At 39.2% G+C, this 112587-nt stretch overlaps 1 protein-coding gene across 1 annotated transcript; it reads right to left on the bottom strand.

Moving 5' to 3' along the window:
- Nucleotides 1–4882: 4882 nt before the first annotated feature.
- On the bottom strand, nucleotides 4883–84913 carry SLC9C1 (solute carrier family 9 member C1). The gene is made up of 27 exons (XM_036348539.1): nucleotides 84724–84913; nucleotides 83525–83625; nucleotides 77297–77425; nucleotides 72095–72260; nucleotides 68305–68430; nucleotides 66880–67041; nucleotides 61998–62097; nucleotides 56059–56202; nucleotides 54469–54643; nucleotides 53278–53359; nucleotides 51264–51430; nucleotides 50493–50618; nucleotides 46089–46183; nucleotides 42112–42231; nucleotides 35579–35774; nucleotides 31890–32075; nucleotides 28204–28353; nucleotides 26804–26855; nucleotides 25475–25623; nucleotides 24025–24150; nucleotides 16029–16127; nucleotides 15319–15492; nucleotides 12801–12932; nucleotides 12479–12664; nucleotides 10552–10678; nucleotides 7846–7898; nucleotides 4883–4945 (listed from the first exon to the last, which is right to left on the bottom strand). Exons 1-27 carry the CDS (start codon nucleotides 84872–84874, stop codon nucleotides 4883–4885), a joined length of 3537 nt encoding a protein of 1178 aa, XP_036204432.1. The 5' UTR covers nucleotides 84875–84913.
- Between the last annotated feature and the right edge of the window lie 27674 nt (nucleotides 84914–112587).

The raw sequence follows: 112587 nt of genomic DNA on the forward strand, positions 1-112587 counted from the left end.
AAAGGCAGACAGTGCTCTGGGCTTTGTGATGGAGGAAGTTTCCTCAGAAGAGTCAATGGAAGTGATATCAGTGCCCTCCTCAGGCCAAAGACTGTGCATCACATTCTTTCAGATGAAGGAGAACCCTGGGCACAAAGGTATCCTCTGAGAAGAGCGGGTACACACCAGGTCTGCTGCTGATTACCTTGCATCTCTGCCTTGTTCAGGGGTCTTTCCCCACATGAAAATGTTTACATTCTAGGACCTGAACCTAGTCAGGCACTGACTGGGTGATGATCATTTGTAGTATGCAGCCTCCTCCTCTCCAGTGGCTTACATTACCAAAATATTATCTGGAGAACTTAAAAAGCATTGCAAATTGCATTGAATGTGCTTAGAGGATTTGTGTCCCAGTGTCATCACATCTGAACTCCCTAAGCTCCATGGCTTTCTCTGGGGAATGGGGCAATGACAGCACTCACCTCCTGAAAGGTCATGGGGTGACTGGCCCAGTTAAGCAAAGCAAAACCCTCAGGAGAAGTCGGTGCATGCTGAGCTCTGTGAGTGGCAGCTCCCACAGTGGAAAGGACTACTCCCTCCTGGTGTCTTGCTCCGGATTCAGGGCTCCACTCTCCATGGCCCTAACCCTCCTGGCCTGACACCACCTCCTCCTCCATTCTGCTGAGCTGGAGTGGCTGACCAGGTTGATGAATTTGGAAGCAGAATTCTTTGTCCAACCTTTCTTCCCAGTTTCTTTTTGAAGAGAAACTGCCCTTGGAAGTTTTGTATTTTCTGCTTTTCTCAGCTATGTAGTAAGTTTAATGATAAATGCCTACTGTGGTCAACGTGTCTGATTCTGGAGGTCAGAAGGCAACCACATTCTCTCTGTCAGCTCAGCCACTAATAAAGGTGTGCGTGTGTGTGCGTGTGTGTGTGTGTGTGTGGTGAGAGGGAGGGTTGGGTGCATGGGTGTGTGTTTTAGTCTCCAGCTGTCTTCATCCTGTGTCTTAATTTTCAGTTGGTTCAGAACTCAGGAGAGGAAGAGTGCTCATCGAGGGGATCCCTCCAACACCGAAAGAACTGCTATCTGCTGTGTAATTATCTCTTGGAAAAAATGGTTGAGGTTAGTTTTGGAGAGAAGTGATAGCAGTTTGATTTGGCTTTCCCAAAAGAACAAACCAAATTATCTACTCCACAAGGACATCTCATAAATGGAGTCTCCACACTGGGCTCCGAAAATGTGCCTCCCACTTGTTGCAGCAAGAACAAAGTTTGGAATAACATTTAGATTTCCCAAACTGCATGCAGGGATGATCCTGAAGATATCTATTAATTCTTTAGATACTTATTTAGTACTTACCACATTGGGAGGATATATGATATAATAGCTAATCACAAGCTTGTTGACAAATCCATGCTCTGCCTCTGTGTAGCTGTGAGGTTTGTGGCAAATTACACTCCTCGCTCTTTCAGTTTGCTCTTTTGTCAATTGGGAATAATATACCTACTATATGTGGTTGCTATGAAGATTATATAAGCTCATAACTGTATAGTATTTGTCCTATATCTAACATATGGGAAGCACATAATAATTCTTAACTATTAAGAGTTTTTGTTATTGTTGTTTATCTTCACCCAAGGATATTTTTTGCCATTGATTTTTTTAGAGAGGTGGGGAAAGGGAGAGAGAGAGAGAAAGAAATAATGATTGGTTCTGCTCACACGCACCACAGCTGGGGATCAAACTTTCAATGCAGGTCTGTACCCTTATGGGAAATCAAACCCGGGACCCTTTGGTTTGAGGGCCAATGCTTTAACCACTGAGTAAAATGGTCCGGGGTTGTTAAGACTATTTTAAAAATTACATACCAGTTATTGTGCTCATTGTTGTAACTATAATGATGAACACTGGAAGTTTCATTAAGGTCTGAGTCCTATGGTTTGGTCTAAATAAGTTTTCATTCTTTGTTATTTCATCTCACTGAACACTCCCAAGATAGGTGAAGTACAATGAATGACAAAGCTCAAAACTTGGTTCATGAGCAACATTTCAACTACATTTTAATAAACAATATTTTATTTTTCATAAAGTGAATTAATACATTTTTGCTCTAAGAGCAATGGGCAAACTAAGTGGCATAAGCTTGTTTCCTGGCTCTAAAATTAAAGCTAACTCTAAATTTTCTGAGGTGTTTTAGATATTTAAAGTAACAGATATTTTAAATTGAGGAGATTTTGCAAAAAATATACATATATTTAAAGGAATGGTTACAAGGTCCAAAGTTCCTTCCACGTGGCACCAAAAACATCCACACAAGATCCAACTTGAAGCTGCTCACTCTTGATGTAGGGACTTGTGTTTCAGAAACAGGAAGCATCTCTTGACAGCAGTGAAAGCTAGCATCAGTCTTCAAAACATTCTTGTCAACCATTCCTAAAAGAAGTGGGAAGAAAATCAAATAAACCTCAAAGACCTTGGAATCTACCAACATTGACCTACAACCCAGAACAGGATGTATTAGAGGTTCAGTTTCATTCTCACATAAACATCTCCTAGTCATTATGCTGACACCAAGAAAAGAAGTTGAGCAAATCATTCACAAACCGGAAGTAGGGCAGGATGATTTAAACTGGGAGTCAGGGTCAGAGAAGCCACTGGGGCCTGTGGAACTAGACAGGGAGGAGGGATTTCCATGTGGGAGACACTGGCCAAAGTCATTCTCACTCACTGAGCTTTACTCTGGCTAATTCCATTCATAGCACTGTGATTGCTAAGCGTAAAGGGTGGTAGAATGGAAGAGACCATAGCACTGTGATTGCTGAGTGTAAACAGGCAGGATGGAAGACAACTTTCAAGTAATTTATATTTGAACTAGAGGCCCGGTGCATAAAAATTTGTGCACTCAGGGGGAGGGGGGGTCCTCAGCCCAGCCTATGACCTCTTGCAGTCTGGGACCCCTCAGAGGATGTTCACCTGCTGGCTTAGGCCCGCTCCCTGAGGGATCGGGCCCAAGCTGGCAGTCAGACATCCCTCTGGCAGCCTGGCAGCACTCGGGGGGATGTCCACTTGCCAGCGGGGAGCAGACCTAAGCTGCAGTCGGACAACCTTAGCTATGCTGAGGAGGCAGGAGAGGCTCCTGCCACCACCGTTGTACTGGCAGCCATCAGCCTGGCTTGTGGCTGAGCAGAGCTCCCCCTGTGGGAGCGCACTGACCACCAGGGGACAGCTCCTGAATTAAGCATTTGCCCCCTGGTGGTCAGTGTGTGTCATAGTGACCAGTCATTCCCAGTCTTTCTGCTGTTAGGGTCAATTTGCATATTACCCTTTTATTATATAAGATAATGCTTAATCATTTTAAAATAATTTCTTTTTATTAAAAGGGTAATATAACTACATAAAATAAGAGAAGTGAACAAAACCATGTGTACTCTCACCTTTCTAAACACCTAATTAAATCATTGAGTCATTTGGATTCATCTTTTCTGGTCTTTTTTATGTTAAAAATATATATCTGTTTTGTCTTCTCTTTTTATATTTTACATTGGACGGCACAACCAATCTTTGTAATGGTTGTATGATATTTCCTTATATAGATGATATTCTGTAGTGAAATTCTATACTTTCTTATTGTTGGACACTGAGCTCTTTTTATTTTTATTTTTTTGCCATTGAAAATAGTGGTGCACTGGACATTTCATACAGATGTCTAATGTAGTACTTTGGATTATCCCTTTGGATTAATTCCTAGATGCAAAATCACTGAGTCAATTGTGTGAGCATTTTTATGATTTTTGTTACAAATTTCTTTTACTCAGAAAATGTGAGAAAACAGCATCACTCTATTTTCATTGATTTCAAATAAAATTATGTTAGCATTGAATGAAAATTGTTAATTAAAAAAGCAAATGTAAATATGCTATTGTTATTTAATGTTGCATTTCTAATTTTCTCCATATTTTGGGTATTGTCTCTTCCCTGATTGGCTGTCATATCTTTGCCTACCAGAATCATAGTGTTTTCCTTATCATTTTTTTTTTTACAGTTTTTCCATGTAAAAGATATTGACCATATTACAAATAACTCTTGCAAATACCTTTTCATAGTACATTGCTAGTCTTTAAATCTATTTTTAAGTATGGTCTTTGTCATAGAAAGTGGCATTCAAGAGTTAACCTTTTTTTAAAATGAAGATAAAACTATTTATCTGAAGGTTATTTTTTAACCCAGTGATATGTTCTTTGTAACATAAGTCATAGAAAGCACTCATATATGCAAATATTTCCCCAACAGATGCCACATTTGAACAATCAGCAGCCAGACTGGTCTATTCATTGTTCCCCCGAAGTCCTGTGTCCTCTATTCTGAACATCCTTTTTCTTTCTCCACAAAGACTTTGCTCATACTCAATAGGCAGCTATTTCTTTTTTGAATTCCTATAACTTCAGTTGGCACTATCTATAGTGTATCTTGTATTGTTTTGTAATTGTCTTATAATATGTTTTGTCTCCTCAAAGTCATAATTATTGCCTGTTTATATCTCCCACAGTACATGACAGCTTAGAAAATGAGCTGCTGAATTGGGAGCAGCCAATGTGAGATTTAGTAGAATATAGAAAGGAAACTGTGAGTCTATAAAGTTTTCAGAAATCTAGATTAAGAAATCTTATTTTAGAGTTAATTTTCCAAATGGGGATTTAGAAATTGTGTCATTAGAAGAAGCAACTGGCTAGTGGAATGGATATATTGCAAATAATGACTAGTGGAAAGTGTTATACAATTCACACTACTACACAAAGCACAAAGGAACTTCTGGCTTCAATCGGTATCTGTCTCCAGGAACAGGGGTGCTCCTGATCATGCCGAGGAAACTGGCAGCTTACCAGATTTTCATCCAGGCTTATTCTACGTGTTCTTAATGGTTTCCTCCCCCTTGGATTCATCAGGTATTTCTGTAGGCTGCCGAGTCTAGAAATTAAGACAGGAGATAACAGTCACATTAAGAGTCAGATCTATAAAGCAGTGCTGGTTGATGTTGTGACAGGCCTTTTTATTATGTAAAGGTAAAGACACAATGGGGGGGGGGGTAGGGTAAGGGTTTAAGGAAGTGGTTCTCAACCTTCCTAATACCGCGACCCTTTAATACAGTTCCTCATGTTGTGGTGACCCCCAATTTCATTGTTACAAATTGAACATAATTAAAGCATAGTGATTAATCACAAAAACAATATGTAATTATATATGTGTTTTCCGATGGTCTTAGGCGACCCCTGTGAAAGGGTCATTTGACCCCCAAAGGGGTCGCAACCCACAGGTTGAGAACCGCTGATTTAAGGGGAAGTGGGAAGGGAGCTGTCCCAGAAACATAGCCAGGATCCAACATCAGGGAGAAAAAGTATCCTATAAAATAAAAGGCTAATATGCAGATTGTCCCTTCTTGGCCCTGATTGTGGGCCAGGCCTAGGGACCCTACCCATGCACGAATTTCGTGCACCAGGCCTTTAGTCTACTAAATCACCCAATTTGATGATTTCTATATGTCTCACTAACTGATGCTTCTAATATTTAATGGACTGTCTCTCTCTTTCACACTACTTCCTCTGTATCAATAACCATTGTGCAATCAATTTTTTTAATTATGAAAAAGCAGCACAATAGGGGCATATATACAGGAAGATCATTAGCATCCTTGATTCTCTCTTCCATTCCACAAAATATGCTGTTAAGCTAATCCTACAAACCTGGCAACTGGCCAGAACTAAGGAGAAAGAAGGCCTAATCAGTGGGCTCTAGAAGCCATAATATTTTATTTTAATTCTCCTCCTCCTCACTTAAAAAAAAAAAAAAGTAATTTCCCTTTGTTATATTCTTGTCTTCAGCAGCAACTGTGTTGGAAAAATTAGAGGAGGTTACTGTACCCATATTTTTAAGAAACATGATATGAGGAGAACAAAAGAAGTTTGAAGTAGTTTACAAAGTTAAGAAGGGATTTACAGAGAATAATGGAAGTTTTGGATTGTTTGCTATGCATCAGACACTTTCCATTTAATCTCCACAGCAGCACTATGAGATAGATATTGCTATTATCTTATTCTTATAGATGGGGAAAGTGATGCTTAGGCAGGTTAAGAAATTTGTCCAAGGTCACATGTCTAATAAGTGATGGAACCAGGAGACAAACTCAGGAATTTCATGCCAGTATCCACATTCTTAGTCCCTAGGCTACTGGGTTAGGAGATCCAGGTAATAAGCAACATCCAGGAGGAGTTTCGAGGAAAAGCTTCCCCAGGAAGACTACAAAATACTTCAGGAGGGAGTGAACCTCCTTCTATTTTGCAGGAAGGGAACTTGGTATTAAAGAAGAGCGTTGGCCTCTTGAAGGCCAGGGAACTTGGATACATTTGAATCAAAGACACCTTCACTGTCCCCATAGAACTATTAGGATAGTATAACCACCTTTCATTCAACACACACTTGTGAGGATGTTGGAAGCCATCCACCTTGGCTGCTTGAGGCAGTCCCTGCAGGGATGTTTCAAGGGACCTGGCGTATATGGCATATTGTTCTTAATATGTTTGCTCCCCTCTTAACAGCTATGTGTTTTAAACAGGACCACCTCCCTGAGAAAGGTTGTTTCCCCAGAGGGGTGGTTGGTCGCTTAGATCTTTGCTTGGAGTGACCTCCTTCAGTTACTTCCTTGTAGCTTAGTGGAACAATAGAGTAACCTTTGAATGGAGATGGGATGCCCCCTGGCCTTTTGTATAGAATGGATAGGATTGGGACCAAATAGTATAAAAAGAAGAACCTGGCTATGATGATCACCTAAACACTGACTTCGTGTCCCTCATTCTTCGCAGACTCCGTCCACACCTTGGGGAACCCCTGGACCCGCTGGGGCTGGACCGCAGCATGAGGAGAGATTGGGGGGAGGGGGAGACGAGCATGCATTTTCAGAATTTTATGCCTAGTACTAATCAAGCAAGTGGACTTCATTGATGTACAATGTATTTTTAAACAACCAAATACATAATTTTCTGGCTTGTGTATTTGTAGCAAACACTCCTCAGACTCTGGGTATTATAATTCGCATCTCCTGGAGTAATACAACTAGCTTGACAGAGACTGGAATTGAAAGTAAGCTACCTAAGATCCAGCCTACTTGTAGGAGGTTACTGTACCCATATTTTTAAGAAACATAATATGAGGAGAACAAATAGATATTGTGAGGGACTTTCACTCTACTTCTTTTTGCCCCAATTTCATTTCCCGGGGCCTATAGTGTTTATTAAGTTGGGATCTTTGTACAAAGTAGTGGAGGGTTTTGAAAATCCCAAGATCTCAAGTAACCTATTCAATTTCATCATGGACCTTGAAATGAACCAGTCTTTGTCAGCCTTTCTGAATAACTTAGGTTAACCTAGTTATATTACAGCATTTATTATTGAGCTTCTGCTTTGTGACAGGAACTGTGAAAACAGGGGCAAGCTGCCTTCAGGTTGGAAGATCCCCAGTGCACAGCTGAGGGGAATTTAAGCCTTCAGTCAGAGTTTCAGCGCAAGGTGAAGGAGTGGGAGGGCCTTGCACACTACAACCGCAGCCATTCGGTAGTGCCTGGTTGCTTATGTGATTCAAGAGGAATATATTGGCATCTCCTGAACTTTGTTTTTCGTTTCTGTAGTATTTACTTCAAAATAGAAATACAATTTCCATTGTACCTTGTGCTAAGAGTAAGTGCTCATCTCAAAGTCTACAAAACGATTAGCAGGTGAAATCATTCAGAATAAAAGCAACACATTGGTAGTTTCAATAAATGCAAAATTCTTTTTTATCCAAAATACAACTTTAAAAAAATAATACTTTAAATTTACCTCGGTAGATTTTTTAAAGTGAAGGTCTTCTTCATATAGTGCGATTGAAGCTGCTTCAAAAAAAAACAAACACAACACTTTGTTAGTTCAAGCACTGAAACAAAGGATTGTTGAATCTCTCACAGTGAGGGCCTATGATCTGAAATTGGTGGTAATTCCAATTGGTGGGAAGAAGAGTCACTTTTTAAAAATAGGATTAGCAGTGTTTTATTATAAAGATTATGTAACAAATATGCAGAAAGTTTAGAAAATAGAGAAACAGAATCATCTATTGTCCCACCATCATCAAACACACACACACACACACACACACACACACACACACATATATATGTATGTGTTACATATGAAAGTATTACATATGTCCCCCAGGTATTCACCACATTATTGTCTGTGACCATGGGTTTTGCATGTATGCATACAAGTCCTTTGGTTGATCTCTTCCCAATCACCCGCACCTTCCCTTTGAAATTCAACAGTCTGTTCTATGTATCGAAAGCACCAGGTCCATTGGTAAGCAGCAGGATACATAAGAAAGTAAATAAGTTACATTCCATGCTTTCTTGTGGTTTATATTCTAATGGAGTAGACAGACTATCAAATGTACAAATAAAAAATACAATATGAAAAAATAGTACTGCATGCAGTAACGGGCTATAGGAGCACATGGGAGAATGCAATTTTGTGAATTTGAGGTGTTATCAGTGATGGCTCCATGAAGAAGCTGAAATTTAAAGGCTAAGAAGAGATTAGCTTCAGGGAATGGGGAGATGTGAGGAGGGGTCCAAACAGAAGTATGCTAAGGTATAGGAATGAGAGACTACCAGCTCTCATTACCATGTTGATGTGGCTCAGTTTTAGAATGAGAAGGGGAGATGCCTGATAAATGGGCAGATGGTGAAGGTTCTAATATCACGTCCTGCTTATACTTAATCTAAAACCCTTCAAATGATAACAGTATTGTGTGTCCATATAGATTCGGTTTTATAACTGTAACATAAAAAAATAAAATTTATTTAAAATAAGCAACATAATATTACATACATCATTGCTATTTTTACTTGGCATATGTCATTGGCCTTTTTCAAATTACAATGTGGGAAATCAATTGTTGATTGATATGATAATTTAATCAATCGTATTTATCATTAGACATTTGATTACTTCTAATATTTGTTTTTATAAATAATGCTCAAATTACCATTTTTTACTGGTTTTGCTTTATTTTTTCAGAGTAAATGTCTAGGAATTACATTATTATTAATTTAGCTTTTTATTGAAGTATAATGACATAAATAGAAATTATATTACTTAAACAAAAGATGTAAATGCATTTCATAACTTTGGGAATCTTGGCATATTTCACAGATATAGAACAAATACTCCAAAAAATTTATATGGAATTAAAAATGACCTTGAATAACTGCAGCAATCTTGAAAAAGAAGAACAAACTAGGAGGAATCACAATACCAGATATCAAGTTATACTATAAAGCCACTCTAATCAAAGCAGCCTGGCACTAGCACAAGAACAGTCATATAGATCAATGGAACAAAATAAACAGCCCAGAAATCAACCCAAGCCATTACATTCAAATAATCTTTGTCAAAGGAGACAAAAACATACAGTAGTGTCAAGACAGCCTTTTCAATAAATAGCGTTGGAAAATTGAATAGGTACATGCAGAAAAACATAAATAGACCACCAACTTATAGCATACACAAGAATAAACTCAAAATGGATAAGGCTTAAATGTAAGTCATGAAACCATAAATATTCTAGAAGAAACCATAGGCAGCAAAATGTCAGACATCTCTCCTAGCAGTACCTTTGCGGATATATCTCCTAGCGTAAAGGAAACTAAGGAGACATAAAGAAATGGGACTACATCAAAATAAAAAAGCTCCTGCACAGCAAAAGAAACCATCAACCAAACAAAAAGGGAGATGACTGTAGGGGGGAACATATTTGGCAATGATTCATCTGATAAAGATTTAGTATCCCAAACATATAAGGAACTGATACAACTTAACAAAAGAAAACAAACAGTCCAATTAAAAAATGAGCAAAGACCCAAATAGGCACTTCTCCAAAGTGGACACACAGAAGGGGACGCATGCAATACTTTCAATAATAAAGTTTTAAATATATATATATATATATATTAGCAGTGTTAAATATTTTTCACATTTTATTTTCAATGTAAATTTCCTCTGAATTATCTTTTACTGATCTACCTAAAACTTATTTTCACAGTTTTAATCAATGGCATAATAGCAGATATTAAATAATAATGTTTATCATGAGAAATTTGTATGAAGTTTATTAAATAGGTACCCATTCAGTTCCAGTGATTTATATCTCTGTTGCTTAGACAGTATGACACTATTATTAGTATTATTATTATTATATAATATATTTTAATTTTTGGGAAGAGCTACAAGTTTCCTCACTGATAATTTTTTCATATTATATTTATAATTATACATGTTTAATTCTTATAGATGAAATATAGAATAATTTATACCTATAACATAGACATTTTTAGTGCCAAAAATATTTTAATGCATCCATTAAAAATGTAATATGGCAGTTAAAAGGATTCCTCAGTACTCTAGACAGGATGAATACAATTTCCAAATATGTATATAGCTATTTTATAAATGGAAAGTAAGTTCTCAATTGCTCAAGGAAACCTAACTCACATTCTCGTGCTCCTGAAACAGATGATTTAAGTGAAGGTTCAAACTTTTTAGTGTTCCATCTGAATTTTTTCGTATCAATCGAAGTCTGAACAATCATTACCTTTGTGAAATTTTCAGTGCCTTGTATCTGAAAGTTGACAGACTATAAGTTAATTTCTGAATAAATATCATACCATTAAATGTTCCTCTTGTAAGCTCCTATCCCAAGCCCTCTCTAAATATCTGTGCCTGAAAATTGAAAACATCATTAGATATTAGAAGATATCTTAAAATCTCTGGACATGCTGGTTTTATGAAAGTCAGTATTCCATATACTTTCACTGATTTTTAAATATTTTGCTCATTTCTCTTAAAGTAAGAAAAATGATCAAGAGTTAATTATCAATGGTCCCTTAAAATATCACCCAAAGAGTTTTTTGGGGGGATTGTTTTTTATTTTTCACATGGCAGAAACCAAGTTTAAAATACCATGGCATTTCAGGCATGTAATTCAGCGTAGAGAATATAGTCAATAATATTGTAATAACTATGTGCCAGTGGGTACTTGAATTATCAGGGTGGAGGGGATCACTTCATAAATTACATAATTGTCTAAACACTATGCTATACACCTGAAACTAATAGTGAATGTCAACAGTAATTAAAAAATTATGGAAGTTCCAGAACTCCAACTGTGTGTTGTGGCTGTTTTCAGTGTGCTCTGAATAACATCGGTCCCCAGATCCACAGTGAGCAGGGCTTTATCCCTAGGGGAGTGGACAGAGTTGGGCAGGCTTTGGGCTGCCATGAGATTCTCCTGTTAGGCCTTCTACATTCCCAGCTAGCACCCACACCAATGTTCTGTTATTATGTATTCAAGACTAGAGGTTGAGAGCACCATAGTGAAGAATAACGTTTAGCTTCCTGTCAGTGGACATCACATTGGTGTTGGTGGGGTTCTACTTAGAAAATTTTCTTGTAACCATTTCTCACCTCAGGATTTCTCTTAGTCCCACCTCGTGTTTCTTTTGGGTTCCAGATTTAGCCTGTAAGTACTTTTTATCAAAGCTGTAAATGTTTTATTTAGTGTATTTTATGTTTCTTTCCACTTGGCTGAAAGCTTTTTTGAGGGAAAGTTGCAAGTTTCATTTGTCTTCATCACTTTAGCATCAAGCACTATTTCTGAACACACAATGCAGTATACACATGATGTGTTGTGGAATTGTACATCTGAACCTGTATAATTTTGTTAACCAGTGTCACTCCAATAAATTCAATAAAATGAATAAAAATTTAAAAATTAAAATATATACCTAATTTAATTGGCTCTAGGATCCCTTTCCATTTACTTTCTGTAGCTGTATTTTATATGTCCACTGATTTCTCCTGACACATGCCCACTTATTCTACCCCAACATACATACACGCACATATGATGCGTGTGTGTGTGCACACAGTCTTCTTTCTTTCCTTCTTCACATGGCATAGCTTCTCATTTGTATTGGAAGAAAACTTGGCAGCTTGAAAATGAGATGTTATTCACTTTTACATCCATTGCAGTGTAGCTGGGGAAGTACCACTGGTACTCAGTTCAGCATGGGCCCAGAAGAACGTTTTTAGGGTAGTATTGATACAGCCCAGAGAGTGTGGTCCTTTTGCAATGTCTAAATGAGCTTAATAGGCCCGCTTTTGCTATTTACCACTGAAAAATTTAACTGTGGCCAAAATGTACAGCTTTGCCTGCTTCGTTGACATTGAGCAGGCATTGCTTGGTGTTTGGGTCACTCAGTGCCAAAGCAATCAATGAACTTGGGATAGGCGTGTGTTTATGAAATGAGATGGGAAAGGAAGAGAGTAGGAAAGGGGAAAGGTGACAATTTTTCTAACATTAATACATTGTTGGACATATAGCATACAAACCTTGAAACATGAATCAATATTTCTTTACCTGATGGCATGTTAAAGGAATTAAGGAAGGTGCTTTATAAGCTTTTCGCAAATGACAATCTTCTACAGCTCCATGTATAAGGATGACATAAATAACATGTTCATCATAGATGTCACATTTGGTGCTCTTTGGTATATCTTTTACATAAACATTACAGAGCTGTAATTGCATCTTGTAGGTCCAATCCTGGAGGGAAAAATTTTTTTGTAGTCCACTTTTTGTTTATAAAGTTTAATATAAATTCCTTAATAGTTAATTTCTAACAGTACTTGAATGTAATTTCACCCAGAGAAAAGGATATATTTACATAAACACCTCTTACCTCATAGGATAAATGTTCCCTGATTTTTTGGGCAGTAATAGAAAGTCCAAGTTTTAGCCACATTTTATATTCAATGTCAGGAGACAAGTATTCAAAAGCATCATACAAGTGACTTTTGGGAATAAAACATGTCTGGAAAAAGTGAGATATAAATTTAATATTTTATTCTGTTCACTTATAGTTTAAGGAAATAAGCTTTACTCATTTATCTATAATATTAAACCTAAATAAGCTAATCTAATAAAAGAGAAACGTGCAAATTGACCGCACCTCTGCTATGCTCCAAGCCATGAGCACCAGCCAATCAGAGCGACTATATGAAAATTAACCCAGCCACGGAGCTGGAGCAAGCAGGAAGCTTGGTTGCCCCGGCAATGGAGGAAACCAAGCTTCCCGTCTGCCCTGGCCGGATGTGGCCTCCACTCAAGGCAACAAAGTTTCAATTATAGAAGACAAATAAATCCCAGATACCTGCTTCCAGCCAGCCTCCACTAGGAGCTTGGGTGGCTGGGGGTTGTGGCCAGCCTGCAAACAGCCATCAGCCCCTCACCCAGACTAGGCAGGCACCCCAGTGGGGACCGCTACCCTCAAGGGGGTGTGGCCAGCCTGAAAACAGCCCTCAGCCCCTCACCCAGGATGGCCAGCCACCCCAGTAGGGACCCCAACCCTTAAGGGGGTGTGACCAGCCTGAAAACAGCCTCAGCCCCTCAACCAGGCTGGCCTCATCCCCATGGGGTGAGGGTCCACACTGGGGGGCTTGACCAGCCTGAAAACAGCCATCAGCTTCTCACCCAGGCTGGCCAGGCACCCCAGTGGGGACCCCTACCCTCAAGGGGGTGTGTCCAGCCTAAAAAAGGCCCTCAGCCCCTCACCCAGGATGGCCAGGCACCTCAGGGGGACCCCCGGCCTGAAGAGGGTGTGGCCAGCCTGAAAATTGCCCTCAGCCCCTCACCCAGGCTGGCCAAGCACCCCAGCAGGACCCCCACCCTGATCGGGGACACCTTCAGGGCAAACCAGCCAGCCCCCACTAGTGCACCAGGCCTCTATCCTATATAATAAAAGGCTAATATGCAAATTGATCCTAACAGCAGAACGACTGGGAATGACTGGTCACTATGATACACACTGACCACCAGGGGGCAGACGCTCAATGCAGGAGATGCCCCCTGGTGGTCAGTGCACTCCTACAGGGGGAGCTCTGATCAGCCACAAGCCAGGTTGACGGCTGCCAGCACAGCAGTGGTGGCAGGAGCCTCTCCTCCCTCCTCAGCAGCACTAAGGATGTCCAACTGCAGTTTAGGCCTGCTCCCTGCTGGCAAGTGGACATCCTCTAAGGGTTCCCAGGCTGCCAGAGGGATGTGTGACTGCTAGCTTAGGCCCGTTCCCCCGGGGAGCGGGCCTAAGCCAGCAGGTGGACATCCCCCGAGCGTTCCCAAACTGTGAGAGGGCACAGGCCGGGCTGAGGACCCCCAACCCCGAGTGCACAAATTTTTGTGCACTGGGCCTCTAGTTGAAAATAAACAATTGGTGTCATTATGACTTATATTCTTTTATGTATTTGTGGGGTTCAATTTTTGCTGCTATTGTTCTTTGCGTGTTCAAATTAGGCCAGTGGGAGCCTCTGTTGCTTTGAGGATTTTGTCTTCAATCTTGTCTAGGGAAACTCCCATTCACTTTACTCAATTGTTCTATTAGCAGATCTTAGCTGTCTCAGTTTTCCCCCTTTTTACCCTCCGGATTTTGTATTCATAGTTAACACATCCCGCCTAATTTCCTCATGGGAGATCTCATATGATTGGTTTTTCTGATTAAATGCTTCTTTCAATAGTGTAGCTTAACTTTTATTTATTTATTTTTAGCCCTCACCTGAGGATATTTTTCCCATTGCTTTTCAGAAAGGAGGGAGAGAGAGAGACAAAGAAAGAGACAGAGACAGAGACATCTGACTGGTTGCCTCCCGCATGCACCCGGACTAGGGGCCAGGAGCAAACACGCAACCCAGGTACCTGCTCTTGACCAAGAATTGAAAGCGCAATTCTTTTGTGCCCAGGTGGACACTCAAATCAGAGCAACACTGGCCAGGGCATTGTAGGTTAACTTTTGCAAGGTATTTTGTCAGGATGTTATACTGGATAAGTACAATTATGTTAACAAGTTCTGTTCCTTTGCCATTTCTTTTTTGTTTTTAATTCCCACTATCAGGGGTGGGCAAACTTTTTGACTCGAGGGCCACAATGGGTTCTTAAACTGGACCAGAGGGCCGGAACAAAAGCATGGATGGAGTGTTTGTGTGAACTAATATAAATTCAAAGTAAACATCATTACATAAAAGGGTATGGTCTTTTTTTTCAATAGTTTTATTCATTTCAAACAGGCCGGATCCGGCCCGCGGGCCGTAGTTTGCTCACGGCTGCACTAGATGGTAAGCATATACAGTACTAAGTACAAAGATAATCTTAAATTTGATACTAGATATTTAACAAGATACAACAGTAAGACATAGGTGATGTTTTCTGACCTCCACTACAGTTTTGCAGACGGCAGAATATTTCATGGGTTCATTAGTTAAACAGTTCAGCTCTCCTATTATTTCCCCACTGATCACATAGTCTGTGAAAATTATCTGATGATCTTTTCCCTCTGATTCAGAGAGTAATTGGTCAGCTATCAAACCCGATTTTGATCTTTGAAGCTGTTCAGGAACAAAAAAAGAGAAAAATATGTATGCCAGATAATATACCAAAACTATCTAATTTATGGTTTTCTTTACTGTTGGTTTTAATAATTTTAATATGTGCATATTATTTTGAAAATATTTATTACTTGTATTTTTAAGCATATTTATTAAATTAGTAATGACTTAGAAACAAAGCATTCTTAAATACTTCAATCTTTCTGATTCCTCCTACTCAGTCAACCTATACCTGCCTTAAATGGCTTAATGCCCAACTCAGACAAATGCAAGATGAATAACAATTTATATTATAATTTTTTTATCTTAAATATGATTCTTTTATTTTTTTTTTGTTATCTATGGGAAAGTACAGCTTCAAAAGTGGTGGGTGGCGTTATCCATTGTGTTTGAACAAGAAGAATTGCTGTTCAGATGGTAGCTGCTAACTTAAAAAAGAAACAGTGTAGTCCTTAACAGAGAAAACTACTAATTCTCAATTTTATAAAGTTTTAAACTAATGCTCACAAGTGAATTTATAAATAACTCTTCCTTACCTTTATCATACCTGAAATAATTATATAAATTCCTAAGGTCTCATCACCTTCTTCAAATATAGTATTTCCACAATCAAAAGTTATAAGTTTGGCTTTTTCCTAGAATATAATCACCAAATACATGCTATAAACAATATTTTAGCAGTGGTTGGGGATGTTGAAGTTTACACTTTAATACTGTTTTTACAATTTTAAAGTAAATATCACTCAGTAAGATTTGAGGCATTGCATTAGTAATAAATTTGAAAGAGAAAATAGAAATTATGAATAGCAAGGAGGAAAAGGTGAACATTCATACATATATCTGATGGGGAATGTATACATGGGTTAAGAAGAAATAATCTAACCTAGGAATAAGAATGTAATGGAAGAATGAAAATATTTTGTCTGGATGAAAAATAATAACAGATGCAGGCTAATGGCAAATATATGTTTCATATATACTTATGCTCTTAAACATCAGATGAATAAAAATGTATTTATTCTAAATATTTTAATCAGGTGGACAAATATAACTGGTCTTTTGGCACCATGTAGATGTAGAGAATGAATCTATATATATAAAAGCCTAAGTGATCGGCTGACTGGCTGACCAGCCAACCAACCAGTAGGTAGCTATGATGGACACTGACCACCAGGGGGCAGAAGCTCATCACAGGAGCTGCTGAGCTACATTCACTGGCAGCTGTGGTTCTTGGGTGACACACTGGAACCAGAGAGGAGGGAGCCCGATTCCCAGGGTGTGTCACCGAGAACTGCCTTCTCACAATCTGAGACCCCTCAGGGGATGTCAAAGAGCCGGTTTCAGCCTGATTCCTGTAGGCTAGGCCGAGGGACCTCACCGGTGAATGAATCCGTGCATCAGGCCTCTAGTGTTATTAGAACAAGATAGGCCCATTTATTTGTTTATTCCATAAACACTTACTGAGCAACCCTATTCAATAAGCAAAGTGTCAGGGGATGAATAGTCAGAAAACAAATGAGTTAAAAAATATAGTTCAGGGAGAAAAAATGGTGACCGGCAGGAAGGTAGGGAGGGAGAGAGTGTGAGAGTGCAAGGAAGTGATAGAGGAGTGCGTGGACGTGTGTGGTGTGTGTGTGTATGAGCTAGGGACAGTTAGATTCTGCAGGTCTTCTAAGGGGCTGCTAAACTGGGAAGTCTTAGGAGGCAGAGGCCCGCTGCCTGCGCGGACACTCTTGGGCGGCCAGCACGGGCACAGAGACCACGCCATCTTGGGAAACAGAGCTGCTTGAGACTAGCCTCAGCACCACCCAGTCTGATCTCAGACCCATACCAGGACCCTGCAGCCACTGGGAACAGAGACCTGTGACCACAGCTACAGACCTGCGGACACCAAAAGTTCAGAAATCCCTGCGGCAGATCCCTGAGTAACAGAGCCTATCCCCCTCCCTGCAGGCGCGTGGGCGGCGCCATAGTAACTGATAGACCCACCCCTTGCCCGGGCCTCAGTGCTACCACAGGAACTTTAGCCTGGAAGTGCGCGAGCACCTTGGAACTGGTCCCACGTAGTGCCTGCTTCAGGAGTCCTGGGCTGGGAGCAATCGCGCGAACACCGAAAATTTGTCCCGCATAGCACGGGGCCCAGGGACCCCAATTCTCTGGGCAAGAGGCAGCACCAAGCACCAGTGACTTGACTGTGTTTCTTATCACCTGCGCCTGAGATCCCTGACTCCCTGTTCATTCATACTAAGAGCCAGTGACTCCAATTCTTGGTGCAAGGGCACACAGGGACCCTGATTCTCAATGCGAGGTCGAGCGAAGCAACAGAGACTCTGAGACTGGATTCTTGGGGAACTCTGACTCCTGGCGCACGGTAGGGGGCGCTGACTTTCAACACGCTCGGGGGGGGGGGGGGGGGGGGGGAGGCGGGGGTGTGTGTGTCTCTGTTTCAGCATTGTGCAGGCAGGGTCCCTGATTCTAAGGGCATGCACAAGGCCACATTGAGTGCTGGCAACACTGACTCTGAGCGAGCCTGGTTCCCACCAACCCACAACAACAACACATCTTAGTGTCAGAGCTCTTCAGTGACACTAGGGTGGTGTAAGGCTCCCACTGCACACGGCCCAGGCCCACACAACTCGAGGTTTGAACCATCTGGAGATAATCAGAATGAAGAGATGACACAACACCCAGAGGAAAGACAATGAGGAGTCGCCAAGCAAGGAAATTAATGAAGTTGAATCATGCAACATGACAGAAAAAGAATTCAGAATAATGGTTGTACAATTCATTCACCAGATGGATGAGAAAATCAACAACCTATTCAAGAATCAGGAAGAAATGAAAAGTGATATAGCTACAATCAAAAACACCATGGAAAATTTCAACAGCAGACTAGAAGAAGCAGAAGACTGAATTAGTGAGTTAGAAGATAAGGCAGAGAAACAAGCTCAATCTGAACAGCAACTGGAGAAAAAAATTAAAAAGCAGGAGGAGAGCCTAAGGGAGCTTTGGGACAACATGAAACGAAGTAACATACGCATAAAAGGGCTGCAAGAAGGACAAGAAGAGCAGCAAGGATTAGACAATCTATTTGAAGGAATAATGACAGAAAACTTCCCAGATATGGGGAAGAAAAGAGTTACACAAGTACAGAGAGTCCCAAACAAGATGAACCCCAAAAGATCCACGCCAAGACACGTCATAATAATGATGGCAAATGTACAGGACAAAGAGAGAATCTTAAAGGCTGCAAGAGAGAAACAGAGAGTTACCTACAAAGAACCCCCCATCAGATTATCAAATGATTTCTCAACAGAAACACATCAAGCTAGAAGGGAATGGAAGGAGGTATACAAAGTGTTGCAAAGCAAAGGTCTGAATCCAAGAATACTATATCCAGCAAGACTATCAATCAAAATTGACGGGGAAATCAGGAGCTTTGCAGACAAAAAAAGGCTAAGGGAGTTTATCACTACCAAGCCAGGACTGCAAGAAATGCTAAAAGGAATGCTGTAAAAAGAAGAAATATAAAGGTAAGAAAGAACACAGGCACGAAAATAGAAATGAATCCAAGCATGTACCTTTCAATAATAACTTTAAATGTAAACGGACTAAACACTCCAATCAAAAGACATCGAGTGGCTGAATGGATAAAAAGACATGACCCATATATATGCTGTCTACAAGAGATCCACCTCAGAAAAAGGGACTCACACAGACTAAAAGTGAAGGGATGGAAAAACATCTTTCAGGCAAATGGAAATGAAAAAAAAAAAAAAAAAAGCTGGGGTAGCAATACTTATATCGGACAAAATAGACCTCAAAGTGAAGGCCATAACAAGAGATAAGTAAGGCCACTTCATAATATTAAAGGGATCGCTATAACAAGAGGATATAACCCTTATAAACATATACGCACCCAATGCAGGAGAACCCAAATACATAAAAAACCTCCTGGAAAATAACAAGGGAGAGATCAACAACAACACAATCATAGTAGGGGACTTAAACACACCACTGACATCACTGTATAAATCCTTTAGACAAAAAATCAGCAAAGAAACAGCAATCCTAAATGACTCACTAGATCAGATGGACTTAATTGACATCTTCAGAACATTTCACCCCAAAGCCACAGAATATGCGTTCTTCTCAGGTGCACATGGAACAACTTCAAAAATAGACCACATATTGGGTCACAAGTAAAGTCTCCCCAAATACAAGAAGACTGAAATCATACCAAGCATCTTCTCAGATCACAAGGGCATAATATTAGAAATAAACCACAATAAAAACAATCCAAAAAACGCAAACACTTGAAAGCTGAATAGCATGTTACTAAATAATGATTGGGTTACCACTGAGATCAAAGTAGAAATTAAAAACACCCTGGAAACTAATGACAATAACAGTACAACAACCTAAAATCTATGGGACACAATGAAAGCAGTCCTGGGAGGGAAGTTTATAGCACTACAGGCCTACCTCAAAAAACAAGAAAAAATGATAGTAAATCATTTAACTCTACAACTCAATGAATTAGAAAGAGAACAACAAAAAAATCCCAGAGTGAGCAGAAGAAAGGAGATAATAAAGATCAGAGCAGAAATAAATGACATAGAGACCAAAAAAACAATACAAAAGATCAATGAAACCAAGAGCTGGTTGTTTGAAAGGATAAACAAGATTGATGAGCTCCTCTAGCCAGGCTCACCAAGAAGCAAAGAGAGAGGACTCAAATAAACAAAATCAGAAATGAAAGAGGCGAAATAACAACAGATCCCTCAGAAATTCAAAGAATTGTTAAAAAATACTATGAACAACTTTACTCTAACAAACTAGACAACCTGGAGGAAATGGACATATCCCTAAAAAAATACAATCTTCCAAAACTCAACCCAGAGGATTCTAAAAATCTCAATAGGCCAATAACGATGGAAGAAATTGAAGCAGTCATCAAAAAGCTCCCAGCAAACAAAAGCCCGGGGCCAGACGGCTTCACAGGGGAGTTTTACCAAACATTCAAGGAAGAAATAAAACATATCCTCCTCAGACTATTCTAAAAAATTCAAGAAGAAGGAACACTTCCCAGCTCATTCTATGAAGCCAGCATCACCCTAATACCAAAACCCCATAGAGACAACACAATGAAAGAGAATTATAGGCCAATATCCCTCATGAACATAGACACCAAAATACTCAACAAAATTCTAGCAAATCGGATCCAGCAATACATCAGAAAGATCATACACCATGACCAAGTAGGATTCATCTCAGGGATGCAAGGATGGTACAATATCCGCAAATCAATAAACGTGATTCATCACATAAACAAATTGAGAGATAAAAACCACATAGTCATATCAATTGATGCAGAAAAAGCTTTCGACAAAATTCAACACCTTTTCTTGATAAAAACTCTCAGCAAGGTAGGAATAGAAGGATCATACCTCAACATAGTAAAATCCATATATGACAAACCCACAGACAACATCATAATCAATAGGCAAAAACTAAAACCATTTCCCCTGAGAACAGGAACAAGACAGGGATGCCCCCTCTCACCACTCCTGTCCAACATAGTACTGGAAGTACTAGCCATTGCAATCAGACAAGAAGAATAAATAAAAGGTATCCAAGTTGGAAAACAAGAAGTAAAACTGTCCTTATTTGCAGATGACATGATACTGTACATAGAAAACGCTAAAGACTCCATCCAAAAATTATTAGAGTTAATAAATGAACTCGGCAATGTAGCAGGATACAAAATTAATGCCAAGAAATCTAAGGCATTTCTTTACACCAATAGTGAATTTACAGAAAGGGAGACTAAAAAAAGCAATCCCATTTACCATAGCACCCAAAAAATTAAGATACCTAAGAATAAACTTAACTAAGGAGGTAAAAAACTTATATGCGAAAAACTACAGGACACTGAAAAAAGAGACAGAGGAAGACATAAACAGATGGAAGAACATACCGTGTTCAGGGATTGGTAAAATCAACATCATCAAAATGTCCATACTACCCAAAGCAATCTATAGATACAATGCAATCCCCATTAAATTACCAACGGCACATTTCACAGATCTAGAATGAACGTTCCAAAAATTCATCTAGAATAAAAAAAGACCTTCAATAGCTGCAGCAATCCTGAGAAAGAAGAACAAAATACGTGGGATCTCAATACCAGATGTCAAACTGTATTACAAAGCCACTGTTCTAAAAACAGCTTGGTACTGGCACAAGAACAGACATATAGATCAATGGAATAGAATAGAGTACCCAGAAATTGACCCAAAGCACTATGCCCAATTAATATTCAACAAAGGAGGCAAGAGCATACAATGGAGTCAAGACAGTCTCTTTAGTAAATGGTGTTGGGAAAATTGGACAGATACATGCAAAAAGATGAAACTAGACCACCAACTCACACCATACACAAAAATAAACTCAAAATGGATAAAAGACTTAAACGTAAGATGGGAAACCATAAAAATACTAGAGGAATCCGTAGGCAGTGAAATAGCAAACATATGCCGAAGGAATTTCTTCCCTGATAATGCTCCTAGGGCAATGAAAACTAAAGAGAAAATAAACAAATGGGACTACATTAAAATAAAAAGCTTTTGCATAGCAAAGGAAACCATCAACAAAACAACAAGAAGACCCAACGCATGGGAGAACATATTTGCCAATGATATCACTGATAAGGGTTTAATCTCCAACATTTACAAAGAACTCATGAAACTTAATAATAGGAAGATAAACAATCTAATCAACAAATGGGCAATGGACCTAGATAGACACTTTTTGAAAGAGGACATACAGAGCGACGAAAGACATATGAAAACATGCTCAAAGTCACTAATTATATGAGAGATGCAAATCAAAACGACTATGTGGTATCACCTTACACCTGTCAGAATGGCTATCATCAACAAATCAACAAACTACAAGTCTTGGACAGGATGTGGAGTAAAAGGAACCCTTCTGCACTGCTGGTGGGAATGCAGAGTGGTGCAGCCACTGTGGAGAACAGTACGGAGCTCCCTCAAAAACCTAAAAATGGAACTCCCATTTGACCCAGTGATCCCACTTCTAGGAATATATCCCAAGAAGCTAGAAACACCAATCAGAAAGGACATATGCACCCCTATGTTCATAGCAGCACAATTCACCATAGCTAAGATTTGGAAACAGCCTAAGTGCCCATCAGCAGATGAGTGGATTAAAAAACTGTGGTACATTTACACAATGGGATATTACGCTGTGGTAAAAAAGAAGGAACTCTTTCCTTTTGCAACAGCTTGGATGTCACTGGAGAGCATTATGCTAAGTGAAATAAGCCAGTCAATGAAAGAAAAATACCACATGATCTCACTCATTTGTGGACTATAGAGAACAACATAGACTGATGAACAGGGACAGATCCAAAGACAGAGAAACAGTGATCAGACTATCAATCCCCAGAGGGAAAGTAGGGGAGTGTGGGGGTTAGGGGAAGAGATCAACCAAAGGACTTGTTTGCATGCATATAAGCCAAACCAATGGACACGGACAACAGGGGGATGAGAGCATGAGTGGGGGTGGGGGGAAGATGGGGGTTAATAGGGGACAATGAGGACACATTTGTAATTCCTTAACTAATAAGAATTTAAAGATAAAAAATATGTAGTTCACGAGGGAGCTATAAAGATGATTGTAATGTATATACTTAATGTTATAATAAAGATATATAATGAGTACAATGGTGATCCCTTTGGTCCTTCAAACTGGGGATGGACCACAGGATGATCTATTGGTAGGGTGTTTGACCCCAAAGCCTACTTTTTTGTGTACCCTCTGCAGGAATGTTTTCAAAGAATCAATAATCAGGGAAAGTTTGGGAAAAAAAGGTGAGAAAAAGGGCATTTCAAGAAAAGTCAATAATACTCACAGAGGAATAGAATTAGAAAACAGTATAAAATGTTTGAAGCACCATGAATGGTTCAGTATAGAATATAGAGTATAAGTTGAATGAGCAACAGAAGATGAAGATGGAAAGATAGGCAGGAAGCAGTCTGTAGAAGACTTTGCATGCCATTCAAAGGGATTTTGATTTTATCCTATAGGCAATAAAGGACATTTAAGGAATTTTAATCTGGCCCTAGTTGATTTGGCTCAGTGGATAGAGCATCAGCTTTCAGACTAAAGGGTCCTGGGTTTGATTCCAGTCAAGGACACATACCTTGGTTGCAGTCTCCTCCTTAACCCCGGCCCTGGTTGGGCTCATGCAGGAGGCAACCAATTGACGTGTTTCTCTCACATCGATTCTCTCTTCCACTCTCCCTTAAAATCAAGGAAAAATATCCTCAGGTGAGGATTAACAACAACAACAAAACAAAAACAAAAAACAAAAAAAAGAAAGAAAAAGAATTTTAACCTGGAGAATATCATGGTTAAATCATTATTTTTTTAAAAGATCATTTGTTGGTGCATTAAAGATGATATTTCATTAAAGAAGACATTAGTAGGAAATAAAAATATTACCTGAATAAAGTTTATATGGTCACTGTTTTTATCTAACCATGGAATATGGTATAGTGCTTCAGTAAGAGTAAGTGATTTGACAATGGGTTCAAAATCAAGCAATTCTCTTTTTTTGTCCATTATTAACTAAAATAAAAAGATTTAAGAAAGAAGATGAACAAAACTAGTGTTCACAGAATGTTTACAACAATTATGGGTTTGCACCATTTCTTTTTTTTTCTTTTCCTTTTTTTTTTTTTTTTGCTCTTCTGAGACTTTGGTTTTCCATGGAAACTTCAAACCTCTCTCTTCTTACAGCATTTTTCTGCTATCATATTCTAAAGTCATAGATTAAGCTTTTCAAAGTAAACCTTTTTACTAAAGTGCAGCAGATAGGCCAAAAAAGCACAAACCATAAAAGTTCATTCAAAGAACATCTACAATGTGAAAACATCTGGGTAGCCAGAATCCAGATTAAGAAATAAAACATTTTCTGTATCCTAAAATCCTTCCTTATGTTATCTACTTGTCATTGCTCCTATACAAAGATAATCATTCTTCTATCACCCAAATCTAGCTTTGTCTGGGTTTCAGCTTTATTTGCATAAAATCAGAGATTGTGTACTTGTTTTTGTCTGCTTTCATTTGCTCAACATTATGTTTCTGAGATTCATCTACAATGTGCAGGGAGCAAAAATGCACTCATGTTATTTTCATTGTTGTATATGCTTATGTTGTATAATAATACCACAGCTTTGTCTACTATTGATTAATACTTTAGGTGCTCCAGTTTGGGGCTTTGTAATGCTTCTATGAGTGTTTTCTATACATATGTACATATTTCTGTTGAATATACAGTTATATCATCTAATTGTTGTGTCATAAGATATATGGTTAAATTTACTAGATTTTGCCAAATGATTTTCTAAAGTGATTACATCAAGTTACACTCCCACTCTAATGTTCCAGTTGTTCCATTATTTGCCTACACTATGTATTGTCAGTTTAAAAAAAATTAAGAATTCTGGTAGTTGTGCATTGGTCATTAATTTTAGTTTTCATTTGTGTTAAGCTTATGAAATGGTATTTGGCACCTTTTGTTATCTTTATTGGCTGTTTGAATACCTTCTGTTGTGGAATGCCTATTCAAATCTTTTGCCCATTTTTTGAAAAATGGGTTTTCTGTCTTATTCTTATTGATTTGTAAGAGATTTTTGCATATGGTGTTAGGGAGGGGTCCAATCTAGAAAGAAGTGATCCCTCACTATGGCAAGAGAGGAAGGAGAAATTGACCACCGGAGCTGCGGGAAGAAAATGCTCTGTGGTGTGTGCTTTGTTCTAGAGAGCTATTTTCAGTTAGACATTCATATGTCAGGGATGTCCTATATTGGAAAGAGCCAAAAGCAGGTTTGAAGATCATAAATGACTATATAGCAAATAAGTATAATTGCTTGAAGATATTCTAGCTTACCTTGTTAATCTCATTAGCTTCAATTTTATGAAGAATTCCTTTTAACCTGAAAACCCTAACAATTTCTCTAGCCAAACTGAGCATGACATTAATCTCCTCCTTTGTTTTCATAGTGACAGCAATTTCTGGGTGATCATACTCTAAGTAACCTGAAAAATAACAAAAACTAAATGTTTAAATATTTCATTTGGACAAGAAACTAATATTTCTGCTCTAAATACATGGAATACAACCCTTAAAACAGGAAGATGTCTCTCTTCCTAAGGAGGCCTCTGCAATCAACCACTATTCGCCAGTACTTGCAGAGCTCTGCCTGCCATTTTTTTTTGTCTTCAGCTCATTCTTGTGCTGTGAAGGAGGACAGATAGCCTCAGTCTCAGGACTAACGATTCTATTAATACAACTGGACACTTGAACGGCTCTTCTAAGCTCTAAGTCTGAAGTTCATGACTTAACTTTCTTATTCTGTTGACTACAGACTGGAGGCTAAGATATGGCTTTTGATTAAGTCTTTCCACTCACCCTGTCTGTGCATGGACATGCTGCATCCATCTACACTCTCTGCCTGTCTAGTCTGGCAGAGACTAGACAGAGATCCATGAGAATTTCATCCCCCCTAGACTGTACATTTGGGCTTTTCCTCGGTCATGACTTCTTGTGTGGCTTGACAAGTATCTGCCATGTAAGTTCTCTCAAGCATGGCCTCATTCCCAGGCTTGCTGTGTCCTTTTGCTACCCACCATCTGGTACCCAAATCCCTTCTCCTCACACAGGAATGTTATGCTATAGGAGTGTGTCTGTCTTACTCCTGGGATTTGTTCAGCAGCAGGAGTGTGACCTGGCATGATTCAGAGAATAAGCCGTTGCCACGTTTGGGCACTGAGCCACAACAGAGGTCTGTGAGGCTCTGTTCTGATTTTAATTCTTTCTAAAGCCTAAGTCCTCGTATGGCAGCTCTGTGGCAAGTGGGAGAAAAATATAACTTCTTCCTTTGATTGTTCAGGAGGGCATGCACATGTCTGGTTTGAGAAAAAACAGAATTTATAAGGTGATACTAACGTGTAATCATGCCATGCAGATGCATTTTCTTTAAACAGAAGTTAAAAGGCCTGCGTTGTGGCATAAGGCAGAGAGAACAAGTTTGGAGAGATAATATACAATTTGGTCCAGCCCAAAATGTGATCATATAGATTGTTGAGGTTATCCACTTTATTAGTAGTAGTCAGTAGTAATTTATTATCAAAGATCAAGTTGCTTATCAAAACCATTGCCTCTCTGCAGTAGTGATGATAAGAGATGATCATGAATCCTTAGGTGAGAGGTACCTACCTAGCTCTTTCAGGGCATGCACTGTGTTCCTCGTTATTCTCTTTAATAACACCTACGAAACAAACGAAACGTCCCCATTGGAAAACAAACTATAATAACATGTCTTAATATTTGCAACTGATAGATTTTTAACCTAAATTAATAACTAGAGGAAAATATGAAAAGCTTTTCAGGGATTGGACTTGAATTTTGTGCACTGGACTCTGTTTTGTTCCAGCAAGCGTGATGGAGAGGATAGGAAGTGGCATCATCAAGGTTGGTTTTGAGAAGCCTGAAGGTGAGTCATATATTTTTCTTTAAAGCAACTTGTTTTAGGATCCTACTGATCCAGAAAAGTGTGGGCATGGTGATACTTTCCATTCAACTTTATGACAGCCTGCAAATGTGGGCCATAGAGGCGGCTTTCAACCTTAAGTGAGTTAGAAAGTTTGGCCAAGATGTGTGAGAGCAAAAATGAGGCTTAAAAGTGGACAGCACCCTAGAGAGGCAAGTCCTTTTCTATTTTCTATTGTCTATTATCAAATCGCAGTGCTAAATATGAGTGGTTAGGAAACGAAACAAAATTGAGGGAAATAGTTTTAAAGTGGTAGGTGTTGAAGGGAGGAAAGACACTGCTTTTTGTGTTCTACTAACAGTATTTAATATTTAATTTTCTCAAGTACAAAGTTTTGGCATATAACACATAGCATTCAAATGTTCTAAATTGCCTCAAGAAGTAAATATTTAATTTCTGATGTAGCTGATAAACTTCGGTGCCCTTGTCAGTGTGAATCTGCCTCAATTGAGAAAATAAAATATAAAAGCTAAAATTTAGGCCCTAGAATTCTCTTTGCTGCTTATGTGTTTGGGGGGCATAAACTCTCTTGGCTTCATTTTTCTCCTCTGCATAAGGAGGGAACTAGACAAGGTTTCCCTTTAGATGAGTTATTGTTACTTCTTTCCATTTGCCAGATCCCCATCCTTTAATTCTTTTACTATTTACTGTGGGAAAATAGGGGATAGAGAGAAACAGAAGGAACCTTTGTGAATGACGAAGAAGCTTTATTTGCCCCACACTGCCACCACTTCCCATCCTCCAGTGTTTCCTATTTAATGAATCTGTAGCCTGATCTATCCTGGAACTTGCATTGGGAGGAAATGGACCACTGCGCATGGGGGTCATGATTGCATCTGCAAGGACTGCAAGGTATGTTCCAAGAGCTTTGTAACTTGATAATATGGCACAGACATTTTAGTAAGATTGCTTTTCAGTAATAAAATGTACTAAGTTTTTACAAAAATTACCTAGCAAACCAGGGATCTAAGAACACATTTACATATATAGATAGAGAACATGATGGGTGAGGACAACTGAACGGTAGGGAAAATAAACCCTTCTCTTAGTCTTTAGTTTTTCTCACCTGTTTAACCTTCTTAGAACTTGCAATCTGATCAATTATAGTCATTATGTCTGCTTCACCTTGGACATATCCTTTTAGGATAGCATATTTATAGGACAGCTGATGACTCATCCTCTTATCTATAAATTGCAGCAACTTTGGTGTTATGAGCTGAAAAAGGAGGACTACTATTTAATATACATTGTAAAAATTTTAGTTGATTATACATTGATTTGTTTAACTAAAATAGATCATATTAAGAAATGACATGTTCTTAACAGTAATGATAGTAACTTGTCAAGGCTCTTATTATTGTATTCATGATACCTTTATAACTTCATGGGTAGAGCTATTTTCCTGTAACTAATAATGTTGGCCACCTGTGTAAAATGATGGCTTTATTTTTTCCTTATTTTCCTTATAGAGAATTGTATGCTATTTTCAACTGGTTTAAGTTCTTGGAAAACAATGCAATCAATCTTTTCTGGGCTTAGTAGAAAATGACTGTCTATAAAAATACTGCCACTTTTACCTGCTAAATCTTCTGCTAAACCAGTGGTTCTCAACCTTGGCTGCACATTAGAATCACCTGGGAAAATTTTTAAAATCCTGATTTCTGGGCCTCATCCTCCTGAAATTCTGTTTCTTTGTTACCAATGTTGTGGCCCCACCCCATACCAAAGAAACAGAATTTCTGGGGGAAGAGGCCCAGAAATCAGGATTTTAAAAAGATTCCCAGGTGATTCTAATGTGCAGCCAAGGTTGAGAACCACTGTGCTAAACTTTTTGTTAGTTGGTCCATTTGGGTTAGAACATACCACAACTACAATGAGTGGCCAGATTATTATGACATTTGTAGGCAAATTAGCCGTACACTGCATCGTATGGGATATAGAAGCCAAAGGCCTGTTTGAACACCTTTGCTGTCTGCAGTTACCAAGATAAAACCTCTCCAATTCGCACAGGAACACAAGGATTGGACAGTTGAGCATTGGCAAAAAGTCATGTGGTCCGATGAAACACGTTTCCAGTTGCATCATGCAGATGGCAGAGTGAGAATTTGGCAGAAACAGCGTGAAAGCATGCACCCCACATGCATGAGTACAACCCTTCAAGCTGGTGGGGGCAGTGTTATGGTTTGGGGCATGTTTTCCTGGCATGATTTTGGCCCTTTAATTCATGTGGAACAACGTCTGAATAGCACAACATACCTAAGTATCGTTGCTGATCAGTTTCATCCTATCATGTTGATGGCGTATCCCAATGGAGATGGCTTCTTCCAACAAGACAATGTGCCATGCCACGGTGCTGGTATTGTGCGGGAGTGGTTTCTAGAACATGAGGGAGACTTTACCTTGCTTATGTGGCCTCCACAATCACCAGATCTCAATCCAAAAGAGCCATCAGGCAGTTGGTTCTACAACCATCAAATCTCACAGAACTGCAACAGTGCTATTCATCAGGCATGGTGTCAGAGTCCTCTCATCACCTTTCAACATCTCGTGGAGTCAATGCCAAGAAGAATTGCCACAGCATTGAAGGCAAAAGGTGGCCCAAGGAAGTACTGATGGGGTGGTCATAATAATCTGGCCACTCACGTTCAAATATATCCCATGTTCAAAGGCTGTTAAATTGTGTTGTTTACCCATATTTTCAGAAAAAAATCATTTCTACTGTCGTCGTAAACAAACTGCTTCCCTATTTATAATGGTCTGGCCCTCTAGCAACTTCAGCGCGAAATTATAGCTAATTTGCCTACAAACGTCAGGTGGTCATAATAATCTGGCCACTCAGTGTATACTCGCTCTTGGACCCCACAATTAACTTCTCACTGTCTTGTTGCTGAGGGTGTAAATCTCCAGGTTATCTGTCACCATTGTGCAGTCCTCTAACTTCAATAGAGCTGGCTGCTCCCTGTTTTCCTGGCTGTGCTCCATTATCTTCATACTCTGCCTTCCAGTCACCTGCCATTAATCCTCAAGGAGCTCATATGCATGCATCCTTCAAGATTCAGTTCAAGTGTCAACTAGTAAAGAAGGTCTTTTATGTCTCACTAGTATTCTGTGCATACCACTGTTTTGTACTTACCCAACTCTTCTTCAATAAGCTGTCTGGGGGCAGAGACTATATCTAATTTGTCTTCATATTTCAAGGGCCCACTATTTTACATAAGATAAAGGTTAATAATTTTCTGGATATATAAAAAAGCTTTTCTTATGTGGCTTATCAATTTCTTCACTTAAAGTATTTGGTTAACTTTGTATATCTTCTATCAAAAAGAATTAATTAGTCACTGGAATGCACAAGCCTTGCCTTCCTCATGTCAAAATGCAAATTAGTGTAACTTATGGTCTCATATAATACTAAAAAGGAAAAGGCTACTAGTTGCATACTTTTATACCTGGATGGCTTATGCCTTTCAATAGCAAAAGTATTTTTAAACGTGTATGAAAGCTTTAAATATAAAGATTCTAATCTGTTAGCTTTATATCTAGATGAAATATATCTTATTTAGCTTTGTATCTCCCACAGTGCTTATATGTGTACATGTCTTGTTTGTGTATGAATAGAGAAAAAGGCAGAAAAGAGAGAGAGAGAAGAGAATATCTGTGTATATATATTTATTTATATATCTATGTATATAAAAATGTATATATTTCTAGCACTTTGTGATAGAGGGAGTGTTATATAAGTGAAATAATCATACAGAAAATAACTACCCATCATACTTGTTACAGAGAGATATATTTAACAATCAAAAGTAATTTTTGATGCTGTGATTCTATAATACTATACATTTATATAACACAAAATGTATATTTTTTGGTTTCTTGATTTTTATTTGTTTTGTCACCATAAATGATTTGCATGGTTATATTTTGTTGTTGTTGTCATAAAATATGGGAATCTTTTATTCCAGCCATCTATAATAATAAACATTACTTGGGGGTTAATTTGTACTTATATTAATACTAGTGACCCAGTGCACGGATTTGTGCGCATTGAAAGGAAATAAGTAGAAGGTGGCCAGTGGGGCAGGACTGGGCAAGACGGGCTGGACAGGCTCTGGAGTCAACCTCCTACAGTCCCTTCCTGGCTGGCCACACCTGGTGCGGCACCACAGCTCAAAGGTCGTCTGTGGAGTGAGTGGGGTCCCTCTGGCAGGTGGGATCCCTTGGCCTGGCCTGCGGGGATCGGGCTGAAACCAGCTCTCCAACATCCCCTGAGGGGGTCCCGGATTGTGAGAGGGTGGTTCTTGGGTGATGCACCCCAGAATCAGGCTCCCTCCTCTTTGGTTCTGGGTGCAGCACTCTAGAACCTCCACTGCCAAGTTTCTGTAGCTTGGCAGCTCCTGCATTGAGCATCTGCCCCCTGGTGGTCAGTGCACATCATAGCTACCTGTTGGACAGTTGAACAGTTGGATGGTCACTTAGGCTTTTATATATAGAGATGGAATTTTTCATGTACTCTCTATTCAAAGAAAAAGCTATGTTGAGTATTTCTATACTTCCATGTACTAATGAATTTCTAGTATAATTTGAATATTTATGTTATAAAACTTAATTTGTCAAAGGAATCTAAAATTTGAAACATAGCCATCAGCCCAACAGAAGTGGAAGCCATACAACTCATCAACTTGTTTTAGTTTACATTATATAAGACCTATGAGAAGAAATTTGAAATTGCATAATTTAACAGTTCTTTACCTTCAAAATGCGTAGTATGCGAAGAAGTCGAGTAGCTTTAAAAAACACCACTATTTCATCCAAATCAAAAATGTCATAAATGGTCTCTGCCTCAACAATTATTACATCTATGATGCCAACTAATGCAATTACTAATTCAAATAGGTTCCAGGCATGCAAAAAATATTCTTTCCTCATTGCTGCTATCTGTTGATTTTAAAAGGAATTATATTATTTGTTTATGATTTCACTATATCATTTTTCTACAATAGCTGAAACATCACTAGTTATGTTTTTCTCTGATCTACCTTAAGACTCTACTTTTCTAAAATACTAATACACTAGCATATTTTAAAATAACAATTTGAAATTAAATGTTTCAAATGTCAAAGTCTATTCCAAAGGAGTAAATATTCAAAATAACTACTATTTTATGATAGCTTATCAATTCATTTCTTCTTTATTAAAAAAAAACCCTTTTATTGAAAATTACTATATCTAAGAGACTGGGAGGTGTCAAAAATATTGTGTATTTCAGCCGGGGAAATTGGGTCTCCTGTGGAATTTTAAAGAAAGAGTAAGTTTGCAGAAAATATATCTGTTTTGAATATGCTGTTTGCAATGTCTGCACAGTATTTTGCTGGAGAGATCCAGTCAGCTATTGTCTGTATCATATGAGGCTCTAGATAAACCTGAGATGAAGGCATAAATATAGGAGTCATTAGACTATGGATGGTAGTAAATGCCAGGGAAGTGAAGAGATAGCATGGCCTATGAGGCCCTTTACTGTTAATGCATGGCTGTATCTCCTGTCTCAATTTCTATACCCGCGACACAAAGTTAGCATCTCTCCAATGTCCACCTTGACCATCCCACCCCTAAGCTCCAGTCATTGGGAATGATGCCTCTTGTTGTGTCACGATGTTGCCTCTAAGCTTTACCTTGTTCTTGTCCATTATGCTGTGTTCTCATGGCACTCGTTTCCTACTTTGGCTCTTACTCATTATTCAAACTACAACTCAAGTATCTACTACCCTTGAAGGTCTTTCTTTTCTGACCCTTTTATTCTGAATAAGAAAATCCTGTTGTTTTCCCCCGATAGCCCCTGTGTAGTCCTTTATTATAATACTTAAGATACTGATTTGTAATTTGGATGAATTTGTTTTCTTTTAGCAGCCTTATGCCCCTACTCACCATGATTCAAAGGAAGTGTAGGAGGCAGACATAATCATCTCAGGGAAAGCATATGCTTTATTACCAATTAAGAAATTGCTATGCTATTTACAAACAGATTCCTGTGTGTTTGGTGGTAGAGTCATTTCCCTTGATTCTGCTCACTTTCGGCCAGGCTGAAGAAATTCAGTGTCTGAATCTATCAAGCAGAAGACCAGATTCTGGTCTTATGAGGTCCTGCCCACATCACCATGTAGCCTCCATAGATGTCTCATTTCCTTCTTATTGAGACAGGTATAAGTTGGATCATTCTCTCAGGAACTTGAAAAAATTAGTATAAAGACTGTATCCAAATTCCAAGTATTCCGAAATGTGAAAAAGTTATCTCCAGGTCACTGGAACACAGCCACAGGAGAGGAAGAGCCTGGTGTGGAAGGTAGGTACGGACTTCAAAGGAATAGGGGTTTGCTGAATGTAAGTTTGTCAAAGAATGTTTAGAAGTTCAGGTGATGTTCGCAGATGAAGAAAAGAGATTACTACCCTTCCTTTAAGAAAGATTCTAGAGGTCATTCCTCTAATAGGTTGAAGAGTGTTTGGGAAAATGTTGAAAATATAGGAAGGAAAAATTTTAAGGCAGCATTGTTTATTAAAAAGAACAATACCTATGAAGGGTTGGATCCCAATTCTACTATTAATTAGCTATATGATTCCAGATTAGTAACACAAGTTATCAGACACTCAGGCCCCTCATCTGTAAAATTCACATGGTATATATACGAGTACAGGGTGTCCCCCAAAATGTAAACACACTTTAACAGCTGATAGCTCAATTGATGTTTCTTTCTTTTCAGATTTAACCCGTTGGAATTAATAATTATTCAGTGTTTATACATTTTTTGGGACTGTGTGTGTGTGTGTGTGTGTGTGTGTGGGTGCGCGCGCACGCACGCACGCATGCGTGTGTTAAAATGTTAATTTAAGGATTTGAAATGTTATAATAAAAAATGACTGGTACTTTATAGGTGATCATTTATTATTATTGTTAATAGAATAATGGATATTTTAAAAAGGCATAGTATAAAGGAGGATAACTGAATTAAACAGAAAAGGGGGTAGAGGAAATGTTAGATGAAGGCAAGTTTGAAAACTGGGCAGTGAGGACACATTTTGCGTGAAGTAGATGGGAGACAAGAACAGGGTTGCACAGTGTTGGGAGTATCATCTCAGCTATGATGGCTGACCATATCTCTATAGTCCAGTGCTGCTGTCGTAAGTGCAGCGGTTCTCAACCTGTGGGTAGCGACCCCTTTGGCGGTCAAATGACCCTTTCACAGGGGTTGCCTAAGACCATCCTGCATATCAGATGTTTACATTACGATTCATAACAGTAGCAACATTACAGTTATGAAGTAGCAATGAAAATAATCATGGTTGGGTCACAACATGAGGAACTGTATTTAAAGGGCCAGAAGGTTGAGAACCACTGCATAAGTGGACCTGATTGGATGAAGCTATGGCTATTCATGGCTCTGACAGCAGATTCAATGTGGCAGAGTACAAAGAATAACAGAGCTAGAGGAATCTTCATCGATTATTTAGGCCAACCCTGACTTTTAAAGAAAAAAAAATTGAAATTGGGAGAAATTCAGTGACCTTGTGAACAGTTTGTCATAGAAAACCCAAATCAGAGCCATTTTACTAAATTCCAGCTCTGGGCTCTTTCCACTATAGTACATGTTACAGTAAAAGATATTACATATTTTATGAAACTCTTCATTCTCACCCTCACCCTGTAACTAACCCTAACATTAACTGCTTTATTTTTTAAAAAATATATGAAATGTCCTACCGTCATTCCAACTAGCTTGGAATTTATCACATGTAATGTGATGGGTTGTGAGTCTATCCCCTCTCCAACAGTGTCACTCTGCAGTAGCATTTTAATTTCTCATTAAAAATTTGAGACTCATTAATTTTGTCCAAAATAAGTATCAGATATACTTATTTTATTTAAACTTTCTAGCTAAAATATATTACAACTTGTTGATCCATATGGCACAATATTGTGATCAATTTGTGGGTGTATATTTCCATTATTTGACAACTATCTTTACATTGGATTTAAAAATCAAATTATGATATCATTTTGTATAAATGAGTATCTATCCATCTATTTATCCATTTATTTATCTAGTTAGTGTAAAAATAGTAAAACCAACATCCATGTGTTTACTACCTTGCTAAGTTTAAGAACATTTCTAATACCTGTGAAACTCATTCTGGGTCCCTTTGACACACACTAATCCTTAAATATGGATATGTTATATTGAGTCACCCTAAAATTATCTTTAAGAACTAAAGTTTATTTGTTTGAGAAGTGGAAGAGAATTTTATACACTCTTAGAAAACTGTAGCTAGTGTTGAAAAATGAAGTTAGGAAATCTCCCTCTTGAATATTACACACACACACACACACACACACACACACACACACACGCGCACACACACACACACACACACACACACACTTTGATTACCTTAACTAGGCACTCCAGGATGTAAAATCCCATAAATACGTAGTTAGATTGTCTTAATTCATCCTCATAGATATCATCTATTGTGGGTATCCAAGAAATTATAATAGGGAACGTATTCATTAATATCACAAGGTATCCGACATATTCAAATTCATCAGTAAATACTATTTTATGGAATACATTAAGAAAGCAATATCTGTAAAAAAAAAAAAAAAAAAGGAGGAAGTTTTATCTGATAAAAGAATAGCATGGAATTATTTTCATTATATGTCCAGCTCTATTCTAATCATCAATAACTATGGCGTCCAGCTTAGTTCTGGGAGGTGGCCATCAGGAGCTAACACCTTCTGGCATCCTACTTCCGATAGTGTCCTTTTAATTTCCTCTTCTGGAAATGACTGATGCTGGTTTTCCCTCCTTTTTTCTCACCTTCCTCACCTCTCACTCATTTTTACTGTACTTTTTAAAAATCCTCATCTGATTTTATATTGTTTTTTTAGGTTATTTTTAGAGAGAGAAGGAAGAGAAAGAGAAATATCGATGTGGGAGAGAAATATTGATAGGTTGCTTCCCAAATAGGCCCTGACCAGGACCTAACCCGAAACCTAGGTATGTGCCTCAACTGGAATCTAACTGCATTTTTTTTTTTTTTTTTTTGCGAATGGAATTACGCTCCAACCAACTGAGCCACCCCTCCAGGCTTCACTGTACTTTTAATAGAAATACTTTTGTTTATAAGACAGGGACAATTTTTTAAAAATATATTTTATTGATTTTTTTTACAGAGAGGAAATGAGGGGGATAGAGAATTAGAAACATTGATGAGAGAGAAACATAGATCAGCTGCCTCCTTCACACCTCCCACTGGGGATGTGCCCGCAACCAAGGTACATGCACCTGACTGGAATTGAACCTGAGACCTTCCAGTCTGCAGGCTGACACTCTATCCATTGAGCAAAACTGGTTAGAGCAAGTCAGGGACAATTTAAACTGGAAATATTTTTTTAAAAAAAAACAAAGGAAATCCTTTCCACCTCCCAATAATTCCACTTCTCAGAAATAACTACTATTAACAATTTAAATATTGTTCTGATCCTTTTGTTTATATAATCACTGTCTATAAACACAAAAGGAATATCACACATACTGTCCTGTAACCTGATTTTTTTCTCTCTTAATAATAAATTATGAGCATCTTTCTTTGTCAAAGCATAAACTCAAGACCAAATCCCAGGATGTGTGTGGTGGAACAGTTTGGGTCCACATTTTAATAAAAAAAAAAAATTTAAAGTTATGTGTATGCTGTGGAAAATATTTTCCATACTAAGTATGCTAGAAGGTGGAATTGGGGATGAGGATTTACTTTATGTATTTTTAATTTTATTTTTTAATTATTCAAATAGTATAATAATGCATTTTTATTGTTAAAACTCTTATTGATTAATTAATTACTGATTGAAAAGTGGTTAAAGTACTGGATCACTTCCCCATTTGCAGAGGTCAATCTGTGTTACACAGGACTTGAAACTTTTACAATTTGAGGTTCTATTTAAGAAAAGAACATAAAACATGAACACAAATATAATCCTGGCATTAAATTGGTAGGGCCCTCCAGGCCTTCAGGCAGTGATTCTGATTTAATTTTTTTTTTAATTTCTTCCAGCAATAAAATAATATCTGGTAAAGTATTGCACTTGAGGGTACCTTTTGCCTGTTTATAATGACTTGTTTATGCCACAAAGATGAATTGAAAAAATGTGATGCTAATTCATAGTACCTTTAAATCTTTCATGTTCATGTTAACTTCTTAATACTGAAATGCTATATTGCTTATATTGCTTCTTATTACTATTTTGGCCATGGGTTCCACTTGATTACCTGGTCCTTCCTGCCATAATGAGCCTTGATCGGTGTGTCAGTTAGATAATATGAGTGTTGGGCTAGATACTAAGTCTGTTTGTCTCAATTATACACTCAAAGTCTTGGGGAAATAACCACATAGTGGACCTGCTGGACTTCTGTGAGACAGACTCAGCCAGAAACTTCATTAGCCTAAAAGCTCCCAGTTTAACTTGAGGACTATGATAGGATTTTAAGCTTTTTGTATCAGTATTATTTTAAACTAGAGGCCCGGTACACAAAAATTTGTGCACTCGGTGTGTGTGTGTGGGGGTCCCTCAGCCCAGCCTGTGCCCTCTTGCAGTCTGGGACCCCTCAGGGGATGACCACTTGCCAGCAGGGAGCAGACCTAAGCTGCAGTCGGACATCCTTAGCATTGCTGAGAAGGCAGGAGAGGCTCCCGCCACCACCGCTGTACTGGCAGCCATCAGCCTGGCTTGTGGCTGAGCAGAGCTCCTCCATGTGGGAGCTCACTGACCACCAGAGGGCAGCTCCTGCATTGAGCATCTGCCCCCTGGTGGTCAGTGTGTGTCATAGTGACCAGTCATTCCCAGTCTTTCTGCTGTTAGGGTCAGTTTGCATATTACCCTTTTACTATATAGGATAGAGGCCTGGTGCACGGGCGGGGGCCAGCTGGTTTGCCCTGAACGGTGTCCCGGATCAGGGTGGGGGTCCCGCTGGGGTGCCTGGCCAGCCTGGGTGAGGGGCTGAGGGCCGTTTTCAGGCTGGCGGGTGACTGAAGCTCCCAGCCTCTCTCTTTTTCTTTTTCTTTTTATTCTGGGATTTATTTACCTTCTATAGCTCTCACTGGAGCTGAGAGCTGGCTCCAGTTCTGAGGCCCAGCTCCAGCTCTGAGGCCGTGGCTGCTGAAAGCAGGTATCTGGAGTTTGTTTGGCTTCTATAATTGAAACATTGTTGCTTTCCTGCTCACTCAAGCTCTGAGGCCGCGGCTGGCTGAAAGCAGGTATCTGGGGTTTGTTTAGCTTCTATAATTGAAACATTGTTGCTTTTGGAGCTGTTGCTTCAGGAGCTCAGAGCCAGACTGCAGCAGGCGGGGAACCTTGGCTTCCTCCATCACTGGAGCAAGCAAGCCTCATGTTCGCTTCAGTTGCATGGCTGCCAGCCGCCATCTTGGTTGGCAGTTAATTTGCATATCTCCCTGATTAGCCAATGGGAAGCATAGCAGAGGTATGGTTAATTACCCTATTTGTCTATTATTAGATAAGATGCCATATCCTCAAAGTACAAAAGTCCAGGTATTTTCCTTTTCCCAATGCATAGTAACTCTGGTAAAGTGCCTAAAGGTCCATTTGGAAAAAACGTATATTGAGAGAATATTTCTTCTGTATACTTGTGGTATTGTTGCCATCCTTTCTCAAGAGCTCTGGATCTGAGAACTGACTTATGTCTGGAAGAAAGGTGAGGGATTATGATTTTCCGTTGCAGTATGTGATCTCATCCCTTTGCCCACCAGCTCTCTATCTTTTGAAATCAAGTAATAGTGAGTTAACTGTCAATATTTCCCTTTGACTTACGTTATTTGTTAGCCATTCTCTGATTTGCTGCTCACAAAATAAAGTATGCTCATCCTTTCTCTGACATTTAAGTGCTGACATTTGTCTTCTGCCATTCATTCTGCCAAGGAATGGCAGGAGACAAAGAATTGAAGCACCAATTCTATTGTTTCAACTATTGTTAACCATGTCCTGTAGAAGACATCTATCATTGAGTTTATCACTGTTGCCTTGGTGAAGGGAAATGTTCTGCAGGTCTTCCCAGAGGTCATGTGGTTGGTTCTTCATTCCCATATAATTAATAAAGTTAAATATTATAATTTTTTATCATCTGCACCTCATTTACTGTAGGTTTTTGGCCTCGTCAAACTTCAAAACCCATTTCAGGCATGTAATAATACCAATTCCAAGTCTTGTTGACCACATGTTGAACCTTGGCTCATCATGGATAAGACCATCATGCCAAGAAATTCTTCATAATCTGGCCTCTTGTTGCAATCTTCTCAAGATCCACTCTCTTGTATGTTCTACTAGTGTTCTCTGATATTGATTAGGTCTTGTAAGTCCCTCAGTTGATAAGTTGTAGAATCCTCTAGCTGTGTTAAGATCTGACCTCGGTAATTACCTTGGAAGTAATAAAAGGTGGTAGAGACTAACCCTGAAACAATGACAAGCTTTATCTTGTGATGTGTCTGCAACCTGTGAAGGTGCTGGGAGGCTATCATCCTCCAGCAAGGCAGAGGCAGCTGCTTCTGTCAGGCCAGAGTGTTCATGAGGATATGGGGGTTTAGCCTCTTCAAATTTGTCCGCCCAAGTGTTAGCACTTCAAATCTCAGGGTCCTGACATTTTTCTATTTATTCTTATTTGCTCAACTCTAGTTGTATCTCTCCAAATTAGATATATCATGTTGATTTTGTATTCAATTCTGAATAATTCAAGTTGAATTTTTAATTTTAAGAATTATAGGTATTTTTCCATTTTTCTGTTCAGTTTCTTTTGGTGATTGACTTGTTCATGTTTGTGAGTCCATCACTTATTAATTTTAACATTTCAGTTATGAATTCATAGGGATATAAGTCTGCTGGTTCTTTTCCATGGCTATTTGTTTCCTTTCATGTTTTTTGCTCTTTTTTAAATGCCATATCCCCATATTTATGACTTTATCCATTAGCTAAAGAACTCAATTTTCAATGGAATGTTACTCAGCACTTAGTAATAAACATTAATATTTGTTAAATGACTACCCAGTGCTAATCCCTGGACTTCTACACACTCTATATAATCTTTACAATGATCCCATCAAGCAGAGGAGAACCCAACTATTATATTTTAGCATCTACTATTTGCCAGATGCTTTACATAAATCAGTTAGCTTCTAGAATATAACAAAAATATTATTATACCTATTTTTCAAATAAGGAAACTGAGACCTGAAAAACTCATTTAGCTAATAAATGATGGAGAAGGGGATTCTAAATATAGCATGTAACTCCAGAATCTGTATTACCTACTGAGATGAATGGCATTTTGGAGATAGTTTAACAGATAAATTGACTATCAATTACAGTTTTCAAATTTCTCTTTCTTTGTTACAGCAACAAAAATAATTACTCAGAAGGTTGTAGCTTCATTTAGTATTAAAGGCTTTAAAATAACTATAGCACAGATATGTCCTTTTGTTGTTTATTGAGTGTGGTGGATTAGACACTCAATCTTTGATACTCCTATTGAGTTGAAGAAAAGACATAAGAGCCATCCAAGTTGGAAAGGAAGAAGTAAAATTACCTCTATTCATAGATGACAGGATCTTATATGCAGAAAATCCTAGAGAATTCCCCCAAACTGAGAGCTAATAAGTGAATTCAGCAAAGCTTCAGGATATAGAATCAATAAATAAAAATCAGCTGACCTGCCCTAACCGGTTTGGCTCAGTGGATAGAGCATCAGCCTGCGGACTCAAGGGTGCCAGGTTCAATTCAGGTCAAGGGCATGTACCTTGGTTGCGGGCACATCCCCAGTGGGGAGTGTGCAGGAGGCAGCTGATCGATGTTTCTCTCTCATCGATGTTTCTAACTCTCTATTCCTCTCCCTTCCTCTCTGTAAAAAATCAATAAAATATGCTAAAAAAAATCAGCTGACCAGTGTGGTTCACTGTTTGAGCATTGACTCATGAACCAGGAAGTCACAGGACAAATGCTGGATTTTGGGATCCATCCCAGTGTGTGTGTGCAGGAGGCAGCCGATCAATGATTCTCTCTGATCACTGATGTTTCTACCTCGTTAATATTCTCCCTTCCTCTCTGAAATCAATTAAAAAAACATATTAAAGGAAACCTTTAAAAATATATATTAAAAATCAGTTGTATTTCTATATACTAGGAATAAATAATCCAAAAATAAAATTAAGAAAAAATTAATGTATGAAGGCATTAAAAAAGGAAAAAAATACTTAAGATTAAATTTAACTGAAGAAAGGGTGAAAAAATAAATTTGATGAAAACTTGTACAATGAAAATGGTAAGACATATCTGAGAGAAATTAGAAATCTTAGTAAATGAAAAGTCATTCCATATTCACAAATTGGAAAGCTTAATGTTGTTAAGATGGCAATTCTACCCAAAGCTGTCAACATATTCTTTGCAATTCCTATGAATATCTTAATGGAATTTGTCCCCCAGATATAAACAATCTAATTAAAAATATTTGTATATATCCCTGGCCGGTGTGGATATATACAAATATTTTATATTTGTTGATGGGAGCATCGTCCCATACACCAAAAGGTTGAGGGTTCGATTCCTTATCAGGGCACATGCCCAGGTTTCAGGGAGATTGGAGCACATATGGGAAGCAACAAATTGATGTTTTTTTTCTCTCTCCCTCTCCCTCTTAACCTTCTCCCCTCTGTCTAAAAATTAGTGAAAATATCCTCAGGTGAGGATTTTAAAAATTCATATACAATGCAAGTAACCCCAAATAGCTGCACCAATCTTGAAAAAGAAAAGTTGATGGACTCATACTTCCTGATTTCAAAATTGTCTACAAGCTGTGAAAAACAATTTTTTATGTTAAAGAAATTAAACATAAAATTATCATTATCATTCATAAATTTCACTTACCTTGATGGGATCCCTTTTTCCTTTTTAGTATTATATACCCAATTGAGCAATACTTTTCTAACAAAGGTAAGAATTGTTTTGCTTTCAGAATAATTCTTTATTGTTTCAAGACTCATATACCTAAAAAAAGAGAAATCTTTAAATATGCTTTTAAATTTTGGGATAAGTTGAATGCAGTATTGGCAGAAAGCAAAAATACTATTTTGCCCAGTGATGACTGGAAATGAGACATTTTCATGGGCATAGTTTCAAGTCTCAAAGTTATAGATACAATAGACATACAATTATGAATTTTACTATGTGGGGCTCACTTATTAAACAGAGAGTATAAAAATCTGGAGATACATGGTTTAAAATGGTAGAGAGGTCAAGGTTCAGGAATAGAAAGCATACCTTAGTTCAAATATTTGGGATTCAACTATATATGGGTTTTCATGTTGTGAACCCCATTATCTGGTTTGGCAATGAACAAATTACCTCATTAACCTGTTTGCTTTGTAAAATGGAGGTAAAAATACCTATGTTAGCCTGGGATAATTAAATGAGAAAGTATTATGAAACATCCAGCTGATCTTACATATCTTCTCATCTCCTTTCTTTCACCTTTTGGGCAAGTAGCCAAGGAATTTATGGGGAAAATACAAGTGGTAGATTAAGAGTTGAAATGGTTTCTTGGAGAATTCAGTGGTAATAAAACCCCAAAAGATACTTTGGTGGCACTTGTCTGTAGTTTTCTTCTGACTTTTCTATTGAGACAGCTTAGATCTGTGTGTTATGATTTGGTCTTGTTTGGTTTTATGAGGAACTTACCTGTTGCTGTCCAGATACTTTCATTGTCTTCCATAGAAGGAGGATAGAGTTTTGTCCTTGGGTCTGAGATCCTACATTAAAAAATGGCTTAATGGAAGGTCATTGGTGACTTAAGTTCAAAGGCGGACCTTGTCCTCCCTATCTATATATATAAAAGCCTAAGCGATCGGTCAACGACTTGACCAGCCAGCCAGTCGGCTGGTAGCTATGATGCGCACTGACTACTAGGGGGAAGATGCTCAATGTAGGAGCTGCCCCCTGGTGGTCAGTGCACTCCAACAGCGGAGCACTGTTCAGCCAGAAGCTGGGCTCATGGCTGGTGAGCGTAGCTGCGTTGGCCTGAGCCTCTCCTGCCTCCGTGGCAGTGCTACCAGGCAGCAGTAGCAGGTGCAGTGGGGCCAGAATGAGCAGGAATGGCATGGCGCCCGGCCCCTGCTCAGGCTCCTCCCTGGCCGTCTGCCGATTTGCGCACTACTACATCCTTCGGGGGATGTCAGCCTGGCCTGTGGGGATCGGGCCGAAACCAGCAGTTCAACATCCCCTGAGGGGTCCCGGATTGCAAGAGGATGCAGGCCAGCCTGAGGGACCCCACAAGTGCATGAATCCATGCACCAGGCCTCTAGTTGATTATAATGTTCACACTCTGAAAATTGGGCAATTTATCTTCTATAAGAAAACTGATGTAATTGAGAAAAAATAAAATCACTCAATTCTTTATGATTCAATATAATAACATGGGAATTACATTTAAAAAATCACTAATGTGTATATGACTTGATTCATTCCTAATTTTTAAATTATTTATTGGACACCTATTATGGTTGCTAAATGCTGGGGATAAACCATAAGCCACACACAAATACTGGTTCCTGTCCTCAAGGATTTAGCAGAGTAGTGAAGTAAAACATGCAAAAACAATTGCAGTAAAGTGTAGTAAATGTTGATATGGAGATAATCTATAAGAGGACAAGCCAGACCCACAAAGGGGGCACATTTATTTTCTTTTGTGGGGAGGCACATTGAATAGAGTCATGGGGAATCAGGAAACCTTCCTGAAGGAGTTAATATCTAAGGTATGATAATTTTAAAAGTTCTAATGAATCCTAAAATTCTGTAATATCAGTAAGTACATGACATTTTACAGCCCAAATTAAGTAATTCAGGCTCCTGCAGTCCTATTTTTATATCAACTGTTCACTGTTTGACCCATATTAGGAAAAGAGTATGATCTTTTTAACTGGATAGTAAGACAACTTAGCTTCAAATCTAAGCTCTGTAATTTCTTAGACAAATAACATTGAGTAATTTATTTAATCTCACTGGGGCTCACTTTCCTCATCTGCAAAATGAAGATAATAACAATGGCATTCACCTCATAGGATTTTAGACATAAAATTGGTAATACATGTTAAATATTTAAGACTGTATCTGAAACAAAACTTAATAAAAGCTCTTTATTCAATATATTATTTCTTAGGTAATTACACAGGCACTTAGCACAGGTCTTGGTACTCCTTTTTAAACCTGATACTCTTTCCTTAAATTTTTTTTTCTTGCCACAAGACACCCGAATACATGGGGTTACTGGTAAGAATCATCAGCAAATGGCAAAATCAACTCCAAGACAGCCCAGCAAATGAGCAAGTACTCATTACAAGTGTAATTAATAGAAAGTCCCTGGAGATTGGAACACCATTTCACTAATCTTGATATATCCCGCAGTGCCTGGCATATAATTCTGTGTATATTAGTATTCAATATTTACTAGTATCTCTTACACGTGTGAATAAAAATGTAATATATTCCAAAATTTGCCTTCATTGTCTACTATGAATTTTTTCACCTCTTTAACCCCCTTCTCCCACTGTTGACATCTTCTCTGTGTCCATTTATTCATAGACTTATGCTGCTTCTACCTTCTTGGAGGATTTTAAAGAGGGAAAATCAAGGCAGTGGGCTGAACTGCTCTGTATTATTGTTTGTTTTGTTTTGTTTTGTTTTGTTTTAATTAACCTTTCATAGACAATGAAGTGATAATGCTTTCAGCATGTCATTTATTCACTCTTTGAAAAGTATACATCATATTGTTTTAAATTGACTACGTTTGCCCAGCCCTCTTCCTGAACTATCCTAACACCACTCAGGTCTCCTAAGCATTTGAAGGGCTTGGAGCAATAGGGCAAATGGAGAGCCTTGCACTATATGTGAAATATTTAAACATTATTAACCAAGAAACCAAAATTTTAAATAAGATATTTTATCTTTCTATCTTGACAAATATAATGTCATATGATTTGCATGGCTAGGCTTGAATTAAAACTCATAGACTCTGAAAATTTGTACTTGAACTCTAGCCAAGAACATGCTCCAGTGTCTGGCTGCTTCTCATCCCACACGGTCTTTCTCTCTCATGGTACCACAAACCAGTGGTACTGTGAGTGGACACCAGGCTACCACACCTCTTAGGTTTATACACTAAAGGCCCAGTTTGCTTTTAAGGTGATGGCTCATGGGAAAAGGTCCAAGAATACAACCCCATAAATAAACGTAGATTCATTTGAGCAGGGAATTTTGGTGTCCTTAGTACCAGGAGTATAGACCAAAACAAAGGTGTATCTGGGCTTTGTTGCCTTCATCCTCCCACAGGGGGTAACCTTAGGATAATCCCTAAAACCCTGACTTTGAGGAACTCACTGCTTACTGTGGAGACTTAATCTAAAGAAATCATTACAGGTGTATGCTGAAAATTCAGAGAGGATGTGTTGTGGGAAGATGTGCCTATAGGGATCAAGAAAGTCTTTGACTTAGTGAGACATTTGATTAGTGAGAGAAAAAGAGAGAGAGAGGGAGAGAGAGAGAGAGAGAGAGAGAGAGAGAGAGAGAGAGAGCAGTTTATTGAAGTTTAGCTTTTTAGGAAGCAAAGGAGAAAGGGCAGAGCATCTTAGTAAGAAGGAGTAGCTTGTTCATATGTGCAGAGGTCTGAACGAGTAGAGCAAGTCAAGAAAACCCAGTGTAGGTTGTCTGGCCTGGTTGTGGGGCATAGAGCAGACATGGGCTTCCACACATAATACTGGATGATCCCAACTTATCAGACAAAAGCAAGAAAAAAATCTTGCACAATTTCTAACATTAGGAGTATGGAAATTTTCTCCTGACAATGTACTTACTCTCCCTTCTCGCCAAAGCTTCCTGCTGCGCCCACCAGCATCTGGACCGCACTCTGGGACAGACTCTCATTCCTGTATTGTCTCTGGTAGCTTGCCTGAAAGTCGAGTCACATCATGATACAGCGTGGATAACAATGGCAACTTATGCACTTTAATGGAAAAATAATCTGTGAGAAAGAAGTAAAAATCCCCAAAGAATCTATATCTTTATAAAAAGAAGCTCTCTTACAGAGTACAGACCATAAGATAGGCCTGGATAGCTCATGAGTGTAAAAGTTAGATCTGAGCAGTGGGTAGAACCCAACTGGTTCTGTAGGAAATGAGGGTCCTTCTAGATGTTAATTACACTTGCCAAAATAAATGGAGTTCTGTGGCCAGATAATTATGGGAACTACTGAAAGCCGCATTCCTATCTTAAAAGTTTGTAGTGGACATTAGATTTTTAAAAGCTCTGAGGAATTGTACAGTGAAGGATCCTGATACACATATTTTGACAACAGAACTCTGTGGTGTCCAGTCTATTATTCGCATTAAATGAACTGCTACTGTCTTGCAGGACACAGTCATTCATCCATTCAGTCCATGTATTGAGAGCCCACTCTGCTTCAGGCTCATGCGGGGGAAACCCCTGTCTGACATTGCTGCTGGCCTCAGTGTGTTGAAAATAATTGTGTAGACCAACTTCCAAAATTGGAATCTTTGCTATAACTAAAGATTCCTGGGTTCCATCGAATACATTCTATCTGCCCAATCATTTATGGATATTAAAACATGGTTTTGATTCTAGTGCATGCTAGGAAGAAATAGAACTGGATTTGAAGGTGAGGGAATTCAATAGCATAGCATTTTTCTCCTCAAATTTAATTAAAATACTTATAAAGAAATGTGAGATTTAAATACATTCTGTATTCTCAAAGATCAACACTATAGCTTATGGAAAAATAAGGAAGCTGAAAATGATATGAACTCATGAAAGCAACACAAATGATAAAGCAGTTACTAGAAAAATGTTAATTCTTAAAATACACACCAAACTGTAAGAAGAATTTAGAGAATGGTTGATTCCTAAAAGTAACTGCCATTTATTGACCTGTCTACTATACTATTGAATTAATGGATCTCTCTCTCTCTCTCTCTCTCTCTCTCTCTCTCTCTCTTTCTCTTTATTTATTTTCAAATTTATCTTTATTGTTAAAAGTATTACAGATGTCCCCTTTGTTTTTTGTTGTTGTTTATCTGTTTTCCCCATTGACCCACCTCCTTCCTGCACCTGCCCCTCCCAAACCTTTGCCACACTATTGTTTGTGTCCATGGGCTATGCACATGCCTATATAAATTCCCGAGGTAATCTCTCCTCCCCAACCCCCCACCTCCACCTTTCCTCTGAAATTCATCGTCTGTTCATGGTTCTATCTCTCCGGATCTATTTTGTTCATCAGTTTATGTTGTTCATTAGATTCCACATATGAGTGAGTTCATGTGATACCTTTCTCTGACTGGCTTATTTTGTTTAGCATAATAATAAAAAGCTTCTGCAAAGCAAAAGAAACCATCAGCAAAGTGAAAAGAGAGCCCACTGCCTGAAAGGACACATTTGCAAATGATACATCCAGTAAGAGGTTAATATCCAAAATATATAAGGAACTCATACAACTTAACAAAAGAAAGACAAACTATCCAATTAGCAAATGGGCAGAGGACCTAAATAGCCACTTCTCCAAAGGGGACATACAGAAGCCCAAGTGATATGAAAAAACGTTCAGTCACTAAGCATCAGAAAGATGCAAATGAAAACGAAATGAGGTACCACTTCACACTTGTCTGTCAGAATGGCTACCATCAACAAATCAACAAACCATAAATGTTGGCAAGGATGTAGAAAAAAGGGAACTCTAGTGCACTGCTGGTGGTAATGCAGACGAGTGCAGTCACTGTGGAAAACAGTACGGAGTTTCCTCAAAAAATTAAATATGGAATTCCCATTTGACCCAGTGACCCCACTTCTGACAATATATCCTAAAAACCTTAAAGCATCAATCAGAAAGAATATATGCACCCTTATGTTCCATAGCAGTGTGAGTTATAATAGCTAAGGTTTGGAAACAGCCCAAGTGCCCATCAGCAGATGAATGGATAAAAGAAACTGTGGTATATTTACACAATGGATTACTATGCAGCTGTAAAAGAGAAGGAACTCTTACCATTTGCAACAGCATGGATGGACCTGGAGAGTATTGCGCTACTGATCTATATGTGTTTTAAACAAACATTTAATTCTTGCAACGGGCTTGTGAGGAAGGTATTCTAATATGTATTTTAGAAATGAGAATGCTGAGGCTCAGGGAGTTAAGTAGATTTCCCAAAATTACATTAGCAAATCAGCTTTCTCTGAATATAAGCCTGTCTCCTGTTGAGCCCATATGGCATATTGCTCCTCCTATACCAGACTTTGTCATGCTGTGCTGCTTCTTCTAATGAACAATAGTAGAGAAGATATTGCCTCAGTTAACAAGGGCTGGCTGAGATTTAAATAGACATTCCCAAAGCTTTGAAAACTTTAATAGACTAATAAATATTATGGTTAAGAGCAGTGAACATTAGAATTGATATTGCAGGGACCAAGTTGACAAACTGAGATAAACATGAAAATATATCTAGAAGGAAGAAGAACTAAAAAGATGTGAAGTGAGATGAAAATCTAGAGCAGAGAGATCCAACCTACTTTGGAAAAATAGTATTTCCTGGTTAAAAACCATACATAGCACTAAATCAACAAGATATAATAGTAGAAAACAAGTGTTTAAGGCAAAAAACCAAGAGGGTACATGGAGTGTATCTTGCAAAAACAAAGGATTTCACAAGCAGAAAGAATCCAAGGTTATTTAGTTAGCTTAAGTTTTCTCTTTTACAGATAGGAAGAATAAAGACTGACGTGAGGAAGTCCTGAGTCACACAGCAAATTAACAATGAAAGTGAGATTCAAAATGGAATCTCCTGCATTGCTTTAAGGGTTCCTGAATCCTATATTTTCCTGAAATAAATTAAAAATCTGGAAGAGATTCAAAGACATGATCTCCTAAAACCTGCTGGTGAAACATGGCACCATCCAGGCATAAGTTCACCCTCCATGGCGCCCCCTCACTTGCTTAAAGAAAGTATTTAGGTCCTCGGAAAAGCTGCCTTTCAGACTCAGCTTGTCTCCCGGGTTCACTGCCGGAGAAAGTAGAATGCGTGGAACCCTGTATGACTGGCAGAGCTGAGAGATGCCTGACAGCCCCATGTGCAATGTGGAAGGCCCACCAGGAACATTTCTAGAGGAGGAGTCTTGGCAACTGGTCAATGTTCTGCCCTGAATAGAAAATGGTAACTAGGCTGCTAGCAGTTTCCCACAGAATCCTGCATGCTGCTGTGTTACACAATTTCTCTAAATTTTACTCAAGATTTTATACAAAAACACTAGAGGCCCGGTGCACGAATTCTTGCATGGGTGGGGTCCAGCAGGCCCACCCCAATGGGGGCCAATCAGGCTGGGCTGGCCAGGGGGAGAGGATGCAGGAGGTTGGCTGGCTGGCCCTGCCCCCCATCAGGGGACGGGGAGCTAATTGGGGGCCAGGCCAGCTGGGGGGAGGGACCACAGAAGGTTTGGGGGGGGGGTGATCGGGGCCTCGATCGGGCCATTTGGCCACCGCAGTGTGCGTCATAGTGATTGGTCATTCCAGTCATACCAGTCACTTGGCTTTTATATATATAGATAGTACCTTATACTTGCAGTTGTTAGTGAATTTAGTGGTATCCTCTCATGAAAAACTGGTTTGGACCCAGAGATAGCCAGTGATTGGAACTGACTGCATAACACATCTGAAGGTTGAGCTCAGCTATGTTTCCTGCCATTGGGACCTGTGAAACTGCCAGTTTCTCATAATAAAACACCTTTTAATTAAGCCAGTGGTTCTCAACCTTCTGGTCCTTTAAATACAGTTCCTCATGTTGTGACCCAATTATTTTCGTTGCTACTTCATAACTGTAATGTTGCTACTGTTATGAATCGTAATGTAAACATCTGATATGCAGGATGGTCTTAGGCAACCCCTGTGAAAGGGTCGTTTGACCGCCAAAGGGTTCATGACCCACAGGTTGAGAACCACTGACTTAAGCTAATTTAAGTGATTATTCTCTCTCTCTCTCTTTCTCTCTCTCCCTCCCTCCTTTCCTCCCTCCCTCCCTCCCTCTTATTTTTTTGCAGTCAAGCAGATTACTAAGACAATGTCAAATTTCCCTTTGCCTTTGTAAACAATATATTAAGCTATGCAGGTGAGTATAATCAAGATTATCTTCAGCAAGGGAGAAGTTTTCAGTATAATGTTAGGTCTAAAGTACTTTCAGAAGTGTTTAATGAGTACTAACTATTTGTGCTGACAGAATACGCCTGTTGGCCAGCTCCATTGCTTCAATGTTAAGGGTCTCATCTATTTCTGTGTTACAGTTTGGACAGTTCACCTTTTGATGTTCTGTTGTTTCTCCTTGGCTTAACTAAGTAAAACACAAATCAAAACCAAATAAATAATACATGAATATTAACATAGTTTAGCATAAACCTTGAGCAAGTCATACACCAGTTTGGTTTGAAAAATTATAGAAAATTTTCTAGATACAGAAAAATGTTCAAGATTACTTGCACAGTTATCTAGACATAAAATGATTGCCAGTTTGGGGAGGAAAGAGTTATAACATATCTTTATCTTTACTTGGCATTGTTGACAATTTATAAAAGCTACTGCATATATAATCACACTTTAAGCCAGTGGTTCTGAAAGTATGTTTCCCCAGTAGCATCTGCATCACTTGGGAATTGTTAGAAATGAACATTTTTAGATCCCTCCACAGACTTACTGAATCCGAACCTCTGGGGAATGCGGCAACACTGCTCCTTGTTTTGAATTTACAACATATATTTTGTGTGTAATTGAAGAGGTTGTCACTTCTACTTTGCCCCACCGTGATCACAAAATTCCCTAAGATCCTCTCCTAACTATTGTGGTGAATAAGGAGTTACCAATACAACGTTTCTGTCAATTGTAAGTATTAAAATTGTGAATTAATATTTGTAACATTTTTTCTACTTAAGGACAATCATACCTACTCTGAAGGGATAAGTTAAAGATATTACTTGCTTACTGCATATGGGTTTTGAAATATAATCGCTTTCTCAACCATGTTCCAATCTGCATTAGCAAGATCTTTATCAAATTTGAGTGCGGAGGCTGCAGATTTGGTTATCTCTTGAAAATGTTGAAATGTATAATAAAGTGACTTATATTTTGTTGATGTGACATCACGCAGACCTTTGATACAAAGAACACATTTATAAATAGAAGGAACATCACCCTTTTAATCTGAATTTTAAAGCTTCCTTTTGTTCTTACTGTATGTACTAAATAGTTTTTTTAATTAAACACAACATAAATTGTTTAATAATAGGAACACTAACAATTTCAAAATTTTCTACTTTCATACTCCTCCTAATAACTAATATTTATTGAGTCCTTATCATATGCTCTTTGCACGTATTAAGTTTTGTTTTTATCATCTTGATCACCTTTTGAGGTGAAGCTCTTTTCCCAGTTTAATAGATGAGGAGACAGGGGATTAAATTGGCAGACTGAGTAAAGCAGATTGCCATTCTCAATGTGGTCAGGCCTCTCCAGTTTGTTGGAGGCCTAAATAGAACAAAAGGCTGAACAAAATAAAATTCACTCTCTCTGACTGATGGTCTTTAAGGTGGGAAATTGATCCTCCCCTGCCTTCGGATTTGGACTGCAATTTATATCATTGCCTTTCCTGGTTCTCAGGCCTTTGAACTGCATATTCTTCGTCTATATCTGTACATGCCATATAGGTATAGGTGTATACATAAATATATATAAATAATGTACACAGATACATACACATATACAGAGTATGTGTACATATATATCCTACCTATATGTAAAATCATATATATGATATGTATGATATATATTTATCCCCATATATATCTCCAGACCTCATTAAGGTTTGAAGTACTCTTGCTATCAGATATAAATTCCTTTTTTGAGCCATAGAAGCTTGTTTGGAAAGCAATAATGTTTCATGAGCAAATGTTCACTGCTCTCAGTGCAAATAAACAGACCCTCCACACTAAGAATTTTAGGTTTATCTAGCTACTAAGTAGAACATCTAATACTTTTTGAAAAGTGTTATCTCTTTAATCTATTCTTCCCATTTTATTATGCTAAGGCTCACATAATTTAGGGTGGAGGGGAAGAAAGGGAAAAAGATTTTGTTCCAAATATGAGGAAGGAAGGGAGATTGGGTAGTATTATCCATAAAGATGAAATTTCAGATTGAAAAAAAAAATATGTCATTAGAGTGAAAACTCCATGTATCATAAAAAGGGTAATAGAACAGTTAAGAATATAATGGGTTAAAAGCATCAAGGCAATATGTTTCTAGTTCTTAACTGCCATTACCTAGTAGTATGACCTTGGGCAAGGACTTTTAACTCTCTAAGTCATTTTCTCAATTGTTAAAAAAGTAGGGGCTTAAAACAGGCACATTATATTATGCAGACATCCTCCTAAAGTTGTTATTTCTGCTTCCATTCTCCTTGCCACCCCCTCTTCCCAATCAGTTATCCACAGAACTAGAGTGGCCTTTTTAAGACCTTAATCATATATTAATTAAACATATGGCTTCCTCAGTAATCTACTTACCTGTTGTGTTTTTAAATGTATTTACATGTGGTTTGTTTAGTTTAATATTACCTTATTTGACTTCTTTACTGACTGTTTACTTATCTCCAATGTAAGCTCTATCAACTCAGAAATCTGGTCAGTCTTCATAATGCATCACTGTCAGTTAAATTGTTCCTGGCATATAGAAGGCTCTTAATACAAGTTTGTCAGATAACTGAATAAACTTACTGTATTATGTTACTTAAACTGGACTAATGTAAGTAAGTAATTTTAAAAAATAAATAAAAAGGTTGTTGGCCTAAACCTTTCATATGACTTTACATAGAGGACCAATTTCCGCTTCAATAAGACATTGTTGATTTGCATTTATATAGCTTCTTTCTTCATTTTTACCAATTCTTTAGCATATTTAGAATACTTCTCTCTTCATTCAGAATACTAATGAGTATACTTACCTAGTTTACTAACTACCATTGGCAAAATAACTCTATTGACAATCAGGGTGATTAAGCATACTGACACTCCATGAAATAATACCTAGAATTGAAAAATACAAAGTATTGATGACAATTTCATATAATATCTTTTGTATTTACCAGTGTAAATTAAGCTAGGTTATACTGTGATAATAGGTGCTCATGGAGGCGAGAATTTGGCTATCAGACGTGATGAAAGTACTCTGGGGTTTCTCTATCTCCCCGCATATATTTCATCCATGCTTTTGGAACCAAACTAAAAATCAGGACACATGGTTTGACATAAGTGCCTACTTACTTATACAGACATTAGGAGTAAGAAAAATAAAAACATTTATAGAGTACATACTTTATATCATATATTATTATTTTTAATATATTTTTATTGATTTCAGAGAGGAAGGGGGAAAGAGAGAGAGATAGAAACATTAACTATGAGAGGGAATCATTGATTGACTGACTCCTGCACACTCCCTATTGGGGTTCTAGCCTGCAACCTAGTAATGTGCCCTTGACTGGAATTGAACCCGGGACTCTTCAGTCCACAGGCCGATCTCTATCCACTGAGCCAAACTGACTAGGGCATCCTAAATTATTTTTTAGAGAGGAAGGGAGAAGGAAAAAGGGATAGAGACATCAATGATGAGAGAGAATCATTGATTGGCTGCCTCCTGCAAGCCCCCTACTGGGTACCAAGCTCACCACCTGAACATGTGCCCTGACCGGGAATTGAATCATGATCTCCTGATTCATAGATTGATGCTCAACCTCTGAGCTACACCAGCCAGGCTCAGATACTATTTTAAATGATTTATATGTTTTTATTCCTTCAACCTTCATAATAAACTATTCTTTAGGAGTGTGAAGAAGGGACTTAGGGATCCCCAAGCTAGAATGGGGAAGAGGGAAGTTGCCAGTTGTTCCTCCTCTGTCCATTCTTGCCATCATAGTTAAATCACTCCCACAGTCCAAGTGGGGTTAAGCTACCTCACTACAAAAGCATATTTTAGCCTTGGGTGGGGGACAGGGGCAGGCTAGGAGGTGTCAATGGGGAAAATAAAGGGGCATATGTGATACTTTCCACAATAAAGTTTTTTTAAAAGCACATTTTAGTATACAACAACAGTTTTAATTAAGTTTTCAAATAAATAAGAACATATGTTCTTTTACTTGCGATTTTTCCCTCTCAGTTCCAACAGAAAGGTCAGAGTAGGCAAGCAGAAGGGCCATCGTTACATTAGGCAAACCTCTCATTTCACTCCAGACCATTATGAATGCCCAGCGCCAGCTGAACCCATCACCAAGTCGAGACAGAAGAGGGCTCAATAATAGAAAGACCAGAAGTCTAAAAGACAAAACGAATTTTTAAAAGTTATCCTTATAATAGAAAGTTCTTTTCATTTCACCCATCTATTCCCTGTGGAATTGCCAACTCTAAGACAAATGAGACATCTTTCATGTGCATAGTATCAAAGGAAGGCCAAAGGGCATTCCGTAGAGAGACATGCCAAACAAATGCCATTCATCTTTGTTTCTTCCTGTAGGGTGAGCAGTAGGAAAATTTCACATCACTTTTAGTGGTGCTTTTTCAAGCAGAAAAGAAAAAGTTTGAGATGTTTTGTAAATTATTTATATACTAGAGGCCTGGTGTACAAAATTCATGCACTCGGTGGGTTGGGTCCCTTAGCCCAGCCTGTGCCCCTCTTGTAGTCCTGGAGCCCTCGGGAGTGGGCCTAAGTCAGCAGTCCCACATCCCCCCTGTGGGAGCGCATTGACCACCAGGGGGCAGCTCCTGCATTGAGGGTCTGCCCCCTGGTGGTCAGTGCATGTCATAGCGACAGGCCGTTCTGCCATTTGGTCAATTTGCATATTAGCCTTTTATTATACAGGATATTCTGTTCTGGGATCCCAAAAGAAACAAAAGTAAATTAAATGAATAAGTAGGGACAGAAGTTCTCTTTTTTTTTTTCTTTGCAAACTTAAATCTTACTGAATCTGTACAATATTGGTCAACTCATTTATATTTCTTTTTTCACTTATATATCATTCCTATATTTTATACTAATTGTATCTGATAATTTGGGACTAATTTTCATTTACTTGGCACTAGCCAATTTGATATCAACTCCCAACTGATTTTCCTAAATGGAAGTAGAATGTTAACAGTTTGAATGATGGGGTTCTAGTTATACTGTTTTTTTTTCTCTCTCTGTCATCTCCTTTTCACCTACATAGGCAGACTCTTTTCCTGCCTCTTTATACTGGAAAAGGGCCAACAAAAATTATTTGAGCAAAAAGGACATTTACAAAGAGAGCTTCCTTATGTTTTTAAAAACCTCTTTCCAACTATGATTACTAGGAAATTATTTGTTATGAAATATTAAGCAAATAAAGTAAGAACATCTTTTTAAAAAAATTTATGATAGGTGTTTAACTTCATGAACCCTCAAAGAAAAAGAAAAACTAGTGGATGAAATGAAACAAATATTAATAGGGTTGCCTCTAGGTAGCAAAATTATAATTTTTTTTCTTTTTTCTAATCTTAAAAAATCTTACAGAGATCTTGCATTGCTTTAAAATGAAGTTAAAAACTAAAAACAAACAGAAAAACACAGCTAAGCGCTAATTTGCTGATGATTCTTTGGAAAGTTTATGAATCAAATTTTCATTCTAAGGAATGAAACATTTTTGTTATTTAAAAGAATATCTTCAGGTTTATTCAGTGTTTTATAAACAGAAAACTTTAAATGATGTTCTTACCTTAAAACAATAAGTGTGAAGTAGATATTTAATGAATAGTATATATCAGAAAATGATACATATAAATACGTATGTGCAGGAATTAGAAGTCCAATAAAAGTAAACACCATAAGAAAAGCAACAAATGCTAGACAATTCCAGAATCTGCATTTTCAGAAAAAATTAAATACAGTTAATTATGGTGAAATAACATATTTCTTTCAAGGCTCATATGTGAGTGAGACATTGTGTTAGGCATTATCAAGAAAGTAAAGATAAAGTATTTATAAACACTCAAGGAGCTTATAATTTAACTGGGGAGAAAGTTGCACTAAGGCAAGTAAACAAACAATTCTAAAGCAATTTTGATCAGTTTACACTGAATGTAAATTAGTGTGTGTGGTTTTTCTTTGGTGTGTTTTTTGTTTTGTATTGACTTGGAAAGACATGTTTAGGTTGTAATTATGCTCAAAGATACTAACTGTGAAGTCCTTGTATCAAGCGGGAAGTACTAAAATCATTGATCTTGAAAGGGAATCCTGAACTGTTAGTCTGATTTACATAGTGAGAGAATGAAACCTTTGCCTAAAATCTAGAAAGCACTTAGAAGATGTGAATGAATCTTTTATAGCCATGAATGCCCTTTGTAGATTTTCCTTTTGAGGTTTGTGAGCATGCGTTTATTCAGCTGCTCCTGAGCCCAGGAGAACTCTGTCATTCCCAAAGCTCCTGTTCTCATCAGCGGCATGCAGAGCAGCTTGGGAAAGCACGCTCAAATCCAGTATGGGTGCTGGGTCCATAGGAGGCTATCTGAACCTGACTTCTTGTTGCCTTTTGACATATTTCATGTCTTTAATGTCAACTATTATAAAAAATGAATGGAAAAGATTAAAAAGGCTCAAGAATGCAATTTTATGAGAAGATTGTAGCTTGATTTTACCCATATGTTGTCAGACTCTGCCCCTAAAACCCTTTAAAGATCATTTTTGCCTCTTCTCCAGGAATACTGTTTTTGCTTAAAAATAAATTCAACACTGAAAGTAAATCTTCTTCTGTTACATTAATAAGAAATCTCTGTTTCTAAGAGGTAAAAGTACCTAGGCATTATCAGAGAAAATTTTAATATAAAACCTTCTAGCCTGGGAAATTTTAAGGCAAATTATTCAAAATACTAGAGGCCTGGTTCCCTCAGCCTGGCCTGTGCCCTTTTGCAGTCTAGAAGCCCTTGGGGAATGTCCAACTGATGGCTTAGGCCCACTGCTTGTGGGCCTAAGCTGGCAGTTGGACATCCTTAGTGCTGCCGCGGAGGCGGGAGAGACTCCCGCCACCACCACTGCTCTTGCCAGCTGTGAGCCCGGCTCAGGGCTTCTGGCTGAGTGGAACTCCCCCTGTGTGAGCGCACTGACCACCAGGGGACAGCTCCTGCATTGAGTGTCTTCCTCTTGGTGGTCAGTGCGCATCATAGTGACCTGTCGTTCCATCATTCGGTTAATTTGCATGTTAGCCTTTTATTACATAGCACTAGTGGCCCAGTGCACGAAATTCATGCACGGGGGGCGGGGGCGTCCCTGAGCCCAGACTGCACCCTCTCCAATCTGGGATCCTCGGGGAGTGTCCGACTGCCGGTTTAGGCCTGATCCTACAGGTAGTTGGACATCCCTCTCACAATCCGGGACTGCTGGCTCCTAACAATTCACCTGCCTGCCTGCCTGATCATCCCTAACCACTTTGCCTGTCAGCCTGATCTTCCCAACTGCCACCCTCAGGCCTGATCACCTCTAACTGTCCCCCCCCCCCCCGGCTGGCCTGATCGCCTCCAACTGCCCCCCATCCAGCCTGCTCACCCCAATAGCCCCCCTGCCAGACTGCTTGCCCCCAACTGCCCCCCTGCTGGCCTGCTTGCCCTCAACTGCCCCCCCATTGGCCTGATCACCCCCAACTGGCCCCCCACCAGCCTACTCACTCCCAACAGTCACCCCTGCCAGCCTGATTGCCCCCAACTGACCCCACCTGCTGGCCTGCTTGCCCCCAACTCCTCCAACTGCCCCCTGCCAGCCTGATCGCCCCCAACTGCCCCCTCCCTACCGGCCTGCTTTCCCCCAACTTCCCCCTCCCTGCCAGCCTGATCACTCCCAACTACGCCCCCCCTGGCCTTATTGCCCCCAACTGCCCCTCCCTGCTGGCCTGCTCACCCCAACTGCTCCCCCTGCTCCCCCACACTGGCCTGCTCACCCCAACTGCCTTCCCCTCCTGGCCTGATTGCCCCTAACCACCTCTGCCTCGGCCTTGCCACCATGGCTTTGTCTGGAAGGCCTCCCAGAAGGTTTCCTGGTCTAATTAGCATATTACCCTTTTATTAGTATAGATTTTTCTATGATGAATTTAGGCTTATTATTCTACTAGAAGCCCGTTGCACGAAGATTTGCTCAATAGGTCTTCCTTCCCCTGGCTGCTCGCACTGGTTTTCCTCCGGCACCCAGGACCCAGGCCTTTGGTCCGGCAGCAGCAGAGAAGCCAGCCTCTTTAGTCTTCAGTCTTCAGTCTTCACTCCGGCCAGAGCCTTCAGTCTTCACTCCACACCTGTGTATGCAAATTAACCACCGTATTTGTTGGGTTAATTTGCATAGTTGCTCTGATCGGCTGGTGGGTGTAGTGGAGTGATACCAATTTGCATGTTTCTCTTTTATTAGTGTAGATACAGCAAGCTATCATCTCTTTCTTGTATATGTGTGGCAATATTTTAAATTCCATTACCTTCTGGATTTAAATATTGCATCCACATTAACTTGGAGGAAAACACACTAAGATATATTTTATGACAATTGTGTTTTGACTTCCCTATCAAAAACAAATCCAATTGTTGCACCATAAACATAGTCACTCCCCAAAAGAGTTTCTCAAAGCATTACATCCACCTACCCATACATTTAAGGCAATCACTTGTAAACATTGAGTAGGATAATTCAGTCAAGGAAGTGGTAGATATGAATCAGTCATACTTTACTACTCATTTAATGATTACATAATTTAAAAATTAACCTTAATATTGTATAAAAATGTCATCAAGTACCAAAGATTAGTCTTGTTAATTAACATAAAATGTAATAAAATCAATGAAGCTATAAATATTGAGAAGCTGTCAAGACCTTTTATATGTGGTAGAAGTTAATGAGAGAAACCTGACGTGTGTGTGTGTGTGTGTGTGTGTGTGCGCGCGCGCGCAGTGAGTCAGACACATACAAAAAAGAGCTTCTAAATATTTTTTTCAAGTCCCTTTCATTTGGGGATCGTGCGTTATGCTAATAAATCTAGATCTTTTATGGTAGCAAAGGGTCACATTTTTATCTGTATGTAACTTTTATCTGGAGAAAGATTTGCTTATTTAAAAATATTTTTATTGAGAGGAAGGGAGAGGGAGAGATATATAGAAACATCAGTGATGAGAAACTTTGATCAGCTGCCTCCTGCACACCTCCCCTGGAGATCAAACTCACAACCCAGGCATGTGCCTTGACTGGGAATCAAATCATAACCTCCTGGCTCATAAGTCAATGCTCAAGCACTGAGCCACACTGGTCAGGCTGGAGAGAGGTTTTAAAAATTAGAAGTGCTATGCTCTCACCCTCATATGTTTTGACTCTATAAATCTAGGCATCTGTATTATTTTTATTGCCCAACATTGCACAGCCCCTAGCTTAGAAGAATGATAAGAACTTATGGACTGGATATTTTAGGGACATCAATTTGCTTAGAATAAGAGATTATACATGATGGTAAGGAAGTATTTCCTACTTGGAGAACTTCTTTCTAACAAAGTGATGTATTAACAGAAGCATGAACGAAATGAGGCAGCTACTTCTGCCCCTCTGTAGGGTGTGTATGCAATATGCACATTCCAAGAGCAGACACACAAGGACACAAGCCTGGATAGTAACATATTTGGCATGTTTGAGAAACAGCAAAGTGATCGGTGTGGCTAGAGCAGGGTGGGTGAGGGTGAGAGTGGTAAAAGAATCATAGAGTTAATGAAGGGACATATCATAGGACTTTGTTTGCCATTAAAATAACTTTGACTTATAGCCAAATGAGATGAGAAATTAGATTATTTTAAACAAAAGAAATGATCTGAGACAGGGGTAAGTGAGGTGGGTAAGAATCAGTAAAAGATAATAAAATTAATGCATTATTGTCGCAGCATGTTTGCAGAATTGTTAGAATTGTGGTACTGGGGGCGAACACTGAAAAGATAGGAGATGGTGTGCCTCTACTCTAAAAGAGTAGTATGCACCTGCTGTAGATTATTATAGGATGTAATAGGATTTAACATTATTATCTTAGGTTTCAACTCTTTTGGAGAGTAGAAATTAGTACATATCATATTTTAGATACTAAGATTCTTGAAATTGAGGTTATGAAGTGGTTATTTGTATGACCATATAAGTGGGTGGCTGAAGCAGGGTGTGGTGGACATGTTCTTAGGTGGAGAGAGGTTCAAGAACTGAAAGGTGAGGAGTAAAGGATCAATTGTGTGTATACTGACTGACATCACTAGGAATGGTGATGAGTAATGGAGAGAAGTCACAGTGAGTGCGGAGGAGGGAGAATCTTCTCCGGGCTCTGTTGATAACTACAACCAAGAAGGTGGCAGATGGTATAATCTGATGTCATGAGCTTCAAAATTAAGTTGCACTCAGGAAGAAGGAGAAACTGTTATATAGAAATGACTGAGGTACAGAGTCTACCTCAACGCTAAGCTCAATAGTGCCAGGGAAGCAGGTGAGAAAGATACCATGACTTTTAAGGAATGCAAAAGAACTAATGCCTTCAGGGAAAATCCAGCTTTCTCTTTCATTTAGAGCAAGAAGCTAAAGGGAGCCTTCATAATCACTTCCCATAGATACAGTTGAATATTAGTGTAACATTTTGAATTATTCCTACAACTGTGGCCCAATTAGTTCTGCCTAGCTGCTAGTACAACCACCTTTCATTGTAATTGATAAAAAAATTTTAGTGAAGTGCTCCAAAATCTTATAAGATCCTATACTTTTAAGCTTCTGACTTCTAAATTTATTCTATCTTCTATAATATTCTTCCAAACTCTAAAACTCATCATGCTCAGGGCTTCCTTTAACACATATGTTGCCATTGTGTTTTGTGGGTCCTCTGTACTGGAGCCTTGCAGAATGCACCCTTATTTGAGGCCAGCACAGATTCCATACATCCTCAGGTGGGTGCCCGTGAACACATTGGTATATTTCTACTAAAGTTAAGTCTTGCTTTTAGTTTGGCCATACTTTCTATTTTTATAACAAGACTTACGTTTAGTTTGGTCATACTTTCTTTTAAGAAACCGTTAACCCTCTTCAAATGCCCTAGCTTGACCTTTTAATTTGCTTTGTGTGGCATCTCTTTATGGTCTTTAAAAATTATGGTCTTTAAAATATTTGTCTTCCACTCTAGTGTCAGTGCCATGCTGAGCCCCACTGGAGCCTGAGGCAAAAGGAACTATCAGTAATATTGATCTTATCTTTATTTAACATTTTAATATTTTCATCATTGATTTTTTGCATTAGTTTGCCCCAAAATATTGCATTAAACACATTATTTATGTTGATTATTGAGGTTTTTTGGCACCCTCTAAAATTGTGTGCCTGAAATGAGTGTCTCCCTTGCCTTCCCTTATTCCTAACCTTGTCTAGTGATTTAGATTGGAAATTACTGAGTATATGGTAAAAGAATTCATGGGGGAATAGGGCCAATATGAAGTTAAGGTGAACTTAAAAGTTTTGCCTAAAGTTAAAAGAGTAGAAGACACAGGCAACAGATTCTAGAGGAAGTGTTTTCAGTTGGGTAGTTCCGATCAGTACCTTACTTTGACCATGTAGCTGCAGGTGCAGTTATTATTACAATATTATGGCTTCTAATGTATGAAACAAAATGAAAATATGCTGGCCACTCACTCAAGTAGTAGTGACTCAACTCCTGGTTTAAGACTTGTAGAATTTAAGAAAAGTCCCATAATGGCCAGTGTAAAGACTCCAGACATTCCAACTAGCTCACCTATTTTTGAAAATAAATAAAAATAAAGTATTAATTTTATCACGGATGAAAATATCTTGATAGTACAGTGACTGTACAGAGAGGCTATCAGACATGGTTTCAATTGCATAATACTAAAAATTGCTACCACCACCCATCATCCTTCTTCCTCCTCAGATGCACACCCACTTGTGTGGTAAAGTCTATACTAGATGTCCTTACACTGTTTTGGCTTCATATCATAGGCAACAATGTGGAGCTCACAAACTCTTCTTGGGCTTTAGTGACGTTAGAGCATCAGCTACAGGTCTAATTTTTTCAGAGGGGCTCTGATGAAGGAAAGGGAAGTGAGCTGATAATTTCTTTATATACTAGCCTACTTCAGATGCTTTCTTTTTGGGAGACAGTAGGAAATAGAAACGGTTTGATTTGGTGACAGGTCTAAGGGAGTTGGGTCAGTAGAAACCCAATATGAATCTACTTCCCTAGTTTAATTTTGTTTTGGTGCATTTACGATGGGAGACTAAAAAGCCTAAAGTACTGTAGCATATTCTAAAAATAGCTCTAGTAGAGTTATATCCCTCTCCAGCTTATGATAGTAGTATATTATCACTGTAAAGAATTCAAATAATATGGCATAGTATAAATTATATTTTTAAAAAACAGAACACCTGAATTCTACTGCCACAACCCTAGTTATAATTCTAAAGTATTTTAAACTGGGATTTCTATTAGTGACAAGCCTATATTTGCCTAGAAGAAATAATTTGATAACTAATTGAAAATAGAGGATGAGACCCAAAGGGCAGCTTCAAAAATTAAAGGATGCTTAATGAATTTTTATGCTGGAGACAAGTGGTAAAAATTAAGCAGGAAACATGGAAAGGTTAGAAAATAAAGGTAGCTATTAGATTTCATTGAACTGCGAACTACATAATGTAACTTACCCTGTGAACTTTCCTTGTCCTCATCTTCAGTAAAGCTTACTATAAATCAGAAACTGTGGCATATTAAAGAAGAGGTAGCAGAGATCATAAGAAAGATAACTCCAGAAATTTTTAGAAACCATAAGATCATCTCTGGATTTTTTTACAAGCTATAGAATTAAGTATTTCATGTAATTGGATCAAGATCTTGGAGAAGAATGGAGTACCCAGTGAACATTCATGGTGACATACATTCTCTCTCTCTCTCTCTCTCTCTCTCTCTCTCTCTCTCTCTCTCTATATATATATATATATATATATATATATATATATATATATATACTAGTAGCCCGGTGCACAAGATTTGTGCACTCGGGGGAGGGGTGTGCCTCAGTTATTAAACATTTTACAGCACAACACTGACCACATTGGTGGTGGTGGTGGTCTTGTCAGAATGTGTTATATTATGCAGATGAAAATCTATTTAAACAGATTTGATGTAGATATTTTCAAAGATGGAAGAATTGTCCCTGTCAACTATTTTAGTTGATTGATATCTTCAGTAATTGTCATCATTGCAAAGTTTTCAGTCCCCATATGGATTGCTGGATATAATAGGTCATGCGCTGTCCCTGTCCTTTGTAGCCTTTGTTACCTTAAGGACTCTAGTTTTCCATTTATATGTTTAAGTACCAACCTTACCAGCTTAAAAATGTAAGCTTTTAACACTGCTCTCTCTGTTCTGTATCCTTCCAATGAAAAGTGGAGTTGGGTTGCAGCACAGGAGAGAAATTCAGAAGGGGAATATTGAAGTAATGACTACAGTAGGAGAAGAGGGAACTTGTTTCCCTGGCCACAGGCGCTGGCTCCCTGAATCACAGGGCTGGCAGCTTCTCTGGGTGGCTGCACCCTAGGACCTCTGGCCGGTAGCTTGTCCATCTCCTGGGCTGCAGCCAGCCCCAGGCGCTGGCACCTGGACCAAAGGTGGGCGGCTTCTTCTTCTGGGGGCTTCTTCTTCTTCTGTGCTTCCAGGGAGGGCAGTCAGTTATGTATCATGCAAAAATAGGCATCACCAATCGCAGAAGCTGGGTGCGGGGCAGGGAAGCCGCAGCTGGGGAAGCTGGCTGCGGCCGCTTCCCTGATCCCCTGCACCCGGCTTCTGCGGTCACGGTTGCTGTCTGTGTCTGCTTCCCTGCCCCCCCCCCCCCCCCAGGCTTCTCCGATCACCTGCTGGTGGCAGGGCAAAGGTGGCCTCCAGGGCCGACCTTTGCCCCGCTCCCTGGCTCTTGCCTTCGCCCAGGTTTCTGATCACTGTCTTCCATCCTTCCCCTTTTGCCTCCCATCATTGTGAGTACACAAATTAACCACCATCTTTGTTGGCGATTAACTGCCATCTTAGTTGGCAGTTAATTTGCACATCGCCTTGATTAGCCAATGGGAAGCATGTCGGAGCTACGGTTAATTACCATGTTTATCTATTATTAGATAGGAGGATATATATATATATATATATATATATATATATGTATATATATTCACATAAAAACTACAATGGGATTTTAAGGTAATGTGGTTCTGTATTTGGGCTTCTTTTTTTAACTTAATGTTTAGCAGACACTGTTCTGGTTAATAAAAAAGAATTATTTTTGTTTTACTATTGAAGAACATTGTGGATATGTCACTTTTATTTTATTGCCATATTTATCCAATTGCTATATGTGTACCTTCTGTTTTTTTGGTTTACTTTGTATTCCTTTGTTACAACAGTTGTATTTTAATAACTGTAGGCTTATAAAGTGTTTAATCCCTACCTATTAGGGAAAGATCTCCACTTATAATTATGTTTTTCCAACTCTCACCGTTAATATTTCCTGATAACCTCTTTAAATTGTTTTGTATAATTTCAAAACCAAAAAAGTGAAAATATGCTAGCCACCACATACTTCTGTCATTGTTCGATTCCAATACATTTTAATTCATTAAATCAGTATTATTCTTACTTTAGAGGTAGAAAATTATAAGTTTTAAAATTCTTTATTTTATTTCTGGCTAGAAATGGTACCTAAGCCATAAAATAACACATTAGTCATTTTTGAATCCTGAAAAAAGAGGGATCTGTGGACATAGGTGCTTTAAGGCTCTCAATTCTTGAACTAGTCACTGTAACTTATTATGCAATAGTAAAATTTGGAAAATATTTATGATGGCTACCTTGAAGATACTAAAAATATAAACATTACACCAGGACAGAGTGAAAGTCCTTTTACATTAGATTTATATTCACTCTATCTTGTTTTCATACATTTTTTTCCTAGAATTGCTCTTTCTAAAATGTTTAGTGAGAGACATTTTGACTCAATGTTTATTATTTTCTGGGGGTATAACCCTTAATATTGAGGTTATGCTTGCTTACTAAATGGTGTTAGAGGAAATTATATTATAAAAATATATTGCTGGGATATATTTTTGCAAGAAATTAGGTATGTAAAATTTAAGTAGTATATGATAAAGGACTTGTACAGATTGATCATATTCTCATAATTAATTTATTAACTTGATCCTGTAACATCAATAGATTATAATTGGCTTTAATTCACTGAGCAATTGGGAAAACTCAAAATCCTACATTCTGCCTTTCTTTCCTCAGACATGAAAATAATAAATCCTGTTACATTAGCACTTCTAAAGTTTTTTCCTGTCTCAATTAATTCAAATTTTATACTCTCGGTAAACTTTTATAGTTTTCTGTTTAGGTCTAAATTTCTTGTAAGTTTATTCCTTGATATTCTATAAATATTTTTCCAATGTAAAGAGAATCAAATTTTCATTATATTTTCTAACTAGTTACTGCTGACTTATAAGGACAGTACTGATTTTTTATATTAACTTCATACTACCTATTAAAAAGCATCATTGGCTTATTTTCTTTAAATTTCTATATAATCTAAAATGCTGCAACTACTATAACCATTTCTCTTTCAAAATATGTATAAACTGTATTCTTTTTATTTTATTTTATTAGCTAGAGCTTCCAGAATAACTTTTAGTCTTGGATATGAGATTAGGCAACACTGTCTTATTCTTAAATGCAATGGAAGTACATATTAAGCTGTTGTCTAGGTATTGTCACATATGCCAACTTCAAATCATTTGTAGGGCCATCTGAAGAACTGGGTTGAACATGATTCTGAGGCTGTATCGGCAAACAGTGATATAGCTAATTACCCATACCTGCCATACTTCTATGAGAAGAAAGTGGTGATAAATGGATTAATAATAAATTTTATAATATGTAGCCTTACTTGATCTTTTTGATCTTTGAGATACCAAGAAAAGTATATTTAATGTCAGGCAGTTAGAATGATTAAGATCTTCCTTTTGTAGTTAGTATTTAATTGCATTGTGGATTTAGAATTTTATTGAAATGTTCTGTAGTCTAGTTTATTTCTGTAAATAGTCTACAGGTATATGTAAAGGATATTCATTATGTTTTAGAAAGGAAAACTCTACATATCTTATGAACCCCACATTTAAGTTTTTATTTAAAATTTTTTATAGCATACTAATTTTTTTTCCAATTGGCTATGAAATTATCTGGGAAAGTCATGTTAGAATATCTCATCGTAATTAGGAGTTTTGTCAAATTCTCCTGCTTAATAATGGTATTGCCTTTATATATTTTGGTATATTGTTTTCTGTTGTATAGATACTAACATTTTTATCTCTTTTGATAGATTATTTTAACAAAAAGATTCCTTTTAGATAAGTTAAATTGTTTTAAACTAACTTTTACTTGGCATGCCTATTATGAATTTTTGATATCTTTATTTTTAATTTTTCTATGTGATTTAATTTTAGGGATAGGTTTCTCACTTACAAATAAAAAATATGAGGTACAGATTTGAAAAGTTGAGACTTATATGGTTGATATCATCACCAAAAACAGTAGACATCCACAATTGAACCAGTTTTGCACTTAGAATTCCAAACAAGAAACTTGATAGATAATATGACAATATTGGACTCACGATGCTACGTGCTGCAAGAAAGGGGAGAAAATTAAAAAAAAAAAAGTTAATAGAACTTACTTAATTTTGTGTGATGATATGACTGAATTAGCTTTTCTTTTTGTCATTATCTTTAAAATAGTTCATTCATATCATGTAGGGTGTTTTCATATTTCTGCTCTCAAATTCTGAAAGTCACACAAGTTTACAAAAGTCAGTCAGTTTAGTGTAAGAACTTCTTTCAGTCTCCGTTAAGCAATAAACATTTATTCAGTGCTAAACAGTACAATAAATTTTGGAGATGTGGTAATGTACAAGAGGTAGAAAGTCACTAAATTCATGTCATTTATATTCTAGATCCAACATAAGACACTGAGGAAATGCAGAATGAATTTCCTCCATTGTTCTCACCTGCCAACTTATTGGTTCCTTACTGTTGGACATTTAATGTTTTCCAGTTTTCCCCCTCATACATAATGCTGCAGTGTATATTTATGTTCATAATTTAGTTTTACTTTTCTGATTACTTCCTTAGGCCCCACAAGTGCAGTTATGCATTAAAGGATAGTTACATCTTTAATATTGCTATGTTTTGCCAAAGGACTTTGTATGGTCATTATGATGCCCTCCCCTGAAAATTAGGAAGCCTAAGACTTTGACCTGCCTATCCCCTGGAGGAGGGGGGAGTGTTTATTTCTATTTTGACTCATCATGCTTTATATATTCATAATCAATGCCTAAAACTCAGAATTGAAGACTATTTTTCCCCAAGAAGGCCCATTTAGGGGACCATCATCCTCTCATGTCTTCTTCAAGGGGTCGGGTCCACATGGTGGACAATTATCCTACTTGGTCAAATGAAGCACTCACCTTTAGTTTTTCTCTGTATCCAATTAGTTTACCCAGGCCATGGCAGCTTGGAATATCTGTGGTGAACCTAAAACTCCAATTTAGCACAAGAAGGTACACACCCTCTAAGGTGCTAAGTGATATAAGCCAGTCAGATAAAGACAAGTATCACATAATATCACTTATATGTGGAATCTAATGAACAAAATAAACTGACAGAGACATGGAAGCATGCAATAGACTGACAATTCTCAGAGGAAAGGGGTGAGGGGCAGGAAGAGATTAACCAAAGAATTTATATGCATAATCCATGGACACAGACAATAGTGCAGTGAAGGCCTGGGGATGGGGGGTAGAGAGAAAGGATGAGGGGGTCAATGAGAGAACAAAAAGGGACATCTGTAATACTTACAACAATAAAGATAAATTAAAAAATAGGTCTTTACCTAAGGAATGGTTCATACTTTTCTGGTCGGTGTTAAAATCCATGATACTGGTAAACATATTATAAGACATTATAGAGGTTATCAGACTTTCTCCATTAATTAAATTGATGAGGCCTCTAGAAAGACCTATGGAAGGAAAAAATATTTTAGATGAAAAAAACAAAATTTTAGCAAGTAGAAAAATATTCTTAGCTATGGATATATATCGCATACTTTTTCTGCATACTTAAACTTTAGTCATGTTTGAAAACTCTCTTCAAGAAAATGCAATGATATGTTAACTGTAAGTTAAGTCTAGACCATCACAAGTACCAAATTAACTGTGATTATGGTTGATGTAATTGAGATAATCAACCAGAGCTCTCATTCCTTCTTTCAAAGTAGATGGAAATATGAAATTCATTATTTTTTGAATTCAGTGATTTGGCCTATATAAATACTTACATCACGTATTTATGGCAACATAAAAAAACAATGACAAGGTAAAGTAAATTCATAAACCAAGACTTTATAACACTGCACCTAGTGAAGAGTTAAGGCAATTGCCCAGATACTCTCACTTTAACACAAATTGTCTGATTTTCCTATACATCCTTTTTAGTGGTTTTAGAAACCAGACTCCATGAATGGAGAGCACCTTGATATTATCTATTCTGATCCAAATTTTCCTTCATTTATTATTATATTCTAAGTTTAGATAGCCATTAATTATCATTTTGCTGTGCTATTAAATGTGTCTATGGTGACAAAACTATTACTTGGGGCAACTTTGATGATTTTCCAAATTCCCACAGGAAGGAAACATTACACGGTAAAAGCCCTTCCTGTAGACCAACCACTCTATAGCTGTGATCACAACCTAATACAGTAAGTATGTTGTTGGAAGAGAATAAAAGCAAGGTAGTCTGTTCTTGTGGAAGCTCAATTGCTTTGATAGTTCACTTCTTCACCTACCCCTGCATTGACACCCTTTGCTGTAAGATTTTGCAGTTTCTCTCTTATAATAGACTGAAGAGATCCAGTCTGTTTGGTCATGTAATGATACAAGCAGAGGCTTGAGAAATATTTCTGCTTCCTCTCTTTTGGACTCCGTCACCTTCATGGCAGCGTTTCCTGGCTACACTACTAGGGGGATGTGAGAAATACTTGGAGGAAATGCAGATCACTTAGTGTCCAGGTGACCCTCCAGCTGACGGCAGATTTATTATGAGCCTGGCTAAGACCAGCAGAGCCCAGCCCATATCATCAGAACTGCCAGACTCATGAGAAATAATACATAATTATTGTTTTGAGCCATGCTGTTTTGGAGTTGTTTATTACTCAGAAAAACCTGATAGTCTTGTATAATTATTTTATTTTATAGTTTTGAGCCTCTGTGGATCCCATAGGGCTATATTGCTTCTGCTGCAACATGGATGGACCTTGAGAACATTATGCAAAGTGAAATAAGTCAGACAGAAAAAGCTAAGAACTGTATGATTTCACTCATATCCTATAAAATAAAAGCCTAATGTGCTAATCTGGTTGTCTGGTCGTCTGTTTAACCAATCAAAGTGTAATATGCTAATGATATGCTAAGGCCACTCAACTGCTCACCATGACGTGCACTGACCACCAGGGGCCAGATAGTCGACTGATCAACCAGTCGCTATGACATGCACTGACCACCAGAAGGCAGACAGTTGACCAGTCAAACACTTGCTATGACATGCACTGACCACCAAGGGGCAGACACTCTGACTGGTAGGTTAGCTTGCTGCTGGGGTCCAGCCGATTGGGATCAGGACTGAGCAAGATGGGCCAAACATGCCCTAGAACCCTCCCACAGTTCTCCCCTGGCTGGCCAACCTTCTGTGTCCCTCCCTGGCCCTGATCATGCACTGGTAGGGTCCCTTGACCTGGCCTGCACCCTCTCGCAATCTGGGACCGCTCAGAGAATGTCCGAGAGCTGGTTTCTGCCTGATCCACTCAACACAGGAGCTACCCCTCTGGTGGTCAGTGTGCTCCCACAGGGGGAGTGCTGCTCAGCCACAAGCCAGGTCTAAGCCAGCAGTCGGACATCCCCTGAGGGCTCCCAGACTGCGAGAGGGAGAAGGCCTGGCTGAGGGACCATGCCAGCCACCCTCCCTCCCTCCCCTGAGTGCACGAATGTCATGCAGGTTACTAGTGTGGAATATAAAACTGAAACTTATGAATACAAATAGCAGTGTTATGGTTGGCAGAGGGAGGAGGGTGGGGGGAGAAAGGGGCCCTAATATGAGGAAACAGGTGATTTGACTTTGGGTGGTGGGCACATGGCCCTATACTATACAGATTTTGTAAATTAGTAATCCATACATGAAACCTATATGTCCATGATGACTAATGTCACCCCAATAAAATTTAATTTAAAAAAAGAAAATAGAACTATAACAAAATGTGAATATTTGGAAATAAATAAAAGACTTGGGGGCATAAGAGGAGTCAACAGACCAGAAAAAGCTCAAGACAGTGTGAATGCACTCATGTGCTCTACTCATAAACCTGGACAGATTTTCTTTTTTTAAAGAATAAAATTTAAAAATGTAAAAGTCTTGCTTTTAAAACTCAGGCAAAAATATTTTCAAGAGAAAAATTATTTCTTTTTAAGAGGTATAATGTGAGGAGAAAAACAAAGTTCCAATAGTAATGGCAAGATGGCTAAAATTTACAAAAATGACCCTGCAAATTAACCCAAAGAAATATTTTAAATTCAACAATGGCAAGCCAGGAAACTAGTGGAATACTAACTAGATTATCAGAAGACAAAGTTAAGGGAAGTATGGAATGCTCTCAGGTAGAAAAGAACTCCCCCAAATCTTTTGAGTAGAAAGGGGCTGGCACTGACAGAGTCACATAGAGGCAAGGATAGTTTATAATGCTGGCATTCCTTAGAGTCTACCTCACACTCTTAATCTCCTTGTTTTGAAGACTTGGCTTCCTTTTATTCATATAGATACACTTGAAGTGTCTCCCCTACTCTATTTCTCCCTGTCTCAGATAGCTCTTTCCCCTTTAACTGGCCATAAAATAAAAGAATAAGTGTGTGTGTGTGTGCGCATGTGTGTGCACATGTACAACATATGTGTCTGCATGCACACATGCATGTGTGTGCCACATAAAAATTCTTTTTTAAAACAAATGCTCTAATTCTCATTATTAAAAAGTGGTGGGGGAAAAACAAATTAGGTTTTTGTTTTTCTTGAATAAGGCTCTCAGATTTTCAATGGGTTACATTGATTTGGTATTTTACTTTTAAATATATATGTGTTCTCCAAAATAGTACACACTAAAATACTGTATGATTAGTGATTTTGTTGTTTTGTACTTCTCAGGCTTTTGGTTCAAATGATGACATTGACTCAAAAGGCATTTTTTTTTTTTGTAATTGGAATTATCTTAATGACAGTGTTTTCAAAGGAAAAAAGGTGTTGGGCAATACAAATGTCACCAAAATATATATGCAATATTGTAAAGCCCCCAGAACTGTTCTGTTGGTACAAGGTAGAAGCATGTACAAAGTCAAGGATTCCAAATAATCCCCTGATCTAGTCCATAATTGAATATAAGACTTTAAACCATATGTAATAAGTAAGCCCGTCACTTGCATTTTATTCTGTTCTAAGCATCATCATCCAAATTTCTATGCTCAGTCCCAATGCCCCAGTGACACACTTCACATCATGAAAAGCAGTGAACAGATCTTAAAAATAGACAACTTAAATATATAATATGATATTTTAAATATAGGAAAGGAGAAAAATATACCTACCAAGATCTCTTATAGCAGCTGCAGTCAGCATGGGATCTGAACTCATAAGGATAGATGCAAATAACAACCATGGGGTGGTTCTCAAACGTAATTTATTCACAGATGTCAGATACCAAAGAATTAAGGTATAATTGATACAAAATCCAGGAATTGTAATTAAAATGATCTGCAAATAAATTTTACATATAGAAAAATTAGATTGACTTTTAAAAAGCAGACCTGTAGGATTATTAAAGATGTACAATCACATGCAACTCACCAACAGAAAATTTAAGTTATCTTATTTAACAACTATGTGCTTACAACTCTGGAAATAAAAGGCATATATTGCAATGAGATTCTTAGGACCTAAGAAATACTGTATTATAATTTAAAAAGAAACTTAATTTTCTTGATAAAGCTATTAAACATAGCTATGTATGTGTGAGGTATATACAAACATACCCTAAATACATGCATACATATACATGCATACACATTTGACTATGCATAAAAATTGAAACATAGTCTATAACATAAAAAATGAGCACAAGTTAAAAAAAGGTGTCAAAAAAAGAAAAAGAGAGAGAAAATATGATAACAGAAAAAAATGTAGAGAAATAGCAGAGGTCTATAGACTATAGACAATTTGGAAAGAAAAATTCTGTTATTATAGGGCTGAAAAACCTACCTACCTTCTGACTTCCCACCATCATCTTTTACTTTCCTATATTCTACCTGTGATGTCTACTTATCAACTTTATTCCCAAATGGACTTGGGAAAATGTGATTGTCCTGAAATTATGTATAAGAATTTAGAACTGCACCCCATGTTCATTGAAGTATTATTTACAATACCCAAGACATGGAAGCAGCTTTAAATGTCCATCAATGGATGAATGTGAATGAGTAAAGAAAATATGGCATATATATATCACAACGAAGTATTATTTAGCCTTAACAAAAAGAAGGAAATCTTGCCATTTGTGACAATATGGATAGACCTTTAGGACGTTATGCTAAGTAAAATAAGTCAAACAAAGAAACACAAATACCATATGAACTCACTCATATGTGGACTCTAAAAGAAAAAAAACAACAACTCATGGATATAGAGAACAGATGGATGGTTGTCAGAGGCTGAGGAAGGGGGGTTGATGAAATGGGTGAAGTGTTCAAAAAGTACAAACTTCCAATTATAAAATAAATAAATCATGGGGATGCAATATACAGTATGGTGGCTATAGTTAATACTGCCACATCGCATATTTATATGCTAATTAGACTTATTTTGATATGAAATCATTATGTTATATACCTGAAACTAATATAATGTTACATACATGTCAATTATTGCACTTAAAAATAATAAAAGAGCAATTATAATGATTTTGTAATAATATTGTAAAATGCTCTTACTGCCTTCTGATTACTTAGCTCTCTCACTTGTACAGAGACACTCATACAGAATCAATTGGGAAGTGAGCATCGAACTATAGCACAGGAGGCCTGGTGCAGGTGCTAGTGCTGAGTGATTTGGGTTAAGTCAGTTGATCATACATCTTTAACCCAATTTTAGAAGTGGCAGAACCATAATAGACTGTTTATGTGGCACTCCTGAGAGGAGTCTTCTCTGGATAAAACTTGATGATAGCATCAGGATAGTGAGAGAAAATAAAGGCCCTGTAGAACAGTTACTTCTAGGGTGGGTAAGTTCTTATTTCCTAGGTGTTAGTGGCCAGAATTGTTATATTACTAACTCCTGTTTGGAGGAATACATTAAAATAGGCTCTGAGACAAGAGGACTGAGGCCCAAATCCTTGTCCTTCCACATAGCTGTTGTTGATACTTCAATAAATCACATGGCATATTGTTTGCTAAAGTGGCAGCAGCAATTCTGCTTCCTGAAGCCATACCCTTGCGTGGCTATCGCTCACTCTGACTTTGAGTCAGTCGTGTGATTCATTTTGCCTAAAAGGAGTAAGAGCACACATGATGCAAGGAGAAACTTGAAAAGCGCTAGCAAATTCCATCTGTCCCTCTTCTGTTGATTGATGTCTGAGACTCTGCACCCACTGTGAAGAATCTATAATAATAAAAATGTAATATGCCAATTAGACCGGACAGCCAAACAACCTTCCGGACGTCCTTCTGGACATCCTTCCAAATGAAGCCATGGAGGTGGAGGTGGAGGTGGGGGCTGAGGCAGAGGCAGTTAGGGGTGATCAGGCAGGCAGGCGAGCAGTTAGGGGTAATCAGGCAGGCAGGCAGAATGGTTAGGGGTGATCAGGCAGGCAGGGGAGTGGTTAGTGGTGATAAGGCAGGTAGGTGAGTGGTTAGGGGCAATCAGGCAGGCAGGCAGAGAGGTTAGGGGCGATCAGGCAGGCAGGCAAGTGGTTAGGGGCCAGTGGTCCCAGATTGCGAGAGGGATGCCTGATTGCCAGTTTAGGCCCGATTGGACATCCTCCAAGGGGTCCTGGATTGGGAGAGGGTGCAGGCTCAGCTGTGGGTACCCCACTACCTGTGCATGAATTTTGTGCCCCGGGCCTCTAGTCCTGAAATAACCTCCTAGATCAGTGATGGTGAACCTTTTGAGCTCGGCATGTCAGCATTTTGAAAAACCCTAACTTTGGTGCCGTGTCACATATAGAAATTTTCTGATATTTTCAACCACAGTAAAACAAAAATTTATATTTTTGATATTTATTTTATATATTTAAATGCCATTTGACAAAGAAAAATCAACCAAAAAAATGAGTTCTCGTGTCACCTCTGACACGCGTGTCATAGGTTCGCCATCACTGTCCTAGATGATGAGATAATGTGTGGCAGTGACTCCTATTGCCTAAATCCAACACTACTAGTACCAACCAACAGACACATGAGCAGGGCCCTTCAGCCATCTATCTCATCCTCCTGCCTCAGCTGACTTCCAGAGTTGAACAGACTCAGGAGACAGATAGGCAGAAATCACCAGACCAAACTACTTTTATATCTCTACTAGAGGCCAGTGCATGGATTCATGCACTGGTGGGGGGAATGGCCTGTGGGGATCGCCTGTTGTGGGAGTGCCTCTCATCTGGTCAGCCAAGCGGCTGTGGACCCGCCCTCTGAGCAGCTGCTCCCGCTGTGGGAGAACCGCTCACCCTAGTCAGCCAAGCAGTACTCCCACTGTGGGAGTGCACTGACCACCAGAGAGCAGCTCCTGCATTGAGCGTCTGCCTCCTGGTGGTCAGTACACATCACAGCGACTTGTTGACCGGTCATTCAGGTCATTCCATGGTTCGGTTGCTGGGCTTTTATATATATATATTAGAGGCCCTTTGCAGGAAGATTCCTGCAAGAATAAGGCTTCTAGCAGCTGGAGCGAAGCAGAGAGGGGAGCGAAACCCACTGAGGCAGGCTTCGCTCCCACTCTGAGCCGCTCTGGCTGGGTTTCCCCTCCCGCTCCCAGCCACTCCCAGGCACTGCCCCTTCCCCTCCAAGCCACTGCCCCTCTGGCTCGCAGCCGCTGTGGTTGGGCTTGCCCTCCCACCTCCCGGCTCCATTTCTGTCCTCGAGGCCTCTACTTAGCTCCCTTCTGTACCGCTTGGCCTCCATGTTGTCCTCAGTCTTCCCTCGCAACTGGTATATGCAAATTAACCGCCGTCTTTTAGCTTCTATAATTGAAACATTGTATCTTTTGGGGCTATTACTTCAGGAGCTCAGAGCCGGGTGGCAGCAGGCAGGAAACCTTGGCTTCCTCTGTCACTGGAGCAAGCAAGCCTCACGTTCGCTTAAGCTGCCTGCCTGCCGGCCGCCATCTTGTCTGGCAGTTAATTTGCATATCTCGCTGATTAGCCAATGGGAAGGGTAGCGAAGTTATGGCTAATTACCATGTTTCTCTATTATTAGATGGGGGATATATATATATACACACACACACATACACTAGAGGCCCAGTGCATGAAATTTGTGCACTCGGGGCAGGGGGTCCCTCAGCCAAGCCTGAGCTTTCTTGCAGTCTGGGAGCCCTCAGGGGATGTTTGACTGATGGCTTAGGCCTGCTCCCAATGGAGCAGGCCTAAGCCACCAGTCAGACACCTTTAGTGCGGCCACGGAGACGGGAGGGGTTCCCACCACCGCCCTGCTTTTACCAGCCATGAGGCTGGCTTCTGGCTGAGTGCTTCTTCCCCTGTGGGAGCACAGTGACCACCAGGGGGCAGCTCCTGCATTGAGCGTCTACCCCCTGGTGGTCAGTACACGTCATAACACCTGTCATTCTGCCGTTTGGTTGATTTGCATGTTAGCCTTTTATTATATCAGAAGATATTCTTTTTAATTTCATTTTTTTGGGTCATTTGTATAACCTCCATTTTTCTAGACGCTTTTCAAGCATACATTGTTTTAATAGTTTTGTTTCTAATATAGTTTAGGTAATGGCTTTATATTTACAAAATTGTTTTTTTTTTAATTTTATTGATTTTTTACAGAGAGGAAGGGATAGAGATAGAGAGTTAGAAACATCGATGAGAGAGAAACATCGATCAGTTACCTCCTGCACACCTCCTACTGGGGATGTGCCCGCAACCAAGGTACATGCCCTTGACTGGAATCAAACCTGGGACCTTTCAGTCCGCAGGCCGACGCTCCATTCACTGAGCCAAACCGGTTAGGGCCAAAATTGTTTTTGTTAATTTGAAAGAAATGCACCTCTGCTTAAGATCTGTGGTGTTTTACCTCAAGGTCTTTTCTTATGAGTTCAAAATCTCACATAATTAGAAAAAAATCACAAAAGTTTATAAATTAGAGTTATAGTTGTTTCTGTAAATATTCTTCTTTGTCTTTTTCTTCTCCATGTGGGTGTGGGAAGTTTTAGAAGGAGAGTATTTAAAACATCACTTTTATTAATAAATTTCTTTTACTAGACCTAATAGATTTCACAATAGCTCTCTTATAGCATGACAGAGTTAAAATCACAACTGGTGTTAAGTTCTATCACTCATATTTTCAGGATTATTTTTTCTTCCATAATTTTTTTCCTGAGTCTTCAGTAGACTAGCCATTTGTCAAGATATAGCATAGTCACTAAAATATAAAGTTTATTTTACTTCTTTTACACCTAGCACTTTTCCCCTTTCTTCTTTGTTTCCTAATTTTGAGGAAAATTTTTAAAAATCTAAATATAGATAAAATGTGGTGGCTCATTAGTGAATGATATTATTGGAAAAGAATACTTTTTACCTGCCAAAATAACTTCTGGAACATGTAAACATCCATGTCAAATGCAGCATTAAAGATAATTACTGGTGTAAATAAATAATAAAATAATTGTGAATCCATCCATTGTATGGCACGAGCATATCTTAGGACCTAATAATATAAAAATATGTCATTTTCTTATTTATCTATCCATCTACTAGCATAGACTACATGTTAGATACTCTTATCTCCAACAAAAAAGGAAAACATACATCATAATGTAATAAGTGCTAATGTCTTAATTCTGTCAGATTTTTATAATTTTCCATCAGATTATTATCAATTACAGTGGAAAGTTACTGCACATACCTATGTACATTTTATTTTTTTAACTAGGAAGTACATTACATGGCCACTAGAAATATCTAGGAGATTTTCAAGCATACAAGAGGAAGGAAGACATTTCAGACAGATGGATTATCATACATAAAACCCACAAAGGAGTAAGCAATCATATCAAATTCTAGAAACTGCAAATAACTAGCCATGGCTTAAACAGAAAGTTGTTTTTGGAAGAATAGCAGTGTGTGGGAAGTTAATGCAGCTAATGAAATAACTAATTTGTGTTGTTTATCACAAAATATTTAGCTGATATTTATGAATTTTATTCTGAGCATCCATTCCACATCCATTCCATAAGGAAATACTGAGCACCTACTGAGTTGGGTGAGATCTATGCATGTGGGAGCTGATTCTTGTTGTTTCTTGTGCTTCTCGGGTCTTATGAGTGGTCATTGGTTGCTTTTCATCCAGACTATCTTTTCCAGAATGTTTGAGTGAATAAAAAGTTTGGAAGATAGAGCAAGGTTTCTCTCCAGAGCAAGGGTCAGATTTACTATATTGTTCAGTGCACTAAAGATAATAACTCTTTAGGACAGGTGAGCTAACTGCGCATCATAAACTATTCAAGTTCTCGAAGCTCAGGTTTCTTCTCCTGTAATTCAACCCATTGTGTGTGGAGGTTTTGTCTGGCCCTCTTCGTTCTCTCTCTGGGAGCTGGGACTCATGGAACAGGCACAAGAAAATGCTGACAGTCTGGCTTCTGCAGTTGCCCTGAGTGATAAGAGTTCTTTTTAGCTGGTCCAGGAGTCGTATGGTTTTTACCAGGATCATGAAACTGTGGCAGGCTAACGTATTAGCTTGCAAGAAGAGTAAAGAATTATTGTCAAATAGTAAAGTTTATAGAAGTACTTAAGATTGAGTTTGATCAGTAGTAGGGATGGAGAATGGACCCCGGAGAGCCCCGTGCAGCCCTGCTAGCCTAGTTACCATCACATCAGTAGAAGAGCAGCAGCTGCCCAGCTATACAGCTGGCCCAGTTCACTATCACAGCAACCAAGAGCAGAGGAGTCGGGACCCAGCAGCCGCCCACTGCCCCCACCCCCTCAGCACTGCTGACACCAAGTCTGACACCACAGGGCAGTGGGGCAGGGAGCCCTGACCTGCACAGCCTCATATCAGTGGTGCCTGCGGGTGGGGACAAGAAGATCTTCACAGGGAAGATTTGGGAACAGTGAAATGGTTCAATGTAAAAAATGAATATGGTTTCATCAACAGGAATGACCTCAAGGAAGACGTATTTGTACATCAGACTGCCATAAAGAAGAATAACCCCAGGAAGTACCTTTGCAGTATAGGAGATGGAAAGACTGTGAAGTATGATGTTGTTGAAGGAGAAAAGGATACAGGGCGGCAAGTGCTACAGGCCCTGGTGGAGGAGTTCCAGTGCAAGGCCGTAAATATGCAGCAGACTGGAACCATTACAGAGGCTACCCACGTGGCAGGGGTCCTCCACGTAATTACCAGCAGAATTACCAGAAAAGTAAGAGTGGGGAAAAGAATGAGGGATGAGCCAAGCTGGCGAGGCTCAGTGGTTGAGCATCAACCTATGAACCAGGAGGTCACGGTTCAATTCCTGGTTGGGCATATGCCTGGGTTTCCGGCTCCATCCCCAGTGTGGGGCATGTAGGAGTCAGCTAATCAATGATTCTCTCCCATCATTGATGTTTCTCTCTCTCCTTTTTTCTCTGAAATCAATAAAAATATATTTTTTAAAAAAGAATGAGGGATGAGAGAGAGTGATCCTGAAGGCCAGGCCCAACAGTGCCCGCCCTCCCACTGGCCAGGGTTCCCACCTTACTCCCTGAGGAGACTCTATGGGTGTTGACTACAGTATTCCAACCCTCCTGTGCAGTGAGAAGTGACAGAGGGTGCTGATAACCAGGGTGTAGGGGAACAAAATAGACCAGTGAGACAGAATATGTATTGGGGCTATAGACCATGATTTCACAGGGACCCTCCTCACCAAAGACAGCCAAGAGAGGACGGCAATGAAGAAGATAAGGAAAATCAAGGAGATGAGACCCAAGGTCAACAGCCACCTGAATGCCTCAATGTCGGTACTGACACAACTTCAATTACTGATACAGAGGCACAGAAAACCCTAAACTACAAGATGGCAAAGAGACAAAAGCAGCTGATCCACCAGCTGAGAATTTGTCCCCTCTGGAGGCTGAGCAGGACCAGACTGAGTAAATGCAGGCTTATCATCTCTTTCAGACTATTTTTTCCAGAATATTTGAGTGAAATATTATAAGGTTTAGTCATCCAACAAGAAGAAATGAATATGAAATTCCAGCAGTAAGAAATGAACAAAAGGTTGGAGCTGAAGACCTTAAGTGCTTGCCTTTTGCCATTGAACAGATAACTAGAACTATTGCATTATCTATGCAGCATGGGGTTTTTATTATTTTTTTCCTAAAGATGTCTCTTTTTGATGATGACAACATGTGATTTTTGTTGTTGTTTTTAAGCCTGTTTTTTCTCTTTAAATGTTTTAAAATTGTTTCATATCTGGTCAGGTTGAGTTTTAAGAACCTCATTTTTAATTTGTAATAAAGGTTTACAACTTGATCTTTTCAAAAAGTCAACAAACTTCCATAAAGGTCATAAATAATTGCACTTAAAATTGCGTTTGTATCAAAATCATATGGTTATAAAACCTATTCATGACAAATAAAGTAGTGATCTGCTTTTGTTCTTCCATGAATATATGTTTTCCATAATTTTTTATTTTACATCGCTGGTTAAATTTGTTTGGGAAAGTCAATCATTTTCACACACATTCTCATTCATATTCTGACTGACTGAAGTAGGTGTTGGCAAAATATTGTCCCTAAGTCAAAATTTCTCAATGCCTGTTTTGTAAATAAAATCTTATAGGAACACAGTCATGCCAATTCACTTATACATTGTCTCCTGGGAGTATAGCTACCGTTGAACTACAATGACAGATTTGAGTAGTTGTGACAGAGATTATATGGCCTGCATAATCTAAAATATTTACTATAGAATAAATGAAATTGTAATTATTCGCAGATGACATGATATTGTACATAGAAAACCGTAAAGACTCCATCAAAAAACTAATAAATTTAATAAGTAAATTTGGCAATGTAGCAGGATACAAAGTTAACACCCAGAAGTCTATGGCTTTTTTTATACACCAACAATGAACTCATAGAAAAAGAGGAACTAAAAACACAATCCCATTTACCATTGCAACAAAAATTTTAAGATATCTAGGAATAAATTTAACCAAGGAGGTAAAGAACCTGTACTCAGAAAACTATAGGATGCTGAAAAAAAGAGATAGAGGAAGACATAAACAAATGGAAGAATATACCGTGTTCATGGATTGATAGAATTAAAATGTTCATACTACCCAAAGCAATCTATAAATTCAATGAAATTTCCATTAAAATACCAATGGCATACTTCAAAGACCTAGAACAAACTCTCCAAAAATTCATCTGGAATAAAAAAAGATCCTGAATAGCTGCAGCAATCTTGAGAAAGAAGAACAAAGTTGGAGGGATCACAATACCAGATATCAAGCTATACTGAAAAGCCACTGTTCTCAAAACTGCCTGGTACTGGCACAAGAACAGACACAGAGACCAATGGAACTGAACAGAGAACCCAGAAATCGACCCAAGCCATTATGCTCAATTAATATTTGACAAAGGAGGCAAGAGCATACAATGAAGTCAAGACAGTCTCTTCAATAATGGTGTTGGGAAAATTGGACAGATACATGCAAAAAAATGAAACTAGACCACCAACTTGCACCATACGCAAAAATAAACTCAAAATGGACAGAGGACTTAAACATAAGATGGGAAACCATAATAATCTTAGAAGAAGCCATAGTCAGCAAAATAGCAGACATTTGTCATAGCAATATATTTACCAACACAACTCCTAAGGCAATGGAATCTAAGGAGAAAATAAACAAATGGGCCTACATCAAAATAAAAAGCTTCTGCACAGCAAAAGAAACCATCAACAAAACAACAAGAAAGCCTACCGCATGGGAGAACATATTTGGCAATGTTATCTCTGATAAGCATTTAATCTCTATAATTTATAGGGAACTCATACAACTTAACAAAAGAAAGATAAACAACCCAATCAAAAAATGGGCAAAGGACCTAAATAGACACTTTTTCCAAAGAGGACATACAGAAGGCCAAGAGACATATGAAAACATACTCAAAGTCACTAATAATCCGAGAGATGCAAATCAATACAACAATGAGATACCACCTCACACCTGCCAGAATGGCTATCATCAACAAATCAACAAACGACAAGTGCTGGAGAGGATGCAGAGAAAAAGGAACCCTCTTGCAGTGCTCGTGGGAATGCAGACTGGTGTAGCCACTGTGGAAAACAGTATGGTGTTTCCTCAAAAAACTAAAAATGGAACTTCCATTTGACCCAGTGATCCCACTTCTAGGAATATATCCGAAGAAAACAGAAACACCAGTCAGAAAGGATATATGCTCCATTATGTTCATAGCAGCACAATTTACCATAGCTAAGATTTGGAAACAGCCTAAATGCCCATCAGCAGATGAGTGGATTAAAAAACTGGTACATCGGTGCTGTAAGAAAGAAGGAATTCTTACAATTTGCCACAGCATGGATGGAACTGAAGAGCATTATGCTAAGCAAAATAAGCCAGTCAGAGAAAGGTAAATATCACATGATCTCATTCATTTTTGGAATATATGAACATCATAAACTGATAAGCAAAAATAGATACAGAGACAAAGAAGCATCGAACAGACTTTCAAACTATAGCCAAAAGGCAGGGGAGAGTTGGGGGTGGGGTATAAGAGATCAATTGAAAGACTTGTATGCTTGCATATATGCATAACCAATGGACACAGACACTAGGGGGGTGAGGGCATGTGCTGGGGTTAAGGGAGGCCATGGGGAGGTCAATGGGGATAAAAGGAGACATATGTACTATTATTTGTAATACTTTAAACAATAAAAAAATAAAATAAATGAAAAAGCTCAAAAAATAAAATATTTACTATATGTATTTTTACAGAAAAAGATTGCCACCAACCCTTGGGTTAGATGACTATTGTGTTAATAATGCATTCCATATCCTTTTTAAAAAAAATATATATTTCTTTATTAATTTCAGAGAGGAAGGAAGAGGGAGCGAGCGAGAGAGAAACATCAATGATGAGAGAGAATCATTGACCGGCTGCCTCCTGCACTCCCCAAACTGGGGATCGAGCCCGCAACCCAGGCATGTGCCCTTAGCCAGAATCGAACCTGGGACTCTTCAGACTGCAGACCGACGCTCTATCCACTGAGCCAAACTGGCTAGGGCAACATTCTATATCCTTTACAGTAAGTATATTCTCTCTCCTCTGACTCCAGCTCTTCCCAACTATGTGGTAATACTAGAGTTGTCTGGACTATATCTATGGTTTGCCTTGCTCCTCACTTCCAATGTCAGATACAAGGTTCTGTGTATATTTCTTGATACATTCCAAGCCAGGCACACTTAGAGACTAGCCTCTATTCTAATGGAAATGCGATTGAAACATTCCTAATTGAGGCAATACATTGGTTTGTTTTTTGTCAGAATTCTCTTGCTATGAGAGTTCTATAATAGCAGCTCTAAGTCACTCTAGGCTTCTATCTTGTTAACCAATTTTCGTCTAAGCTTTGCTTTTTCACACCCAGTTTCTTTTCCTACACATCTGATGTTATCCACATCCTAAGCATCTATCAAATGGCAGAACAATGAAGAGACAAGTATTTTAATAATCCTCTTAAGCCATCTTTGTATTTATATGAATCTTAGGTATAGTAAAAAATACTCATATTTACTATACACACCTGGTCAGATGCAAAACTGAGTATTTCAAAACTGCATCCGATTAAAAATAGTATCACAGGGAGAGGAATTATAAAATCTTTCAAGTGTAGGTTCAAAATTGCTGCAAAAAAGTAATTATTAAAAAGCAGTAAAATATTACATTTTAAAAACTTTAATATGATTTCTTAACACTGAGGACAATGAAATATTGATCCACTACTCACTTCCTATATTCCTGTATTTGAAACCCTCCTTCACACTTAAGCACATAGAATCAGTGTAATTACTAATCCATTTCCGCTTGACCTGTTCTATGAAGTATATCATTTCTTTAGAATCATTGGTTCTTGGGTTACTACTAAAATATCTATAGCAGTTTCTCCACACGCTACAAATCAGGTAGCTTCTTTGGCAACCCTGCAATAAGGTTAATAAAAACTAAACTTGAGTGAAATCTGACTGATTCCTAAATAATAATGAGGAACTAACCGTAATAATTATGCTGGTGAGAAAAAAACTAGCTACTTATTACTAGTTAGCTACTACATAATAGAAAGCATGGATATTTAACGTTGTTAATCCTTATTATAAAGTGCAATAAGCAATATTACAGTATTTTCTTCAGTTTAATGTCTTCTGCATCTTTTAAATACAATTCTTACATCAAAGCATGTAGAAAGGTGCATCCTTTTGATATCTACAGTGTTCTTTTCTTATCATAAGAGATAGGAATAATTTATCATTTGCACAAAACCAATGGGACACCATACCCAGTGGTTAAAAAGTAACTGAACAATTCAGACCTATCACTTTGAAATTCTTTGTCCAAGTAAAGAAAACAGTGGAACAGCTAATTTTAAAATATGAATGAAACTATAGTTTATGATAACACAGATAAAAAAAATCCCCCAACCCTTGATTTTCTACTTATCTGTTTCAATTCTCCCCATCATTTAAATCTACTCAGAACCTAGTAAACTAAGAAAGTATGAATATTGTTTTAACACTATAGAGATGAAGAATAAAGATTAGATGTTACAGGTTTCTTCTCAGGGGTAGGTTTTTGTTGGATTCATTTAGTTGAAAATCAGGGAACAAATGTATGAATTTAGGACCAAAATTCTGATTTCCTACTGCTGCTACTTTTAAAAAAATTCTATACGGTGGCATTTACAAATCCATCCATAGAATAAACTAAAATAAAGAGAGTTGCACCTACCTCCAATTGTGCAGATCAAAGCCAATATTAGAATGATTTCAGGGAGGTCCTGAGGATAAGTACTGAACTTATTCTTGACAAATTCTACCCAAGTGCCACCAAATCCTTTGTTTTGGAAAGTGTAATTAGTAGTACTGAAATTCACGTTCATCCTGTAGGTTCTCACAGACCATCTGTATCCAACTCTTACGACGCTCTGCAAAACTCACACAGGATCAAAGGAAAGTAAGACTTGCCTTCTTGCTTTTCTTTCATGATAATAATTTAAAAACAACCATTATTTCTCCTTGATCCTAGTAATATCTTAGGGTCTGCCAAAATTAGGGATGCCTCCCATTCCCATCATGCTTTAAATTTAACTGAGATAAAAAAGGTACAAACCCAAGTGGTAGAGATTAGCCAGTGTCATCCCATGCTCACTCAGCGTTATTCACCTGGCATCTATCCAACTCTGACAAGATTTTTCACCTAACTTGTGGCCAGGACCACAAGTTGGTGCATATCACTTAGCTCTGGGGATGGACAACTGAGGGGCTTGTCCTCAGCTTCCCTAAGCCTTTGGAAGTACGTTCATGGTAGCTATTCCAAAGTGGGTAGCAGGATGGGAGAAGGATCTCTTTTGTTTTTCTATTCAGACAGAAATTAATAGATTATGATGGTACTCAATCATAGTCTTATATTTACCATTTGGAACACTAATGGGTCAAGTTTCCTCCAAATTTTATATATCCATACAGCAATCAAGAACAAAATAAAAATATTGAAACCAAAAGGATTTAAAACAGGGGGGTTGTTAGATGTTCTGTCTCATTGTTACTTCTTAGATGAGGAACAACAAGGGTTATTTTGTGCCTTGGCTTGAAGGAATAGATAGTAGCTGCAGTCTGCAATCCCACCTGCTTCTGTGGTAAGGAAAGTTTTACATTGGTGCTCTCAAACTTCCTGAGGGATATTCTTCCAATTCTTTCTCTCCTAACAGTGGCTTAACATTTTCTACTGTCCACTATTAGCATCTGATCTGGCTGCCTTGAAAAGTAATCAATTAGTTTTACTAAACTTCTCTTTTTTCAGTTTCAACTATATATATATATATATATATATATATATATATATATATATATATATATTACTAGTACATGCTCTTTTCTGATCAAAATCAATATTTTAAAGAGAAAATTAAATGAATATGTGCTTATTATAAAAACTTTTGACATAATTATATAAACAAACATTTCAAAAACAGAAAACCATCCAGTTATGGCATCTAGTGGCTCTTATATGTTTTATTTACATAGTTGGGTTCATCCTTATATAATCATACTTTATGCTCTTTTCCACTTGGTATCCTATCAGCTGCCTCAAAGAGCCTTGTAAAGAGCATTAACCAAGTTTGTAGCATGTTGACACCAATATAAAAGTGCCTACTCTGGTCAGACGGCCTGCATGCAAAGGCCTGATGAGTTGCTGCTTACAGGGTGAAAGAATGAGCAACTTACTTCAATGCTGTTGGCCTCAGTTTTCCAACCTGTATAGCTTCTAGTCTGTGTCTTCTATCTCTCTTCCTAGATTTATTATTTTTTATTTGGAATCACCTGGGGAGCTATAATAATAGTGGTGCCTGGGTCTTATCCCTAGGGATTCCTATTGCAATCAGTCTTGAATTTCAGTCTGTGCTCCCCAGGCAATTTTAATAGATAGCCAAGGTTAGGGACCACTGTGATTCACCCAATGAAAAGGCAACACTGCTCAGTTTTTCAATGTTCCTGAGTCAGTTTTTCTGAGAAAGGGTATCAATGACTTTCAGTCGAAATGACTGGAAACACGTCTGTCATTGACAAGTTTGGGTTATTTATTTATTTAGTCTCAGTGAGGGAGAATGTTCACCCTGGGGAACTGCGGGCTATTTCAGTGAAAGGATGTAGGAAAGAACTTATTGTGGACATGGGCCGTGTCTGGGTAATTTTGAAGAGGGTTTAAGGAAGTGAGGGGTTACAATAGGTGGGTTTTGTCAGAAAGTAAGGACAATTCTGTGATTGGGCATCTCAAGAAATCTTATCTAGAAGGAGCTGTAATGGGTATAGAGGCAGCAGTCATTCATTTTAGCAGGGGCTGAGAATGTTTGATAATTGTATGGGCTGCACGGTGACTTTGTTTTGTCTCACTTTATTATGGTCTCAGAATGACCTCATCGGATGCTGATATTCTTTGCGATTGTTTATGTCCAACTGGAGAGCGACACGGACTAGCTGTAAGCATCCGACTGACTTGTATTGTAGTAACTCTGAATGAGACCTAATTCCACTAGTAAGCATCACACTGGTTTACTGCTGTCAGCAGCTGATTTTTGTTTGTTTGTTTGATTGATTTTTGTTTTACCTGAAAAGGATCTAAGTTTTTTATCCTCACTTTAACATGTCAAGAGCTGGTGGTAGAGCAAGCTCAGCCATCCCTCTAAGAGAGAGATTCTTAACCTTGGCTACCCACTGGAGTCACTTAGAGAGCTGTAAAACTCCAGGCGCCTGGGTGGCATCCCCGGAAGTCAATTTAACTGGTCTGAGCATTGTGAACTTCTAATGTTTCCCAGTGCTTTAAGGAGCAGCCATTATTTAGAAGCACTGCTCTAGGAGAAGCCCATGCCATTGCGATATTTGCTCTTGTTTAGCTAACGGCGCCCTATTTAGGACACTTACTAACTTTTCCACTGTGACTCCAGGACTAAACATCCTGGGCCCCAACAAAAAGAAAAAGCATTTTCTGCATGCTCTCAGAATTTAATGCAGTAGTTAAGTAGACTGTTGTTTCCTAAACTAAAAGTGGGGGTCCACAGGCCCATAAGCACTTTCTCATTTCTAAATTTTTTTATTTGAAAACTTTAATAAGAGTTTACACAGTCAATCCTAATAAGTCATTTTTAGAAACGAATAAAACTACTCAACTCTTTTCTGTAAATATGTGGCAAATACTCAGTTTGGCTGCTTCAACCTCTACTTCAAATTCTCCTAACAAATCTTTTCCCCAAGAAATGATCTCGCCATAAATTAGCATGTAAATGCTAATGTTACTCTAGTTTAGTAATTTAAAAGACTGATTTTCCATGTAATTAAAACTTCGTCAGCCTAAATTGATTTTTGGCAACTTTGGATAAGTTTATGAAACTCTATCTCATTTAAAAAAATACTGATTTGTCTTGAAATTACCATGTAGGTTTTCAATAAATGAGATAATGGCTAAATTCTCTTTGTGTGGAGTTAATTAATGACTGCCCTCTCAGAAATGGCATGTAGGTTTGTCCTCAACAGTCAGTCTTTTGCAATTCTTTCTCATGGAGTAGAAGTGATACTAATTCACCGTTTCTGAAAATGGGAGTTCTTTTTTCCTTTAAAAAAATGTTTTTAGCCCTGACTGGTTTGGCTCAGTGGATACAGCGTCAGCCTGTGGACTCAAGGGTCCCAGGTTCGATTCCAGTCAAGGACATGTACCTGGGTTTCGGGCACATACCCAGTGGGGAGTGTGCAGGAGGCAGCTGATTGATGTTTCTAACTCACTATCCCTCTCCCTTCCTCTCTGTAAAAAAAACAATAAAATATATTTTTAAAATGTTTTTATGGATTTTAGACAGGAAGGGAGAGGGAGAGAGAGAAACATCCATGGCAGCCGTGGGCAAACTACCGCCGCGGGCCGGATCCGGCCCTTCGGCTGTTCCATCCGGCCGGCGGAGCGGAAAGAGCGGAGGGTTCTCTTGCTCTCCCCTCCGCTCCTTCACCAGCAGCAGTGTTAACATGGCAACGAGGGGAAAAACATCGGCAGCTGCTTCTTCTGAGTCCAGTTTAAGAACCCATTGTGGCCCTCGAGTCAAAAAGTTTGCCCACCCCTGATCCATGGGCTCCTCCTGCATGCCGCCTCTTGGAGTTGGGGCCCGAAACCATGAATCCAACAATGACCTCTTGGTGAATGGAATAAAGCTCAACCAAGTGAACCACACCGGCCAGAGCTCTTTCTTCCTCTTAATCAGTACATTTGGCGGGATTAAGGTGACAAAGTATCCTACCCAAACATCCCAGTAATCTTCACCAGCTGCCAAGCTCTTGCTAAATGGTTTATGGCAGATAAACTGGGATTAGCTTATCTTCTCAGTAAACTCTCCTACCCCAGAACACAGCAGCGTCTTACTCACAGACTCTGAAGGTGGCTGGTCTGTTGCCCTGCTAATTCGGCTTCACGCATTCCTCCCTCAGCTCCAGCTCAGTTCCCGGCACCTGAGGAGATTCACCGCAGCATCAGTGTGCTTTCCTCCCAGTTCCTCGTTAAAGAGGGAAGGAACACGAGCCAAGTGAATAATTAGGAAAGTTGATAGAGGAAGTTACTGGAGCATGGGGCAGGGGGTAAGGGACAGACATTCCAACTGAGAGACTGGTTGATCTTTGGGGAAGTCCTTGATCAGCTGCCAAGGGAAAGGTGGGAACTCCAAGCGTTAAGAGATGGCTGAGTCCGTAGCTGGAATACATTTGTTCATCTTAGAGGGAGGCTGAAAAAGAAAGTACCAGAGTGGAAGGGCAACTTCCAGAAGGGGAAGCTAGGAATGACTCACCATTCAAAGCTTCAGGAGGAATATCCTGTGGTATGTAAATGAGTAGAGGTTAGCTATTTCGTTCACCCAAAGCAGTCACAACCAACTGCACAACCTCGCTGACAGTTATTTGCCCCAAGCCCCGCCCCCTGCTCTGCACTCATTGGCTTTGAGTTTATAACCCCAGATTTGATTGGATGATGAAATAGAGTCCTCAAAGGTGTTAGCGTTAGTCTCCGTGTACACCTAAGGCAACCTTTGAATATTTAAAGTGTGTTGCTATATTTCTTAAATAACCAACAGTGAAAATGGGCCTCCAGAAATTTTGTTGCTGTGTTAATTTAAAGCTTTGGTATAGTGAATTTCTAACAAAAATCCCATGGACACAGTTTTCCCAGAATTCTAGTAGCAGTGAGTTTTCTGAATAAGAAGACAGGATGGTAGAGATTTTGAAATGTGAAAATGCAGGTTACCATTAGGGGGGAAAAAAAAAAAAAAAAAAACTATTCTGGGCATGTAGGAAATGTCTGGGTCATTTATTGGGGAAATTTTTTAGTAATAATGATATACTCATTTCTTTTGTATGTAAAGCATAATATGTAAAGTTTTTTTTTTTTTTAATTGAAATGACTAATATTATCAGAGAGCCAAATTACGTATTCCCACACTCATCATAAAATATTATGGGAATTTTTTTTAAAGGTATTAATACAACATGGGAAATTTTTTTTGTATTGATTTTGAAATCTAGATACTTCTTTGGCTTGTGTGAGACCTTTTTATAATTTTACTCACACAAAGCCTTTGTGAAGCTATTTCGATCCTTATGAGGGAAAAATGTGCAGAGAAGAGAGGTCAAAGAATGGGAAAGTGGAAGGTGAACCCACCAAAGAAGTAAATGCTAAAGAATTGCTGATTAAATCATCTTCCCGGCTCACAAAGAAGCATTCACAGCCTTCATATGTGGCCTTGTGGTGGCCACAAAGCATTAGCTTTTGTTGAAGGAAACTCTCTTCACAATGTTAACAATGTTAATCCATGTGGGGAGTGGTCAGTCAAGGAAACTAGGAAAGATTTTTAAAACGGATAGAGTGCACATGTTTCAATGAAATAAAAGTTGAGATTGCTTATGAGTAACTCATTAGATGAAAATAGAAGGATCACATGCAAGATCATTTGTTAGATCTAGAATTAGATTAGCAATGAAACAGTCACTATATACACCTGTGAGAAAGACATAAATTTTGGAGGCACACCAACATGTAGTCCCTAACATGTATCATTTCATTTCAGCCTGAAGGTGTCCTTTTAGTATTTTTGTAAGGCATATCTGCTATTAACACATTCTATCAGGTTTTTTTGTTTTTGTTTTTTTTTTTTTAACCTGGGAATGCTTAATTTTTCCTTCATTTTTGGTGAATAGTTTCACCAAATATGAAATCCTTTGTTGATTTATTTTCTATTAGCACTTTCAATACGCCTTCTTACCTCCAAAGTTTCTGGTGAAAAACCAGCATTAATGTTACTAAAAATCTTTTGTGGATATGAGTTGCTCTCTCTTTATGTTTTCAAGATTCTTTCTTCGTCTTTTACAGCTAAATTATGATGTGTCTATCTGTGGACCTCTATGTTTATTCTACATAGTTTGCTGATCTTTTTGGATACATAGGCTAGTATTTTTCATCAAATATGGGAAGTTTTCAGCCATCATTTATCCAAATATTTCTACCCCCCTGTCTGCCTCCCCTCTTCTGGGACTCTCATTATGAGTATGGTGGTATATGGATAGTGTCCCACAGGTCTCTGAGGTTCTGCTCATTCTTCTTCAATGTTTTTGCTGTTGTTCCTCAAACTGGATAATCTCAATTGATCTATTTCCAAGTTTACTGATTTGATTTCCTGCCTGCTCAAATTGTCGTTGAGCCCTTCTAGTACACATTTTTTAAAAAAATTATTGTACCTTTCAAGTCCAGAATTTTTTTACATATATTTTTTGTTGCTCTCAGAGAGGAAGGGAATCAAACCGTGACCTCCTGGTTCATAGGTCAATGCTCAACTACTGAGACACACTGGCCAGGCTAGTTCAGGATTTTTATTCATTCTTTTTTATGGTTTCTATTTCTTTATTGATATTTTATATTTGATGAGACATTATTTTCACACTTTCCTTTAATTCTTTAGACATAATTTCCTTTAGAACACTGTGCTGGAATCCCAGTCATTTATTAAAGTTATAATGCTGTGTTTACATCTTTACTACTCACAAAAAAAGAATCAAAGACTGAGTCTTGACCCCAATAGACTCTTTTATTCCCCAACCTAATGGCAGTGCTACTCACTGATTAGGCACCTAATCCCAACACCGCTTTATTCACAATGCACCTTCCTCTCTCTCAGGAATGGCTCCCACCACTAGAGGTAGTAGATTCACAGTTTCCTTTCCCTTTGGGAACTGAGTTTTTTCTACCTCATTAACCAAAACAACAGTTCTCATGTGGGTAGTGAACTTAGAGTGTGTGTTTAGAGGCTGAAATTTAGATAGAGGAAAGGTTTGTCTTAAGGGAAGATAGGGAAGAAAGACCTCCAACACCTATTGTCATAGGAATACTGGTGAGGGGTGGGGAATGGGGCTGCAATCATCCATGCCAAGGGAGGAACTTGTTTCTTCTGAGGCAGAAGCAGCGGGAAAAGTTATGAGAGGGGAAGGTAATTTTGTACAGGGATTCGTGAGTGACAAAGGGGAAAAGAGAAGGCTATTACCCCAAATGTGTCCTGTGTGTGCTAACATTATTTTGTGTGTGTGCTTGTGAGTATGTGTGTGTGTGTGGTGGTGTGGGGGGAACGGGGAGGGGAGGGGTATTATGGATATATGATTGTGAAATGAAGGCTGTTTAATGATCTTACTCCAGAGAAGGGAAGCCCAACCTTGCTTCTCTGAAGACAGTATTTGCTCCAAATCCCAGCCCTGGCTTTAATCCCCACCCCTGGGCTGTTTGTCTAATTAAGCATAAGTCTGAGATTCTGGATAAAGATCACTACCCTACCTTGTAAGACAGAACATACACTCCAGAGATCACTAATCTTTATACCAGGAATAACAGATGTGCAAGCGGAATAAAATCTTTACTTTCAAATGGATTGTTCAGGTAAAGTACACTCTGAACTTTAATGAATGAGACTGTTGAAATGAATGGGCACTGTTGTTCAGAATCTCAGCAGGAGGTAGACATGCTGGGGAGGCTGGTATGAGTCTGTGTGCATGAAATACCAACAGGCACATGGCTGGGTTAGAATTTAAAGGAGAAAAAATAGAAATCAAAAGCACCAGGAAAGAAGGGCTTTCTCTATTTAAAGTAGTGTGTAGAGAGAAGAGTTTATAAGATGAAAGTAACGTGTCTGTGTTTATTTTTTTCACTTTAATGTGTAAATAGTATTTAACTTGAAACTTACTTTTTAAAATTTTCTACTTCAGTTGTTTAAGAGGTAGATTGTAGGAATTTAGATGCCAAGAGAAATGATTTTTAGAAACTTAGCATACCTCTGTGTAGAGCAGCCTTATCACTCAATCTTACTCATTGTGGAAAAAACAGTTTGATACCTGTTATGTACACATATAATAGAACACAAAAGAATGGGAAAGGTTAGTAACACACCCAAAAGAAAAGCTAATTAAATTTTCTTTCAAGCCAGGAGGTGAGATTTTAGAATCTGTGTACTAATGACATGACAGCTACAAAATAGCAAGCAGATATGTTTAGGAAAATTATATGCATAGACCTAAGATTTTGAATAACATTGTAGATTAGGCAGACGAGGGAGTTCTAAATTGACGGTGGCGAAATTTTTAACAAACTTTCAGAGCAAGTAGTTAATGAGTAACACAGTTTGGTAGAATACCGAAAGACCTGAAAATTGCCTTTCAGTGCTAGATTTCAGTTAGAAAAGAAAGTATTCCAAGTGTTAGAGAAGATTTTCTCAACAAATTTAATGGACTTCCCACTCCATCCCATTCTCCAGTTCCTCGTGCTTCCCATCTTGGTACAAGGATCAGATAACTCTTCATTTTTTTTTCCCCTCTCAAATGCATTAATTTGGGAATCAATGGTGAATAAACACCAGGCTGTATGGTCTTTTTTACTTTTATATAGTTAGGTGACCAGAACAATATGTTCGGCTTTATGTGTCAATCAGCTGTCCAAGTTGTTAGCAATCAGCAAACTGTTTAAGTTGAGCATAATTAAAGCAGTGACTTAGTAAACAGAGAATGAAAGAAGGAAATAAGCACTGATTCTGAAGTGAGCCCAAGGAGCTCGAACTAGAGAGGAGCCCACAAACCTGCTGGGGGCAAATGAGCTCTTTGCAGGTTAGTTAGTTAGTTAGTTAGTTAGTTAGTTAGTTAGTTAGTTCTGTGCAGTCCATTTGCCTTTTAAGTTAGAGTCTGACTTGTTTTTGTGGCTATTTGTGGTCATTAAGAATTTTTTTTATGTTGTCAATTTTGTTGTTTCCTTGGTGTGTTTGCTTATCAGTACAAATTGAGGTACTCTTGAGACACATTAAGGACTTAATAAATATTCAGTTATTTTCTAGTCATTTAAAATTATTTGATTAAAGATATTTAACTCAAAACCATGTAAAGCCAGTTTGGTCCATGGTAAAGGCAATGATAAATGTTATGTAGGAATTCAGCAGAGAAAAAGAAATCATGATAACTTCTGGTTAAGGAGTTTTTCCTGGGGGAAGTATCATTTGAATTCAATTAGATGGTTTAATCAAAGGTTGGATGAGGGGTGACATATGCTGAGGACAAAAGGAGTGTGACAAGTAAAGGAAACCAGTATGCTCATGTTACTTATCTTTAATTTACTTCAGCACATAAAATGCAAAATGGAGAAGCCTGGTTTTGTCTTCAAGTAACTTAGCCTCTAGTGGGGAAGACAAGAATGTGAACAAATAATGATGAAGTGCATTTTGCTGAGGGTAGATGTAGTCCATTCAATGTGATTGCTGTATAACAGTAGTTTTCAACTGGTGTGCCACAGGAATTTTTAAAACATGCAATACCTGATTATTTAGTCAGGGACACTGACCTCTCTTCCCTTAGATTGTCAAACAACAACAGCCAATAAAACAATAGCCGTCTAGTGGGAATGAGTCAAAATTGTATCTGTTTCTTTTGTCAGATGGGCAATTTTTAGTACTTGGTTTATGTGTGCCAGTTTATTGAGATTTTCTGAGTTTTTACCTAATGTTTTTCTATTTAAGGATCCCTTTCAGGATACCACATTATCTTTATTTGACACTAGAGGCCTGGTACACAAAAATTTGTGCACTCAGGGGGGTCCCTCAGCCCAACCTGTACCCTCTCTCAGTCTGGGACCCCTCGGGGGATGTCCACCTGCTGGCTTAGGCCCGCTCTCTGAGGAATTGGGCCTAAGCTGGCAGTCAGACATCTCTTTGGCATCCTGGGAGCCCTCGGGGGATGTCCACTTGCTAGTGGGGAGCAGGCCTAAGCTGCAGTAGGACATCCTTAGTGCTGCTGAGGAGGCAGGAGAGGCTCCTGCCACCACCTCTGTGCTGGCAGCCATCAACCTGGCTTGTGGCTGAGCAGAGGTCCCCCTGTGGGAGCGCACTGACCACCAGGGGGCAGCTCTTGCATTGAGCATCTGCCCCCTGGTGGTCAGTGTGTGTCATAGTGACCAGTCATTCCCAGTCATTCTGCTATTAGGGTCAATTTGCATATTACCCTTTTATTATACAGGACTAGTGGCCCGGTGCATGAAATTCGTGCATGGGAGGAGGGTGTCCCTCAGCTCAGCCTGCACCCTCTCCAATCTCGGGCCCTTTGGGGGATGTTGACTACTGGTTTAGGCCTGATCCCAGGATGTCCGACTGCCGGGATCAGGTCTAAACCGACAGTTGGACATCCCTTTCACAATCCTGGACCGCTGTCTCCTAACCACTCACCTGTGTGCCTGCCTGATCGCCCCTAATTCGTGCATGGGAGTGGGGAGTTCCTCAGCCTGGCCTGCACCCTCTCCAATCCTGGACCCCTCAGGGCTGCTGGCACCTAACTGCTCACCTGCCTGCTGGCCTGATCCCCCTAACTGCTCTCCCCTGCTGGTCTGATACCCTTAACTGCTCTCCCCTGCCGTCCTGATCCTCCTAACTGCTCTCCCCTGCCTACCTGATCACCTCTAACTGCCTCTGCCTCAGCCCTGCCACCATGGCTTTGTCCGGAAGGATGTCCGGAACCTCATCTGGAAGATGTTCAGTCTAATTAGCATATTACCTTTTTATTAGTATAGATGCCACCTTGCCTAAAAATGCAGGTTGTTAGCAGGTTTTCCCATCATGGAAGGAGAGCCTGCAGTAGCATCCTGGGTTCTGACCAGGGCTTATGCAATCGTGCTTTATCTTAGCACATGAGATTCCTAGAAGACTCTTGGATGTACCTTGAACATTTCTATCGATTTTGCCAAATCATCCTCCAAAAATGTTGAATCACTTTAAACTCCCACCAGCAACCATGCGTGTGCCCTCTGTCCTAGGCCAGTATCATTGATATTTGATGCCAGTATCATTGATTTCCCTCTAGAAGCTTCCCTCCCCTCAGCCGGGACTGCTTGGCACTTGAGCCAAACTCACTGTTCAGTCCAGGACTTGATTTCCCGAGATAGAATTATGGAAGAGGAAAAATAGTTTTCCTCTACCCTTCTGAGTTCTTAGCAGAGGCCCTTGTAATGAAAGACAGATTACCAAGAGAAAAACCAAAGTTCATTAACATGTGTACATTGTGTATATGTGGGAGATCCCAGGGAAAAATGAATAACTTCCCAAAGTGGCTTAGAATCCAGATTTAAATACCTTCTTTCTAGGGAAAGGGGACGGGATATGTAGGCCTCTTCGAGGAGAGTACATGATTTTTAGGAAAGATGAATAGGGGTGGGGGAGACAGTTTGTAACAAAGTTTGGATGTGATGTCAACTTCTAGTCTCCTGTCCTGTGACAGGAGTCAGTCTTCACTGGCTGATGGCACTTTTCCCATCAAGGGAACCTTTTGGGGGGTCTGATTTTAGGCAGAGAAGGAGACTTCAGTGAAAACCTCTCCTTGCATTTGCTGTTTTTCAAGCATCTGCAGGTCAAGATCATCAATATAACAACATGGCATATGTTGGGGTGGTCTGTTCTCTGACCTTCAGAATAAACCCAACAAAAGCTTGTTTCCTCTCTTAGATAATTTGCCACAGTAGCGTTATTCCCTGGAAACAGTATTCTGACCAGTATTCTGATGACTTCCTGGGAGTGATCATAACATACCCTGTGCTTGTAGAAAGGTGTGGGCCATATCACTAAATAATCAGGGTCAGTTTTCTCATCTTGTGGAAAGGGAGATAAAGTTATGATAGTTTATCTCCCTTTCCACAGGTTTCCTGCCGGTTTGTGTCTCTGTTGCAGCCCCAGTGGCCCCAAGCGCCTCTGCGGCCTTGGGGTTAGGGGCTGCTGGGTGCCGGCCCCCCTGCAGGCTGTGTCTGTGCTCCTCTGACCCCAGCGCCGAGGTGGGGCTTGAGGCTGCTGGGTGCAGGTCACCCTGAGGGCTGTGTCTCTGCTCCTCCAACCCCAGTGCCAAGGCGGGGCTTGGGGCTGCTGGGTGCTGGGCCCTGCTGCAGGCTTGTGTCTCTGCTCCTCTGGCCCCAGCGTCCCCAGCAGCCCCAGCAGCCCCAGAGCCTCCTCCGCCACGGGGCTTGGGGCTGCTGGGTGCTGCCGCCCCTGCAGGATGTGTCTCTGCTCCTCTGACCCCAGCTGCGAGGTGGGGCTTGAGGCTGCTGGGTGCCCGCCCCCCTGCGGGCTGTGTCTCTGCTCCTTTGACCCCAGCGCCAAGGCAGGGCTTGGGGCTACTGGCTGCAGGGACCCCTGAGGGCTGTGTCTCTGTTCCTCCAACCCCAGCGCTGAGAAGGGGCTTGGGGCGGCTGGGTGCTGCCCCCCTGCGGGCTGTGTCTCTGCTACTCTGAACCCACTGCCCAGGCGGGATTGGGGCTTCTGGGTGCCAGCCCCCATGTGGGCTGTGTCTCTGCTCCTCCATCCCCATGGCAGCGCTGACCAAGCAGGCCCAGAGGCCCTCCACCAGCGGGTTGAAGCAGAACGCCTGCGTCCTCACCAGGCTTCCCTCTGCCACTTGGAGCCTACGTATACAAATTAGCCACCATCTTGGCTGGCAGTTAATTTGCATATCGCGCTAATTAGCCAATGGGAAGGGTAGCGGTCGTACGCTAATTACCATGTTTCTCTTTTATTAGATAGGATGTCTCATTAGGCTCCTCTTGACTGTGACAATTTCTCAGAATTTCCCTGTTATTGATGACTGACTGTTTTGAGAGGCACTGGTCAAGTATTTTGTAGAATTACCCTCTATTAGAATTTGTCTGATGCTTGTTTGTTTATTTTTTTCTTTTCTTTTTGTTTTTATTAGTTAAGGTATTACACATGTGTCCTCATCCCCCTCATTAACCCCCAACCTCTCTCCCACTCCTGCACACTCATGCTCCCATCCCCCTGTTGTCCATGTCCATTGGTTTGGCTTATATGCGTGTATACAAGTCCTTTGGTTGATCTCTTCCCCTTACCCCCTCTCTCCCCTGCTTTCCTTCTGGGGATTGATAGCCTGATCGCTGTTTCTCAGTCTTTGGATCTGTCCCTTTTCATCAGTCTATGTTGTTCTCTATAATCTACAAATGAGTGAGATCATGTGATACTTATCTTTCTCTGACTGTCTTATTTCACTTAGCATAATGCTCTCCAGTTCCATCCATGCTGTTGCAAAAGGCAAGAGTTCCTTCTTTTTTACCGCAGCATAGTATTCCATTGTGTAGATGTACCACAGTTTTCTAATCCACTCATCTGCTGATGGGCACTTAGGCTGTTTCCAAATCTTAACTATGGTGAATTGTGCTGCTATGAACATAGGGGTGCATATATCCTTTCTGATTGGCGTTTCTGGTTTCTTGGTATATATTCCTAGTAGTGGGATCACTGGGTCAAATAGGAGTTCCATTTTTAGTTTTTTGAGGAAGCTCCATACTGTTCTCCACAGTGGCTGCACCAGTCTGCATTCCCACCAACAGTGCAGAAGGGTTCCTTTTTCTTCACATCCTCTCCAACACTTGTTTGTTGATTTGTTGATGATAGCCATTCTGACAGGTGTGAGATGATAACGCATTGTCGTTTTGATTTGCATCTCTCATATAATTAGTGACTTTGAGCATGTTTTCATATGTCTTTCGGCCTTCTGTATGTTCTTTTTCGAAAAGTGTCTATCTAGGTCCTTTGCCCATTTTTTATTGGATTGTTTATCTTCCTTTTGTTGTTTCATGAGATCCCTGTAAATGTTAGAGATTAAACCCTTATCGGTGGTATCATTGGCAAATATGTTTTCCCATGTAGTGGGTCTTCTTGTTGTTTTGTTGATGGTTTCCTTTGCTGTGCTGTTTGTTTGTTTTATGATTAGACTAGGGTTATGGATTTGGGGGAGGAAGACCAGCACAGGTAAGATGCCATTCTAATTGCATCCTATAAAGTGTACAGACTATCAACTTTTATGTATCCATGGGAGTGTCAAGTTGCAGTCTTCACTCCTTGGGATTCCCATTCTCTTAATGAGTTTTTAAAAATTTGTATAATTAAAGTTCACTTTATGTATTGTAAAGCTCTATACATTTTGACAAATGCATAATGTCACTTATTGGCCATTACCCTTTCATACAGAATTGTTTCATTGTCCTAAAAATCCCCTGTGGCTCACCATCTCAACCCTACTTCTGCTCCTGAACCCCTGGCCCCTGCCAGTATAGGATGAAGGCTAAGATTGTCCTCAGGTGGAGGCCACTGTGGGCAATCAGAGGCCTCATGAGGAACTCATCATCTATTGGTTCCCCCAGAAATAAACACAGGGTAACTACTTTGGTTGAGTTGACACTGGTGCTGAATGCATTCTAATATATGGAAATCCTCAGCAATTCCCTGGCCCCTCATTGCTATCAATGGCTAAGGAAACTAGTATGTAATGGTCAAAAAATTTCCCCTGGTTCTGCAAACTGGGTACTCTCCCCCATTGGGAGTATGTCTTCATCTCCCCAGTTCTGGAAAACATATTGAGCATCAATATCTTGCAAGGCAAGACTTTATAAAACTGTATTGAGGATTCTGCCCATGACTAGAATTAATTAAATCAGAGAGCAATGCCAATTGGGAGGCAGTTCGTCTGCCACCAGAGGGAAAAGTGGTGACAGTTAAACATGATCACCTGGAACACATAAGGAAATAGGGAAAACTATCCAAGAGCTCCCCTGAGTGAGGCATTGTGCATCCTGCACACAGGGCCTCTAACAGCCCAAGGGGCTCTTGAAACCTGACAATAAATTACAAGGAGCTCAATAGGATAGTGCCCCTTATTCATGTGGCTGTGCCTAATATTGCCACTATAGTAGGTGGTCCTAGGAACATATGCTGTGCAGGACCTAGCCAATGCTTTTTTTTTTTTTTCTCATATCCCCAGCTGCTGGGTCCCAATATCAATTTGCCTTTACCCGGAAGGAGCAATGATGGGCTTTCCTCACCACATCCTGTGAAGTGGTGGCCGGGGATTTGTCATTGTTTTCTTTCCCAGCCCCAGTGAAATGGGCCCATTACATTGATGATATAAAGTTAACCTGTGAAGATCTGCCCTGACTGTAGAAAACCCTGCAGGCCTTGCTGGACCACCTACAGGAGAGGGGCTGGGCAGTGAATCTGGGAAAAACCCAAGGATCAGGAACTGTAGTAAAGTTCTTGGGAGTCATTCAGTTGGGTGAGATCCAGGTTGTGCTTGAGGCTGAAATAGATAGCTCATACCAAAAAATGTGAGAAAGGTACAAGCTTCTGTGGGATTTGGGGATACTGGTGAACAGTTACACCTCATTTATCACAATAGCTTTATCCTTTATACCCTTTAGATACAAAGAGAGAGACATTCATGGGACGGGGGTCAGAACGGCATGCCACCTTCAAGAAAATAAAAAACAACTGGTCAAACAGATCAAAGGCCTTGGAATCTCACACATGGGTTACCATTTCAATTAGGTTTGGTTACCCCAGGAGACATGAGATGGACATTATAGAAAATAGTGCCCCTTGGCGGTTCTGATCCCAACTGTGGAAAGGGGAAGAGAACAGAAATATCTCCGCAGAACAGCAACATCTGGCAGTTTACACAGCACTCCTGCAGGTGGAGCCACGTACCAGGGAACTGTTGGTTACATTAAGAATGTGCCTTCCCATCAAGAGCTGGGTCATGTCCCACCAGGCTGGCTCTGCCAGGGCAGACTCCCACACAGGCTATGTGGCAGGCCTGTTTGCAGCAGAGGAGTGCTCTGTCAAATAGTACTCTATCTTCAGAGATGCAGCAACTTCTAAGTCCCCTTGACTATGTAGAGCCTCCAAATGCTACTGCTCTCATCCCTGTGCCCCTCCTTTCAACCTGTAAAGAAGGAATAGGGGGAATTCTGCTGGATCCTGGTACACTGATGGCTCTGTCTGCCCGGATGTCAGTTGCCAATTAACCGTGCCCAGATACTATCTGGATGGAAACATGGGCAAACCACAGTAGCCATTGGGCTGAATTAAGAGCTGTCTGATTAGTCCCTTACACACGAACCCGGGTTTTGTACACTGCCCGCTGGGCTGTGTTAAATAGAGTGACCCGTGGCTCGGGTGATGTTAGACAGAGAAGGGGTGGATGATTATGAACAAACCTTTATGGGGACAAGAGATGTGGGAAAATATTTGGGCTGCCCACAAGAGCCTGAGGGAGGCAGATCTCATTGTTTTCTATGACCTTCCTCAGAGGGCATCCACACCCCCAGAAAGTGCATGCTTTGGCAAAAATGTGTGCATTAGCAACTGACCTGTCAGTTGACATGACAGATTGGGAAGAGTGGGCACTGGAGTGCCTGAGTGGGATGGTACATGAGTAAGGAGGCAGGGCTGCCTTTAAAATGCAGTGATCTGGTTAATGTAGTTGCATCCTGTCCTGTCTGTTCCAAACAGTGCCCTATCAGTGGTCGGCAAACTTCGGCTCAGCAAACCGTGGCTCGTGAGCCACATGCAGCTCTTTGGCCCCTTCAGTGTGGCTCTTCCACAAAATACCGGCTCTTCCACAGAATACCGACTTCTGCTCATGGGCCACGAAGTTTTAGTCGCACTGTACGTGTGCACCCGCATGTGGTATTTTGTGGAAGAGCCACACTCAAGGGGCCAAAGAGCCGCATGTGGCTCGCAAGCCATGATTTGCTGACCACGGCCCTAGATGACTGCCACGGGGATCCAGGGCCATCCATTGAAGTGCCCAACTGGTAAGGGGTGAGCAAAAGGACATAGCCTTCTTCAACTGAGTACAGGCTTCAAATGTGCTCTGGTGTGTGTCAACAAAGCCCCCGGTTTAACACAAGCCTTTCCATGTAAGCCAGCTGATCAAGCTGCCGGTACAAAGGGACTAGAACAGTTAAGTGCTATGTATGGGTACCCCTGTCAAATAGATAGCGACGGGGGGGGGGGTCACACTTCAAAGGGCATGATGCATAGGAATGGGCAAAAGAACATGTTATTAAATGGAAATTCCACCTCTCACATAACCCACACGCAGCTGAGTTGATGGAACAGGAAAATGGTATTCTAACAACAGGTAAAAATTACTAACTGGAAAAATTACTAACACCCGGTAGACAAAGATACTTTCCCAGGCGTGTACACATTTAAATAATCAACCGATGGGGCCTATTGCCCTATATGCCAGATTACGAACTCGGGCTGAGACACCCAAATATGGTCAAGATATGGAAAACAAAGGACACAGCAAAAGTCCCGACACTGGCACTGGATGAGTGATCTCTGATACTGAGCACGCCAAGCCCTACTGTCCCTGGAAAGGGGACTGTTTACTGGAATCTGTAATAGGACATCTCACTAGGATGCATCGTTTGCTTCACGGCCATGGTGGGGAGGAACTGCTCAGTCCCTGGTGGGATCCTGTCATTCTAATGTAATCAGGACCTGAGGAAACATGGGATAGGTGGACTTGGATATGCACCACTGGAAGAGAGAAGGTAGGGGTCCTAGCATATTCCCCTGCCTATTCACCTCCTTAGGCTCAATAGTGCCACCTCCCCTCGCCAACTTAATATGGTTTACACAGCCTGGCCAGATTCCTAAAGCTCGGGCCACATTAACATCTGAAGACCAGGCTACAAGTGCAATTCTTATAGAAGGAGAAAATCTCCCATTCAAGCCCCTACAAGTATTTGTCTTTCCAACCTTAGACTGACGTGACTGTGGTATTTCATTACAGATGGGGAATTTGATGGAAACGTCTCCTTGCTATGGGCTCATTCTTGGAAGATGCAATCATCCCCATAGGAACCCTGACTAAGTTTACTCAACAAACTCTCAGTGATAGTCCACAGTCTGTCCTTGTGAAATATTAAAATGTCACTGAGAAAATCTGTTCTACAAAGAAGGATGGTGTGGGGGAAGCACGGGACTTGGTTGGAATGTCTGTAAGGAGGATTCTCTGAAAGGTCAGGGGGCCTCTGAGGGGACTTTGCTGAAGGCAGCAGCCCCTACCTTGACTTTTCCAAACAAGTCTGATCCCCTGGGGTGTTTTGCTAGAATCTCTGTTTAGTCTTTAAAGATCCGACATTGAGGAAGCATATCCTTTCTCAAGGATGCTTACCTTGCTGATTGTATCTAGAGGTTAATTTTAGTTCAAGCTGTTATGACAATAAAAACTTAAGGAGGCAGGCGAACAGGTTTACTTGGTGGCAATAGCCAAGTAGTGCCTTAGCCCTCTCTTTTACAGAAATGTGTGTTAGAGTAATCTGTTCATCCATTGCTCAGGATCCATCAGTCACCCCGGCAGGATGGCCTTAGGTATCATTACACATTCATAAGGGGGCTCCTGTGCCATCATCCAAACTAAATGTTGTTTTTACAACAGATGAATACGCTCATAGCTCTTCTTTGTTTACACATGAAAACCCAAGTAAATGACGTATGTGACCCAACCCCCAGGCCAAGCTGACTACTAAACACACAGGTTTGGGTCTTTGGGAACATGGGAAAAAAAATCATTACTAATACTTGGACTGCTTCTCTCAATTTGCCTATTTTCTTGCATGTGTCTGTATTTTTGCTGCCGAATATGTCTCCAATGCAGTCAACTGGCAACACAGCAAGCTGTCTCCCTGCTACTGAAGCCCCTGCTGACTGCTTAGGGTACCTGGCAAAGGAGGGGGCATGTGAAATTCTAAGAGCTGGTCAAGAGGGGTGGGGTGCGAAGGAAGTCTGCTTGGGTCCCACAAGCTGGACCCAGTCAAAAGGGACAATGTTCATCATGAAGCTAACTTGAAGGCTGTTTTGATCTTAATCACCATGTATTTTGACATAAACCAGCACCCGTCTTCTGCCTCCTGGTACAAGCTTGATCTGGAAACATTCTCATTGTCCTGAGCTGGCCAAGCATGTAAAGCAATTTCCCGTACCTGATATCAGTCACATACTTGTACACATGACTATCCCTATCTTTCCCCAATATGATTCTCTGGTGCATGCTAAGTGGTTCAAGGAGCCATTTCACTTTGCAGCCTCCCTTAATAAACTTTATTAATTACCAGGCTGGAGTGGCCAGCTTCTTTCTTTTGTATTTCCCTGCCATCCACTCATGGAAGTACATTTTCAGTGCCAGGATCTTCCCCTGGGTCTGCAGGCACTAACAAGGTGATTATTAATAAGGCTGCTATAAACATTTGTATGTAGGTGTGTTTTGCCCTTCTGCCCATTTTTTATAATTTTTAATTTTTTTATTGTTGTCAGTATTACAGATGTCCCAATTTCCCTATTTTATACCCCTCCACCCAACTCCCACCCCACCCCAGACCTTCTCCACACTATTATCTGTGTCCATGGGTTATGCAATTCTATATAATAAAAGCCTAATATGCTAAGTGTCTGACCGTTAGTTTGACCCTTTGACCAGTTGCTATGATGTGCACTGATTACGAGGGGGCAGATGCTCTGACAGGTAGGTTCGCTTGCTGCTGGGGTCCAGCTGATTGGAACTGGGCGAGATGGCCCCAATTGGCACTGATGGCCCCATCAGGACTGGGTGAGATCCCTGCAGGCCGGGCCGAGGGACTCCAGAGGTGCACGAATCCATGCACCGGTCCTCTAGTATGCATGTATGATCTTTGGTTAATCTCTTCCTGTCCTACCCCCACACCCCACAAAGAGATCTTTTATTCTGTTCAATACATCCATGCCTCTGGACCTATTTTGTACGTCAGTTTATTTTGTTCATTAGATTCCACATATAAGTGAGATCATGTGATACTTGTCTTTCTCTAACTGGCTTATTTCACTTAGCATAATAGTCTCCAAACCCATCCATGTTGTCCCAAATGGTAAGAGCTTCTTTTTACTGCTGTATAGTATTCCATGGTGTAAATGCATCACAGCTTTTTTTATCCATTTACCTATTGATGGGCACGTAGGCTGTTTCCAGATCCTAACTATTGTAATAACACTGCTATGAACATAGGGGTGCATATATTCTTTCTGATTGGTATATGGTGGTTCTTAGGATATATTCCCAAAAGTGGGATTGCTGGGTGGGTATGTAGGATTTTTGTGTGAATATAAGTTTTTAAATCAGTTGAATAAATGCTTAAGAGTACAATTGCTGAATCATATGGTAAGAGTATGTTTAGTTTTTTAAGAAACTGCCAAACTTCCTGGCTGCCATGGCTCAGTGGTTGAGCGTCAACCTATGAACCAAGAGGTCATGGTTCAATTCCTGATCAAGGCACATTCCTGGGTTGCGGGCTCCATCCCCAGTGAGGGGCATGCAGGAGGCAGCCGATCAATGATTCTCTCTTATCATTGATGTTTCTCTCTCTCTCTCTCGCTCCCTCTCCTTTCCTCTCTGAAATTAATAAAAATATATTTTTTTAAAAAAGAAAGTGCCATTTAAACTGTCATTTAAAGTGGCTGTACCATTTTTCATTCCTTATCAGCAATAAATGAGAGTTTCTGTGTTTGTCCACATCCTCACCAGCATTTGGTATTGTAATTTAAATTTTTTTTTTAGCTTTTCTAGAAGGTATATAGTAGCTCACATAATTCTTTTAATTTGCAATTTCCTAATGACAAAAGATTTGGGGCATCTTTTCATATGCTTCTTTTCATATGCTTATTTGTCATTTGTATATATTTTTTTGTGAGTTATCTTCAGATTTTTTTTGCCAGTTTTTAAATTATTTATTTATTTAGTTTTAAATTTTTCTGTTACAATTGATATTCACTATCCTGTATAATAAAAGGCCAATATGCAAATTGACTGAACAGCAGAATGACCACTGGGAGGAGACACTCAACACAGGAGCTGTCCCTTGGTGGTCAGTGCGTTCCCACATGGGGAGTGCTGCTCATCCATAAGCTGGACTCATGGCTGGTGAGTGCAGCAACAGTGGCGAGAGCCTCTCCCGCCTCCCCAGCAGCCCTAAGGATGTCCAACTGCTGGCTTAGGCCATTAGTCAGACATCCCCCGAGGGCTCCCGGACTGTGAGAGGGCACAGGCCAAGCTGAGGGACCCAGCCCCCTGAGTGTACCAGACCTCTAGTTATTTTATATTAGTTTTAGGTGTACAGCATAGTGGTTAGACAATTACATAATTTACAAAGTGATTCCCTCTTCAATAATTCAAGTACCCACCTGGCATCATATATAGTTATTACAATACTAGAGGCCTGGTGCACAAAATTCATGCACTCTGGGAGGGGGGTCCCTCAGCCTGGCCTGTGCCCTCTCGCAGTCCAGGAGCCCTTGGGGGATGTCCGACTGATAGCTTAGGCCTGCTTCCCTAAGCTGGCAGTTGGACATCCTTAGTGCTGCCTTGGAGGTAGGAGAGAGGCTCCCGCCACTGCCACTGAGCTCGCCAGACGTGAGTCTGGCTTTTGGCTAAGCGGCGCTCCCCCTGTGGGAGCGCACTGACCACCAGGGGGCAGCTTGTGCATTGACCGTCTGCCCCCTAGTGGTCAATGTGCATCATAGCAACCGGTTTTCCACCACTTGGTCAATTTGCATATTAGCCTTTTATTATATAGGATTATTGACTATATTTTCTAGGCTGTACTATACATCCACATAACTATTTTGTAGCTAAACAATTTGTACTTCTTAATCCTTTCACCTTTTTCATCCAGTCCCCCATTCCTCCTCCCCTTTGTCAGCCATCAGTTTGTTTTCGGTATCTATGACTCTGTTTCTGTTTTGTTTATTTTGTTCTTTAGATTCCACATGTAGGTGAAATCATACGGTATTTGTCTTTCTCTGACTGACTGACTTAGCATAACGCGCTGGCTTTTATTTGTAGGTTCTCCACACAGGATAAAGCACAAAAATAAGGAGACAGCTGTATTAGGAGGAAATTTCTGCAATCTAACAACTCCAGCAGATGTTGTACAAATTACCTGGCAAAAGGTCCAAGATTCTTTGCCACAAAATATTGGCATATATAGCAGTAAATATGGAGAAAAGATTCTTCCACCATACATAGATCGACTGCACTGCAAGGCCAATGAACCCAATTCCTCATTCATCACTATCCACAAAGTGACGTTTGAAGACGAAGCCTGCTACAAATGTCTATTTAATGTGTTCCCTCATGGCAGTCAGGAAGGACAAATCTGCCTTACCATTATAAGTATACAATTTTTAATGTAGAGTAAAAAATCATGGGGATGTGGTCTATGAAGGTTAAGGTCCACAGAAAGACTGTTTATTATTATTATTATTATTATTATTATTATTATTGAACAGAAGGAAAAAATAGAAGTTAATAATGGTTACATAAGTTCCAATTTTCACATAGTGCAAAACCAGGCATAGCATTTATTCTGCCCTCTATGTAATTTTTATGCACTGACTTTAATCAAGTGGGTAAAATTAATGAACCACATCAAGATTTTCATTAGGGAAAGAGAGGAAAAGGAAAAGAAATAGTAGAGAAGGAGGAAGAGGGGATAAAGAAGACTCTAAGAGAGTAACAATTTCCCAGTTTTCATATTAACAAAATGTTGAAGGGATAGCAATAGTGTCATAGTGTCACCTCATTATGTTGCTATACATTTAAAATAGTGGGGTTTATATAATGTAATTTTAAGGTTTAGTGAATGTGGAGATACCAATTGTTCTTAAATTGGATGATAGTGGATATAAGAAAAGGAATGATGAGATTTGTTTTTTAATTGTGATGAGAGGTATCTGAGAGGGACATGTTTTTAACATTTGGGTTTTATATACAAACTAGAGGCCTGGTGCATGGATTTGTGCACCAGTGGGGTCTCTCGGCCTGGCCTGCACCCTCTTGTAATCCAGGACTCCTTGGGGGATGTTGGACTGCCAGTTGCAGATCACCGGGCCTCTAATATGCATATAAGATCTTTGGTTAATCTCTACCCACCCTCCTCCCTTCCCACTTCCCTCTGAGATTCATCAATCTGTTCCATGTTTTCATGCCTGTGCATTGAGCGTCTGCCCCCTGGTGGTCAGTGCACATCATAGTTACTGGTCGAATGGTTGAATGGTCATTTAGGCTTTTATAGAGAGAGATTTGAGAAGTCCATCTTTGCCATCATAGAAATCTGGTATGACATATTTCTATATTTAATTTTGTTTCTTCTCTTTTTTTTTTTTTTTTCTTTGTGCCTCAGCTGTATCTGAATTAAAATCTGAACTCCAGTCCAATATTGGCTCTGAAGATTTTCTTAGATATACTTACTCAGCTGTGGGAAAACCTGTTCCTCAAATATCTCTCTTTCCATCACAAGTAATAATTAATCCACCAAAAGAATACCTTGCACAGAACCCAGATGGCACGGTGACTATCACTAAAATGTACAACGTCTCCTTGGAGACTGTGAGATCCCTAGGACTCCAACACCTGATTGTGCACATGGATCATCCTCTAAGGAATGAATAGAAGATTGTCCCTTTGTCTTTCAAACAAGAATGTAAGTAGAAGTAATAATCAACAAGGAAAAATATTTATCTTTAAAATTCACTACCAAAAGTGTTTGTGTAGTCATCTACTTTTAAAAATGTAAATCAATGTAATACACATGCATGGCTAAAGAAATAAATAATGAAGATGTTCTCTAACCCAGCACTGCTTCCAGGGGTAATGGCTCTTATGGCACATTTTTAATTGTTCTCCCCTGCATGCTTTCCCTGAATTTCTGCCAGTCAATAAAGATTAGGCCATTTATACCTCCTTCAACTTTTCTGCTTCCCAATGTAATTGGTTTCCTTCCAATATAGTTATTTTGCTCCTTACCTCTGCAACTTTCAACAGCATAATTAAACTTATTCATTGTTTCATCCGCATATAAAGTCTCTCTTCGCTGCTCATTTTTGCTTGTCCACTTTCCCCTCAAGCTCTGTCAACCATCCATATCTTCTGTTTCAGAGCCATAATTAAGCATGGTATGATTTCCCTAAGAAATTTAAATAATAATTTAAATAAATTTAAGTAATTTATAAATAAATTTATATGTCTAAATAATATAATTTCTTATAGAATTTAAATAACTTTTTAAATATTCCACCTAGTAATCTTTTATTTATTTTTTAAATCTTTAATGTTGAAAGTATTACTTATGTCTCCTTTTTTTCCCTATTGACCTCTTCCAGCCTACCCATCCCAGGCCCTCAACACCCTACTGTCTACGTCCATGTGTTATACATATATTCATATAAGGTCTTTGGTTGATTACCTCCTACCCACCCCACCTTCCCTCCGAGAATCTGCACTCTATTTCATGCTTCCATGTCTCTGGATCCACTCCCTTCATCAGTTATTTTGTTTAATTAGATTCCACATATGATTGAGATCATGTGATGCTTATCTTTCTCTGACTTATTTCACTTAGCATGACACTCTCCAGGTCCCTCCATGCTGGCTCAAAGGGTAAGAGATCCTTCTTTTTAATTACTACATAGTATTCCCTGGTATAAATGTACCACTATTTTTTTTATCCACTCATCTCCTGATGGTCACTTGGGCTCTTTCCAAATCTTAGCTATTGTAAATTGTGCTGCTATGAACATAGGGGTGCATACATTTTTTCTGATTGGTGTTTCAGGTTTCATAGGATATATTCCTAGAAGTGGGATTACTGGGGCAAATGGCAGTTCCCTATTTAATTTTTTGAGGAAATTCCATTCTGTTTTCCATAATGGCTGCACCAGTCTGCATTCCCACCAGCAGTGTACTAGGATTCCCTTTTCTCCACATCCTTGCCAGCACTTGTCATTTGTTGATTTGTTGATGGGAACCATTCTGACAGGTGTGAGGTGATACCTCATTGTCATTTTAATTTCCATTTCTCTCATGATCAGTGACTTAAAGCATTTTTTTTTCATGTCTCTTAGCCATCCACTTTGGAAGAGTGTCTATTTAGGTCTTTTGCCCATTTTTAAATTGTATTGTTTGTCTTCCTTTTGTTAAGTTTTATGAATTCCTTATATATTTTGGATATTAAGCCTTTATAAGATGTATCATTGCCAAATATGTACTCCCATAGAGTGGGCTCCCTTTTCATTTTGTTAATGGTTTCTTTTGCTGGGAGAAGCTTTTTATTTTGATGTAGTCCCATTTGTTTATTTTCTCCTTGGTTTCCTTTGCCTTGGGAGATGTATCGGTAAACATATTGCTACGAGAGATGTCTGAGATTTTTGCTGCCTATGGTTTCTTCTAGGATTTTTATAGTTTTCCAACTTACATTTAGACCTTTTATCCACTTTTAGTTTTTTATTGTGTATGGTGTAAATTGGTGGTTTAATTTCATTTTTTTTGCATGTATCTGTCCAATTTCCCCAAATTTATATATTTAAATAATATACTTTCTTATAAAATTTAAATAACATTTTTATATTCCACCCAATAATCTTTTAAAACTAAATAAAGCATTTTTGCCTCTCTTAATATTTCATGTAAATACTGATATGTTTAGGTTTTTAATCTTTCATCTTACTATTTATTTTGTAGTATCTGACCTGTTTATTTTCTTTTATTTTATTTATTGATTTTTTACAGAGAGGAAGGGAGAGAGGTAGAGAGTTAGAAACATCGATGAGAGAGAAACATCGATCAGCTGCCTCCTGCACACCCCCTACTGGGGATGTGCCCGCAACCAAGGTACATGGCCTTGACCAGAATCAAACCCGGGGCCCCTTCAGTTCACAGGCCAACGCTCTATCCACTGAGCCAAACCAGGCATATCTGACCTGTTTCTTGTCTCTTTCTCTCTCTTTCTGAATTCTTTTAATTATTTATTTTTATTTTATCTCCCCCCCCCATTAGTTTGTTAACTATACATTTCTCTACCCTTTTTTAAGGGGTTATTTGGGGTACTATTGACTTGTTAAAACTCAATAGAATTTAGCACTTTTACAACTTCCCAGATAATGCAATTGAGCATATATCAATTCTCATCCTTTGTGCCATCGTTTGGGGGCATTTTAATTGTTCATATATTTAAATACCAAATGTATCATTGTTGTTTCTGTTATTTATAGTAATGTGTTTTTTTTTTAACTTACCCTTTCTGTTGGCTTTCATTTCTTTATCCATTTCAAACTTTCATTTTTCTTCTCCCTAACGAAATTTCTCCTAGTGTAAGTGTACAGATAGTCAGTTCTTTTAAATTGTTTTGGTTATAAAATGTTTTAATTTTTGAAGAACATTTTTGCAGAATTCCTAATTCCAGTTTGGTGGGGTTTCCCTTCATCACTTTGACAGTAGCAATCTTTGACAGTGGCTTTTGACTTTCATTATTTCTGCTGAAAAGATATGTGTCAATTGTATCAGTGGTTCTTTGAAAGAAACACATCTCTTCCCCTTACCTCTACTGCTATTAAGATTTCTTCCTCCTATAGCAGTTTTATTATTATGTGCCTTGGTGTTGCAATTTTGTTTATATCTTCTTGCATTTTTCCAAGAGTCTTGAATCTGTGGATTAATGCTCTTCATCACTTTTGGAAAATTTTTGGCCATCATCTCTTCAAGTATTGCTTCATTTCCATTCCCTCTCATCTTTTTCTGGGTCTCTAATTACAAGTATATTAGATGTATAACATAATCAAATTAGATGTATCTTAAATTCTGTATCTGAGAATTCTAAAACTTGGATTTTTCTGGGTCTCTTTCTATTATCTGTTTTCCTATCATAGTTTCTAGTCAGTGTTGACTTTTATAGTTATTTTTTAATGAATGCTAAGCTTTGTATATGAAATATTGCAGAGATGATTAAAGCTCTGACTGTTTTCTTCGCGATAGCTTCATTTATTTTCTTTTCTTATTATTTTTGTTAATCCTCACCAGAGGATATTTTTCCCATTGAAAGAGTGAAAGAGAGTGTAGAGAGAAACATCCATGTGAGAGAAAATGGTTGCTTTCTACATGAGCCTGACAGGGGCCATAGCTCGAACCTGCAACCCAGGTGCATGCCCTTGACTGGGAATGGAACCCATGACCCTTTGGTGCACAAGTCAACACTCTAACCACTGAGAACACCGGCCAGGGTGCCGTAGCTTTATTGTGATATAATTCACATACTATACCATTCACCCATTTAAAATGTGTGATGATTTTTATATATTCACAAAGTTTATGTAGCCATTAGCAAATCAAAAGTGTATCGAAGTGTCAGGTTTAATCCTCTTTACTTTCAACTTTTACTGGATTTTGGTCCTACAAATTCTAATGACTCAGTAGCTCTTTGATGTCTTCAAAAATTTTTAACAATAATTTGTGCAAATGTCTTCATATTCTCAGAAACCACCTAGATCATTGCTAGAATCAAAACCTCTTATTATCCAATTTTATACTATCACCTTTTCATCTTTTACAACTGTATTTCCAAATCCTCTTTGTCAACAATACTCTTGTCAAATTAATGTGCTTTGACCCCAAAGTGCAAGAAAGCACAATTTCCCACCCTCATCATATAGCCTTAGATCAGAGGTTCTCAACCTGTGGGTCGCGACTCCTTTGGCAGTCGAACGACCCTTTCACAGGGGTCGCCTAAGACCATCTTGCATATCAGATATTTACATTACGATTCATAACAGCAGCAACATTACAGTTATGAAGTAGCAACAAAAATAATTTTATGGTTGAGTCACAACATGAGGAACTGTATTTAAAGGGCCAG

The sequence above is a fragment of the Myotis myotis genome, unplaced genomic scaffold (genome assembly GCF_014108235.1).
Source record: "Myotis myotis isolate mMyoMyo1 unplaced genomic scaffold, mMyoMyo1.p scaffold_m19_p_2, whole genome shotgun sequence".
Classification (NCBI taxonomy): Eukaryota; Metazoa; Chordata; class Mammalia; order Chiroptera; family Vespertilionidae; genus Myotis; species Myotis myotis.

What these genes read in the sequence shown, in the direction of transcription:
- SLC9C1 (XM_036348539.1), bottom strand. Translation starts at nt 84,874, where the DNA reads ATGAACGTGAATTTCAGTACTACTAATTACACTTTCCAAAACAAAGGA. An exon ending in CTGAGAGGGAAAAATCGCAA is followed by an intron (nt 53,360 to 54,468) that starts GTAAAAGAACAT and finishes TTTCAATTCTAG; the next exon opens with GTATTATTTCATGGAGTGTC. An exon ending in GCATACTACGCATTTTGAAG is followed by an intron (nt 28,354 to 31,889) that starts GTAAAGAACTGT and finishes CTCCTTTTTCAG; the next exon opens with CTCATAACACCAAAGTTGCT.